The sequence below is a fragment of the Scophthalmus maximus genome, chromosome 12 (genome assembly GCF_022379125.1).
Source record: "Scophthalmus maximus strain ysfricsl-2021 chromosome 12, ASM2237912v1, whole genome shotgun sequence".
Lineage (NCBI taxonomy): Eukaryota > Metazoa > Chordata > Actinopteri > Pleuronectiformes > Scophthalmidae > Scophthalmus > Scophthalmus maximus.
In genome coordinates this window covers 7290239-7434417 of record NC_061526.1, presented here as the reverse complement: position 1 = coordinate 7434417, position 144179 = coordinate 7290239, and the positions used below count along the sequence as shown (strand labels likewise).

At 42.3% G+C, this 144179-nt stretch overlaps 5 protein-coding genes and 4 long non-coding RNA genes across 35 annotated transcripts in view; 3 read left to right on the top strand and 6 right to left on the bottom strand.

Moving 5' to 3' along the window:
* LOC118285707 overlaps window positions 1-7558 on the top strand; it is a 22050-nt gene extending 14492 nt beyond the window's left edge. Inside the window, exons 3-4 of the long non-coding RNA XR_007031902.1 lie at window positions 2234-2423; window positions 7363-7558. This is a non-coding gene — a long non-coding RNA (uncharacterized LOC118285707). The remainder of the gene's footprint in view (window positions 1-2233; window positions 2424-7362) is intronic.
* A 2197-nt stretch (window positions 7559-9755) lies between these two features.
* On the top strand, window positions 9756-52108 carry si:dkey-172j4.3 (diacylglycerol kinase delta). 3 transcript variants are annotated; one of them, XM_035605516.2, is made up of 31 exons: window positions 9756-10067; window positions 10873-11167; window positions 12104-12208; window positions 31436-31546; window positions 31634-31714; window positions 31889-31993; window positions 32376-32508; window positions 33534-33640; window positions 33728-33853; window positions 34328-34430; window positions 34826-34985; window positions 35069-35177; window positions 36131-36270; window positions 37023-37104; window positions 37675-37766; window positions 39130-39229; window positions 39796-39861; window positions 40003-40195; window positions 40282-40380; window positions 40481-40565; window positions 40645-40752; window positions 40974-41070; window positions 41178-41285; window positions 41400-41513; window positions 41686-41820; window positions 44178-44341; window positions 46162-46267; window positions 47203-47292; window positions 48190-48303; window positions 48396-48507; window positions 49067-52108. In XM_035605516.2, exons 2-31 carry the CDS (start codon window positions 11075-11077, stop codon window positions 49120-49122), a joined length of 3294 nt encoding a protein of 1097 aa, XP_035461409.2. In that variant the 5' UTR covers window positions 9756-10067; window positions 10873-11074; the 3' UTR covers window positions 49123-52108. The 3 variants fall into 3 exon arrangements, with proteins under 3 accessions (XP_035461409.2, XP_035461436.1, XP_035461427.1); XM_035605543.2 differs by having other exon boundaries at window positions 48396-48519; XM_035605534.2 differs by lacking the exons at window positions 9756-10067; window positions 10873-11167; window positions 12104-12208 and adding an exon at window positions 29616-30041 and having other exon boundaries at window positions 48396-48519.
* Window positions 52109-53207: 1099 nt separating this feature from the next.
* LOC118285523 lies at window positions 53208-59117 on the top strand. 12 transcript variants are annotated; one of them, XR_007031837.1, is made up of 6 exons: window positions 53208-53749; window positions 53905-54030; window positions 55278-55367; window positions 55461-56669; window positions 56768-56802; window positions 56888-59117. It is a non-coding gene; the product is annotated as an uncharacterized LOC118285523 (long non-coding RNA). The 12 variants fall into 12 exon arrangements; XR_007031840.1 differs by having other exon boundaries at window positions 56885-59117; XR_007031839.1 differs by having other exon boundaries at window positions 55461-56802; window positions 56888-57004; window positions 57271-59117.
* A 7025-nt stretch (window positions 59118-66142) lies between these two features.
* On the bottom strand, window positions 66143-70159 carry LOC118285542. Of its 8 annotated transcripts, none has more exons than XR_007031851.1 (6): window positions 69880-70159; window positions 69296-69421; window positions 68236-68325; window positions 66661-68142; window positions 66472-66574; window positions 66143-66338 (listed from the first exon to the last, which is right to left on the bottom strand). It is a non-coding gene; the product is annotated as an uncharacterized LOC118285542 (long non-coding RNA). The 8 variants fall into 8 exon arrangements; XR_007031850.1 differs by having other exon boundaries at window positions 66484-66574; XR_007031845.1 differs by having other exon boundaries at window positions 66143-66574; window positions 66661-66733; window positions 66830-68142.
* A 782-nt stretch (window positions 70160-70941) lies between these two features.
* LOC124850835 lies at window positions 70942-111636 on the bottom strand. 2 transcript variants are annotated; one of them, XR_007031880.1, is made up of 5 exons: window positions 111244-111636; window positions 110763-110906; window positions 110552-110681; window positions 109362-109851; window positions 70942-71361 (listed from the first exon to the last, which is right to left on the bottom strand). It is a non-coding gene; the product is annotated as an uncharacterized LOC124850835 (long non-coding RNA). The 2 variants fall into 2 exon arrangements; XR_007031879.1 differs by lacking the exon at window positions 111244-111636 and having other exon boundaries at window positions 110825-111040.
* Window positions 111637-113574: 1938 nt separating this feature from the next.
* Window positions 113575-130802, bottom strand: camta2 (calmodulin binding transcription activator 2). Of its 5 annotated transcripts, XR_007031780.1 has the most exons (27): window positions 130731-130802; window positions 129642-129734; window positions 128320-128423; window positions 127613-127680; window positions 127387-127522; window positions 127010-127081; window positions 126692-126839; window positions 126370-126498; window positions 126062-126278; window positions 124601-125630; window positions 123829-124476; window positions 123114-123240; window positions 122681-122815; window positions 120336-120499; window positions 119249-119436; window positions 119057-119135; window positions 118652-118919; window positions 118333-118557; window positions 118040-118248; window positions 117457-117638; window positions 117134-117338; window positions 116714-116812; window positions 116591-116611; window positions 116025-116218; window positions 115692-115766; window positions 114439-115297; window positions 113575-113723 (listed from the first exon to the last, which is right to left on the bottom strand). XR_007031780.1 is itself a non-coding variant. In XM_047336203.1 (26 exons), the coding sequence occupies exons 2-26, from the start codon at window positions 129673-129675 to the stop codon at window positions 115243-115245; spliced, it is 4812 nt and encodes a 1603-aa protein (XP_047192159.1). In that variant the 5' UTR covers window positions 129676-129734; window positions 130731-130802; the 3' UTR covers window positions 113575-115242. The 5 variants fall into 5 exon arrangements, 4 of the variants coding, with proteins under 4 accessions (XP_047192159.1, XP_035461220.2, XP_047192160.1 ...); XM_047336203.1 differs by having other exon boundaries at window positions 113575-115297; XM_035605327.2 differs by having other exon boundaries at window positions 113575-115297; window positions 116714-116785.
* Window positions 130803-131921: 1119 nt separating this feature from the next.
* zgc:85858 (uncharacterized protein LOC405879 homolog) lies at window positions 131922-134679 on the bottom strand. Its single transcript, XM_035609186.2, has 3 exons — window positions 134406-134679; window positions 133420-133495; window positions 131922-133213 (listed from the first exon to the last, which is right to left on the bottom strand). Exons 1-3 carry the CDS (start codon window positions 134487-134489, stop codon window positions 133173-133175), a joined length of 201 nt encoding a protein of 66 aa, XP_035465079.1. The 5' UTR covers window positions 134490-134679; the 3' UTR covers window positions 131922-133172.
* Window positions 134680-135516: 837 nt separating this feature from the next.
* Window positions 135517-138100, bottom strand: si:ch73-265d7.2 (C-type natriuretic peptide 2). Its single transcript, XM_035609038.2, has 3 exons — window positions 137452-138100; window positions 136350-136448; window positions 135517-136208 (listed from the first exon to the last, which is right to left on the bottom strand). The coding sequence occupies exons 2-3, from the start codon at window positions 136446-136448 to the stop codon at window positions 135891-135893; spliced, it is 417 nt and encodes a 138-aa protein (XP_035464931.1). The 5' UTR covers window positions 137452-138100; the 3' UTR covers window positions 135517-135890.
* Window positions 138101-140012: 1912 nt separating this feature from the next.
* The window catches only part of eno3 (enolase 3, (beta, muscle)), a 7134-nt gene continuing 2967 nt past the window's right edge, over window positions 140013-144179 (bottom strand). For both annotated transcript variants that reach the window (XM_035607446.1, XM_035607454.1), the window contains exons 2-14: window positions 143432-143521; window positions 143221-143316; window positions 143037-143095; window positions 142838-142907; window positions 142209-142342; window positions 142000-142116; window positions 141793-141898; window positions 141457-141654; window positions 141256-141332; window positions 140986-141110; window positions 140634-140742; window positions 140373-140431; window positions 140013-140282 (exon numbers count right to left, since the gene is read on the bottom strand). In XM_035607446.1, coding sequence (XP_035463339.1) covers window positions 140213-140282; window positions 140373-140431; window positions 140634-140742; window positions 140986-141110; window positions 141256-141332; window positions 141457-141654; window positions 141793-141898; window positions 142000-142116; window positions 142209-142342; window positions 142838-142907; window positions 143037-143095; window positions 143221-143316; window positions 143432-143516 — 1305 coding nt within the window. In that variant the 5' untranslated portion in view covers window positions 143517-143521 and the 3' untranslated portion in view covers window positions 140013-140212. The remainder of the gene's footprint in view (window positions 140283-140372; window positions 140432-140633; window positions 140743-140985; window positions 141111-141255; window positions 141333-141456; window positions 141655-141792; window positions 141899-141999; window positions 142117-142208; window positions 142343-142837; window positions 142908-143036; window positions 143096-143220; window positions 143317-143431; window positions 143522-144179) is intronic.

Below are 144179 nucleotides of genomic sequence, written 5' to 3'. Positions count from 1 at the left end.
GTCCCCTCCGCCATGAAAGTCGCGGAACGACAAAAACGCTCCTCGTTGCATAACCTCCCCCGTATCCAGGCCAGTGGTGCACGGTGGTGACACCTACTGTACGTCCTGTCATGGTGCTCTGCTGTCTGATATGAAATCTGACTCCTCCTCATCATCATCATCATACAGGAGACAAACGTGTCAGAAAACGTACGGACACATGGGAAACTGTACGTCGTGTCTGTAGAGGAACCTGCTGCTGCTGCTGCTGCTGCAGGTTTCATCCCCATGTGCACATCGCAGTGATGGTGGATGACTAATAGTCCACCTCCTCCTTCCTCCACACAACACTCACACACACCTACACACACACTGCAGCAGCAAGCAACCAGCGGGTTTCCCTCCAGTGCGACGCTTAAAGGAAAATCCACCCACTGAGGCTGCGTCGCATGTTGACATTCGCTGCTGCGCATTGTTTGTACTGTGCTTACGCCGTGACAGTGACTTCCTGTCAAAAATACCAGAACAGCTGTAAAAGGTTATGGAGATGTTTCCTCTACATTTAGACCGATGCAACAAATGGATTCCTTGTTTCCCGGGTCTTTGTTGTAGCTTCTTTTGCTTTGTTTTTCCCCATCTTCTATAGAACCAACCAGTGGAGTCGCGGGCTTCAGACGCTTGGCTTCATTTTGACTACGTCCATTTATATTTACAGTCAGTCGACGTACAGGGGTCTGAAAATGGAAAGGAAATGAACAGAAATACAAAAACGCCCTTTGAAAATCTTCCTCTCCTCCTTTCGTAGAAGCTTCATAAGATGAATGAAATAACACTTTATAATTCTAATAGATTTTGACAAACTGTAAAAACAATTTTCACCCCTTGAAGTAAATGCTGAAGCATTGTAGTTCTTTTCTTATCTGTAATTATATATATAAATCTCCGAGACGTTCACAGACTTGAGCTGATGCATCAGCGGTGGAGTTACAGTAAAACTCGTCTGTGCGTCGAGAGGATCCTGCATCATTCACGGGCGGAACGCCGAGTTTTCATTGGTCCGTCGTCGTCTTCACCTGAGAACAGTTTTTAAAAAGACAATCACACAGTGAATCCTCATGACACATTATTCACAGCTCTGCGGGAGGATCAGCGGGACACGCAGCGTTGCAGACGCACCAGATCCCTGCGGCGCTGTCGGGGACGTGGGATACGCTGGTTAGATGCGACCGGAGGGAGACGTGACTCTGCTCTGATTAAAGGTCGAGGCGGAGGGCGAGAGCCCCCGTGGTGGATGGAGGCGGAAAATGTCACTGTTTGCTGTCCAAGTGAAGCATGTGTGTGCGTGTGCATGTGTGCGTGTGACGAAATGATGAAACAACCTGATTCTGCATTATCCTCCCGCCAGCTCTGCGAAGACTCCTCATCGCCGTCGAGGTTTTAAAACCCACAGACGTAAAGGGTTTCACCTTCAGGCCTCAGACTCATCTCGTGTAATATGATCTGTAATGTACCAGCAGTGTACGCCGAACATCATCAGACAGACGCGCGCCGCAATTAGCTGATGAACATAGAGAAGAGCATCCATCTGCCATCACGAACAAATGATCCAATGAGGGACATGAAGCGAAAATCTGCATCTCGTTTGGTTTGTAAATATCACGTTCAACACTTTATTTAAAGAAGAATTATTATTACTGATCAGTAGTATATTTCTACTGATCACATAGTAGTAGTACTTTAGTACTGTAGTAGTTGTTGTTGTACTGTAATAGTTGTACTGTAGTAGTAGTAGTAGTTGCATTGTACTACTAGTACTGTAGTTGTTGTAGTAGTTGTTGTATTGTAGTAGAAGTAGTAGTACTGTAGTACTGTTTTAGTAGTAGTGGTGTGTTTGTGTTTTGTACATTAGTTCCCGGTCGCCCCTGTGTGTGTGTGTGTGTGCGTGCGTGCGTGCGTGCGCAAGTGTCGGCCATTACCTCCACCAGGTGTGTGACTTCAGCAGACTGGTCTTTAACTGCGGCTCCGTAACGACGACGGAGGAATCGACACCGTGAAACCGGAATGATCCAGAGAGGAAGAATTATTCGTCTTTTCAAATTTTAGTAGCATTAATGAAATCGGTTTCCATGTTACTGTACGGAAAAACCGAAGTTGTTATAATCAATAACGTACTCTCTGATGTGCATGAAGTGTAACGTGCTCCTGTCCACTTCCCTCAGTCACAGTTTCGTGATCTCAGCGATTTGCCCTCCAGGTTCTGGACGGAGCCCAAGAGGCCACAGTGACCAGATGCTGCCCGGCTGTCGCAGCTCTTTTCTGGGCATCTCAGACACCTAGACGGCCTCTCACCTCTGGAACCGTCTGGTTTTTTTTCCTCGACGTTCCCCCACGTCTGACAGAGACCAGAGCTGACGGCCGGGGATGGAAACCACACGAGGCCTCGGGTAGAATCCGTTTTCTTTTTCTTTTCAAAACGCAAGAGATCAGTGACGTATCATTTCCCGCGTTTGAAATCCGATCAGAGTGAGAAGCATTTACGGAAAATGTGATTTGAAACAAAGTTCTAATTTAATTTCTGAAAAGATCTGATTTCTTGTAGGTTGTACATCTTTAACCTCCTGTCCAATACGCTATCAATTATATTTACTCGTGCAAGTAAACACAGCTCGACAATATCTGCCCGCTCTCTGTCGGACATGGACGTCTGTGACGTTGGGAGGATCTTGACGATAATTTGCTTTTGCGAACATTGCGTCACGTCGATATTTCGCTCCAGTTTAAATGTTTAAAATCGCGCTAGTGATGCAAAAATCGCACACTGAACAATTGTTGAACGACGCCACAGCCGCTGTGGTTTATATTTATTCTAACGCATATAGACTGCAAAATGTATTTTAGTTTTCTGACGATATGAAAAAAAGCACTTTATTAACTTTAACTTTATAAACTGCTCACGTTTCATATAGAAACCCCGACTGATTCATGAAAAGAACACGAACAGAACTATATATAAATATGTATTTGCGTACGGTTGTCATGGCAATATACGTGTGATTTTGATGAAACTAGGGCTGCGATCAATGATTATTTTCATCATGAGTCAAGAAAAGAATTCAGTTGTTTGGTCTTTAACTCGTCTCGTCCAATCAGCGGTGCGAAACTCAGTCATCGATTGTTCCATTCATTGATCACATCAGCCAATGAAAATCACTAAATACTCACAAGTAAGACGCTCAATCATCAAATGGTTGCGATTGTTTTTTTTATTAGACAATCAATTAATCAGCTAATTGATATTTTCCGATATCGTCGACATTCATCAACGTCTGATGTCACAGCGACGCTCCGGGGAACGACGTCGGGAAACAAAATCTAAATGTGTGTTTTCACTGAGGTGGACGAGAGAGAGAGAGAGAGTGAGAGTGTGTGTGTGTGTGTGACTGAATCCACGTGTCAGCGAAGACCGCTGGCACACACACGCACTTCATGGCGCGTGGTTGTTGAGGGATTTCAGAGTGTGAGGTCAGAGAGGGGTCAGTGAGCAGAAATAAAGGAACTCATCCAAAGCTCAGTGACATACTGTCACACACACACACACACACACACACACACACACACACACACGTACGTCTTCTTGCCTTGAGGTACAACTATTCTAGTCAGTTCCTGTGGAGACGAGTTGTTTGTGTGTGTGTGTGTGTGTGTGTGTGTGTGTGTGTGTGTGTGTGTGTGTGTGTGTGTGTGTGTGTGTGTGTGTGTGTGTGTGTGTGTGTGTGTGTGTGTGTGTGTGTGTGTGTGTGTGTGTGTGTGTGTGTGTGTGTGTGTGTGTGTCCTGCAGAGAGCTGCAGTGGTGTTTTGTCACCACTCGAGATGCGACAAGGAACCATACTGTGTGTGTGAGCGTGCGTGTGTCACAAAACAGACATGTCGATATGCGTGTTTCCTTTCTCATTACCCTTTAATCACTAGCTGTTAATATAAAAATGTAGGCGGTTATGTTTTCACCCTGTCCGTTTGTTTGTCTGCCAGCAGGATTACGGAATAACAGGATTTCTACGACACTTTGTATAAAAAAGAAGGAACATGGGCAAAGAAAGAACCCGTAAAATTTTGGCAGGTAAAGGGGCAGATCGTGGGTATTTTTTTCCATTACTTTTGTCGTTTCATTACTTTTCTTTGTTACTTTAAAATTCATTTTCTGGCGACATCTGGTGGTAAAGTTGCAAACCGCAACCGACTTGAGCACCCGACAGGGGGACACTTTATGGTGGCGCACCGCCGATTCCATTTCCAGTTTCCGACAGCATCTGAAAATTCAACGCAACGTATTCTGGACCGTTTTGTGCAACAACCGTATTCAACACGACGCAGCAAACATGGAGACTCACACGGAGGTCGGGTCCACCTCATGTAACGACATTTAATTCATTCAAAGTTATTGGAAAAACATCGCTGATTATACATGTGAACACATAGTTATGGGCAATATATTCAATTTCTGTGAGCAAGTTTGTCTAAATATTGCACGCTGCAGCTTTAAATGCGTCGACGTCCAGTGAGACATGTCAGTCAGACATGCAGAGATCGCCGCTGTCACCCGGGCTTCATCAAACTGCGAGTCGGGTGTCATCTGCGTACAGTAGCTACAGTAGTGTCACTGCTTCATGACGTCGCCGTGACGGACAGATACAGACGGTGATGGGCGATGCGTGTTTCTCTACACGCTCATCAGCAGCTCGATGTTTGAGCGTGAGCGTGTGCAGCCTGGTTGTAAACGCTCACGGACGTGTTGTGTTATCTCTCTGTGTGTTCTCATGGAAACCAGGACGGTGACGAGTCGAGCCAATCAAACGCACAATGGCCTCTTTGTTTGTGGACCAATCATCTCTGCAGCCTTATGTCTGCTGCTGCTGCTGGCGCCTCTCGCGTGATTGACTTTTATTCATTTTTCTCTGCCGCGCTCACCCGTAATATTCCGTCGCAGCTGTTACAGTTTGTCGATCTGCAACGTAAGGTCAACTTCAAACGGCAGATGATGACTCAAATGTTCCTGATCCATGTACAGTGATATATATCTATAGCTTCAATAGATTTCTGTCTCTCTGTTTACTGTACATCCGTCTGTTTTTTTATAAAGTAGGATTGATCATTCATGCTTTCCCTTCCTTTTTTCAGTCTTATTATTATAATATTATAATCTTATTATTAGTCTTTATGGGAGACGAGTCCTAAAATGCTCCCCGAAAAATGGAAATTCAAACATTTAGCATTTGTCCAAATGTGGAACTGTTAAGCTTGAACCTTTAACAGTGGAGATAACTTCAGATGTTTTGTTTTTTTCTTCCACAAAAAACAAGAAAATTTCTGGATTTTCCACCTCAAATTGATTAAATTAATTATTTATGAGGGGGAAGAAAAAAACTTTATTTTACATCATTGAGATATTAGAATAATTTACTATTGTTGAGTTTTGAAAGAAAAACCTTTAGACTGAGTTTTCTTATGTTTAATCAGGTTTAGTGTCTTTGCAGGAAAATATATCACTAAAAATAATCTCCATGTCAAAATAATCCTCATCCTCACTCTCTCTCTCTCATTTTCTCTGACTTGTCTCACCATCTCCATCTCTCTTTCTGAGCTGTCTCTCTCACTCTCTCTCTCTCTCTCTGTCTGTCTCTCTCTCTGACCTGTCTCACCACCCTACATTTCTTTCTGCCATAGTCTTCTTCCTCTATCATTATCTCTTCCTCCTCTTTCTTTCATTTTTTATTTCCTTCTGCAGGATCATTTTCAAGGTTTTATTTTTTTGGGGCTGGTGGACTGAACCACTAGGTGGCAGCAGAGTAACACATGGAGCATATACATTGACTACTGTATGTACAGTAAAGCACCACAACTGTATCGGGTGGCCTGAGTGTGTGACCAGCTCGATCCCAGATTAGCGGAGATGTGGGATTAACTGCAACGCCGTTTATCTTTTCGATTACCCTCCCTCGTGTCCCTCCAATTAGCAGATCAATGAGCCACGGGTCGATCGCGGTTCAATTGAAACGACGTTCCCCCCGACCCATTAGCGACCTCTGACGACCTTTTAAAAGCATATTGGTGCTTTGCCGAGTCTGTTAACCTTCACAAGGCGGAGGAGGAGCAGCTCCGGAACGATGAAGGAAACAAAATCCTCCTGAAGCTTGGAGTGTTTTCACATCCTCAAATATAAAACATGAACCTTGTCTGGTATTAACATTATTTCTTAGATGGCATTTGGTCAAATTTACATATTATATTATAAGGATCCCAACATCACTGGCATGACAGATGTCAGTGTGAAGAAAATATTTATTTTGATTAGTATCAACTACTATTTTGATAATCGATTTATCGGTTCAAGTAGTTTTTATGGGGGAAAATTGTCAAAATTCTCTGATTTCAGCTAATTAAATATTAATATTTTCTGGTTTCTTTGCTCTTCTGTGACAGTGAACTGAATATCTTTGGTGTGTGGACGACACAAAACATCATCTTGGGGGTTTTGGGAAACACAATCAACTACTAATCGATTAATTGAGAAAATAGTCGACAGATTGATCGATAATGACAATAACTGTTAGTTGCAGCCCCATATGTATGTGACTGTTTGGGAGTGAAATCACCAGAATATTAATTGAGAACTTTTTCTTTTCAAAATTAAAAGCTGTGTGTGTGTGTGTGTGTGTGTGTGTGTGTGTGTGTGTGTGTGTGTGTGTGTGTGTGTGTGTGTGTGTGTGTGTGTGTGTGTGTGTGTGTGTGTGTGTGTGTGTGTGTGTGTGTGTGTGTGTGTGTGTGTGTGTGTGTGTGTGTGTGTGGCTGCAGTTCGCTGGTGGGCGGTGAGAACGTGGAAATCTCACCTGGTTCCACGGACGTGGTCTCATCACTGTACATCTGTATACAGCAGCTGTCCGACCCCCGCTACTTTACTGTTGTGGTACAAACATGAGAGCGACGTCGATCTTTCCGTCTCACTCTCGGTAAAAAAAACAACTGTATTTCCCCAAAACGGCTCATTTAAAGACCAACATGAGGACGCTTGGTCGTAGTCAGATTCATTTTATAAGGAAAAATAAAACATGAATGCAACAAAAAGACGTGGGACTAAACTGCAAACAGCGGCGATAACAAAGTGTCTGAAAACAAAAGGAGGCAGATCCCACCACCTCACGGAGGAGGTAAATACAGGGACGTGAGGGGAACTCCGCTGGAGAACCATTTAGCGCAGGACGCGGCGCAGAATTGTTCCCATCTGCATAGTAATAATAGTAAATGTCGGTGCAGTAATTTACCCTCAGTTTGATACGAAACACAGAACTGTTAATTATCTCTCTGTTGTCGGCTTCTGTCACTGCTCAGCTCTGATTGCTGCTCCCGCTGAGCGCCGCCTGGACGAGGAGGAGGGGGAATCTGACGACCTGCGAGCTGCTTCCCGGGAGAGCGAGCAGGCGCTCGATAAAACTACACTTATAGTGCCAGAGAGAGAGAGAGAGAGAGAGAGAGAGAGAGAGAGAGAGAGAGAGAGAGAGAGAGAGAGAGAGAGAGAGAGAGAGAGAGAGAGAGAGAGAGAGAGAGAGAGAGAGAGAGAGAGAGAGAGAGAGAGAGAGAGAGAGAGAGAGAGAGAGAGAGAGAGAGAGAGAGAGAGAGAGAGAGAGAGATGTGTGTGTGTCATTATTATTTCTGCTTCATTGCCTTTCCCCTCCCACATTTGGAGAAAATTGCCAGTTATCAGCCTTTGGAGATGGAATAATAACAAAAACACTAAATCATCGCTTGTTTCGTCTCGAACCTAGGAGGATAATGAAAAAATATTCACGTTAATGTGATGTTTTTAGCACATTGAAGCTCATGATTTTTATTTTTTGGTAAAACTATAACAGCTGCAGCCCCTGCATGTGATTTCAAAAAAATTTTTTTACGAAGCCTCCTCCATTCATATATTCATATCCCTTGGCCTTGGTCGTCTTCGTCTCTGTTCCTCCTCTCCATTTTTTCGCCCTTCCTCCTCAGCGTTGTCAAGGGCAACCGGAGGAAAGAGCTGAATACAGTAACACGATCACCTGATCGGCAGGGGAATCCAGCAGGTAGGTAGGTAGGTAGGTGGGTAGGTGTGTGTGTGTGTGTGTGTGTGTGTGTGTGTGTGTGTGTGTGTGTGTGTGTGTGTGTGTGTGTGTGTGTGTGTGTGTGTGTGTGTGTGTGTGTGTGTGTGTGTGTGTGTGTGTGTGTGTGTGTGTGTGTGTGTGTGTGTGTGTGTGTGTGAGAGTGTGTGTGTGTGTGTGTGCTTTTTACTGTGCATGTCTGCCTTTTCCACGACACATACATACACACACACACACACACAGGAAATGAAGTGACTCTTGGCAGACTCGCTTTTAATTCAACATGAATATTTAATCAACTGTAAACAAACTACTATTTCACAGAGTTGTGTGTGTGCGCCCACACCCTTGTATCCATGTTACTTTCTCACTCTCTTGTCTTATTAATGTGAATCTCTCTCTCTCTCTCTCTCATTGAGCAGAAATCTGTGTGAGGTTTTGCGAGTCTGCACATTTCGAGCTGCAGATTCATGAACTGAGACGACGGGTTTTCTGAAGCCTGTTCTGACCTGCAGGAGGAATGTTGTGTCTCCAGGTCTGATCCAGAAGCAAAGCTGCTCTGAACCCAGGAAACCTGCTGCTTGAAGTGTGTTTATATATAATATATATTTAGAATATATGGACACAACGTGGATGAGAAAAGTTTCCCTGACAACGATATGACTGAAAATGTCCAAACAGCTAAATGGGCCCTCGAGGTGAGATCATTTTCAGAATCGTGTTTCCACATGGGAGGACTTTTGCTTCGGTGCCTCACAAAAACTAATTAAGAAGTAAATACTGTAAGTACGGAGAAAAGAAAGTACACCGCATTGAAGCCCCACTGTTAACCAGGGATGTTTAAATTAAAGCTACAGTGTGTAATATTTAGAAGAACTTATTCACAGAAATTGAATATATTGTCCATAACTATGTGTTCATGTATGTATAATCAACTCTGAATGAGTTAAATATAGTGACATGAGGTGGACCCCACCTCCGTGTGAGTCTCCATGTTTGCTGCGTGGTGTTGAATACGGTTGTTAGACAAAACGGTTCAGAATGCGTCGCATTTGAATTGAGTTTTCAGCGGCTGCCGGACACCGGAAATGGAATTAGCGGTGCGCCGCCATAGTGTCCCCCGTCAGTTGCTCAGTTGGTTGCAGTTTGCAACTTTACCACCAGATGCCGCCAGAAAAGTACCAAAATTACACAGCGGGGGCTTTAAATGTTTCTCAGTGATATTTCAGTGCATCCGGAGCGTAAACCAAGTTAATTCTTCCATTAAAAAAAAGATGTAATATAGATATACAGCACAGAGAAACTGACTCAGTCTGACTTCTCGTGGCAACGCTGCATCCCAACATCATGTCTGACATTTAAAATAGTAAAAGTTTATCCTTTACATGAGAATCACACACACACACACACACACACACACTAATGATTTAGAGCTCAGAGTGAAAACTAACTGCAGATTTCTTAGATCCTGCGGACTGATGATGATGATGATGATGGCGATGGTGCGTTCACTGTCCTCGTTGTCCTCCACTCGTGCACGCGGTTGCACGTGCGTTAATTGGTGCCGCGGCTGTGAGTCTGCAACGCATGCGCGCGTCGCGCCGGTGTCCGCCTCCCGAGCGCGTACGCGCGCGTTTACTTGCTCCGCGCGTACCCTCGGAGCAGCGACGCGACGCGGTCTCTCTCTCTCTCTCTCTCTCTCTCTCTCTCTCTCTCGCCCCCTCCTCTTCCTCCCTCCTCTTCCTCCCCCTCCCTCCTTCCTCCTCCTCCTCCTACCTGATTCAGATTCGCTCCGACGCGATGCGTACGACCGCGTCTCTCTCTGCAAGCCGAGCTCCGCCGGAGAGACCCGCACGCCGCCGCTGACCGCCGGCCGCGAGCACCCCATCGCCGGGCAACAGGAGCGGGAGACGCCGCCGCTGGTTCACCTCTGGGAGAGGAAGAGGAGGAAATTGACGGGCGAAGGTAAATGATGTCCATATATGATCGACACACACACACACACACACACGGCGGGTCTGTTTGTGCCAGAGGCGGGGGTAACGTGTCCGTGCAGGTCGCTGATGGATGTTGTCACGGTGACAGCTGAGGGCAACATGCAGGAGTTGCATTGAATATTGACGTTTATTATAATAATAATTATTATGATGATGATCTCCGCTGTTCGCACAGCAGCAGCGCGTCGGACGGGACTGGATGATGAAGCTGCTTTTATTGTTATTATTTTTTATTATTATTATTATTATTAATATTATTATTTTATTTTAAACCTAGAAGCCACAAACAACCGATACAGGCGGAACTCGCACATGCTCAGTCTGTGTTGCTGTTCAACTTCGTGGGCGAAGTGAGACGCAGACAGGTTGTTTTTTGTCTTCTCCCTTTTTCTTCTTCGTTTTTGAATAACATGTCCACGTCCTAATCAAGGAGGCACACGCACGCAGCCCTACATGTATTTATATGCACAAGTATGCATGCACTTTGTTGGTGCCCATCAAACCTGCAGTTAGTAATTCTGGTGTTTATTACCTGGAAACTGAGCCAGTGGTCTTCATCATCATCATCATCATCATCACTGGCTCTGCATCAGTTTTAAAAATGAGAGAGAAAATTTGTAATATTAGTATAATATTCAGTTTTGAGTTGTTTTTGCTGTTCTGAACTTCCGGTGTGGACGCTGCCGGTTTCTCTCTCTCTCTATCACTCTCTATCTCTCTTTAGCGCCAGCTTCTCTCCTCTGATCAATAATTCATCCCCTCGTCTTTTGCAGACTTGGCCCTGGATCGGAAAAAGAGAGAGAGGACGACGACGAGCGTGTCGTCCCGTTCATCACTCTCCTCCTCTGCTTGGTGGACCTTTCACGTCTCCTCCTCCTCCTCCGCCTCCTCCTCCTCTTCTATCCCTCCTTCTTCCTCTCCTCTTTTATTCTCAACTCCTCGTCTTCTCCCCTATTTCTCGCCTCTCGACTCATCATGGCGTCCAAACTCAACCCCAACGTCCTGTACGTGGCGGGGCCGGGCGAGGCGCTGGGCTCGCCCCAGGCCGACGCCGAGAGGACTCACATCGTAAGTACAGTTCGATCCCTCGTGAAGCTGCAGCGTTGAAAAGTTGCTTTCCTTTCTCAGAATTCTAATGTGAATATAAGAGGCGCTCTTCTGTGAAACTTGATGAAAATCGAATTTGTACGTTGACAATGGGAGTTTTTCTGTGGGATTTGGGCCGAAGCGTAATCTCCATACTTCTATCAAACTAAATCTTCAGCGTTCACGAACCGAACCATGAGATAATGTGGACGTCGTCTTTGTTTCGGCCTGAGGTCTTAACTGTGTCAGACTGGTTCTTCAGTCCAACACCTGCTTGGTCCTGCAGAGAACATGTCTGTATTCATAAATTCATGTTCAGCTATTCCAAGTTCCAGACAACACGACTGACGACAGGTGGTCACACGCTGCACCAGGAGAAACTCTGGGTTCGGCTGTAGTTGTCACAGAGTCGTCTGGAAATCAAGTGGGAGGAGGCGACGGTCCTCTCCAATCGCGTCCTAAAAGAGTTCACTCACAGCGATCGACGGCGGCCGATCAAACGCCGACTTGGCTCCAACCTGAGTTCCGTAATTTGTGAAGTTGTCATTACAATACTCTGTCGGGGGACACGTCTGTCCTGACTCTGAGAAAGATCAGGTTCGGTTTGAGACGGAGCGTTTCCGTCTCCCTGATTCAACTGCATCAATTTTTTTCATCACAATCAAGATTAGCAGTCGAATTTTTAGGAAGCGACAAATTAAAACGTCATTCATAATAGACGAGAGACAACTTTCGTTTCCCATAAGGTCAAACAACCAGAGAGTAAACGTGGGAAGAAGTTAGTTCCTGTGCAGTTTACTCCCTCCTTGACGTGTAAAGTGATTCCCGAGTTGTCACCACCTCAACCAGAGAGTCCTGCTCAACATAATGTTGTATATTTATTACTCTGTGACCCTTTTTTTTAAAATTCTTTCATAGTCTGGAGAAGCTGGAGAAGAGTCGTCGGACAGCGACGGCGAACAAGAAGAAACGCTGCACAAACTCATCCGCAAGGTGTCGACGTCGGGACAGATGAGGGCCAAGGTAGGAAGACGTGAACGAGCGGATGTGTTGTTGTTGTTGTTGATCAGAATTCCCAGTGGTTAAAGAGCTTCTGGAATTATTACAGGAACTTTGACGGGTTTGAGTGAAACACAGGATAAGTCAGGAAGGAGAACGCATATGTTGCTCTGGACAATTTCCTTCCAGCCACTTAGGAAAGATTTCCCGAAAACTGTCCGAGTGAGATACATGTGAGAGCACAGCAGGTGAATCTCCGGAAGGCTCGAGGCGAGCGAGCGGAGGCTCTGCTCCGGGCTTCGACCTGAGCTTTCCGTAGATGCTCCTGCCGTTGTGAACACGTCCGACTCCTGGACAATCTCCTGCTGCGGTGTCCATATCGGAATATGACTGGACACAATTTCACCACCTGAACTAACTCAGGGAAAGTCATGGTAAACTTCCGTCAGGCCTCCTCTGGGACGCCTGATCTCGCCAAAGACTTGTTGTGCGGCCGCGGATTCACTCCGTCTATCATTCAATCACCTGAAATCTAACGTCTGATCCAAGGTCAGCTGACTTCTTGCTCAGGCCTCGAACACTTCCTGCTCGCATGGTTTTTTCTCTCTGAACATTCCTGTGGTTTGATAGCCGATCAGATGTAATCAGCCTCACTGTGAGATGCGCTTCTTACTGGAAAACACCCACACACACACACACTCATCTGACTTATCACTTATTGATCAGCTCATCTCCACAATGACAAATGCTTTGTTTCAAATAGAAACACACAAACTCCCATCATGCATTTGTGGGTTTTGAAATAATTAGCCATTACCGTCATTGACCGTCTGTCACTGTAAATCCCGCTCGGATCAATAGGAGACATGTGATACCTTAGCAACCCACGTCGTCAGGGGATGGCGTTCCCGGAGCAGATGATGATGTTTGATAATCAGTCTGGTATTGATCGGATAAATCTCAAAGGACATCGACATAATGTGACATGACGCCCATATAAGTGCATGAGAAAACTTTAGGAGGTTGCCATGGTTTCAGGCTCAAGTAGATACATTTTTTTTTACCTGTTTTTTTTATTATTTTGTTTAGAAAAATATTTGTTTCATTGGTTTAAATTAGTTTTAATAATGTAAAGAAATAATACATTTAATTGTAACAAATCAAATTAAAAGAAATTTAACATTGACTAAAAATATGTAAGAAATGATCATTTAAATAAAACAGATTTAATACATTTTCAAAATATGTTATTACATTGTGAATGTATCATTTTGAATTATGTTATTCATATTTTACTTTAAGCAGTTTAATACGTTTATAATGTAATGAAGGAAATAAAACACATTTACAAACGAATCAACAATCTTCAATATATAGTTATACATTATTTAGATTTTAAATCTGAAATTATTAATTTGTTAAAGAAAATGAATCGCCAACTATCTCGATAATTAAGAGATTAACAACTGTCAGAGCTTCACGAACGCCAAAAGCAAGTTATAAAGCATCATGTCACTTTCTGAATAGTGATGTCACCACGCAGCTCGCCTCCCATTGGAGGAGAGAATTGTGTGTGTGTTCCGTTCAGCAGCTGTCAGTCATATTTCACACAATGCTGTGATTAGTTCTGTTGACGAGATCGTGTGAAGTAACGTGACGTACATCACGTTTGTCGGGATTATGTTTCAGTGACAAAGAGGATTATTGTGTTTGTGTTCCCACCCCCGTGTGTGTGTGTGTGTGTGTGTGTGTGTGTGTGTGTGTGTGTGTGTGTGTGTGTGTGTGTGTGTGTGTGTGTGTGTGTGTGTGTGTGTGTGTGTGTGTGTGTGTGTGTGTGTGTGTGTGTGTGTGTGTGTGTGTGTGTGTGTGTAGTTTTTGGGATGGTGACCATCAGTTGGTTTCATTTTAGTTTTCTCTTTGATTGCAGATGTTTTTATTTGACCACTCTATGGCAATTTTGTGAACTCATCTGTGATTTTGTTTCTTGCTGAAAACAATAAATTAGTGATCATCAAAAAAAAAGGAAGAATTAGCGTTAGGATTAGCATCGGACCTTTCGCCGTGATGGTTCAGGTTAGCGTCCTCACCCAGACTGTATGAATGTCTCTGCCTCAGTTTGTCCCCTGCCTGTTGCCGTACTTGTCGAGACTTGTTAAGGAGGCACTAATTCTCATCACGTGACACAACATCCTTCACACCACTAGATTAATTGAGCTCCTCGGCAATGACTCGCTAAATTCCTGGAAGCCCCGGGAACGCCACCTCCGTTTCTCCCGGGAGGCGTCGGCATTGTAATTAAATATCTCTTCTGTTTTCTTAATAGCGGAGCAAGTTTTAAACTCACTGGACGTCAGAAAGATTCACTGGAGTCACTGCTTACAGTTAACACACTGTGTGTGTGTGTGTGTGTGTGTGTGTGTGTGTGTGTGTGTGTGTGTGTGTGTGTGTGTGTGTGTGTGTGTGTGTGTGTGTGTGTGTGTGTGTGTGTGTGTGTGTGTGTGTGTGTGTGTGTGTGTGTGTGTGTGTGTGTGTGAGAGATAGACCAGCACTCGTCATCAACGTGAACGTGACCCTGGAGGTTTGATAATTTCCTGACTGTAAAACTCGACTGATTTGTTTGGATTTTAAGGCCCATGGATATTGATTTTCTGTGCGAGTGTGTTCTTGTTTTCATATCTCTGCGGGAGCTGGATTGGGTTTGACCTGAGACTTGTGTCCGCTCGTCTGTGCAGAGGTTGTAAGAGCTGGAGCCTGTCAAACAATTCAACAGGGTTTTTTATTTTATTTTTCATTAGACATGTCCTGTCTTCTTTACATAGAAATACTTGGATCTCAGAAATTAAAAGCCATTTTAAATTCCATTAGAATAAAGAAAAAGAATCAGTTCAGTTGAGAGGAATAAGAGTTTTGATATTTTCCGCTAGAGGCAGATACAAACGCGATGCTGAGACATCAGATGACATTCAGAGTAACGTTGTCAGTTTCTAAATTTCCCTGATGTTTATGCATAATTTATCTCATCGTGCACATGAACAGTACCACATTAGTATTTACTGTCATTGTTAATGCATAACAGTTCAGGCTCTTAAGTGTAGTCAATGGGTGCTTCCTCCATAAACGCAGGAGGACATCACCATAAATCCTGAGAACATGGTTCAGCTCCACTGTACATGTTGCGTCTGTCGACGGAGCATTACATGCAGATGTATGACGGCAGAGCGCAGCATCACTCACAGTCGCCAATCAATACTCACATACATCACAAGGGGGAATGAACCTTTTTTCTTTCACTCTATCTATTTCGGGACAAACACTTTACATCAAGCTATTACTTCAGGAGATGTACTTAGCCCTAAATAGTGTATATACATAAAAAGCAAATAATCTGTGATGAAATTTAAGACATTTAGCAATTCCAACACTTGAACGTACATCAGTGCGATAACAACGACCTCAAATGAAACATTTATTTAACGTCTACATGTCCCATCTACTAACATGGAGGGGGGGGGGGGGCTTACGACCTATACTGCAGACAGACCCTAGGGGGGCGGGGCTTATGACTTATACTGAATCCAGACATCAGGGGGGCGGGGCTTATGACTTACACTGTAGCCAGACACCAGGGGGCGATCCTGATGATTTGGCCTCACTTTAGAGGAGCCGTCATGTCGGCCATCTTTGTATTTTCCTGGTGTGAAAACTGAGTGTGTCGTTGTGAATGACTCTGTGAAGCAGTTGCAGCAAGCGTCATGTATGTGTCACATGTTCCATGTGAAGCTCTGTGAGCAGCTGCTGCAGAGTGACCTCTGACCTCCCCTTCACCTCACCAGGCGATGTAAACGAACATAAGGATTCTCTCTCTCTCTTTCTTATTCCTCTTTTCTTTTTACATCCTCTTGTGGTCGTCGTCGTCCTCCTCCTGTCATCTTTTGTGGAAAGTCAAGGAGGCACAGGAAGCGAGCGGGGCGAAAGAACAAACGACTTCTTTGAATTGTGTGTGTGTGTGTGTGTGTGTGTGTGTGTGTGTGTGTGTGTGTGTGTGTGTGTGTGTGTGTGTGTGTGTGTGTGTGTGTGTGTGTGTGTGTGTGTGTGTGTGTGTGTGTGTGTGTGTGTGTGTGAGTGTGAGATGGACGGACGTTCATATAAAAGTACACAAACAGAAAAGGCCAGTCCCTATGTTTGTTCTTTTCTTTTTTCCTCCTCCTGTTTGTTTATTCATTTTTATATTTTTATTAATTTTTTTCTGTATGTTTTTCCCTCATTTGTGTCATACATATCTATATCTATGTCTAAAAATATATTTCCAACAGTCTCAGGAGAGTTTTTGAATCCCCCGCTCTTCCTCTTCTTCGTCACATCCAACCTTTTTACTTTTATATATATATATATATATATATATATATATATATGTGTATATATGAACCTCTTGTACCTCGCCATCATTTTTAGATGTGAGGAATCAATAACTCTTACATTTTCTCTTCCAAACCAAACGCTTTCCCTGCTGAAATAGCAACAGCACTCAGATTATATAACCGCTCATATTTCTGGCATTTTGAGTGGAGACCAACACGTTGGTTTTTTTTTTAATTTAAGCATTCCTGTGGATTTCCTACATCGTTGCTGTTCCCGCTGTATCTGAAGTTTTTATCTGCAGCTCACTGCGGCTCCAGAAATCTGTGTGGGTGATGAGGACGAGTTTGTGTGTGTGTGTGTGTGTGTGTGTGTGTGTGTGTGTGTGTGTGTGTGTGTGTGTGTGTGTGTGTGTGTGTGTGTGTGTGTGTGTGTGTGTGTGTGTGTGTGTGTGTGTGTGTGTGTGTGTGTGTGTGTGTGCGCGCCTGTAAACAGAAACGGCTTGAAGAGAGTGCGTGAGTGTGTGGGATGACCAGTGTGTGTGTGTGTTTGCTTTGATTTATGCCCTTGGCTTGATGTGATACAGCTGCAACAGTGTGTGGGTCAATACTGAGAGACAGAGAGATGAGGAGCGAGGGAGGGAGATGAGGAGCGAGGGATGGAGAGAGTATGAGGAGCGAGGGAGGGAGATGAGGAGCGAGGGATGGAGAGAGAGAGATGAGGAGCGACGGATGAAGAGAGTATGAGGAGCGAGGGAGGGAGATGAGGAGCGAGGGATGGAGAGAGAGAGATGAGGAGCGACGGATGAAGAGAGTATGAGGAGCGAGGGAGGGAGATGAGGAGCGAGGGATGGAGAGAGAGAGAGATGAGGAGCGACGGATGAAGAGAGTATGAGGAGCGAGGGAGGGAGATGAGGAGCGAGGGATGGAGAGAGAGAGATGAGGAGCGAGGGATGGAGAGAGAGATGAGGAGTGAAGGATGGAGGGAGATGAGGAGCGAGGGATGGAGAGAGAGAGATGAGGAGTGAAGGATGGAGGGAGATGAGGAGCGAGGGATGGAGAGAGAGATGAGGAGTGAAGGATGGAGGGAGATGAGGAGCGAGAAATGGAGGGAGGGATTGAGGGATGAGGAGAGAGATGGAGGGAGAGAAAGGGGCATGGAGTGAGTGATTGAGTGAGGATGAGTAAGAGGAAGACGGAGAGATGGAGGACGAATGGAAAGTTCCTCTACTTCACTTGTTCACCATCAGTGGAGCCACTAAACACTTTGTCTCCTTCTACCTGATCAAACACCTTTAAACCTTTTCTTAATGAATCTTTAGAATCTCAACTTGTTTTTCCTTCTTTCCACTTTCTACGGCAGCGTTTCGCTGCTGAAACCTGTTGATACACACGGAGCTGAATGAAACCAACGCACAGCTGCTCTCGTCCGCTGCAGGAGATAGAAATAGTATCTGTGGTAAACGGTTCTAGACGTGGTTCCTCCCAAAATAAGGAGCGTAGAAAACAAACAACACGTCCAACACACAGATCTCAAAAACACGTGTTTTTAAAGAGTTAATTGGCCATTAAAGTTAAAACAAAAAAGACACAAGGTCAAAATATATTAACGACGGCATTGATTTGACCTCATGTCAGACGTCACAGCGTCCAATCAGAAGACTCCTCGCGGTCACAAGTCCTCGAACGTTCAGGGGCAGTAGGAAGTCCGTCAAAAGTATGTTTTCAGGAGAGTCTTTTAAAACTTACTATGTTTTCTTTGACATGATTTCTTTTTCTTAAATGTATAAATTTCATATCATGAATATTTTCTTCCGGAACAGGAAGTGTCTGTAACGTTTCAGAAGGAGATGATGATGAAATGCAGACAAACCGAACTAAACGAATTGAAACTGTCATCGTCTCAAATGACTCACTCAAAAACAAAACAAAAACCCTGTTCTTTAAGAATTATAATTTTAAAAAGAGGAAATCTTTTTCTGTTTACTTCACTTCCCCTCCGTCTTTTCAGTGTTTCATCTTCTTTCAGTTCATCTCTCTTTCATCGCTGCCTGTGTTCTATCTCTCTCTCCTCATCTTCCCGTCGTCCTCCTTTCATCCCGTCCTCCCTTCATCCGTCCACTCTGTTGCCATGACGCCATGATTTTTTTCTTCATTTTCACCCTTTCATCTGCATCCTCTAATTATCCTCTCTTATTTTTCTTTTTCTGACTCAGTTTGTGGCGCTATTTATTTACGGTGTGTGTGTGTGTGTGTGTGTGTGTGTGTGTGTGTGTGTGTGTGTGTGTGTGTGTGTGTGTGTGTGTGTGTGTGTGTGTGTGTGTGTGTGTGTGTGTGTGTGTGTGTGTGTGTGTGTGTGTGTGTGTGTGTGTGTGTGTGTGTGTGCGCGCGCGCCAAACTGCTTACGTGCTATTGTGTGTTATCAATCGGTGGAAACTTGTGTGCGCGTGTCCTGGCTAATGAACACTGACGACAAGAAGCGTTTTGACGGGTTTGAAATCTTTTCCGTGTCGGAGGCTGGTGATGATGATTATAATGATGGTTCAGTTTCAGGTTGTGCTATTTTTATTTTTATTTTTAATAACCAGGGAAGTGAATTCGTAATGTTTTCCATCAATCATGAGGAGGATTTTTGAGGGTAAACAAAATCCATCAGAGAGCAGAACCTCGGCGTCGAGTTGTTTCTGCCCGGTTTTATAATCCTGATATTAATAATAATTATAATATTAAATTTCATTTATAAAGCACTTTTCATTGCTAAACTGTAGCTTCAGCTCCGACTGCGACATTTTGATTTTTCTGTGTTAAAGGTCCGTCTTTCTTTTTGACTTTGACTTTGCCAGAATAGAAAGAAAAATTGAATATTATTAAAAGTAGAAAACTGAAAACTGAGAGACGCGGTGTCGAGATGTTCAGTAGGAGAATCACTTCCGGACTCGAGGCCACATCGTTTCCTGTGACGCTGCTCGGTCCATCCTTCACCACACTTCACAAGTGTCACACTCGTTCTTTTCCCCTCGCTTTGCTTTTCTTCTTTACATTTTTTGTTGGTTTGTTGTTGTCTTTTTACTTTATTTCCTCCCTTGTTGTTTGTGTGACGCCTCTGTGAACCTCTTGGTTATTTTAACCCTCAGAGCTTCTCAGCTTCTCTTTCTCTCTGTGGCCAAAAATAGACTCAGCCTCTGTTTCTGGAAACATCTTTAACAGGAAGCAAGAGACTGTCGCCACAAAACACGCACACACACACACACACGCACGCACATGTTGCTTTAATGCAATACTGCTGTCCTGAGAACCCAGATACATTTTATGATTGCGTTTACTCTCTGTGACTGCAGCTTGCAAAATCAGCGTTTAGAGAGAGTGTGTGTGTGTGTGTGTGTGTGTGTGTGTGTGTGTGTGTGTGTGTGTGTGTGTGTGTGTGTGTGTGTGTGTGTGTGTGTGTGTGTGTGTGTGTGTGTGTGTGTGTGTGTGTGTGTGTGTGTGTGTGTGTGTGTGTGTGTGTGTGTGAGAATGACTTTGTTAACCTCCACTTAACATTTCCTTCAGTTACCACATTAATCATAATTATATTTTACAACTGCTGCTTCTACCTGCTACACATCTCTCTCTCTCTCTCACACACACACACACGCACGCACGCACGCACGCACGCACGCACGCACGCACGCACGCACGCACGCACGCACGCGCACGCACACGCACGCACATACTCTCTGTCCGATCCCAGGTTCATGTCTTTGTGACATTTGGTTTCACATTGTAATTCAGGGAGTAAAAGATTAAAGAATTAATGATTAAACTGTGGAATTTGATCATTAAAATCAATATTTCAATTTCGCTAAGAAAAAAGTCCACAGATTTAAAAATGTGTGATCAATAAATATTTAGCTTTTCTTTTATTCTCCGACGAATATTATGAAATCCTTTTTTTATTGACTAATGTACTGTTCCAGTATTTGTTCTACACCAGCTTCCTCATTTGCAATTTTACAAAACTTTTGAAAAGTGACAAATCCTCATATTTCAGCAGCTTAACACAAACAAATTAATTTGATTGTCATACTCGCTATCTATCGACTAATTGATGAGCCGACTTGTGTCAGTTTTTCAGTCTCATTCTTCACTTCCTGTGTACGTTTGACTTCCTGATGGCGTCCGTCCCCCAACACCTCAGCATCACTTTGAGACCAGCCGACTCTCATCACACATCTCACTCCGTTCTGCTTTTAAACGCTGAGTGACCTTTAACCTCCACGGGGGTGCGACTGAGCACCCGGCTCCGTCGGCTTCTCTCCCCTCTGACCCGGGCCGTGAACGCGTCTGGCACCGAAAGATGCGGACGAGAGGATTAATAATCCCATTAGGAAGCGGCGCTGGTCCAGTTCCTCTCCCATTCCATCCCTGACTCGGCCTTTCTTGTCTTTCCTGAGTCACGGGGACGAACACTGAGCCAGACACTGAATCATATCGGAGGCTTTTATTGGCAACTCGTCAGAGAGACAACAAACCCCTCCCCCTTCTGTTCCCTTTTTCCTTTTCAATCTGGGTAATGAAGCCGTCGCACACAAACTCATAACACACACACACACACACACACACACACACACACACACACACACACACACACAGTCAAAGCTTCCCACCTAACACACTCACACACACGCCCAAAGCTCTTCATGTGTACAAAGGTTTTACCAGGAAGCAAACTGAAGAAAAGCCACATCCTCTGAAACCCAGAGCAGTTGATTCTAAACAAAGATCCGATCGAATATCACAGAGAGAGAGAGAGAGAGAAGAAGGATGGAGTGGTGGGGGGGGGGGAGATGAAGAGGTGAATTGAGGGAGAAATGGAGTGTGAGTGGAGGGAGGAGGCTTCTTTGTATTTAAGCTAGGGCTGTGTGTGTGTGTGTGTGTGTGTGTGTGTGTCAGCAGGATTTAAACCCACAGAGCAGATTTCCAGTAAATGTGTTAGTCAGGTGGAATATGGAGACGAGAAAGAATCCATTAAATTTTGGGGCAGATCCAGGATTTTTAAAAACATGCTCTCAGTTTTCCAGGGGACTAATTCATGGGTCTGTAGATGAGTTTGGCGCTGGATTGAATTGAAGGACTGTTGTTGTGTCTTTGCGGAGGAGGAGGGAGCTCCTGACCGACTGACGTTCCCGCTCACGCGCAGCTTTTAGAATCTGCAGAGCTTCTGTGACTCGGTCTTCTCACGCCATAACTGAACAGTCGCGAAGTTATAGTCAAACACGTGACGGGTTTTTGCAGATGAACGTCTACATGTGTGCAACTGTGATAAGAGCAGTGATAACGTGTGTGTGTGTGTGTGTGTGTGTGTGTGTGTGTGTGTGTGTGTGTGTGTGTGTGTGTGTGTGTGTGTGTGTGTGTGTGTGTGTGTGTGTGTGTGTGTGTGTGTGTGTGTGTGTGTGTGTGTGTGTGTAGATTTTTTTTTTTTTTTTTTTGCAGATGAACGTCTACATGTGTGCAACTGTGATAAAGTGTGTGTGTGTGTGTGTGTGTGTGTGTGTGTGTGTGAGTGTGTGTGTGTGTGTGTGATTCCTCTACTCGTCAGACTGAAGGGAACCCTAACCCTACGCTGCTATGTGCGCGCGCACACACACACACACACACACACACACACTCGGCAAACTCCTTTGTACAAAGCATATTTTCGTCGTGTTTGACAAACTGAGCTTATTGTAGAAACCGTCTGTTACTGTATTTGGTAAAATCCCCAAACGTTACTCTCTCACCCTGTTTATGCCTCAGCTTCCTTTTCTTTCTTCTTCACTCCTTTTTTCTCTTCCTGTTCTGTTCTGTTCTTTCTTTCTTTCTTTCGTGTCTCGTGTTTTTGTCTTTCTTGCTTTTTTCTTCTCGTTCTCTCACTCTCCTCCCCTCTGTCTTTCTTTCTTTCTTTCCTTCTGTTTCCTGTCGTTTTCGGTCTCTCTCTGCGAGGCCGTCACCGTGTGAGTGTACAGACACGCTGCGCGGCCGTCTGCTGCCTGTCACATTAACACACACACACACACTCACACACACACTCGCTCTCACATGAATATACAGGGATTCATAACACACACACACACACACACACTCATTATGCAAGCGACACGGGGGAACAGATCATGTCGTAACCACACAGAGACAAACTTGAACACGTCTCTTTTCGTTCTGAGTCGACCTCCGTTGTTTTTTTTCCTCTCGATGGTCGTCGACTTTTCTTCTCTCTTTCTCTCAGTGTTTGAGTCCGGGTGCGAACATCGCCATGGCGACGGCGGCAAGAAAACGTGTGTAAATATTTGATAGGGGCCGCAAAGTTGTTCTCAATTAGCGGGGAGCTGGTCCCGACGTCACTGGCGTCCGCGTCCGACCATTTCAGCTTGTGTTTACTCTCTCTAACGCGAGGAAACACAACCTGAGTAACGTGGCGCGTGAAAACTCTTTTTTTCTCGTGTGAACGCGGCATCACACGCGGCAGAGTTAGCCCTGATTGGCTCTAATTCTATACTGTAGTTGTGATGTAGATGGATGTGAAAGAAAAAGCTAAATTAAAATAAAGAAAACGAGGCTGCACAAATGAATTTGAGAACACAAGATGTTCCCGGTTTCCAGGACTCGACCATGAACGTTGATACAACGCTGAGATCCGAGCAGGAACAACATCGTGTGTGTTTCCCCGCCCCCGCTGTCAGAGCTGAACACGTGCTGCACATATAAATATTCATGTTGGTGAAGTTGACGGGGCCTTTTGCTTCCTCACAGTCCAGTGTCCGGACGATGACCGCACACACAAACCGGAGGCCACAAGAATGTCGACATGTAAAGTACAAGACTCATTCAGCTATAATAAATGTTGCCAGACACACACACACACACACACACACGGGCTTGCCTCCATTTTTAGAGCCTCTTCTGGGACATGGAGGCTAAATTTAGCAGCTCAATTTGTTAAACAAATACAGCGTCAGCACGTTGGCCGGTTGTCAAGACGCGTCGACCGCGTGTTTGTGTCCAGCGTGCGTGTTCACGCGTGTTGATTTATCCTCTTGTGGACACTCGGGGGGTTTCGTGTGCAGAGTGAAGTTATTTTCAACTTTGCGAGGTCTGTGTCGACGGGAAAAACCAGAAAAGTGGCCGGGGAGGAGGAGCGGAGGACGGAGAAGGTGTGAGAAGGGGAGAACGAAAAACCGAAGAGTGGACAGAGAGATGGAGGTGCGGGAGGAGGAGAGGCCTCAACCAAACACACACTCAAACGTACAGGCGCGCACACACGCACGCACACACGTGTATTTGGCAACAGCGGCTCCTCTCCTTGTGTAAGTCCACAGTTCAGTGTTTCAACACGTTTCCTCTTGTCAAAGTTCATTTTCATAATAATTCCTCGTCCCGGTTGTGTTGCAGCAGAGGGACTTTAACCCCCTGACATCGGCCCACCACCACCACCACAACCCTGTAATCTGATTACCTGGATTACTCCCCTCAGTGTCGCGCTTTGACATTTCCCGAGTTCCTCCGGTTTGTTGTTTTCTGCATCAGTGTTGGTCTCAGCGGCAGCAGGACGCGTACGTTAGCTCGCTGCTAACAAAAGGCAGCGTCGTGTAACTGAGCTATCGTAGCAAGTAGATTCATTTAGAGAGTAACTGTGATGTTTGGTAATTTGTAAATTGATAAAAAAAAAAATGTATGATTGCGCATTTGTTTTGGGTCACGTCAACTTTTTTATGTAGGACGTCGTCTCTTTAAAGATACAGCTGGAAAAGGTTTTTTAAAAGTTAGAACCACATTTATTTAAACACATTAAAGCAGCACGTTGTAAGAATTACATGATACCGAATAGCGAATTTCTGGTTTATTTTTTTTGCATTTGACAACTTTTTCTTTCATTAATTTGAAGTAGGCCAACCTTTTTGTATTTTCAAAAAAATACATGATGATTCTCCCAGACGGCGTCTCTCTCCCAAAGGGACGATATCCCTCGTGACAGACGGAAGTTGCTAAAAGTCGAAACTTATCATGAACCTAACAGTTCAAAGTTCAGCTCACAAATATATCAGCTTTAATCCTCTCGGTGGAGCCGTCCAGACCCCCGGACTGTGCGGGGATGGATTTCAGTCGGCGAATCACCACAGTGGAAAAAGGCAGATTATTATGGTCTAGACGGGCGGAGATGAGCTGCATCCATCACATTACAGAGGCTCACGGAGGCGGGGAGCAGGGTCACCTCCATTCAGCTTCATCCCCTTTGTTTCATGGGACAAATCCTGTAACTTAACAGTCAGAACAGCACGAATCAGAAGCCCACCGAGGACGGTGGGAGGTGAAAAGAGGGAAAGAGGGTTAGAGGAGGAGGAAGGTATCGATCCGGGCAGTAAACAGACGGACTGGGAAGAGGAGGAATGAGAAGAGTGATATTGATCCGAGGCTCAGAACGAGAGTTGAGGTGCAGAGAAAAGAAAAAGCCGAAAGAGGAAAAGCATTTGCCACTTTGTGTCCTGTGTCTAAATAACACAACAGAGCTGGTATTTAATTTAGAAACTGTAAAAATAAAAAAAAGTACAGTCAGGAAACTTATTTTATTTCTCCTCTTGAGGTTCGTATATTCTACGAGGAGGACGGGACAAAGACAATGTCACCGGCGCAAGATGGCAGCTCCCGTATCTAGGCTTAATTTTTCTACAATCATCTGTCTCCATTTACAGGCCGTGCTGCGTCCTTCAGAATAAAAGCACCCGTGGCTCTTTACATTATTTAAGTTACAGGTCCTTTTTATCATTGATTTTTCGTTAGCATAGCTTGAAGGTGATATAGCCGTGATTCGTCTGATTGCAATGTGTATGTATAGACTTCTTCCCGTGGTGTTAAAAAAAAATCTGGATTTATATAATTGCGGTATTATAGTAACGAATCAGGAGATCAGTGTATAGTAACAAATCATGTGGCGGCAGTGTCATCGCTGCTGAATTATATTTGGCTTTGAATTACGAGTTACGTACGATTATGTTTTTAATGAATGATCCCTACGGCAACCAGTCACAACGACGAGCAGCGTGAACTTTTCTCACACACCAACAAAAGATTCGATTTCCAGGCTGTTGAAACTTGAGCAGGGAGAATTATTGAGGAATAATGTTGAACTCTACTCTCGTAAACTTGAGCCTCTGTGAGTCGGAGGCGCCACTAAAGGCTTCAGCCTGTTGGCCCAGTGAGTTTACACTGAACCGAACTGAAGTCTGAATTCTGTTTATTTCGCTTTTCATCAGCTGTGAGTCATGGAAAATTTTTAGGGGAGGTTGTCGGCGCAGGAGGTCCCTGGACGTCTCAGGAGGTCCCTGAATGATGTCTCAGGAGGTCCCTGGACGTCTCAGGAGGTCCCTGGACGTCTCAGGAGGTCCCTGAATGATGTCTCAGGAGGTCCCTGGACGTCTCAGGAGGTCCCTGAATGATGTCTCAGGAGGTCCCTGGACGTCTCAGGAGGTCCCTGGACGTCTCAGGAGGTCCCTGAATGATGTCTCAGGAGGTCCCTGGACGTCTCAGGAGGTCCCTGGACGTCTCAGGAGGTCCCTGGACGTCTCAGGAGGTCCCTGAATGATGTCTCAGGAGGTCCCTGGACGTCTCAGGAGGTCCCTGAATGATGTCTCAGGAGGTCCCTGGACGTCTCAGGAGGTCCCTGAATGATGTCTCAGGAGGTCCCTGGATGTCTCAGGAGGTCCCTGAATGATGTCTCAGGAGGTCCCTGAATGATGTCTCAGGAGGTCCCTGGACGTCTCAGGAGGTCCCTGGACGTCTCAGGAGGTCCCTGAATGTCTCAGGAGGTCCCTGAATGATGTCTAAGGAGGTCCCTGAATGATGTCTAAGGAGGTCCCTGAATGATGTCTCAGGAGGTCCCTTGACGTCTCAGGAGGTCCCTGAATGATGTGTCAGGAGGTCCCTGAATGATGTCTCAGGAGGTCCTTGAATGATGTCTCAGGAGGTCCTTGAATGATGTCTCAGGAGAACCCTGAATGTCTCAGGAGGTCCCTGAATGATGTCTCAGGAGGTCCTTGAATGATGTCTCAGGAGGTCCCTGTGTGTGTGTGTGTGTATGTGTGTGTGTGTGTGTGTGTGTGTGTGTGTGTGTGTGTGTGTGTGTGTGTGTGTGTGTGTGTGTGTGTGTGTGTGTGTGTGTGTGTGTGTGTGTGTGTGTGTGTGTGTGTGTGTGTGTGTGTGTGTGTGGATTATGCAGCATCAGAGCCAGATTTTGTCCGTATGCCCAGAGGAGCCCCCCTACACACCCACCCACACACACAAACACAACCAGTGGCAGCAGATTATGTCCGTCAGTACGAAAACCTAATATTTCAAAAAAGCCTCAACATACAAACTATCAAATCACAAGTGTGTGTGTGTGTGTGTCCGTCCGTCCGTCCAAAGTGTGACACTGTTATCAGATTCTCTCGGGCTGTTTTTACACATATCACTTGGTGTGTGTGTCTATTAATAAACGCACAGAGGTACATGAGACAGGATGTGGTCGCCATGGTGCAAAGTCCTCCCACGCCTCGTTCTGTGTGTGTGTGTGTGTGTGTGTGTGTGTGTGTGTGTGTGTGTGTGTGTGTGTGTGTGTGTGTGTGTGTGTGTGTGTGTGTGTGTGTGTGTGTGTGTGTGTGTGTGTGTGTGTGTGTGTGTGTGTGTGTGTGTGTGTGGTCAGACGTTGTGTTTAAACATGACGGATGAGGCAAGCAGTTCCTATTTCAAATTTTGCATCTTGCAGTGTTACTTGCCGTTTCTTGCATAACAAGTTTGTCAACGACACACGCACTCACTCACTCACACACACACACACACGCACACTGTGTCTGCTTAACTTCCTGTTCGATTACCGGAGGAAAACGCCTATAAATTATTTTTTTTATTGTGCGTGTGTGTGTGTGTGTGTGTTACATGCATTTTGTGTCTCCACGCTGAAGGTTGCTTCGAAAGTCGTGTTGTTACCATGGCAACCCTGCATGCCTTTGCGTTACCGAGTTGAAATGTCAGGAAGCGAAAAGGAGAGACAATGTGTCTAATTAACGCCACCGGACCGAGGTCAGCTGTTTATCTGCAAACGATACTCAGTGTTTGTTTCGGCCGCCTCCGAGTGCCAGGCGGGTGGAGTTTACTGTACAGCATCAGTGACGGATCCAGGTCTGAGGCGTGCAACTGTACATTTAAACCTTTTGTGTGGATGTAAACTCCGCCCGTGTGGCGCTGCAAGATGTTCAAATCAAATGGTTTGCAGGAGATAAAACCCTTCAGAAATATGTTAAGTGCATTTGTATTTGCACATTGGGAACACACACACACACACACACACACACACACACTTCTCTCCTTCCTTCCCTCCATGCTCACCTGTCCTCTCTCGGTCTGCCATCTGCTGGAGAAAATGAACAACTGCAGCTTTGTAAAATATAAAAATCCCAGCTGGTGACATTAGTTGAGCTTCATCACTAATTCTAACGACGTCCGTCCGTCCGGTGCCGGTGTCGCCTCATGATTACAGAATCATGGCCGTCTCTGAAAGGTCGAGGGGTTCGATGTCTGTTTTAATTAGAAGCACCTGAACGTGTCACCGTCTCTGTTTCTAGTCGCTCGTGAATAAACAGCTGCTCACTGTTATTTAGGGACAAACACAAAAAAAAGCGAACACAGATACTCACGTCCTGAAAACACTTGATTCTGTAGATAACTTCACGGCAAAGATTTTTTTAATAATGACAATAGAGTAAGGAATACAAAGAAGGTAACAAAATAAAGTAATACTGCAGGAGATAATGTGGTTGAAAGAGTTTTTGAACTTGTCCAGCAATGGGGCATTGCAGGTGTCTGCTGGGAGACAGTTCCAGAGGTTGGGAATGGGAATGGCGAGCAGACCGTAGGTTCTGGGATGAAGTATTGGACGGGTACCGGGGGGTTCAAGGGCATTTATAGGTGAGGAGGAGGAGGATTTTGTAAAGGATGCGGGACTTGACCGAAAGTCAGTGACGTTGGATTCTGATGAGGATGAACGTTCAGCCGAGTCTGGAAAATCTGTGGCGTCTGTGTGGATCAGTTTTTTTCTTTCTAGACACCAGGAAGATTATCAGAATCGTTTCAAATCAATATCACCTGATCCAACCACAAGTTATCTGAATGGAGAGAAAGAGGGGGGGCGGCGGAAAAGGGAAAAGTTCTGGAAAAGAAAAGTGGAGGGAAAAAAAGACTGAAGGACGGAGAGAGAGAGACAGTGATGGAGAGAGAGAGAGAGAGAGAGAGAGATGGAGAGAGAGAGAGATGGAGAGAGTTGGTGTCAGTGAGTGAGTCTGCAGGGAACATCATGTTTCTGCTCATTAAACACAATGATATGCAGACACACACACAGAGAAAACACACATTTGCATTTGCCTTGGCAGATGAGACACTGATCTGACATTGAAAGCAGTCAGATGACAGTGCGTAGGCAGCAGTACACACACACACACACACAGATAATTTGTGTGATCACATGACGTTTGCAGCTCTTTAGCAAAGTGGTGTTCCATTACTCTCCATCATCTTGACATGACTTGACTGAATACACGTGTGTGTGTGTGTGTGTGTGTGTGTGTGTGTGTGTGTGTGTGTGTGTGTGTGTGTGTGTGTGTGTGTGTGTGTGTGTGTGTGTGTGTGTGTGTGTGTGTGTGTGTGTGTGTGTGTGTGTGTGTGTGTGTGTGTGTGTGCCACACAAAGTGAGGACATTCCAGCTGGTCCTCAATTTTTGACAAACGTCAGAAATGTCTGTTGTCTGTTTGAGGATTAACACTTTGTGTTCAGGTCAATGAGTGTCCTCACAAATATAGGAGTATGAGTGTGTATGTGTGGGTGGGGGTGTGTGTGTGTGTACGCTCGTCAGCAGTCAGACAGGTTCTTCCACTTTTATATATAGCCTCAAGGAAATGGGCTTGTTCTCACACGAACACACACCAGGTGTGTGAATGAAAGGCAAATAGACAGTAGAGGTGTGTCCTCCAGCACACCTGAGGGGGCGTGGCTACCTCACAGGGGAAGTGTGAGAGGCAGGAAGTAGGATTGTATTGTTTGAGGAGCTGCTGGAGTGGAAGGAATGTTCCATCTGAGGTCAGGAAGTGAGAACGGGGCATCGAGAGCCGGGGGGAAAGTTCATGTAGACCGAGCGGACAAGGACTTTTTTTGGAAGTAGTAGAAGAAGAAGAAGAACGAGATGGAAAGAAACCGATCCAGATAGGGGAAGCAGGGGAATAAAATACAGATTCCGTGACATTTGGGAAAGGGGGCACTACAGGAAGTGAGGTCATCGGCGTGTGCTGTCAATGCTGGGCTTGTGTCGGGGAAGCGGCTGCTGCATGGCGCCGCTGTGGTTCCGCTGCGAGGGAGGAGGGGAGGGGGACGACCTCCGGCTGAGCCACGACGACCATCTGGACTCCAGACACACAACGGAGTGTCACAACAGGAAGTGTAGAGGGAGGCGGCAGGTGGACAAGGTGTGTGTGTGTGTGTGTGTGTGTGTGTGTGTGTGTGTGTGTGTGTGTGTGTGTGTGTGTGTGTGTGTGTGTGTGTGTGTGAGAACAGGTGGAGGAGGTCTGTGTGTGTGTGTGTGTGTGTGTGTGTGTGTGTGTGTGCGCGTGTGTGAGAGAACAGGTGGAAGAGGTCTGTGTGTGTGTGTGTGTGTGTGTGTGTGTGTGCTTGTGTGTATGAACAGGTGGAAGAGGTCAGTGTGTGTGCATGTGTGTGTGAACAGGTGGAAGAGGTCAGTGTGTGTGTGTGTGTGTGCGTGTGTGTGAGAACAGGTGGAAGAGGTCAGTGTGTGTGTGTGTGCGTGTGTGTGTGTGAACAGGTGGAAGAGGTCAGTGTGTGAACAAAGAGGTTTTGTGCTGAATCCACATTTTATAAGATGTTTCTTGTTTATGTTGTTTATTCTGGTTTTCATGGTTTTACAGATTGAACGAAGGTGTGTGTGTGTGTGTGTGTGTGTGTGTGTGTGTGTGTGTGTGTGTGTGTGTGTGTGTGTGTGTGTGTGTGTGTGTGTGTGTGTGTGTGTGTGTGTGTGTGTGTGTGTGTGTGTGTGTGTGTGTGTGTGTGTGTGTGGAGGGGGGTCTACCATATCCACTGCAGCAGCAGGACGCATGTCATCAAACTCAAATCTTTAAAGATAATTAACACCACAGTGTGTTTATTAATCTCTCAGTATTTTTCTGACCAAACTTCTTGTCAATTCACTCTGAACATGTAGATTAGACAAGAGGTTCAATATTAACTTTACATTTTCATAAAAAGGGCACAGTAGTTTTTCTAAAACTTACATTTTTTTAAACAAACCAAATATTTTTGGCAACAATTTTCTAGTTCTGGGTTGACAACAGATCTGGATTTTTGGGGGGGCAGATGACAATATTAGTAAAACATTTCAACAGTGAAATATTGGCAAATACGGCAACGGCCCCCGAGGAGAAGCTCAGGCGTGTCCGTGCAGGTTCTGCCGGCGGTGCCGGTTCTAGTGGAGTTGTGCAGCACGAGCTGACGGAGTGAAGAATCTCTGGACCGCGACGACGTACGCCACCGGCATTTCGTCTCGGAGGCTTCGCGCAGGATCGGTCGTGTTGTGTATAGTAGCTAATAATCTGGGACACGTTTCAATGTGCCGAGCCGGTGAGAGTTGCTGCGCCTGCTCGAGCGGGTCCGTTGCTCTTCAGGTGTAGAAGACGTCCTGTGTGTGTGTACCTGATGACCCCTGGCATCCCACCACCTCAGGCTGATTACCCACCGTGACGCGACCCAAACTGGGCCCTCGTGTTTGTGTGTGAAGAATGTCCGTCGCTGATCTGAATCCTCTGACGTCTCCTCCTCTCCGTCGTCCTTCATGACTCTGTCACAACAGAAAAGCGTGAAGGAGGGAATCCTGCTGAAGCAGACCAGCTCCTTCCAGAGATGGAAGAGGAGATACTTCAAACTGCGAGGGAGGACGCTGTACTACGCCAAAGACTGCAAGGTATGGAACCCCGTGTCAGCCAGCTGCCGTCAAACGGTTTTGACGAGCGCGGAACGAAGAAGCTGATGTTTGATTCTCCCCCGTCAGTCTCTGATCTTTGACGAGGTCGACCTGTCGGACGCCAGCGTGGCCGAGACGAGCACCAAGAACATCAACAACAGCTTCACGGTGAATCACAAATGTCTCGGATGTGGATTGAAGTATTTTGAAGACTTACATTCTAAACAAAACCTCTTTTTTAATCAATTTTTCATACAATGAAACAACCTCAATACCAAACCATTACTGGACCGAGAATTTTCAATCTCTCTCTCTCTCTCGGTTTCCTTTTCTTCCCCTCAGCTCATCACTCCGTTCCGTAAACTGATGCTGTGTGCCGAGAGCAGGAAGGAGATGGAGGACTGGATCGGAGCGCTCAGATCCGTCCAGAAATGGGAAACGTACGAGGTGAGTTCCTCGTCTCGTCCGTCGAGTTTCCTTTTATTTTCCAGCAGAGACGAATTCTCGCTCCTGTTTTATAATAGCTCTGATTTATTTTGCCTCTGTTGCCTCTTCCATCTTTTACTCTCCCTCTTCTCTCCCCCCTCCACCTCTTCACTCCGTCATGAAACCAGATCCTGTGTGAACAGGCTGACGTCTGGACGCTTGCTGAGCTTTGTCCTTCTCTCGTGTTTTAGACCTTCAGGTCATAGCGCTGCGTTCACGTTATTCTCTCCTGAGGAGACACAGAGTTTAATATGTGCTGATCCATGTTTCCCCCTCGGCCAGATGAAGGTGGAGTTCTCTCACCTCCTCCTCCTCATCATCCGTGTTCTCTCTCCTACCTCAGGCCTCCCAGTTCAACATGGAGCATTTCTCCGGGATGCACAACTGGTACGCCTGCTCGCACGCCAGGCCGACCTTCTGCAACGTCTGCAGGGAGGCTCTGCCAGGCGTCACCTCCCACGGCCTGTCCTGTGAAGGTACACACTCAGTCACACACACACACACACACACACACACACACACACAGATTTCAAGACACAGGCCTTGGATGATGCAACCAAAACTACTGTGCATGTTTGAGGACAGATCCCAATATTTTTGCTTCACAGAACAAAAATGTCAATTTGACAGTTTTCTTACAAGAATTATTCTTCCTTTTTTCTTCTTCTTTTTTAAAATCTTGGCTTGACTCACAGTTCACTATAGAATTGCAGTGAAATGACAAACTATCACGGCCACTTAAAGGGGGAAAATGTCGTCAGAATTAAGACAATAGAAAAGTCATATCACAAGATTAAAGTGGTTTATATTACGAGGAAAAAGAGTAAATATCATTTATTAAAGTTATATTGTAAATTCAGAATTAAGAACGTAGAAGAGTCATATCACAAGAATGCCGTCATAATTTCGGGAGAGAAAAGTCATAATGTTACAAGAATAACTCGGAATTAATTGATACAGAATAAAGTTGTAATTTTACAAAGGAAAGAGTCTAAATTTTAGCAGCATCGGCGTCACAGGATCATAAATATCAGGACTTTGAAAAGATCCTGCAAGAATCTGAGTCTATTCCGAAGAAAGAACAATATTTCTAGATGTATCAGAACTTTTTTTACTCATTAAATTTGGACTCTCTTCTTGTAATATTACGACTTCAGTCTGCAAACCTCAGAATTTTTGTCTTCTTCTTCACCATGGCCCTAAGACTCGACCGTGAAATGAAGAAGTAGGTTTATTGCTCCTCGTAACAGATGAAAGATCATTGACTCACTTCAGCTGTAAAAGATTGAGCTCATGTTTCAGAGCCTCAGCAAAAATCTTCACCTAGAGATGATGTTTAATATTTTCTTATGAGTTAAACTTCTTGGTTTTGTCAAATCCTTTTGATTCCCAAAGGAACTGGAGCAAACTTGAAATATACAGAGAAACTCGTCGGTTGCATCATTTCGTCCTTTGATTCTAAATACATATCCTGAAAACGTGTTTATCTGTCGTCCCTCAGTTTGTAAGTTCAAGGCTCATAAACGTTGTGCGGTCCGCTCCACCAACAACTGCAAGTGGACCACGCTGGCCTCCGTAGGAAATGACATCATGGAGGATGAGGAGGGGGTGAGTGACGACGCGTTGAACTGTAATTCATCCAGCGAGAGAAACGTCATCAACTTTCAGTGATCCATATTCGACTGTACTTCCCAGGTGCCCATGCCTCACCAGTGGCTGGAGGGAAACCTGCCGGTCAGCGCCAAGTGTGTGGTGTGTGATAAGAACTGTGGCAGCGTGCGGCGGCTGCAGGACTGGCGCTGCCTCTGGTGCAAAGACATCGTGAGTGGGGATAAAAAAAAACGGGAACGGCATATTTCAACACGACGCCGGCAGAAAAAAAACATTTTCCATCCGTTTACTTTTTGAGATTTTATTTGATTGTTTTGAGCAGCAGATACAGTCCACATTTGTTTTTACACATCTTTCTTATACTGCTGTCCCAAACACAGACGCACATAACCAATCAAAACAACAGGAATTTTTGGGAGCAATTTTTCTTTGACATTCACGTTCGACAACCGTCACGAGCAGTGACATGATCTGCACTGAAACACAGAGAAAATCCTGCGAAATCGTCCTTTAGATTCCGTAACGTTGATACTGTTCTGAAATGAAAACATGTAATCGGAACACACACTAACAAACAGAAAACACAAACACACACACACACGAATCAGAGTGATATTTGTAAAGGGCACAGGACTGACATTGGGCTGCAGAGGGATGTAATGACCTTTCTGTGTGTGTGTGCAGGTCCACAACAGCTGTAAAGAACAAATGGGGAAGGTTTGTCCCTTGGGTCAATATCGAGTGTCCATCATTCCTCCCACTGCACTTAACAGCATCGACTCAGATGGTGAGACGCCTCTCACACACACAGTATTACATGTGCAGCAGGTTCAAAGTTCACATGTTCCGAACCTTTGAACCCCAGTGGTTGTAAATCCAGTGGGTTAGACGCAGCGACAGGAACACGGGGAGTTACAGTTACAGGAGAATCGCAGCCTAGCAAAGTTTTTTCGCTATAATAATAAGGATAATAAAAGTAATTTAAAACAACTTTTTGAATGAGCATTCTACGTTTTATCATGTGCGGTCAAACCATTTTAGCAGAAAATGGAAAAACAAATAAGAATTTGTTAGGGTTAAGATCAGGACAATCTGATCAGATGAATACAACATATTCAGGATCTGTCACGTGCAGCTTTCTCAACAGGAATCTGATCTGAACATGTTCCCTGTCTCTATCAGGCTTCTGGAAGGCCACGTCGGCGTCCTGCTCCAGTCCGCTGCTCGTCCTCGTCAACTCCAAGAGCGGCGACAACCAGGGCGTCAAGTTCCTCCGCAAGTTCAGGCAGCTGCTGAACCCGGCGCAGGTCTTCGACCTGATGAACGGAGGACCGGAGCTCGGGTACTGCAGCCAAAACACTTTTTTTTTGTGGAGAAATAATCTAACAGGTTATTGATGTTTTTGCTCTGCTCGCTCGCTCTCAGCCTTCGCCTTTTCCAAAAGTTCGTGACGTTCCGTATCCTGGTGTGCGGAGGAGACGGCAGCGTGGGCTGGGTGCTCTCCGAGCTCGACAAGCTCAACCTCCACAAACAGGTGAGAGGACGAGGAGGAGGTGGGGGTGATGATGTAATACAGTGATGGGCGGGAAAATAAATGATATTTTCTCCCGAGGTCACCTGGGATTGGTGGCTTTCTGTCCCTGAGAAATCTGACAAATTATTAAACATCAGGCGAATAATGTTCGTCCACATCCGGAACCGTTTCCATTAGTTCCTGAACTGATGAGTTCATGACGCTTAATCAGTCTTGATTAATGATTTAATGAGGACAAGGTCGTATCAAATCAGATTGGTCACGTGTCAGACGAGTGCGATGATTCTGTATAGAGTCTAATATTCCAAATTTTTCCCAACAATCCTCCTCAGATATTTGTCTGTTTGATAGTCTGAGATTTGATCTATTTTGTCCATGAGGATTAAACTTTGGGAACAGACTTTATTTATGGATCCAAGCGTGATGCTGAAGTGATTAAATGTCGCAGAGCGCCGCTTCCTCTGGACATGTTTTCATCCTGAATATTTCTCTTAATTTGGAAAATGAGATTAATTGCTTTGTTCTATTATGTTTTTGCTTCTTCGATTTTTATGGAAGCAATTCTCTGTCACCAGACTTTGACACTGGATTTCTACGACTGAATTTTTCAGCATTGAAATTATGTAATGTGATTTTATTTTGTCTCTGAGGCAACTCTTCAGATTTTCGACAAATGATTATTGCTTTTGTTTTTGAAAATATAATAAAATTGAAATTGTATAAATTGGAGCTGCTCAAATTCCAAAGGCCAAATCCAGATGCAACAAAAAAATAAAATAATAATAATTCAGTGCTTCAAATGTGAAGGATTAAATTATGAGACAAAAAATTCACAGCCTTTGCTTCCATAGAGTTTGTTTGTCAGCAGGTTTATGAAACTTGGTTCTAGAAAGAACCCATTAAATGTGGGGTCTGTCTCTGCCTCTCCAGTGACGTCTGCTCTGTCTCCGCAGTGTCAGCTGGGAGTTCTGCCCCTGGGCACGGGGAACGACCTGGCCCGGGTGCTGGGCTGGGGAGGCCTCTGCGACGACGATGCTCAGCTGCTGCAGATCCTGGAGAAGCTGGAGAGAGCCACCACCAAGATGCTGGACCGGTAAGACCGGTGGGGGGAGGCAGCCCGGGCGGATCGGGCGGGGAGGGCGGGGAGGGGGGGATTTCTTCCCGACCATGTTCAAACATCCATGTTTGCTTTCTTTAAAGAATTCCGGTTTCTGTCCCGTTCTGCAGGAAAGGGATTTTTTTTTTCTTTCTAGTTCTGAATTCCTTCAAGGCAGCAAACATTGGTCCAACCACAGAAAACACCGCAGGCTGTTTAGTACTTTAACGCCAGAGAGATGAGCAGCGACGGGACGAACGTGGAGCAGCGTCGGCTCCATTTTCTACCGATTAATTTTGATTTCACAGATCGTCTCATATTTCAGATTAAACATGATTTCTCATATCCACTGTTGTTTGACAAAGTGAAAAGTCACTCTTACTCTCAAGCCTCTCCAACTGTTCACCGTTTCTCTCTCTTAGCGTCCGTCCCCCACTTACTGCGTTAACATCACACTGGTAATCGTCGACTCCTACGTCGTCCTGTGTTTCATGTTATGCCAAAATTTGATTACAGATAATTTAAGGAAACATTTTAAACGGTCCGTCAAGCCCGTCTCTTCCCCGATCTCAATCTGTTGCTTACGTGTGTGTGTGTGTGCGTGTGTGTGTGTGTGCGTGCGTGCGTGTGTGTGTGTGTGTGTGTGTGTGTGTGCGTGTGTGTGTGTGTGCGTGCGTGTGTGTGTGTGTGTGTGTGTGTGTGTGTGCGTGCGTGCGTCTGCGTGTGCGTGTTCGCTCGTTCGTTCTCAGGTGGAGCGTGATGACCTACGAGTTGCCTGCCTTCAGTAAACACGCGCCGCTGGTGAAGGACGACGACGACGCTCCCCTGCAGGTGACCGTCACTCTGCGTCACTTTCTGACAGATGGTTTCCCACAAAAGAAATGAAAAATAACAAACAGATGTCACTCAGGTTCCACGATAATTATTTTGCTGGAAAACGTCCGCTGAGAACCAATTGAGCCTCTGGCAGCAGGAAGCCGGAGCGATCAGCCGCCAGCCACAGGGAGCGGCTGCGTCGTTCCACTTTAAATCTGAGCTCAACTTCCAAAAACGACATGGTCGTTAAATGATTTTAAAAAATCCTCGTTGCCGTGTTTCGGTGAAATTTCCAGACATTTGTCCGGTTTAAAACCTGACACACAAACAGACCAACTGATACCAACATCGCTTCTGGTTTCCAGGTGTTAATGCTAAATGTTCCACCATCAGATTTAATCTGCTCGGGGTGAAATTAGTTTCAAATCTCTTTATTAAACTAAGGCATCACATCTCATCAGAGGTTGTGGTTTATTTCAGGTGACACAACCACAAAAAAGGACACAAACCTTCCGTCTCCGTCTTTTCACCCGAACATTCCCAGGAATGAATTAATGTCCTCCGTCTCCTCCTCCTCTACCTCAGGTCCACATCACGCAGTACGCCGACTCGGTGGCCTCCCACCTCGCCAAGATCCTGGACTCGGACAAGCACAGCGACGTCATCTCCTCTGCCAAGTACGTGTCACACGCGTGTTTATAAGAAGAAGAAAAAAAACTGGAGCGGGAGGAGGGAAAGAAAAGTGGATTGAAGGTCAGGGCTTTTGGGAATAAACACAAATGATCCCGCGGCCAGACGCAAACTTTCTTTGCGTTCGGTGTGAACGCGAAGAAAAGGAGGAAAATAAAGACGAGAGAATGAAGGTTGGGAAGGAAACAAGAGAAAAGAGATTATGAGAGAGAGAACAAGATAAAGTGAGTGTCTGGTTAATGAGTATTGATTTTTTTCTTTTTCCTTCGGTCTCATCCCTAAGGAGACGCACGCAAAGACACACACACACACACACACACACACACACACACACACACACACACACACACAGATGAATCAGCATTAGGGATCGTCCTCGGTACATTAGAACATTAGTTTCCTTCCGCGGGGAAAAGACCTGGAGGCCGTTACAGATCTGCTCCACTGCTGTTCAACATTTAAAACTCCACCGCGATTGAAAGACACAAAGTCTCAAGAGTGTTTTGGGAAGCACTCGAATAGAAATATTCAAATTTGAATCTGTCGATTGCTACCAACATCACTGTCAAACATTTCTTGACGTCTTTTTTAATCAATCAATATGAGTTCATTCGCTAATATGCTCCTTGTCCTGTCACCGCGAGTTCCTCGCTCAGCGTCTTCAAAGTTTAGAGAGGATGATTGATGCAGAGGTTTATTATGAGAATATGACATGTTTATTTCTATTCCTCAGTTCTATATATTTGTGTTTTCTTCTTATTTACTTATTCATTATTTCTAATAAATTTTATGGTTAAACTGTTCTTCATCAGGGTTTGATTACGACGTCTTATGAATTTTAGAAATAAAGTTGAGGAAACATCTCTTTAGAGTTCCTTTCGAATTTACCAAGGTTTGCGAACAACTCAAAATGACGGAAATGAAGTCGAACCTTTCAAAAAGAAAACCTTCCACCTGCAGCTGAAAGAGAATCGTCTGCGATTCATTTCACTTCAGCTGCCTTCTGTTGTTGCTCGATATCCAACCGTGTTTCACGCCATCGCACCAGACCGAGCTCACCACCAGGCTCCTCCTCCTCACTGTCAAACATCTGCAATTTCCAGTTATGTCATTTGGAAAAACCAAAATGGCCTAAACACATGAGGCCTGTGTTTAATCGGCAATCATCACTTTGCAGGATCCAGTATCTGCTGAAGGACAGCGAGAGTTTGTAGAAGTGTCTCCGCAGCGACAGAGTGAATAGTGAGAGTGTGGAGGCAGTGGAGTGTAGCAGGAGTCAGTGAGAGAGTGTGTGTGTTAATCTCAGTGAATCATCTGATGAGGACCTCACTCTCTCTCTCGCTCCGCCAGGTTTCTGTGTGGGACGGTGAACGATTTCGTGGCGGAGGTGGGGAAGGCGTACGAGCGAGCCACGGAGAACAAGGAGGAGGCCGACGCCATGGCAAAGAAGGTAAATGGCTTTTTGTGTGTAGCCGTGCAACGTGGTTGTGTAACAGTAACGCGTGGGCGTGTGTGTGAGTGTGTGTGCACATAACACAGTGATACAGAAATAGTTGAAGGTTCAGTGTCACCGTTCCCCCTCGTATAATTATTCCGAGCCTGTGGCGCTCCGAGTTTTCATTCTGTTCTGAGTTTGCTTGACTCGCCGCCTCATGGCAGGGCGGAACACGAGCGCTCACGGAGGACGAGTTTTATAACATCATCTGAAAACTGGGTTGAAGTCTTTAGTCCTCCGGCTGAAACGCTGCCAAAACCCTCAACTCTTTGAGGCGAGGAAAACTTTCTATGATCAATGAATGAAACGGAAACTAAATTCTTGCACAAATTGTCGCCATAAAAAGTCCAGCTGCATCATGTAATATTCCCTGGATGGACAGACAAGTAATTTGATTACTTGCGATACTGAGGAATACCTAAACTGATGTTTTCTGTTTCCCCCAATTGACCATCGTCTCGTATAATGTTTGAAACGAGCGGCGGATCAACACGAACAATAAATGTATGTCTTTTCCTCAGTGTGCGCTGCTGAACGACAAGCTCGACTCTCTCGTCAAGGCCTTAAGTGAAGAAGCAGAAGCTCAGGTACAGTAACGATCATAATCAATATGGAAAAGATAAATAGGGAAGTCGGGTAACACAGAAACAGGAATAAACCAGAGCATCTTTTATAGATATTGTTTTATTTCTACATACTGTATATTTCCCGTCTGTGTTGTGGTGCAGGTGGTGCCAGCAGGTTCCGTTCCCAGCCAGGAGAGTGGCGGCGATGGCGATGGCGATGGCGGCTCGAGTCCCGGCGAAAGTGGCGGAGACTCGGGTTCGGAGGGCAAGACGTACCGGTCCAAGGAGCAGCTGATGCTCCGGGCCAACAGCCTGAAGAAAGCCCTGCGGCAGATCATCGAGCAGGCGGAGAAAGGTACGAGGACCAGGGCCCCGGTTCTGTTCTGTTGTTTTTAATGAAGCAGTTTGACAGTGTGACGTGATCGCTGGTCGTCGTTTCAGTGGTGGAAGAGCAGAACCAGCACACGCAGGTCCAGAGGATGTCGTCCTCGTCCTCCATCAAGAGGGAAAACAGCGAGGAGCTGAAGGACGCTGAGCCACGTACGTCCCCCACTTAAAAAGAATAACTAATCTGACTTTTATAATAAAACATTTGTTACATGAGAACAATTACATTTTTACACATCATGCCTCCTTCCAGGTGTGGGAAACCTGAGTCCCACCTCCCCCATCGTCCTGGAGAAACCAGAGAGCCTCAACACCGTCACCTTCATCGAGGACTCTGTGTAAGTCTGTTTGTCTGTGGATCTTATCGTTATCATTGATCATTGATTATTGATCAATCCACATGCTGTGCGTCCGCAGACAATGTTCGGAGAAGTGTGTGATGAACAACTATTTCGGCATCGGCCTGGACGCCAAGATTTCCCTGGAGTTCAACAACAAGAGAGACGAGCATCCGAAAAAATGCAGGTGTGTGGAGACATTTTTCTATTCCAAATATATCCTTAATTATCTGTTATTCTTCTGTGTAAAGTAACTTTATCGATGATGCTTCCACCACAAACGCGTCCGTCTTCTGTCAACAAATGCAGAGACTCTGCTTTGCCTCGTTTGTTTGTATCGTTCTCTGATCCATGAAAAGTTTAGACCACGAAAAAACGGCGTTGACCGGTTTCCTCCCCCCACTGCAGCAGCCGCACCAAGAACATGATGTGGTACGGAGTTCTGGGAACCAAAGAGCTGGTCCAGAAGACGTACAAGAACCTGGAGCAGAGGGTCCAGCTGGAGGTCAGAACGTCGATCATCTCTCAAAGAATATGAGGACACACGAAGCAATTTGCCCTCAGCTGTTTTTCCTCTGACGTCCCGAATTGTTTGTTTTTCCTCTCTCTCAGTGCGACGGCGTTCCCATGCCTCTGCCGAGCCTGCAGGGCCTGGCCGTGCTCAACATCCCCAGCTATGCCGGCGGCATCAACTTCTGGGGCGGCACCAAGGAGGATAATGTGAGAGCAGATATAGAAACACACGTGTTCGACTCAAACGTTCACATTCGAGTCGACCCCAATATCAGTAACTCGGCCGACCGTCTTTGTCTCCCGTCTCCTCCGTGCTTTCAGAACTTCGGGGCTCCGTCGTTCGACGACAAGAAGCTGGAGGTGGTGGCGGTGTTCGGCAGCATGCAGATGGCCATGTCCAGAGTCATCAACCTGCAGCACCACCGCATTGCACAGGTAACACACACACCTTTATGATCCCAGTTGGTTTCCACGACTCGAGTTTTATTAAAAGCATCTCAAGCTCTTCTGTCTCTCGTATATTTTTTTTATCATTCAGAAAGAGACGCTGACTTTGTTAGATGTTCCTCTGACGAGTGCTGTTTTTTTCTGCTCTGTTGCGTCTCAGTGCCGTCAGGTAAAGATCACCATCCTGGGGGAGGAGGGGGTTCCTGTGCAGGTGGACGGAGAGGCCTGGATCCAGCCGCCCGGCATCGTCCAGATTGTCCACAAAAACCGGGCACAGATGCTCACCAGAGACCGGGTAACATTCAACAAGAAAAATCACGTTTTACACACTTTTCTTTTTGCTATATACTCAATAAAAAACTACACAGTTGGATTTATTTTACAGTATGAATACGTTTCTCATTCTGCTTGTGCATATACACTTTTTCCTTGAAATACTTCTCCTTTCATAAATTTTGCAGCTGACATCCTCTCTCGCCTGCAGCTCTCTGCACATGTTGTTGACTCCTTCTGCTTGCTGTTTGTTCACTTCACACCGCTCAGACCTTTGAGAGCTCTCCTTTGGACACTTTGTTTCCATGGTTTCCCTTCCTCAAGTGAGAGCAGAGATGCTCTCCGGTGTTTATTCTCCATTTAAAAAGGAAAATTTCTTTTTTATTCACTGAGCTGGTGACAGTTTCAGGTGAGCTGCTGTTAAACTAAATTCATACGTGGGTGTAATGAAACATTTTTTGTTTCTTTCTTTCCCTCAGTTACCTGAGATTTACAGATAAAAGAGTTTATTCTCTTGTATCTCGGTCCAGATTTCTTTATCGCTACCTTGAGTATTTGTTCTATGTCTGCACAAACACGCAACACTTGAGGAACCATCTTGAATCAGCTCAAGTTCCAACTGAAAATGATTTTTATTTTATTTTTTCTTGTAAGATCAACAATGTTTTTGTTTCAGGACGTTTTCACATCTTCTCTTGCCGGAACTTCTGACTTTTCAGTTCGGATCAAACAGCACCATGGTTCGGTTCGTTAGCAGTGTGAAAACAATTTATTGGATAGTTCAGACTTTGGGACCAATTTCAGGAATTTGAGACGCATTAAAACAATAGAACACGACTCAAAGAAGAAATTACTTTTGAGGGGGGGCGCAAAATATTTAATTTAATTCTTTATAATCTTTTGAACAACGATAACATTCTGTTGATGCATTTGAACATTAGTTTCTTATTGGATTGTCCACTTGCATATGATAAAGTCTCAGGGACTTTTTGAAACTGGTCCAGTGGGTGTTATGTTGTAAATTTTTTATTGTTATTCAATTAATTTTCTTCCTATTACTCTTTTATTTATTTTTAAATCATTCGAAATAAAGATAAGATAACTAGTGTCGTGATTCTGTAAGTCATTTCAATGACATTTTTATAAATTTTCGCCAATAGGTGCCGCCACCGCACAGGCGTACTCTGGTAATTTGGTCAGGCAGTCCGCCGGACACCTAAGAGGAACCCTGGGGTCCTTTTTATACCGTTGTCTTCTGTTGTTCTTATCCGGGTTGCACGTGACTCGGCAGCGTGTGAGTGGTCGAGCACCTGTTGGTTGAAATGCGAATTCTGTTACCCTAGACTTTATCGGTAAGTAGCCTGTAGCGACACACTGTACCGGCACAGGCATGTCTGCATGTTCCGGCTCAGCTTTGTTGAGTTATTTTATTTACTGCGACATAAATTATGATGATAATCGCTAATGCTAAACCGCTAATGCTAGCGCGAAACCGCTAATAATAGCGCGAAATCGCGAATCCTAGCTCGCTAGCGCTAACGTGCTATTGCTAGCACGTTTATGCTAACATTCCTTATTTCCTTTTTGTTATTTACTGTCCTTCTCCAGTAAATTTTAATTTGCAATGTTAACCCAGTGTTTTTCCTGTTGATGTCCTTCCAGACTCCACGTGATTGAACATCATTTTGTCATTAATGTTCATAGAATGTGAGATATGAAATTTAAAAAAAGACCTGGAATGAATAATCATACACAGACCAAATAAAAATATACAACCAAGAAACAGCATTATACGCAGAGGGGTGTTCCAGTTGCAACTTTCAACTCTGAGGTCGGTAGTTCCGGGATTATAATGAAACTATAACCCGGATTTACAAGTTTCGCAGCACAAGATTACAGTAGACAAACAACCACATACTAGATCTTGAACAACTACAGCGACAAACGAAATTTTAAAAAAAATTTAGTTTGTTAATTTTCTCCATCTGTCGTATGGACAACACGCCGACCTCAGACGCACTAATGTCTAGAAGAAAAAAAAAAACAATGTCACGTAAAGGTAGACGCAGGTGGTGATAATACATTTTTATTTGTCCAAACCCAAAGTGCTACAGAGTAAAAAAAATAAGATTAAAAACAGGAGCACAAAAAAATACAACATTTTAGAAAACGCTTTTCTAAAAAGAGGTTTTTAGGCCCTTCTTGACGGAGGTGATGACGACAGGACGTACATATGTCTTTATAGAATTCTTTTTGGGTCCCTAAATTGAAACGTGAAACCAAAACTAATCAGATCAAATGTAATGAATGAGAGAAAGTACAAACAAGTGAAGTAAATTTCCTCCCCGACGACTGACTGTACATCCTCCGTCTTCCCAGGCGTTCGAGAGCACGCTGAAGTCGTGGGAGGACAAGAGGAAGATTGACAGCTACCGCGCCAGCAGGCCCCGCCTCAACTCACAGCAGTCCATGGAGTACCTGACGGAGGAGGAGTGCGCTCAGGTGCAGCAGCTGGGCCTGGTGGCCGACACGCTCATCAACAAGTATGTAGAAGAACAGAAACAGAACATTAAAAAAAATGGGCCGATGCGAGGGATTACAGATATAACACTGTCTGTGTTTGTGTTGGCTTCTTTGTAAACTTTAAAGCTACAGTGTGTAATATTTAGAAGAACGTATTCACAGAAATTGAATATATTGTCCTTAACTGTGTGTTCATATATGTATAATCACCTGCAACAAAGACCTGATGTTTTTTTTGTCAAGTTTGAATGAGTTAAATATAGTTCCATGAGGTGGACCCAACCTCCGTGTGAGTCTCCATGTTTGCTACGTCGTGTTGTGCTGCGTTCCGCTTCCACTGCGACTCGGGAGGTCGGGAAAAAATCACCACCGCGACGTCCGAGCTCCGAGGTATAAATGAACCTCGGAACACATAGTTATGGACATAGTTATTCAATTTATGTGAATAAGTTCTTCTAAATATTACACACTAACACTTTAAGTGTTTGAAAACAGCGTCTTTGGAATCATTGACAGTATATTTTTTATATATTTATCTTCCAACATATCGGTATCTGAAACTATTTACTCCATAGTATCGCAGGGTTCATACGCAATGTGGAAAAGTATGGGATTGGATTTTTTTGGTAATTTCCAGGTCTGGATAAGTCTGGGGGAAAAGAAAAGGGGGTATGGAAAAAGTTTTGCATTTCCCAGAACCGAATCCAAGATTTCAAATAATATAAATTTGTCTCGTGAATCATTTTCCCACGGTCAGTGATAAACGTCGCCATAGCGACACACTTTCTGTAAATGCCACTGTCACGACTGTATCTTCGCAGCCGTAGTTCAAATATGACTGTGACAGGCGGAAGGATAAAGTAGTTCCTATCAACCGGGCATTATTTCAAATATACTGGTGATGGATAGTTACTTTGTACTGTTCATGATAAAATACACATTACTGAGTTTGAATATCAATCTTTTAATATGAGAATCAGTCCCAAAACAGGTAATGTTGCAATTGGAAGCATCAACATTTCAATATCAATCTGCGCATGAAACATCACAATCAAATTTCTGGAGAAAGCATGGCTTTCTGTGTTTGAAGTATTATAGAATTACATCAGAATGTAATATGTTAACAGTTGGATTTAAAATTATTAATTTAAATTTACTGACATTTACTTGTATAACATCTAGCTCTTTGTACTCAAATGTCGAATATGGTCGGGAAATTTGTGGAAAAGGTATGGAATTTTTAAATGAAAAATGTTTAGGAACCCCGATATCGGCATCAGCCCTGAAAAAAATTCCATATCGGATGGACTTAAGACCGTATCTGTGGAAATGCACGCTAAGCTTTGTGCATTTGTGGTACTACAGTCATTTACTGCAGTGTATTTTTTGTAGCTTTAAACAGTAGACACGTAAGTACATAAAAACAAGCTTCCTGTTTGTTAAGATGGTAAAGTCGTCTGGAGGGATTTAATTTCTTTGCTCCACATTTTGGGATTAGCTTCATCCCACTGCAATTAGCTCACAGTGAATTCTCGTCGTTTCATTTCTCTTTTTTCCGCCCGGGAAACCATCCGTGTCCCTCGGCTCGCCTCCGTTTGTCTGCAAAACTAAATAAATATCTTAATTTCCCTACTTCTCTCCAAAGGTGGGAAAATTAGTTTTCTTGTGCTCAGGGGGGGATAAAATGGAAAGAGATCTGATGTGAGATGGAGAAGTCGAGAGCACATGGTGGTTCTTAAGTTATTGTGGTGGGAATAACCATCTTAACTTTGTCCTTTTTCCAATTCGCCAAAATATTGAAATATCTTTGAAGTCTGATTTCCTCCCTCGTCCCCTGTAGGATTCGAGAGGCGGCCAAGACCCACAAGCTGGTGGAGCAGGAGTTGGCCCACGCCGTCAACGCAACCGCCCTCGTGCTCACTGAGGCCAAACTGTCGAGCCCGGAGGTAAGACTTTCAGGTTTTCCTTTCTGACTGTACGGAGACTCAGTGTGTTCAAAGTGTAATACATTTAAATTTCTGAATAAATTATGACATTTGATCAAATAAGACAAATTGAGGACAAATGTTTAAGTATCAAATCGTTATTTTTGGCTTCAGAGCTAGTGACAGTTTACAGATTAATTTTTTGCCGGTATTATTTACAAAAATAGTGCATCGCAAGATAAAAAATAATTCGGGAAAAAATTATAGTGTGACATCAAAAATGACTTCTTTAAAAGTTGTATTGGAGTTTCATGGTTGCATATTTTTTTTGTCTATGATTATTCATTCCAGGTCTTTATATCTTAATTTTATATTGAACATTATAAATACTGTAGATTCACTCTGTTACATTATTCATATTAAGAAAAATGCACCCAATTCTTATTATTGGTTTTATTTCAGATTACAGAAATTACAGATTATAATTATTTTGCAGGTATTATTTACAAAAATATTGCATCGTAAGATACATAATAATTCAGAAAAATTATATTGTGACATCCAAACGGATTTTGGAAAAATGTTAAGTTATATTTCAGTTTCATGGTGGAATATTTTTTGTCTGTGTATGATTATTCATTCCACGTCATTTCGTAACTTTATATTGAACATTATCAATATTGTAGATTCACTCATAGACGGATTCTGCATTTCAAAGAAATAAAAATAATGTAACAAAGCTTGAACGTTCTCACAAATACGACATTTAACTGTCTTTAATGATAAATTGACATTGACACGGAGACATTGAAACTGACCAAAAAATTCACTGCAATAAATGAATAGAAAAATACATCAAATATTTATTTATAGTAGAGTCTGTAGCTTTAGGCGTTTTTATTGCACATTTTAGGCTTTCTTGATTTAAAAGAAGTTGTGACTTTGTGCTTCCTCAGTGTCTGAGTCGCAGCACAGCGGTGGAAATCGTCAACAGCAGTAAAGTTCTCCAGGCCGAGACAAGGATGCTGCTCGATGGAAAACTACTGGTACAAACTCATCTTTCATCTCCTTCTTCTGTCTGGTGGTTTCTTGTGTTTCGCTCTTCCGGCCTCATGTTCTCACTTTGTGCAGCAAATATGATGACACTGCTGCATGCAACAATATTTATCTTCCTCAGTTTTTTAAAATGTTTGTGTTGTGTAGTGCGGGGGTTCTCGACCACTGGCACATGGGCTGTGAGTGACCTCTAGCGGGCCGCAAAATGTTTTCAGCTTGAAGTTCACTTAAAAAGAAAATAAATTCCCCAATGAAGTTGATTGATCTAATAACATGATGGTAATTGGTGGCTCAAATGATATAAAGTTTATAAACGATTATCAAAAATAATGAATTATTAATTCCATTAGATTATTTGGTAGCGCCGGCGCCACATGAAAATATATCTTTAAAAAAAGAATTCCTCATCAAACGTCGTCATCAATTTACGACCCTCAGGGTCGGCCTTGAAATAGAAAAGGTTGAGAACCCCTGGTGTAGTGTACACGTGTTTGAATTCCATCACACTTTTATTTATTAATTGAAGTAAACATTTAACTGATTTTTTATCTTCTGTAATTCTCAAACTCTGAAATGATGAAACCTCGGGTCGTGATACAGTTGCCCTGAACGTACTCACAGTGAGAGTGATGAAATGATTAGTCACAGATTAATACACGAGCAAAACGGAATTTATTAGCACGATATGCAAATTACTTGCGCAATATGCCCCAACTGTTGACAGATGTTTACTGCTCTATGAATTTGTGCGACACACACGAGGTGTCAAAATCGACGTGTCATCTACAGATGTAAGCAAAACAGAGCAGATGCTTGTTGTTTTTTTAATGTATCTGCATGATCCCATTACTTATTTGAGCTCGTGAACCCCCTTTTCTCCTCCTCAGTCGGAGTCTCCGGAGGAAGAGGAGCTCCGGTCGACCCTGAACAGCCTCAGTGCCGAGCTCCACAAGCTGGACGACATCCACTGGATCTGTCCACTCATGCAGTGCTCAGAGGAGGTGACCATGGAAACTGCATGTACATGTACCTGAGTCCTTATCTGGCGGCAGTACGGGGTCTCAACGTGGGAATGTCTCTGCTCTTTCCCCAGGACTCTGTGAGGTGCAGCAGTAAGAGCAGCAGCATGAAGCTGAAGATCATTCCCAAGGTGAAGAAGGACAGAGAGAAGCTCCACAAGCAGAAGTCCAACAGCTCACTCTCAGGTGAAAGATCAGGTAGCTAGAGAGCTCAGAACCGATCCGATTCTTCAGTCTGCTCCGTACAGTTGAAGCGTGTTGTGATATTATTCATTTCAGTTGATTGCTCTGTGCGATCAAGCCTCTTTGTCCAGAGACTTTAAGTTTAGAGATGTCCTGATCCCATTTGCTGGATCGGGATCGCATTCGATCCAGGTGTCTGACTGATATTGGTTATATAGAGAATAATGCTGTAATCACGTGAGCGGTCAAAACAACCTTGTTGTGTTGTTAATCGCTTCAGCACTGTTCCGCATTTATTGATTGATCTGTACCTGCTTCTGTATGTAACGCCTAATCTGGTATGGATCAAATTTTTGTTGTTTGCCTAAATTGGCCAAACCTGTTGCTGTTTCTGACAGTATAATCTATAATGGGAACTCTGTCAAAGCACTAAATAATGGCAGCCAGCAGTTTCCATTAATCATGAATGAATTTGATATTTATCGATTTTTTGTTGGCAAAGAAAAGTAAATGCACAATTTGTAGTTTTGATTATTTATTTATTTTTCCTTCTGTCCGACAGGAACTTGGGAAATCAGAGGCGGCGGAGTCAACGATGCAGATTTCTCAGGCAACTGAAGGTCCTTCATGCTTTACCCTGACCACCGGGGGTCCCTAGTTCTCCTCCCACCCCGAGGCCCAGAGGGAGAAAAGGAATCATCCCAACTATTTCCTGCCAGTTTTACTTCTTTGTCCTTTTTTCTGAAAACAGGGAGGATTTATTTAATTTTTTTTTCCCGTTGTTGAATATTTTTTGAACGGGGCTTTGCTTTGCTTCACCATCAGCATTTGGCTTTTGGTTCTGTTGAGCTGGGGAATGGCTGACGGCAAAACCCAACAGGACGAGGGGAGCGACAGAACTCCGCCCCTCAAACACAATGTTTACGTGCTGCTTTCCTTTGCATGTCGAGGGCAGCCATCTTGTTTTGGATCTGTCATTGCAATCTTTAAAATAATTATTTTCCCTCTGACTTTTAATTATTTTGTTTTCTGAACTTACGGAAATCCTTTTTCGGACTTTCTAAGAATATTTATTTCTTGTTGCCACTGCCATGAGAACTCCCAACGGCAACAAAATGAACAAACTAAAAAAGATCTTAAATGTTTAACAAACAAAAAAAAATATATATATACATACCTAGGAGTGTACTTGTGTGGACTCGTATTAACCTGAAAATAATGATAACGTCAAATGATGATTCATCTTATGATTTCACAAAGGTTCTATTGTCGTGGTCCTACAGTGGTTCTTGACTCGTGCGGTCCGAAGGCTATGCAGTCGTCTCACCGGGAGAAAAGATCTGTGACGTTCGGTACATCGCTGGATGACTTTGATGTTTTCAGTAGTTTACAGTAGATTACAGTGATGGTGTTTACAGGAGGAGGACGCATCGCTCAGCTCTTTACTTTGCCAAACTCTTGATTGTAATATGTAACATAAGAGTCAGTGGACATTTGATTTTTTTGTTTGGCCTCGTCTGTGGTTTAAAGCTATTATTATCATTACTGTTATTACAAATATATATAAATATATATATTTTTTGTATATCTTATTTTCCCAAATATCTGTGAAGCTGTCAGGCTTTGCTGCTTCCCCCCTCGTGACCAACTCTTCGGCCGCTGTGCGTGTAGTCGCAGCCGGTTGATGCTGTCGTGTTTCTGCATGAAGAGTAAACCTCCCGTCGCCTCCGAACAGTGAGTTTGAGTCCGTTTGATTTAACAGAGAGATACAAGTGAACGCCTGTCGAACACTTAACACGCGCTGCTGTTTGGACGTGGCTGAAATTCTGACGTTCACAAGTGTTCTACAGACGGATTCTGCCGACGTTGTACAGAAACGGTCCTTAGAGGAATAACACCCATATCTTTTTCGTAATTCACATTTTTGCTGTATTCGTGCTTTCAGTAAAAAAAAACTCCCAGATGTGATTAGTTTAGCAAAAAGAAACAGGAATATTATGAAGAAGCTTCCTTCTTCTCCTTAAACCACATTTTCTTTTACTGTTCACACGGTAAATAAGACTTTTGGTTGAAGGAACCTTTGTCCCGCTGTGTCCCTTGCTAAGCTAAACTAAGCTATGCCGCTCATGAAGCTAAAGGTGATCTAGGGATTACAGCAAAAATGTGAATTATTATAGAGATTAGACTTGAGTGAAATTGAAGCGTAGTTAATTGTTAAATTAAATTGACACTGTGCAACTTCACCACCTTGAAAACTACAAAAAAAAAATTGTCATGGTCAGAAACGCACTTTGACTCAGGTCTGATGGAGATACTTTTGATTTCAGAGATTGAACTTGTGGAGGATAAGTTTCTGTTCTTCTGGGTCGCTTGTCTGTTCTCAGCTGTTGCCCACGTTCATCGAGCTTCACCCGCGAGGCGTCGTTAGATGTTCTGGTAGGATTGTGCTACTGTATATCCATAATGTGCCGGCTACACAGCTCCACCCCTCCGAGGCTTTAGTGGTGTCGTGCCAAGTTTGTCCTTGAGTGTGTTGGACAATGAGACGCGCGAGTGTGTGTTTGAGCTGTTTGCGCTTCAGATGCAAAGTCGTCGTATGTCGTACATTTCAAAGTTTACTGTATCTTGCCTTGCACTTTACGAAGCAAACTCAACTCGATGGGGAGAAAAAATACGTTTTACTGTACATGTGCGCGCGTGTGTTATAAGATTTCGAGTGGTTTCAAGAGTTTGTTGATTTAATGACAAAATCTTTTTATTTATGTCAACGTATACGGACAAATGTGTGTGATGATGAAATGTTTAATATCTAACCAAACAAAAGAGTGATACATGTAAGTGGTTGTGCAATTCCTCCCACAGCAGCTTGAAAACCTCCCATTTACTCTAACACCGATATCATCACGTGATTGTGTCGCTCCACTGCCACTGTCTTTGCCTTTCAGATTTGTCTTTGCCTTTCAGATTTGACACCAATCGGGACAGGATTTTTTTTTTAAGTTATTGTAACTTTTAAGCCAAAGTTATAGAAATTAACTCCAGTGTTATTACAGACTCTTAATGAATCGTTTACACATAAAAAAAGAAAGATGTCATGTACAGCCTGTGTTCAGTGGATATCTGGGTGAAATGTTTGTGTATCACTTTTGATTTGATTTGCATTTGTTGTGCAAAAAAATACAACACAACACAATCTTTGTGTTTGGGACATGTGTGGAAGCCATTTAAGATTAAAAAAAAGCTAGTTGCTGATGTTTAATGATCTTTTCACCAATCATTTCTTTTTAAATATAGAAATATTCAATTTCTTTGTGTAATATTTTGTCCTTTTTCCTTTTTCAAGCAGTGAAAATTAAATTTTTAGACTGAAAATCTTCCAAGGAGCTGAAAAACTGAAATATACTAAACACTCCATGTTTGTGCAACAGTTTTCCATAGACGATATCAGTGAATCTGAACAGCCTGTGTGGAGACGGTGGAAACCAGACTCGATGTTGCACGACCGTGTACGTCGCGAGGTGTTTTATTGTGTTATCGTGTGAAGTGTGTAACAAAGACAAAGTCAGTGCAACCTTTTGGAGATTAAAAAAGTAAGTGAAGTAAATAATTGACTGGTGTCGTCTGTTGATGGTGGCATTGCCGTTTTTTTCACATTTTATGCCATGCAATACCGTTTTGACTCATTAGACCGAGTGAAGAGCTACGAGAGCATCTCAGTGTGACGAAGACTCGGTTGAGTGGAGGTTAAGTCTGCGGCTGGAGAGTCAACCAGTCCGGGACACACGGCGTCGAACCCCTCACTGGACAGAGAGAAGTTACATTGGGAGATCTGAGGTGAAATACTTGACTCTAACGACACTCATCAATTTATCAATTGCAACAGACCGAGTTAAATACTACGAGACCAGTTGGATGTGAAGGACGGTCGGTGGGGTCGAGGATAAGTGACAAGAGGCTTGAGAGTCAAGTAGGCGGGAGACGCCGGTTCAAACTCAGCACCGGACAACTTCTTATCAGACGTGGTGAATTTATTAAGTCCAAAACCCAAAGTGAAGACTCAAAAACGCCAGGAGAGAAGACCTGGATACGAAGGGTGCTCGGTGGTTTGTCTGCGACTGAAGAGTCGGCCAGTCCAGGAGCGGCTGGTTCAAATCCACCTCAGATAAAGTACCTTGAACATAAAGTCCAACCTGAAATGAGGAGAGTAGGTGCAAGGAATAGATAGATTGAAAGGAAGGGGGCAGGTAGCGGAAGACGCAGAGAGAGGAGGGTGAGGATAGTAGGCAGAGAGGGTGGCAGACAGGGAGGGAGTGGGGGTAGGGTGTGTGTATCTCTATGTTTTCAATAGATTATCATGTGAAACCATCAAATAAAGGATACACATTGTACATTGTACCTGTGGATTGGAAAACATTCACATGCATGAGACCCAACTCTTGAGCTTGAGATGATCAGTGTTGCAACGAATATTAATCTTTATCGTCTTTCTGTGTTTTGCTGTGCATTTACTTGTACTTATTTAATATCTAGTTGCTGTTTTTTCTCTCAATCAGTGAATCCAGTAGTTGTTTCCTCCCTGTGACGATGACGTCATCCTTTAACGGGACAAAGTGGTGGAATCCGCCTTTAATTGATTGGCAGCTTGTGGCTGCTGATTAGAGTTGGTTCCACCTGGGCAGACTCGGGCAGCCAATCAGCTGTCACCCTGCGCACTGATAAAGAGACGTCAGTGACCCGGCGCGAGCGACGAAACAAGATCACGGTGTCTGAACCTGGCGACGGGACGAGTCGTGAACCAGTTGTGAACCTGACGACGGGACGAGTCGTGAACCAGTCGTGAACCTGGCGACGGGACGAGTCGTGAACCAGTTGTGAACCTGGCGACGGGACGAGTCGTGAACCAGTCGTGAACCTGGCGACGGGACGAGTCGTGAACCAGTCGTGAACCTGGCGACGGGACGAGTCGTGAACCAGTCGTGAACCTGACGACGGGACGAGTCGTGAACCAGTCGTGAACCTGGCGACGGGACGAGTCGTGAACCAGTCGTGAACCTGGCGACGGGACGAGTCGTGAACCAGTCGTGAACCTGGCGACGGGACGAGTCGTGAACCAGTCGTGAACCTGGCGACGGGACGAGTCGTGAACCAGTCGTGAACCTGGCGACGGGACGAGTCGTGAACCAGTCGTGAACCTGGCGACGGGACGAGTCGTGAACCAGTTGTGAACCTGGCGACGGGACGAGTTGTGAGTTACAACGAACGTTGGATCCGTTTGTGTGACGTCGAACTCACCTGCGGCTCCAGGTACTTTACGACTCCGAGCCAACTGGTCGGGGTCGAACAGTAACTTTGTCGTTTGTGTTTGTGTTTGTGTGAACTGGAATCGACGTTGGTTAAAAGTCTGACGACGCCACGAACAAACATTTGAGATGAGCAGGTGAACCACGTGGTCCTGACGAGGAGCCTCGCGGGGACGCGCACAGCTGAAGAGCGCAGAGGCAAAACTTCACCGCCAGAGATATTCAGGTGAAGTTTGGATCTTAAACGATGTGTTATTAAAAAAAAAAGATTCACATGATGATTGACATAAAAACAATGAAGCGTGAACTTGATTTCTTAAATTTAAAAGTAGCAATTTGTATATAATTATGAACATTTTACTTCCTGGGGCCATTGCAATAAATCCGATGATTTCCCCTCATTTTAAGACCATAATTCTGTCGTAGGATCTTCATTTAATTTCCACTATCATATGTTTAGTGTTCACAGAAATGAAGTTAATCTTCATGAGGGCAGCAGAGAGGCAACTGTCCACTGCTGGAGACGTCTTCTTACTACTGCTGCTGATTATTAAAGATGTCGGTGTTTCGGTTGGTTGGTCGGTCTGTCTGTCTGTTGGTTGGTCGGTCTGTCTGTCTGTTGGTTGGTCGGTCTGTCTGTCTGTCTGTTGGTCGGTTAGTTGGTCGGTCGGTTTGTTTGTTGGTCGGTTTGTTTGTTGGTCGGTTTGTTTGTCGGTCGGTTTGTTGGTCGGTCGGTTTGTTGGTCGGTCGGTTTGTTGGTCGGTCGGTTTGTTGGTCGGTCGGTTAGTTGGTCGGTCGGTTAGTTGGTCGGTCGGTTAGTTGGTCGGTCGGTTAGTTGGTCGGTCGGTTAGTTGGTCGGTTTGTTTGTTTGTCGGTCGGTTTGTTTGTCTGTTGGTCCGAGGTCGCTTAGTTGGTTGGTTGGTTTGTCGGTCGGTTTGTTTGTTGGTCGGTTGGTTGGTTTGTTTGTTGGTCGGTTGGTTTGTTGGTCGGTTGGTTTGTTGGTCGGTTGGTCGGTCGGTTTGTTTGTCTGTTGGTCGGTCGGTTGGTTGGTTGGTTTGTCGGTCGGTCGGACATCAGCCTCTCTGCTGCCCTTATATAAATATATATAAAATATTAATGAAATGTATATAAAATGAAAATCATAATACAGAATCATGGTCATTAAAATCCTGCTGACAAACAGCTGTCCTCATTTTTAACTTGACGGGTAGTGTCCACCAGAGGGCACTGAGGAGTTGGTCTGAAGCTCTCCGGTCTTTGTAAAGCACATTGAAGACAGACACGTCACTGGACTGTTGAATCATCTAGAGTCTTTCTAATCCAGTGGAGACGATCGTGTTGCATAGAACATAAATTAATGGGACTGAAGGAAAGGTTGACCTTCTCTGTACATGTTACCTACTGGAGGACATTTTTATTTGTTACTTTTCTACCTGTGCATCTCAATAACTTGTCCTTCTCTCTTCCATCGAGGTGGAAGTGGATGGACGACGTGACACGGACTTGGCGACTGCCTGGATCTTCACCTGGACGTCTTGATGGACGGTCCCCTGCCTGCTTCCTGTCTGTGCTCATTCTGTAATCTGACTAGAGTAAAGTAGAGAGGAAGTGACATCATCGATCTAAACGAATCGCATTTGTCTCTGTGATCATCAGGTGTTGATGTGGATCCCTGCTGAGAACCTGTCACAGCTCAAGAAGAGAATACGTCACTGCAAGAAATATTAAGGAAGAATTTAATCATAAACAGACAGTTTGTATGAAAATCACAATACAGTTATGGTGTTAAATATTTGTCTTTGTCTGTCAGCAGGATGAAAAGCTCCTGATCAAGAGGATCTGGAGAAAGGGGCGGAGCCAGGGATGTTAAGTTTCTTTCTTTAACATTTTTTTAACATGATGATTCACAGAATAATTCATGGATCTAGATGAATGAGACCAAACAATAAAACATGGTCAAAGAATTTGGTAAAAATATTTTTGTTCATTTCAAAGTTAAATCCATCAATGTGGTGAACTTTAGGAGGCTCGATCTATAGTTGGTAAAGATATGAATGATGATTACCACCGTTAATATCCTAACATCCAGCGTGTTGTATGGACAAAAAAGGAGCTCCTTAAGAAAATATCATTCTTAACATAAAAACAAACAGTCGGTGTGTTGGTTGGTCTGTAGGTGGGTGAGTCTTTATCTGTCGGTCAGTTGATCCGTCGGTCTGTTGGTCGATACGTTTATCGGTCGGTCTGTTGGTTGATACGTTTATCTGTCGGTCAGTTGATCTGTTGGTTGATCTGTTGGTTGATACGTTTATCTGTCGGTTGATCTGTTGGTTTATACGTTTATCTGTCGGTTGATCTGTTGGTTGATACGTTGATCTGTTGGTTGATACGTTGATCTGTTGGTTGATACGTTGATCTGTTGGTTGATACGTTTATCTGTCGGTCAGTTGGTCGATACGTTGGTCGGTCGGTCTGTCGGTCGATACGTCTGTTGATCCGTCGGTTGCTTGGTTGGTCTGTTTTGTTGATCGGTCTTGTCGGAGTTCCGGTAGTTTCTGGACTGGAGGTTTTTCCTCCTGCAGTTAAACCATCACACTGACACAGATTTATTGATTTTAAGTGAGTTGGATCAAACAGAACAAAAAATCTCCAAAGAATTAAATCACTGAACATAAATTACATCCACAATCTGACCCATAACAAAATGAGATTACAGTGCGACTGAAGGAAAGGTTGACCTCTGTTACCTACATTTTTATTAGTTACTGCTCTACCTGTGCGTGTCAATAACTCGTTCTTCTCTCTTCCTTCGAGGTAAATGTTGAACTGTGTGGACGACGTGACACGGACGGTCCCCTGCCTTCTGTCTGTACTTTACTCTCTGGTTAGATTACAGAATGAGCACAGAGGAAGTGACATCAATCTTTCGCTAAAGGAATCCCATTTGTCTCTGTGATCATCAGGTGTTGATGTGGATCCCTGCTGAGAACACTTTACTGTAAAGAATTTAATCATAAACACAGTTTGTACAAAAATCACATACAGAGTTATGGTGTTAAATATTTGTCTCTGGCTGTCAGCAGGATGAAAAGCTCCTGAACAGATTTCCAGAACATGGAGCAAGAGAGGATCTGGACAAAGGGGCGGAGCCAGGGATGGCTTGTGGTGGCTGCAGAGTCTCACTACATCACCTCCCACATGTTAGACATCAAGTTACTGTGCATTATATATGTTTACCTACTGGGGAGATGGTTACTACATTTTAACACAGCAGGGAATTGATAAGAATTTTGATCTGTTACTTCTCAATAACTCGTCTTTTTCTCTTCCTATGAAACTGAAGTGGATGTGACACTGGCTCACCTGGACCTTTGCCGGGGCCTGGAGACATGCTTCCTGTCTGTGATCATTCTGTAATCTGACATCATAGAGCTAAAGGAATCCCATTTGTCTCTGTGATCGTCAGGTGTTGATGTGGATCCCTGCTGAGAACCAGTCACAGCTCAAGAAGAGAATACTTCACTGCAAGAAATATTAAGGCAAAGTATTTAATCATAAACAGACAGTTTGTATGGAAATCGCAATACAGATTTGTCTTTGTCTGTCAGCAGGATGAAAAGCTCCTGAAGGAGGATCTGGACAAAGGGGCGGAGCCGGGGATCGGTAGTTTCGTTTTTAACATGTTGACGACTCACAGAATAATTCATGGATCTAGATGAATGATACCAAACAATACATTGAAATGGGAAAAAAAAATAATAATCTTAACTCTTTGACAAAGTTAAATCCATCAATGTGGTGAACTTTAGGAGGCTCGATCTATAGTTTGTAAGACATGAATGATGATATCCTAACATCCAGTGTGTTGTATGGACAAATGGGGGAAAGTAGCTTCTTAGGAAAATATCGTTTTTAACATAGAACATTTAAACTACAATGAACAGAAATGGTCTGTTATTGTTTTTGTCAGTCGGTGTGTTGGTCTGTCGGTTTGTTTCCATTGGTCTGTCGCTCTGTTTCCATTGGTCTGTCGCTCTGTCCGTTTATCTGTGGGATGGTGGGTTGGTCCGTTTATCTGTCGGTCTGTTGGATGGTCGGTTGGTTTGTTTATCCGTCGGTCAGTTGGATGGTCGGTTGGTTTGTTTATCCGTCGGTCAGTTTATCCGTCGGTCTGTTGGATGGTCGGTTCGTTTATCTGTCGGTCTGTTGGATGGTCGGTTGGTTTGTTTATCCGTCGGTCGGTTCGTTTATCTGTCAGTCTGTTGAATGGTCGGTCGGTTCGTTTATCTGTCAGTCTGTTGAATGGTCGGTCGGTTCGTTTATCTGTCGGTCTGTTGGATGGTCGGTCGGTTCGTTTATCTGTCGGTCTGTTGGATGGTCGGTTGGTTCGTTTGTCTGTTGGATGGTCGGTTGGTTCGTTTATCTGTCGGTCTGTTGGATGGTCGGTCGGTTCGTTTATCTGTCGGTCTGTTGGATGGTCGGTTGGTTCGTTTGTCTGTTGGATGGTCGGTTGGTTCGTTTGTCTGTTGGATGGTCGGTTGGTTCGTTTGTCTGTTGGATGGTCGGTTGGTTCGTTTATCTTTTGGTGTGTTGTCGGAGTTCCTGGACTGGAGGCTTCTCCTGCAGTTAAACCATCACACTGACACAGATTTAGTGAGTTCGATCAAACCAGAAAAAAAAAATCTCCAAAGAATTGAATCACAGAACTTAAATCCATAGTGTGGTTGAGCTACAGTTAATTACAGTAACACACTGGATGTAAGGATATTAATGGTTTTGATAAACATTCATATCGTATAACCTATTTAATAATGGTTACTACATTGTAACATCATTTTTCCTCCTCAATAACTTGTATTTTCGGTCTTCTATCGATGAAACTGTTGAAGTGGATGATTGGTCTCGGTGATGTCGACCTGCCTGGACCTTCACCTGATGGCCTGACGGGACTGGTTCTTTATGATCATCAGGCGTTTATGTGGATCCCCGACGAGGAGTTGTCACGGGAACGCACACAGCTGAAGAAGAGAATACTTCACTGCAAAATATATGTACATCTCAATAAGTCGTCTCTCTTCCATTGAGGTTCTTCACCTTGACAAAGACCTGCACTCCAACAGGAAGACATGATGTGGGACGTGTTTGTGCTTATTCTTGTAACTCTAATAAAGCTGAGAGGAAGCAGTAGAGATGAACTGTGAGACCGTGTAAGTCGACTGTAGATTGTCCCTTATATAAACATGTACGGAATGTATTTGTTACTCCTGTTGAGACATTCCACTAAAGTGACGTCATTTCATTTCACTAAATCAATGTTGTCATTGTGTCATTTCATAACACGTATGAATAGTTTATCAAACGATGCTGCAGTTATGTTAAAGGTTCCCGAGAGTCGCTGTGTTCTCCACGACGTTTAAAGAACCCGGAGTGGAACCAACCAACCAGCAGGTCACTGAAGAGCCCCAGGTTCTGTGTGGAGAAGGACGAGCAGTTGGTCTGGTTTCCTTCAGTTGTGAAGATGCTCTGACAGGAAGGTCAGAAATATGAATTTATCAACATGTGTAACGTGTAGTTTTCAAGGAGTTTATAATACATATCTTACATTGTTAAAGTGCTTTGTTCTGCAGAATCAGGAGCATGTATTGCTATAAACCACTGATGGTTCCTTTCTGATCAGTGGGGGTCCAGTAATTAAAAATGTATGTACGATTATTGTTACTATGACAGTGTCTGAGCTGCAGGAGATTATGAATTACATTCACAGAAAGTCACATGATCCAACAGCCGAGCTCCAATGACAGAGATTATAAGCAGCAGGAGACTCACTGTGATTGGACGTCGCAGGTGCAAGTTGTATGAGACTCGTGGAATTCATCATGCGTCCGTTCGAAGGAGAACCCGCCCGGCGCTGGATTTGAACCAGCGTCTCCCAATCTGATTTGAACTCTCCAGCTACAGACTCAGCCATTACGCCACCGACAGAAGTGACAGGGAGACCTGAGTTGGAAGATTTGACTTTTACCTCATTCCACTCGCCTGATGAAGTCCATCAGAAAGAGCGTAGAGTGTGTGGGAGACTCGCTGGAGTGGAGGCTCAGTATGCGGCTGATGGGTCGAGTGTTGCGGGAAATGCTGGTTCAAGCAAAGGACTGAGGCCCAGGAGAGGTCACAATGTGATGGCGTACACTGTGAATGTGGTAGAGTGCAAGGGGTTATGGCAAAAAGAAGGAAAAGTGAACCCCAACAGGACCCAAGCAAAGCACCACCAGACAGTAAGACTACTGTCGTTTTTCAAATTTGATGCCATACAATGTTATGCAGTTTTTATACTCTACTACTAATCTGAACTTGTTTCAGTTTCAAATCTTATGAGACTCAGAGAATTAAGTCCGAGAGCAGCTCAGTGTCACAGGCTCGGCTCGGTGGGGTGGAGGTGAAGCGTGCGGCTGGAGAGTCAAATAGTCTTGGAGACGCCGGTTCAAACTCGGCACCGGACGGAAAGAAGCAACATTGGAGGTCAAAGAGTTCACTCTTACCGCACTCAGTGAATTTATCAAGTCCCACAGACGGAGAGAAGAGAGAACTCCTACGAGAGCAGCTGAACGCAAAGGACGGTCGGTGCCGTGGAGGATAAGTGTGCGGCTGCGGAGTCTAGTAGTCGGGGAGACGCCGGTTCAAACCCTGCACCGGACGGATAGAAGTTACACTGGAGACTTGACTCTTACGACACCACGTGAATTTATCAAGTCCCACAGATGGAGAGAAGAGAGAATAGCTACGAGACCAGTTGGATGTGAAGGACGGTCGGTGGCGAGGAGGATAAGTGTGCGGCGGCGTAGTCGGGGAGACGCCGGTTCAAACTCAGCACCGGACGACTTCTTATCAGACGTGGTGAATTTATTAAGTCCAAAACCCAAAGTGAAGACTCAAAAACGCCAGGAGAGAAGACCTGGATACGAAGGGTGCTCGGTGGCGAAGTGGGTTTGTCTGCGACTGAAAAGTCGGCCAGTCCAGGAGCGGCTGGTTCAAATCCACCTCAGATATAGTACCTTGAACATAAAGTCCAACCTCAATAGGGGGAGTAGGATAGATAGATAGATAGATAGAATAGAATAGGAAGAGAGAAAATAGGATAGATAGCTAGAAGGGATAGGAAATAGAGAGAGTGAGATTAGGAAGAGAGAGAATAGAAGGGATAGGTAGGATAGAATAGAGTAGGATAGATAGGAAATAGAAAAAGTGAGATTAGGAAGAGATAGAATAGGATAGAGGTAGGAGGAGGATAGGGAGAGCGTAGCAGGAGGAGGGGGGATAGGGAGAGCGTAGGAGGAGGAGGGGGGATAGGGAGAGAGTAGGAGGAGGGGGGATAGGGAGAGAGTAGGAGGAGGAGGAGGAGGAGAGAGTAGGAGGAGGGGGGATAGGGAGAGAGTAGGAGGAGGAGGGGATAGGGAGAGAGTAGGAGAGAGTAGGAGGAGGGGGGATAGGGAGAGAGTAGGAGGAGGGGGGGTAGGAAGAGAGTAGGAGGAGGGGGGATAGGGAGAGAGTAGGTAGGAGGAGGAGAGGGGAGTAGGAGGAGAGAGTAGGAGGAGGGGGGATAGGGAGAGAGTAGGTAGGAGGAGGAGGAGAGGGGAGTAGGAGGAGAGAGTAGGAGGAGAGAGTAGGAGGAGGAGGGGGGATAGGGAGAGAGTAGGAGGAGAGAGTAGGAGGAGAGAGAGGGAGAGAGTAGGTAGAGAGAGGGAGAGGGGAGTAGGAGAAGAGGAGGAGGATAGGGTGGGAGTAGGGAGAAATTTCTTATTTTTTACAAATGCCTTAAAAAGGGATAGCCTACTCTCTCCTCCTACCCCCCCTCCTCTCTCTCCTCCTACTCTCTCCCTATCCCCCCTCCTCCTCCTACTCTCTCCCTATCCTCCTCCTCCTCCTCCTCCTACTCTCTCCCTATCCTCCTCCTCCTACTCTCTCCCTATCCTCCTCCTCCTACTCTCTCCCTATCCTCCTCCTCCTACTCTCTCCCTATCCTCCTCCTCCTACTCTCTCCCTACCCCCCCCCCTCCTCCTCCTCCTACTCTCTCCCTATCCCCCCTCCTACTCCCCTCTCCCTCTCTCTACCTACTCTCTCCCTCTCTCTCCTCCTACTCTCTCCTCCTCCTACTCTCTCCCTATCCCCCCTCCTCCTACTCTCTCCCTATCCCCCCTCCTACTCCTACTCTCTCCCTATCCCCCCTCCTCCTCCTCCTACTCTCTCCCTATCCCCCCTCCTCCTCCTACTCTCTCCCTATCTCTCCCTATCTCTCCTCTCCTCCTACTCTCTCCCTATCCCCCCTCCTACTCTCTCCTCCTACTCTCTCCCTATCCCCCCTCCTCCTCCTCCTACTCTCTCCCTATCCCCCCTCCTCCTCCTCCTACTCTCTCCCTATCCCCCCTCCTCCTCCTCCTACTCTCTCCCTATCCCCCCTCCTCCTACTCTCTCCTCCTCCTCCTCCTCCTCTCCCTATCCCCCCTCTCCTCCTACTCTCTCCCTATCCCCTCCTCCTCCTACTCTCTCCCTATCCCCTCCTCCTCCTACGCTCTCCCTATCCCCCCTCCTCCTCCTACGCTCTCCCTATCCTCCTCCTACCTACTCTCTCCTACCTCTATCCTATCTCTTCCTAATCTCACTTTTTCTATTTCCTATCTATCCTACTCTATTCTATCCTACCTATCCCTTCTATTCTCTCTCTTCCTAATCTCACTCTCTCTATTTCCTATCCCTTCTAGCTATCTATCCTATTTTCTCTCTTCCTATTCTATTCTATCTATCTATCTATCTATCCTACTCCCCCTATTGAGGTTGGACTTTATGTTCAAGGTACTATATCTGAGGTGGATTTGAACCAGCCGCTCCTGGACTGGCCGACTTTTCAGTCGCAGACAAACCCACTTCGCCACCGAGCACCCTTCGTATCCAGGTCTTCTCTCCTGGCGTTTTTGAGTCTTCACTTTGGGTTTTGGACTTAATAAATTCACCACGTCTGATAAGAAGTCGTCCGGTGCTGAGTTTGAACCGGCGTCTCCCCGACTACGCCGCCGCACACTTATCCTCCTCGCCACCGACCGTCCTTCACATCCAACTGGTCTCGTAGCTATTCTCTCTTCTCTCCATCTGTGGGACTTGATAAATTCACGTGGTGTCGTAAGAGTCAAGTCTCCAGTGTAACTTCTATCCGTCCGGTGCAGGGTTTGAACCGGCGTCTCCCCGACTACTAGACTCCGCAGCCGCACACTTATCCTCCACGGCACCGACCGTCCTTTGCGTTCAGCTGCTCTCGTAGGAGTTCTCTCTTCTCTCCGTCTGTGGGACTTGATAAATTCACTGAGTGCGGTAAGAGTGAACTCTTTGACCTCCAATGTTGCTTCTTTCCGTCCGGTGCCGAGTTTGAACCGGCGTCTCCAAGACTATTTGACTCTCCAGCCGCACGCTTCACCTCCACCCCACCGAGCCGAGCCTGTGACACTGAGCTGCTCTCGGACTTAATTCTCTGAGTCTCATAAGATTTGAAACTGAAACAAGTTCAGATTAGTAGTAGAGTATAAAAACTGCATAACATTGTATGGCATCAAATTTGAAAAACGACAGTAGTCTTACTGTCTGGTGGTGCTTTGCTTGGGTCCTGTTGGGGTTCACTTTTCCTTCTTTTTGCCATAACCCCTTGCACTCTACCACATTCACAGTGTACGCCATCACATTGTGACCTCTCCTGGGCCTCAGTCCTTTGCTTGAACCAGCATTTCCCGCAACACTCGACCCATCAGCCGCATACTGAGCCTCCACTCCAGCGAGTCTCCCACACACTCTACGCTCTTTCTGATGGACTTCATCAGGCGAGTGGAATGAGGTAAAAGTCAAATCTTCCAACTCAGGTCTCCCTGTCACTTCTGTCGGTGGCGTAATGGCTGAGTCTGTAGCTGGAGAGTTCAAATCAGATTGGGAGACGCTGGTTCAAATCCAGCGCCGGGCGGGTTCTCCTTCGAACGGACGCATGATGAATTCCACGAGTCTCATACAACTTGCACCTGCGACGTCCAATCACAGTGAGTCTCCTGCTGCTTATAATCTCTGTCATTGGAGCTCGGCTGTTGGATCATGTGACTTTCTGTGAATGTAATTCATAATCTCCTGCAGCTCAGACACTGTCATAGTAACAATAATCGTACATACATTTTTAATTACTGGACCCCCACTGATCAGAAAGGAACCATCAGTGGTTTATAGCAATACATGCTCCTGATTCTGCAGAACAAAGCACTTTAACAATGTAAGATATGTATTATAAACTCCTTGAAAACTACACGTTACACATGTTGATAAATTCATATTTCTGACCTTCCTGTCAGAGCATCTTCACAACTGAAGGAAACCAGACCAACTGCTCGTCCTTCTCCACACAGAACCTGGGGCTCTTCAGTGACCTGCTGGTTGGTTGGTTCCACTCCGGGTTCTTTAAACGTCGTGGAGAACACAGCGACTCTCGGGAACCTTTAACATAACTGCAGCATCGTTTGATAAACTATTCATACGTGTTATGAAATGACACAATGACAACATTGATTTAGTGAAATGAAATGACGTCACTTTAGTGGAATGTCTCAACAGGAGTAACAAATACATTCCGTACATGTTTATATAAGGGACAATCTACAGTCGACTTACACGGTCTCACAGTTCATCTCTACTGCTTCCTCTCAGCTTTATTAGAGTTACAAGAATAAGCACAAACACGTCCCACATCATGTCTTTGTCAAGGTGAAGTACCTCAATGGAAGAGAGAAGACTTATTGAGATGTACATATATTTTGCAGTGAAGTATTCTCTTCTTCAGCTGTGTGCGTCCCCTTGACAACTCTTCATCGGGATCCACATAAACGCCTGATGATCATAAAGAACCGGTCCAGGCAGGTCGACATCACCGAGACCAATCATCCACTTCAACAGTTTCATCGATAGAAGACCGAAAATACAAGTTATTGAGGAGGAGGAAAAATGATGTTACTCCTGTTACAATGCAGTAACCATTATTAAATAGGTCATACGATATGAATGTTTATCAAAACCATTAATATCCTTACATCCATTGTGTTACTGTAATTAACTCTAGCTCAACCACACTATGGATTTAAGTTCTATGATTCAATTCTTTGGAGATTATTTTTTTTCTGGTTTGATCCAACTCACTAAATCTGTGTCAGTGTGATGGTTTAACTGCAGGAGAAGCCTCCAGTCCAGGAACTCCGACAACACACCAACAGACAAACGGACCAACCGACCGTCCAACAGACAAACGGACCAACCGACCGTCCAACAGACAAACGGACCGTCCGACCGACGGATAAACAAACCAACCGACCGTCCAACCGACCGACCGACGGATAAACAAACCAACCGACCGTCCAACCGACCGACGGATAAACAAACCAACCGACCGTCCGACGGATAAACAAACCAACCGACCGACGGATAAACAAACCAACCGACCGTCCGACGGATAAACAAACCAACCGACCGTCCGACCGACGGATAAACAAACCAACCGACCGTCCAACCGACCGACGGATAAACAAACAGACCGACCGTCCAACCGACCGACGGATAAACAAACAGACCGACGGATAAACAAACAGACCGACCGTCCAACAGACCGACGGATAAACAAACCAACCGACCGACCAACAGACCGACGGATAAACAAACCAACCGACCATCCAACAGACCGACGGATAAACAAACCAACCGACCACCCAACAGACCGACGGATAAACAAACCAACAGACCAATGGAAACAAACCGACAGACCAACACACCGACAGACCAATGGAAACAAACCGACAGACCAACACACCGACAGACCAATGGAAACAAACCGACAGACCAACAGAACATTTAAACTACAATGAACAGAAAAGGTCTGTTATTGTTTTTGTCAATGTTAAGAACGATATTTTCCTAAGAAGCTACTTTCCTCCATTTGTCCATACAACACACTGGATGTTAGGATATCATCATTCATATCTTACAAACTATAGATCGAGCCTCCTAAAGTTCACCACATTGATGGATTTAACTTTGTCAAAGAGTTAAGATTATTATTTTTTTTTCCCATTTCAATGTATTGTTTGGTATCATTCATCTAGATCCATGAATTATTCTGTGAGTCGTCAACATGTTAAAAAACGAAACTACCGATCCCTGGCTCCGCCCCTTTGTCCAGATCCTCGTTCAGGAGCTTTTCATCCTGCTGACAGACAAAGACAAATCTGTATTGCGATTTCCATACAAACTGTCATTTTATGATTAAATACTTTGCCTTAATATTTCTTGCAGTGAAGTATTCTCTTCTTGAGCTGTGACTGGTTCTCAGCAGGGATCCACATCAACACCTGATGATCACAGAGACAAATGGGATTCCTTTAGCTCGATGATGTCAGATTACAGAATGATCACAGACAGGAAGCATGTCTCCAGGCCCCGGCAAAGGTCCAGGTGAGTCAGTGTCACATCCACTTTAGTTTCATAGGAAGAGGAAAAAGACAAGTTATTGAGAAATAACAGATCAAAATTATTATCAATTCCCTGCTGTGTTAAAATGTAGTAACCATCTCCCGCAGTAGGTAAACATATATAATGCACAGTAACTTGATGTCTAACATGTGGGAGGGGATGTAGTGACTCTGCAGCCACCACAAGCCATCCCTGGCTCCGCCCCTTTGTCCAGATCTATGTTCACGAACTTTTCATCCTGCTGACAGACAAGATCAAATCTTTAACACCATAACTCTGTATTGTGATTTTCATACAAACTGTGTTTATGATTAAATTCTTTACCTTAATATTTCTTACAGTGAAGTATTCTCTTCTTGAGCTGTGACAGGTTCTCAGCAGGGATCCACATCAACACCTGATGATCACAGAGACAAATGGGATTCCTTTAGCGAAAGATTGATGTCACTTCCTCTGTGCTCATTCTGTAATCTAACCAGAGTAAAGTACAGACAGAAGGCAGGGGACCGTCCGTGTCACGTCGTCCACACAGTTCACCATTTACCTCGAAGGAAGAGAGAAGAACGAGTTATTGAGATGCACAGGTAGAGAAGTAACTAATAAAAATGTAGGTAACAGAGGTCAACCTTTCCTTCAGTCGCACTGTAATCTCATTTTGTTATGGGTCAGACTGTGGATGTAATTTATGTTCAGTGATTTAATTCTTTGGAGATTTTTTTTCTGGTTTGATCCAACTCACTTAAAATCAATAAATCTGTGTCAGTGTGATGGTTTAACTGCAGGAGGAGAAACCTCCAGTCCAGAAACTACATGAACTCCGACAAGACCGATCAACAAAACAGACCAACCAAGCAACCGACGGATCAACAGACCAACAGACCGACGTATCGACCAACAGACAGAAACGTATCGACCAACAGACCGACGGATCAACTGACCGACAGATAAACGTATCAACCAACAGACCGACGGATCAACTGACCGACAGATAAACGTATCAACCAACAGACCAACCAAGCAACCGCCGGATCAACAGACCGACCGACAAACGTATCGACCAACAGACCAACCGACCAACGTATCGACCAACAGACCGACCGACAGAAACGTATCAACCAACAGACCGACGGATCAACAGACCAACTGACCGACAGACGTATCAACCAACAGATCAACTGCCCGACAGACCGACGTATCGACCAACAGACCGACGGATCAACTTACAGACAGATTAACGTATCGACCAACAGACTCACCCACCTACAGACCAACCAACACACCGACTGACAGAACATTTAAACTACAATGAACAGAAATGGACTGTTATTGTTTTTATGTTAAGAATGATATTTTCTTAAGGAGCTCCTTTTTGTCCATACAACACGCTGGATGTTATGATATTAACAGTGGTAATCATCATTCATATCTTTACCAACTATAGATCGAGCCTCCTAAAGTTCACCACATTGATGATTTAACTTTGAAATGAACAAAACTATTTTTCTTAATTCTTTGACCATGTTTTATTGTTCTGTCTCATTCATCTAGATCCATGAATTATTCTGTGAAAAATCATGTTAAAAAATGTTAAAGAAAGAAACTTAACATCCCTGGCTCCGCCCCTTTCTCCAGATCAGGAGCTTTTCATCCTGCTGACAGACAAAGATAAATATTTAACACCATAACTGTATTGTGATTTTCATACAAACTGTCTGTTTATGATTAAATTCTTCCTTAATATTTCTTGCAGTGACGTATTCTCTTCTTGAGCTGTGACAGGTTCTCAGCAGGGATCCACATCAACACCTGATGATCACAGAGACAAATGGGATTCGTTTAGATCGATGATGTCACTTCCTCTCTACTTTACTCTAGTCAGATTACAGAATGAGCACAGACAGGAAGCAGGCAGGGGACCGTCCATCAAGACGTCCAGGTGAAGATCCAGGCAGTCGCCAAGTCCGTGTCACGTCGTCCATCCACTTCCACCTCGATGGAAGAGAGAAGGACAAGTTATTGAGATGCACAGGTAGAAAAGTAACAAATAAAAATGTCCTCCAGTAGGTAACATGTACAGAGAAGGTCAACCTTTCCTTCAGTCCCATTAATTTATGTTCTATGCAACACGATCGTCTCCACTGGATTAGAAAGACTCTGAAGACAGACACGTCACTGGACTGTTGAATCATCTAATGTGCTTTACAAAGACCGGAGAGCTTCAGACCAACTCCTCAGTGCCCTCTGGTGGACACTACCCGTCAAGTTAAAAATGAGGACAGCTGTTTGTCAGCAGGATTTTAATGACCATGATTCTGTATTATGATTTTCATTTTATATACATTTCATAAATATTTTATATATATTTATATAAGGGCAGCAGAGAGGCCGATGTCCGACCGACCGACAAACCAACCAACCAACCGACCTCGGACCAACAGACAAACAAACCGACCGACCAACTAACCGACCTCCGACCAACAGACCAACCGACCAACCGACCTCGGACCAACAGACAAACAAACCGACCGACCAACTAACAGACCAACAGACAGACCAACCGACCGACCAACTAACCGACCTCGGACCAACAGACAAACAAACCGACCTCGGACCAACCGAAACACCGACATCTTTAATAATCAGCAGCAGTAGTAAGAAGACGTCTCCAGCAGTGGACAGTTGCCTCTCTGCTGCCCTCATGAAGATTAACCTCATTTCTTTGAACACTAAACATATGATAGTGGAAATTAAATGAAGATCCTACGACAGAATTATGGTCTTAAAATGAGGGGAAATCATCGGATTTATTGCAATGGCCTCAGGAAGTAAAATGTTCATAATTATATACAAATTGCTACTTTTAAATTTAAGGAATCAAGTTCACGCTTCATTGTTTTTATGTAAATCACCATGTGAATCTTTTTTTTTAATAACACATCGTTTAAGATCCAAACTTCACCTGAATATCTCTGGCGGTGAAGTTTTGCCTCTGCGCTCTTCAGCTGTGCGCGTCCCCGCGAGGCTCCTCGTCAGGACCACGTGGTTCACCTGCTCATCTCAAATGTTTGTTCGTGGCGTCGTCAGACTTTTAACCAACGTCGATTCCAGTTCACACAAACGACAAAGTTACTGTTCGACCCCGACCAGTTGGCTCGGAGTCGTAAAGTACCTGGAGCCGCAGGTGAGTTCGACGTCACACAAACGGATCCAACGTTCGTTGTAACTCACAACTCGTCCCGTCGCCAGGTTCACGACTGGTTCACGACTCGTCCCGTCGTCAGGTTCACGACTGGTTCACGACTCGTCCCGTCGTCAGGTTCACGACTGGTTCACGACTCGTCCCGTCGTCAGGTTCACGACTGGTTCACAACTCGTCCCGTCGTCAGGTTCACAACTAGTTCACGACTCGTCCCGTCGCCAGGTTCACGACTGGTTCACGACTCGTCCCGTCGCCAGGTTCACGACTGGTTCACGACTCGTCCCGTCGCCAGGTTCACAACTGGTTCACGACTCGTCCCGTCGCCAGGTTCACGACTGGTTCACGACTCGTCCCGTCGTCAGGTTCACGACTGGTTCACGACTCGTCCCGTCGCCAGGTTCACAACTGGTTCACGACTCGTCCCGTCGTCAGGTTCACAACTGGTTCACGACTCGTCCCGTCGTCAGGTTCACGACTGGTTCACGACTCGTCCCGTCGTCAGGTTCACGACTGGTTCACGACTCGTCCCGTCGTCAGGTTCACAACTGGTTCACGACTCGTCCCGTCGTCAGGTTCACGACTGGTTCACGACTCGTCCCGTCGTCAGGTTCACGACTGGTTCAGACAACGTGATCTTGTTTCGTCGCTCGCGCCGGGTCACTGACGTCTCTTAACAGAGATCAGCGGTATCTTTACCGCTGATTGGCTGCCCGAGTCTGCCCAGGTGGAACCAACTCTAATCAGCAGCCACAAGCTGCCAATCAATTAAAGGCGGATTCCACCACTTTGTCCCGTTAAAGGATGACGTCATCGTCACAGGGAGGAAACAACTACTGGATTCACTGATTGAGAGAAAAAACAACAGCAACTTTGACATGATAATCTATTGAACACTGAGGGGAAACATACAGAGATATACACACTCCCTCCTACTCTCTCGCTGTCTGTCACCCCCTCTGTCTACTATCCAACTATCTTTGTACGTTAGTTGGTGTTTGCATTAGTAGATAGTAATATGTAGTTAGCTCTGTAGCTAATGCAAACGGTTACTCTGCGCTGTCTTTTCATTACCACACCTTTTCTTTTGAATAAGCGAGCTGTACACTGAGGACTTCTCCTGTCTAACAACTTTCCATTACGATGTGTGACAATCTTTGCAAAGCTTACTGCTCATACAGCTTGTCCAGTATCTTACACACAATATATTGTCATCATTCATTCATCATGAATGATGACAATATATTGTGACAATTATATTTTCAATAATTTGAACAAATTGGTTGCATTGTTTTTTTGAGTATACAAGTTTTCTGTCAATAGATGATGTGCATATCAAACATGAATTCAAAGGAGACATCATACAGATACTGTATAGCATTTGAATCACACACTTATCACACAGGTTAGACAGTGTTCTAATGTTTAATCACAAAATATACCATCAGTGATTATAAAAATTTGTAGGATTTATTGAATCCATATGGAAAAAACACCATAGATAGGATGGATGTTTGCAAGAGCTAGATGTTGACTAAATGCCATGTCCAATTCTTTTAATGGTTACAGGAGCTTTGGGAGCTGGTGCTGGGGCTTTCTTGGGCAGACAATCAGCGTCGTCATTCCAGTCTGTGGATCTTCACATTTGCGCATGTTGGAATTAGAGCCCTTGGTTAAATCGTGTCACATATCTGGCTATGACCTCCTCCTTGTCTGGCCACTCATACTGTGCAGCTATGGCCTCTGGAATGGGAATTTTCTAAATGGCTTCCTTGTAAGGTCCACAAAGACTTTTTCAAAGACGAGGTCCATCAAGTCAGCCACATACCCTGTGCAATATTAGACAAAAAAAAATGTGTTTACATTTTCATGTGTCTTACAAAACAATGCCTGAAAGGATGTTTTAAATTACCTCCTGACATTGGACACTTTCTGTAATTTACTAGGAGTATAAAATGTATTGTTACTGTATTATTTAGAATACATTTTGTGTTAAAATGTACATAATTTGTCGGTGAAAAAGAAAGGTAACGCTTACGGAATGTTGGCTCAGTCCTAACTGGTTTTGCTCTTCCTTCCCCCTAAAAGAACTTTGGGAAGTGTAGTCTAAAGCAAGGCTGTCCACCAGAGGTTTGGGCTTGTGGCTATGCCGTCTCATGCCTTGCTATACTGTGTCGTTTTATGCAGTTTCAAGGCCTTACTACACCATGCCGTTTTTTCAAATTTTTTGCCATACTATACTTTACTGTTTTTAGGCCTTTCTACACTATGCCGTTTGCCGCCTTGCTATGCTGTCGTTTTATGCTGCTTTCATGCCATAATATACAATGACGTTTTTCACTTTTTTTGCCATACTATACTATGTCGTTTCTTTCAGTTTTCATGCCATACTATATTATGTCATTTTATGCTGTTTTTAGGCCTTACTACACTATGCTGTTTTGTGCTGCTTTTATGCCATAATATACAATGCCATATTTTCACATTTTTTGCCATACTATACTATGCCGTTTCTTTCAGTTTTCATGCCATACTATACTATGTCGTTTTATGCTGTTTTAGGCCTTACTACAAAATGCCGTCTGCAGCCTTGCTATGCTGTCGTTTTATGCTGCTTTCATGCCATAATATACAATGACGTTTTTCACTTTTTTTGCCATACTATACTATGTCGTTTCTTTCAGTTTTCATGCCATACTATATTATGTCATTTTATGCTGTTTTTAGGCCTTACTACACTATGGTGTTTTATGCTGCTTTTATGCCATAATATACAATGCCATTTTAGCCATACTATACTATGTCGTTTTTTTCAGTTTTCATGCCATTCTATACTATGTCGTTTTATGCTGTTTTAGGCCTTACTACACTATGCTGTCTGTAGCCATGCTATACTATGTCATTTTATGCTGCTTTTATGCCATAATATACAATGCCAATCTTTCACATTTTTTGCCATACTATATACTATGTCGTTTTTTTCAGTTTTCAAGACATAATATACTATGCCATTTTATGCTGTTTTAGGGCTTACTACACTATGCCATCTGTAGCCATGCTATACTATGTCATTCTCTGCAGTTTTTATGCCATAATATACAATGCCATTTTATGGTGTTTTTAGGACTTACTACACTATGCCGTCTGTAGCCATGCTATACTATGCTGTTTTATGCTGCTTTTATGCCATACTATACTATGCCGTTTCTTTCAGTTTTCATGCCATACTATACTATGTCGTTTTATGCTGTTTTAGGCCTTACTACACAATGCTGTCTGCAGCCTTGCTATACTATGTCGTTTTAAGCTGCTTTTATGCCATAACAAACGATTTTTTGCCATACTATGTTGTTTTTTCAGTTTTCAAGAAATAATATACTATGTCGTTTTATGCTGTTTTAGGCCTTACTACACTATGCCGTCTGCAGCCATGCTATACTATGTCATTCTCTGCTGTTTTTATGCCATAATAACTGATTTTTTGCGATACTATAGTATGTTGTTTCTTTCAGTTTTCATGCCATACTATATTATGTCATTTTATGCTGTTTTTAGGCCTAACTACACTATGCTGTTTTATGCTGCTTTTATGCCATAATATACAATGCCATTTTAGCCATACTATACTATGTCGTTTTTTTCAGTTTTCAAGACATAATATACTATGCCATTTTAGCCATACTACACTATGCCGTTTCTTTCAGTTTTCATGCCATACTATACTATGTCCTTTAATGCTGTTTTAGGCCTTACTACACTATGCCGTCTGCAGCCTTGCTATACTATGTCATTCTCTGCTGTTTTTATGCCATAATAACTGATTTTTTGCGATACTATAGTATGTCGTTTCTTTCAGTTTTCATGCCATACTATATTATGTCATTTTATGCTGTTTTTAGGCCTTACTACACTATGCTGTTTTATGCTGCTTTTATGCCATAATATACAATGCCATTTTAGCCATACTATACTATGTCGTTTTTTTCAGTTTTCATGCCATTCTATACTATGTCGTTTTATGCTGTTTTAGGCCTTACTACACTATGCCGTCTGTAGCCATGCTATACTATGTCGTTTTATGCTGCTTTTATGTAATAATATACAATTCCGTATTTTCACTTTTTTTGCCATACTATACTATGTCGTTTTTTTCAGATTTCATACCATACTATACTATGTCGTTTTATGCTGTTTTTAGGCCTTACTACACTATGCCATCTGTAGCCATGCTATACTATGTCATTCTCTGCTGTTTTTATGCCATAAAAAACGATTTTTTTCGACACTATGCTATGTAAATTTTTCAGATTTCATGCCATACTATACTATGTCGTTTTATGCTGTTTTAGGCCTTACTACACTATGCCGTCTGCAGCCTTGCTATACTATGTCGTTTTATGCTGCTTTTATGCCATAATATACAATGCCATATTTTCACATTTTAGCCATACTACACTATGCCGTCTGCAGCCTTGCTATGCTGTCGTTTTATGCTGCTTTCATGCCATAATATACAATGACGTTTTTCACTTTTTTTGCCATACTATACTATGTCGTTTCTTTCAGTTTTCATGCCATACTATACTATGTCGTTTTATGCTGTTTTAGGCCTTACTACACTATGCTGTTTCATGCTGCTTTTATGCCATAATATACAATGCCATATTTTCACGTTTTTTGCCATACTATACTATGCCGTTTCTTTCAGTTTTCATGCCATACTATACTATGTCCTTTAATGCTGTTTTAGGCCTTACTACACTATGCCGTCTGCAGCCTTGCTATACTATGTCATTCTCTGCTGTTTTTATGCCATAATAACTGATTTTTTGCGATACTATAGTATGTTGTTTCTTTCAGTTTTCATGCCATACTATATTATGTCATTTTATGCTGTTTTTAGGCCTAACTACACCATGCTGTTTTATGCTGCTTTTATGCCATAATATACAATGCCATTTTAGCCATACTATACTATGTCGTTTTTTTCAGTTTTCAAGACATAATATACTATGCCATTTTAGCCATACTACACTATGCCGTTTCTTTCAGTTTTCATGCCATACTATACTATGTCGTTTTTTTCAGTTTTCATGCCATTCTATACTATGTCGTTTTATGCTGTTTTAGGCCTTACTACACTATGCCGTCTGTAGCCATGCTATACTATGTCGTTTTATGCTGCTTTTATGCCATAATATACAATGCCATTTTTTCACATTTTTTGTCATACTATACTATGCCGTTTCTTTCAGTTTTCATGCCATACTATACTATGTCGTTTTATGCTGTTTTAGGCCTTACTACACAATGCTGTCTGCAGCCTTGCTATACTATGTCGTTTTAAGCTGCTTTTATGCCATAACAAACGATTTTTTGCCATATTATGTCGTTTTTTCAGTTTTCAAGACATAATATACTATGTCGTTTTATGCTGTTTTAGGCCTTACTACACTATGCCGTCTGTAGCCATGCTATACTATGTCGTTTTATGCTGCTTTTATGTAATAATATACAATTCCGTATTTTCACTTTTTTTGCCATACTATACTATGTCGTTTCTTTCAGTTTTAATGCCATACTATACTATGTCGTTTTATGCTGTTTTAGGCCTTACTACACTATGCTGTTTTATGCTGCTTTCATGCCATAATATACAATGCCATATTTTCACATTTTTTGCCATAATATACTATGTCGTTTTTTTCAGTTTTCATGCCATACTATACTATGTCGTTTTATGCTGTGTTAGGCCTTACTACACAATGCCGTCTGCAGCCTTGCTATAATATGCTGTTTTAAGCTGCTTTTATGCCATAATATACAACGCCATTTTAGCCATACTATACCGTTTTTTTCAGTTTTCAAGACATAATATACTATGCCATTTTATGCTGTTTTTAGGCCTTACTACACCATGCCGTCTGTAGCCATGCTATAATATGCTGTTTTATGCTGCTTTTATGCCATAATATACAATGCCATTTTTTCACATTTTTTGCCATGCTATACTATGTCGTTTTTTTCAGATTTCATGCCATACTATACTATGCCATTTTATGCTGTTTTTAGGCCTTACTACACTATGCCATCTGTAGCCATGCTATACTATGTCATTCTCTGCTGTTTTTATGCCATAAAAAACGATTTTTTTTCGACACTATGCTATGTAAATTTTTCAGATTTCATGCCATACTATACTATGTCGTTTTATGCTGTTTTAGGCCTTACTACACTATGCCGTCTGCAGCCTTGCTATACTATGTCGTTTTATGCTGCTTTTATGCCATAATATACAATGCCATATTTTCACATTTTAGCCATACTACACTATGCCGTCTGCAGCCTTGCTATGCTGTCGTTTTATGCTGCTTTCATGCCATAATATACAATGACGTTTTTCACTTTTTTTGCCATACTATACTATGTCGTTTCTTTCAGTTTTCATGCCATACTACACTATGTCATTTTATGCTGTTTTAGGCCTTACTACACTATGCTGTTTCATGCTGCTTTTATGCCATAATATACAATGCCATATTTTCACGTTTTTTGCCATACTATACTATGCCGTTTCTTTCAGTTTTCATGCCATACTATACTATGTCCTTTAATGCTGTTTTAGGCCTTACTACACTATGCCGTCTGCAGCCTTGCTATACTATGTCATTCTCTGCTGTTTTTATGCCATAATAACTGATTTTTTGCGATACTATAGTATGTTGTTTCTTTCAGTTTTCATGCCATACTATATTATGTCATTTTATGCTGTTTTTAGGCCTAACTACACCATGCTGTTTTATGCTGCTTTTATGCCATAATATACAATGCCATTTTAGCCATACTATACTATGTCGTTTTTTTCAGTTTTCAAGACATAATATACTATGCCATTTTAGCCATACTACACTATGCCGTTTCTTTCAGTTTTCATGCCATACTATACTATGTCCTTTAATGCTGTTTTAGGCCTTACTACACTATGCCGTCCACAGCCTTGCTATACTATGTCATTCTCTGCTGTTTTTATGCCATAATAACTGATTTTTTGCGATACTATAGTATGTCGTTTCTTTCAGTTTTCATGCCATACTATATTATGTCATTTTATGCTGTTTTTAGCCCTTACTACACTATGCTGTTTCATGCTGCTTTTATGCCATAATATACAATGCCATTTTAGCCATACTATACTATGTCGTTTTTTTCAGTTTTCATGCCATTCTATACTATGTCGTTTTATGCTGTTTTAGGCCTTACTACACTATGCCGTCTGTAGCCATGCTATACTATGTCGTTTTATGCTGCTTTTATGCCATAATATACAATGCCATTTTTTCACATTTTTTGCCATACTATACTATGCCGTTTCTTTCAGTTTTCATGCCATACTATACTATGTCGTTTTATGCTGTTTTAGGCCTTACTACACAATGCTGTCTGCAGCCTTGCTATACTATGTCGTTTTAAGCTGCTTTTATGCCATAACAAACGATTTTTTGCCATATTATGTCGTTTTTTTCAGTTTTCAAGACATAATATACTATGTCGTTTTATGCTGTTTTAGGCCTTACTACACTATGCCGTCTGTAGCCATGCTATACTATGTCGTTTTATGCTGCTTTTATGTAATAATATACAATTCCGTATTTTCACTTTTTTTGCCATACTATACTATGTCGTTTCTTTCAGTTTTCATGCCATACTATACTATGTCGTTTTATGCTGTTTTAGGCCTTACTACACTATGCTGTTTTATGCTGCTTTCATGCCATAATATACAATGCCATATTTTCACATTTTTTGCCATAATATACTATGTCGTTTTTTTCAGTTTTCATGCCATACTATACTATGTCGTTTTATGCTGTGTTAGGCCTTACTACACAATGCCGTCTGCAGCCTTGCTATAATATGCTGTTTTAAGCTGCTTTTATGCCATAATATACAACGCCATTTTAGCCATACTATACCGTTTTTTTCAGTTTTCAAGACATAATATACTATGCCATTTTATGCTGTTTTTAGGCCTTACTACACCATGCCGTCTGTAGCCATGCTATAATATGCTGTTTTATGCTGCTTTTATGCCATAATATACAATGCCATTTTTTCACATTTTTTGCCATGCTATACTATGTCGTTTTTTTCAGTTTTCATACCATACTATACTATGGCGTTTTATGCTGCTTTAGGCCTTACTACACTATGCCGTCTGCAGCCTTGCTATACTATGTCGTTTTATGCTGCTTTTATGCCAGAATATACAATGCCATATTTTCACATTTTTTGCCATACTATATACTATGTCGTTTTTTTTCAGTTTTCAAGACATAACATACTATGCCATTTTATGCTTTTTTAGGCCATACTACACTATGGCGTCTGCAGCCTTGCTATACTATGTCGTTTTATGCTGTTTTAGGCCTTACTACACTATGCCGTCTGTAGCCATACTATACTATGTCGTTTTATGCTACTTTTATGCCATAATATACAATGCCATATTTTCAAATTTTTTGCCATACTATACTATGTCGTTTTTTTCAGTTTTCATGCCATACTATACTATGCCATTTTATGCTGTTTTTAGGCCTTACTACACTATGCCGTCTGTAGCCATGCTATACAATGCTATTTTATGCTGCTTTTATGCCATAATATACAATGCCATTTAAGACTTGCTACATAATGCCGTCTGCAGCCTTGCTATAATATGCTGTTTTAAGCTGCTTTTATGCCATAATATACAATGCCATCTTAGCCATACTATACCGTTTCTTTCAGTTTTCATGCCATACTATACTATCTCGTTTTATGCTGTTTTAGGCCTTACTACACTATGCCGTCTGTAGCCATACTATACTATGTCGTTTTAAGCTGCTTTCATGCCATAATATACAATGCCATTTTTTCACATTTTTTGCCATACTATACTATGTCGTTTTTTTCAGTTTTAATGCCATACTATACTATGTCGTTTTATGCTATGTTAGGCCTTACTACACAATGCCGTCTGCAGCCTTGCTATAATATGCTGTTTTAAGCTGCTTTTATGCCATAATATACAACGCCATTTTAGCCATACTATACCGTTTTTTTCAGTTTTCAAGACATAATATACTATGCCATTTTATGCTGTTTTTAGGCCTTACTACACCATGCCGTCTGTAGCCATGCTATAATATGCTGTTTTATGCTGCTTTTATGCCATAATATACAATGCCATTTTTTCACATTTTTTGCCATGCTATACTATGTCGTTTTTTTCAGTTTTCATGCCATACTATACTATGTCGTTTTATGCTGCTTTAGGCCTTACTACACTATGCCGTCTGCAGCCTTGCTATACTATGTCGTTTTATGCTGCTTTTATGCCATAATATACAATGCCATATTTTCACATTTTTTGCCATACTATACTATGTCGTTTTTTTCAGTTTTCAAGACATAACATACTATGCCATTTTATGCTTTTTTAGGCCTTACTACACTATGGCGTCTGCAGCCTTGCTATACTATGTCGTTTTATGCTGTTTTAGGCCTTACTACACTATGCCGTCTGTAGCCATACTATACTATGTCGTTTTATGCTACTTTTATGCCATAATATACAATGCCATATTTTCAAATTTTTTGCCATACTATACTATGTCGTTTTTTTTTAGTTTTCAAGACATACTATACTATGTAGTTTTATGCTGTTTTAGGCCTTACTACATTATGCCGTCTGCAGCCTTGCTATACTCTGTCATTCTCTGCTGTTTTTATGCCATAATAACTGATTTTTTGCGATACTATAGTATGTCGTTTCTTTCAGTTTTCATGCCATACTATATTATGTCATTTTATGCTGTTTTTAGGCCTTACTACACTACGCTGTTTTATGCTGCTTTTATGCCATAATATACAATGCCATTTTAGCCATACTTTACTATGTCATTTTTTTCAGTTTTCATGCCATTCTATACTATGTCGTTTTATGCTGTTTTAGGCCTTACTACACAATGCTGTCTGCAGCCTTGCTATACTATGTCGTTTTAAGCTGCTTTTATGCCATAACAAACGATTTTATGCCATACTATGTCGTTTTTTCAGTTTTCAAGACATAATATACTATGTCGTTTTATGCTGTTTTAGGCCATACTTCACTATGCCGTCTGTAGCCATGCTATACTATGTCGTTTTATGCTGTTTTTATGTAATAATATACAATTCCGTATTTTCACTTTTTTTGCCATACTATACTATGTCCTTTTATGCTGTTTTAGGCCTAACTAAACTATGCCATCTATAGCCTTGCTATACTATGCTGTTTTATGCTGCTTTTATGCCATAATATACAATGCCATTTTATGGTGTTTTTAGGACTTACTACACTATGCCGTCTGTAGCCATGCTATACTATGCTGTTTTATGCTGCTTTTATGCCATAATATACAATGCCATTTTAGCCATGCTATACTATGCTGTTTTATGCTGCTTTTATGCCAGAATATACTATGCCGTTTCTTTCAGTTTTCATGCCATACTATACTATGTCGTTTTATGCTGTTTTAGGCCTTACTACACGATGCTGTCTGCAGCCTTGCTATACTATGTCGTTTTAAGCTGCTTTTATGCCATAACAAACGATTTTTTGCCATACTATGTCGTTTTTTCAGTTTTCAAGACATAATATACTATGTCGTTTTATGCTGTTTTAGGCCTTACTACACTATGCCGTCTGTAGCCATGCTATACTATGTCGTTTTATGCTGCTTTTATGTAATAATATACAATTCCGTATTTTTACTTTTTTTGCCATACTATACTATGTCGTTTTTTTCAGATTTCATGCCATACTATACTATGCCATTTTATGCTGTTTTTAGGCCTTACTACACTATGCTGTCTGTAGCCATGCTATAGTATGCTATTTTATGCTGCTTTTATGCCATAATATATAATGCCATTTAAGACTTACTACACAATGCCGTCTGCAGCCTTGCTATAATATGCTGTTTTAAGCTGCTTTTATGCCATAATATACAATGCCATTTTATGCTGTTTTAGGGCCTTACTACACTATGGCGTTTGCAGCCTTGCTATACTGTTGTTTTATGCTTTTTTATGCCTTACTACACTATGCCATCTGTAGCCATGCTATACTATGTCATTCTCTGCTGTTTTTATGCCATAATAAACGATTTTTTGCCATACTATACTATGTCGTTTTTTCAGATGTCATGCCATACTATACTATGTCGTTTTATGCTGTTTTAGGCCTTACTACACTATGCCGTCTGTAGCAATGCTATACTATGTCGTCTTATGCTGCTTTTATGCCATAATATACAATGCCATTTTTTCACATTTTTTGCCATACTATACTATGTCGTTTTTTTCAGTTTTCATGCCATACTATACTATGTCGTTTTATGCTGTTTTAGGCCTTACTATAAAATGCCATCTGCAGCCTTGCTATACTATGTCATTTTATGCTGCTTTTATGCCATAATAAACAATGCCATATTTCCACATTTTTTGCCATACTATACTATGTCGTTTTTTTCAGTTTTCAAGACATAATATAATATGCCATTTTATGCTGTTTTAGGCCTTACTACACTATGCCATCTGTAGCCATGCTATACAATGTCATTCTCTGCTGTTTTTATGCCATAATAAACGATTTTTTGCCATACTATACTATGTAGTTTTTTCAGATGTCATGCCATACTATACTATGTCGTTTTATGCTGTTTTAGGCCTTACTACACTATGCCGTCTGTAGCAATGCTATACTATGTCGTCTTATGCTGCTTTTATTCCATAATATACAATGCCATTTTTTCACATTTTTTGCTATGTCGTTTTTTTCAGTTTTCAGTTTTCAGTTTTCAGTTTTCATGCCATACTATACTATGTCGTTTTATGCTGTTTTAGGCCTTACTACACTATGCTGTCTGTAGCCATGCTATAATATGCTGTTTTATGCTGCTTTTATGCCATTATATACAATGCCATTTTAGCCATACTATACCGTTTTTTTCAGTTTTCATGCCATACTATACTATGTCGTTTTATGCTGTTTTAGGCCTTACTACACAATGCCGTCTGCAGCCTTGCTATACTATGTCGTTTTATGCTGCTTTTATGCCATGATAAACAATTTTTTGCCATACTATGTCGTTTTTTCAGATTTCATGCCATACTATACTATGTCGTTTTATGCTGTTTTAGGCCTTACTACACAATGCCGTCTGCAGCCTTGCTATACTATGTCGTTTTATGCTGCTTTTATTCCATAATATACAATGCCATGTTTTCAAATTTTTTGCCATACTATACTATGTCGTTTTTTTTAGTTTTCAAGACATAATATACTATGCCATTTTATGCTGTTTTTAGGCCTTACTACACCATGCCGTCTGTAGCTATACTATAATATGCTGCTTTATGCTGCTTTTATGCCATAATATACAATGCCATTTTTTCACATTTTTTGCCATACTATACTATGTCGTTTTATGCTGTTTTAGGCCTTACTACACTATGCCGTCTGCAGCCTTGCTATACTATGTCGTTTTATGCTGCTTTTATGCCATAATATACAATGCCATATTTTCAAGTTTTTTGCCATACTATACTATGTCGTTTTTTTCAGTTTTCAAGACATAATATACTATGCCATTTTATGCTGTTTTAGGCCTTACTACACTATGCCATCTGTAGCCATGCTATACAATGTCATTCTCTGCTGTTTTTATGCCATAATAAACGATTTTTTGCCATACTATACTATGTAGTTTTTTCAAAATTGTCATGCCATACTATACTATGTCGTTTTATGCTGTTTTAGGCCTTACTACACTTTGCCGTCTGTAGCAATGCTATACTATGTCGTCTTATGCTGCTTTTATTCCATAATATACAATGCCATTTTTTCACATTTTTTGCCATACTATACTATGTCGTTTTTTTCAGTTTTCATGCCATACTATACTATGTCCTTTTATGCTGTTTTAGGCCTTACTACACTATGCTGTCTGTAGCCATGCTATAATATGCTGTTTGTGTGCTGCTTTTATGCCATTATATACAATGCCATTTTAGCCATACTATACCGTTTTTTTCAGTTTTCATGCCATACTATACTATGTCGTTTTATGCTGTTTTAGGCCTTACTACACAATGCCGTCTGCAGCCTTGCTATACTATGTCGTTTTATGCTGCTTTTATGCCATGATAAACAATTTTTTGCCATACTATGTAGTTTTTTCAGATTTCATGCCATACTATACTATGTCGTTTTATGCTGCTTTCATGCCATAATAAACAATGCCATATTTCCACATTTTTTGCCATACTATACTCTGTCGTTTTTTCAGTTTTCATGCCATACTATACTATGTCGTTTTATGCTGTTTTAGGCCTTACTACACTATGCCGTCTGTAGCAATGCTATACTATGTCGTCTTATGCTGCTTTTATGCCATAATATACAATGCCATTTTTTGCCATACTATACTATGTCGTTTTTTCAGTTTTCATGCCATACTATACTATGTCCTTTTATGCTGTTTTAGGCCTTACTAAACTATGCCGTCTGCAGCCTTGCTATACTATGTCGTTTTATGCTGCTTTTATGCCATAATATACAATGCCATATTTTCAAATTTTTTGCCATACTATACTATGTCGTTTTTTTTAGTTTTCAAGACATAATATACTATGCCATTTTATGCTGTTTTAGGCCTTACTACACCATGCCGTCTGTAGCTATACTATAATATGCTGTTTTATGCTGCTTTTATGCCATAATATACAATGCCATTTTTTCACATTTTTTGCCATACTATACTATGTCGTTTTTTTCATTTTTCATGCCATACTATACTATGTCGTTTTATGCTGTTTTAGGCCTTACTACACTATGCCGTCTGCAGCCTTGCTATACTATGTTGTTTTATGCTGCTTTTATGCCATAATATACAATGCCATATTTTCAAGTTTTTTGCCATACTATACTATGTCGTTTTTTTCAGTTTTCAAGACATAATATACTATGCCATTTTATGCTATTTTTAGGCCTTACTACACTATGCCGTCTGTAGCCATGCTATACTATGCTGTTTTATGCTGCTTTCATGCCATAATATAAAATGCCATTTTTTCACATTTTTTGCCATACTATACTATGTCGTTTTTTTCAGTTTTCATGCCATACTATACTATGTTGTTTTATGCTGTTTTAGGCCTTACTACACTATGCTGTCTGTAGCCATGCTATAATATGCTGTTTTATGCTGCTTTTATGCCATTATATACAATGCCATTTTAGCCATACTATACCGTTTTTTTCAGTTTTCATGCCATACTATACTATGTCGTTTTATGCTGTTTTAGGCCTTACTACACAATGCCGTCTGCAGCCTTGCTATACTATGTCGTTTTATGCTGCTTTTATGCCATGATAAACAATTTTTTGCCATACTATGTAGATTTTTCAGATTTCATGCCATACTATACTATGTCGTTTTATGCTGCTTTTATTCCATAATATACAATGCCATGTTTTCAAATTTTTTGCCATACTATACTATGTCGTATTTTTTAGTTTTCAAGACATAATATACTATGCCATTTTATGCTGTTTTTAGGCCTTACTACACCATGCCGTCTGTAGCTATACTATAATATGCTGTTTTATGCTGCTTTCATGCCATAATATACAATGCCATTTTTTCACATTTTTTGCCATACTATACTATGTCGTTTTTTTCAGTTTTCAAGACATAATATACTATGCCATTTTATGCTGTTTTAGGCCTTACTACACTATGCCATCTGTAGCCATGCTATACAATGTCATTCTCTGCTGTTTTTATGCCATAATAAACGATTTTTTGCCATACTATACTATGTAGTTTTTTCAGATGTCATGCCATACTATACTATGTCGTTTTATGCTGTTTTAGGCCTTACTACACTATGCCGTCTGTAGCAATGCTATACTATGTCGTCTTATGCTGCTTTTATGCCATTATATACAATGCCATTTTAGCCATACTATACCGTTTTTTTCAGTTTTCATGCCATACTATACTATGTCGTTTTATGCTGTTTTAGGCTTTACTACACAATGCCGTCTGCAGCCTTGCTATACTATGTCGTTTTATGCTGCTTTTATGCCATGATAAACAATTTTTTGCCATACTATGTAGTTTTTTCAGATTTCATGCCATATTATACTATGTCGTTTTATGCTGCTTTTATGCCATAATAAACAATGCCATATTTCCACATTTTTTGCCATACTATACTATGTCGTTTTTTTTCAGTTTTCAAGACATAATATACTATGCCATTTTATGCTGTTTTAGGCCTTACTACACTATGCCATCTGTAGCCATGCTATACAATGTCATTCTCTGCTGTTTTTATGCCATAATAAACGATTTTTTGCCATACTATACTATGTCGTTTTTTCAGATGTCATGCCATACTATACTATGTCGTTTTATGCTGTTTTAGGCCTTACTACACTATGCCGTCTGCAGCCTTGCTATACTATGTCGTTTTATGCTGCTTTTATGCCATAATATACAATGCCATATTTTCACATTTTAGCCATACTACACTATGCCGTCTGCAGCCTTGCTATGCTGTCGTTTTATGCTGCTTTCATGCCATAATATACAATGACGTTTTTCACTTTTTTTGCCATACTATACTATGTCGTTTCTTTCAGTTTTCATGCCATACTACACTATGTCATTTTATGCTGTTTTAGGCCTTACTACACTATGCTGTTTCATGCTGCTTTTATGCCATAATATACAATGCCATATTTTCACGTTTTTTGCCATACTATACTATGCCGTTTCTTTCAGTTTTCATGCCATACTATACTATGTCCTTTAATGCTGTTTTAGGCCTTACTACACTATGCCGTCTGCAGCCTTGCTATACTATGTCATTCTCTGCTGTTTTTATGCCATAATAACTGATTTTTTGCGATACTATAGTATGTTGTTTCTTTCAGTTTTCATGCCATACTATATTATGTCATTTTATGCTGTTTTTAGGCCTAACTACACCATGCTGTTTTATGCTGCTTTTATGCCATAATATACAATGCCATTTTAGCCATACTATACTATGTCGTTTTTTTCAGTTTTCAAGACATAATATACTATGCCATTTTAGCCATACTACACTATGCCGTTTCTTTCAGTTTTCATGCCATACTATACTATGTCCTTTAATGCTGTTTTAGGCCTTACTACACTATGCCGTCCACAGCCTTGCTATACTATGTCATTCTCTGCTGTTTTTATGCCATAATAACTGATTTTTTGCGATACTATAGTATGTCGTTTCTTTCAGTTTTCATGCCATACTATATTATGTCATTTTATGCTGTTTTTAGCCCTTACTACACTATGCTGTTTCATGCTGCTTTTATGCCATAATATACAATGCCATTTTAGCCATACTATACTATGTCGTTTTTTTCAGTTTTCATGCCATTCTATACTATGTCGTTTTATGCTGTTTTAGGCCTTACTACACTATGCCGTCTGTAGCCATGCTATACTATGTCGTTTTATGCTGCTTTTATGCCATAATATACAATGCCATTTTTTCACATTTTTTGCCATACTATACTATGCCGTTTCTTTCAGTTTTCATGCCATACTATACTATGTCGTTTTATGCTGTTTTAGGCCTTACTACACAATGCTGTCTGCAGCCTTGCTATACTATGTCGTTTTAAGCTGCTTTTATGCCATAACAAACGATTTTTTGCCATATTATGTCGTTTTTTCAGTTTTCAAGACATAATATACTATGTCGTTTTATGCTGTTTTAGGCCTTACTACACTATGCCGTCTGTAGCCATGCTATACTATGTCGTTTTATGCTGCTTTTATGTAATAATATACAATTCCGTATTTTCACTTTTTTTGCCATACTATACTATGTCGTTTCTTTCAGTTTTCATGCCATACTATACTATGTCGTTTTATGCTGTTTTAGGCCTTACTACACTATGCTGTTTTATGCTGCTTTCATGCCATAATATACAATGCCATATTTTCACATTTTTTGCCATAATATACTATGTCGTTTTTTTCAGTTTTCATGCCATACTATACTATGTCGTTTTATGCTGTGTTAGGCCTTACTACACAATGCCGTCTGCAGCCTTGCTATAATATGCTGTTTTAAGCTGCTTTTATGCCATAATATACAACGCCATTTTAGCCATACTATACCGTTTTTTTCAGTTTTCAAGACATAATATACTATGCCATTTTATGCTGTTTTTAGGCCTTACTACACCATGCCGTCTGTAGCCATGCTATAATATGCTGTTTTATGCTGCTTTTATGCCATAATATACAATGCCATTTTTTCACATTTTTTGCCATGCTATACTATGTCGTTTTTTTCAGTTTTCATACCATACTATACAATGGCGTTTTATGCTGCTTTAGGCCTTACTACACTATGCCGTCTGCAGCCTTGCTATACTATGTCGTTTTATGCTGCTTTTATGCCAGAATATACAATGCCATATTTTCACATTTTTTGCCATACTATATACTATGTCGTTTTTTTTCAGTTTTCAAGACATAACATACTATGCCATTTTATGCTTTTTTAGGCCATACTACACTATGGCGTCTGCAGCCTTGCTATACTATGTCGTTTTATGCTGTTTTAGGCCTTACTACACTATGCCGTCTGTAGCCATACTATACTATGTCGTTTTATGCTACTTTTATGCCATAATATACAATGCCATATTTTCAAATTTTTTGCCATACTATACTATGTCGTTTTTTTCAGTTTTCATGCCATACTATACTATGCCATTTTATGCTGTTTTTAGGCCTTACTACACTATGCCGTCTGTAGCCATGCTATACAATGCTATTTTATGCTGCTTTTATGCCATAATATACAATGCCATTTAAGACTTGCTACATAATGCCGTCTGCAGCCTTGCTATAATATGCTGTTTTAAGCTGCTTTTATGCCATAATATACAATGCCATCTTAGCCATACTATACCGTTTCTTTCAGTTTTCATGCCATACTATACTATCTCGTTTTATGCTGTTTTAGGCCTTACTACACTATGCCGTCTGTAGCCATACTATACTATGTCGTTTTAAGCTGCTTTCATGCCATAATATACAATGCCATTTTTTCACATTTTTTGCCATACTATACTATGTCGTTTTTTTCAGTTTTAATGCCATACTATACTATGTCGTTTTATGCTATGTTAGGCCTTACTACACAATGCCGTCTGCAGCCTTGCTATAATATGCTGTTTTAAGCTGCTTTTATGCCATAATATACAACGCCATTTTAGCCATACTATACCGTTTTTTTCAGTTTTCAAGACATAATATACTATGCCATTTTATGCTGTTTTTAGGCCTTACTACACCATGCCGTCTGTAGCCATGCTATAATATGCTGTTTTATGCTGCTTTTATGCCATAATATACAATGCCATTTTTTCACATTTTTTGCCATGCTATACTATGTCGTTTTTTTCAGTTTTCATGCCATACTATACTATGTCGTTTTATGCTGCTTTAGGCCTTACTACACTATGCCGTCTGCAGCCTTGCTATACTATGTCGTTTTATGCTGCTTTTATGCCATAATATACAATGCCATATTTTCACATTTTTTGCCATACTATACTATGTCGTTTTTTTCAGTTTTCAAGACATAACATACTATGCCATTTTATGCTTTTTTAGGCCTTACTACACTATGGCGTCTGCAGCCTTGCTATACTATGTCGTTTTATGCTGTTTTAGGCCTTACTACACTATGCCGTCTGTAGCCATACTATACTATGTCGTTTTATGCTACTTTTATGCCATAATATACAATGCCATATTTTCAAATTTTTTGCCATACTATACTATGTCGTTTTTTTTTAGTTTTCAAGACATACTATACTATGTAGTTTTATGCTGTTTTAGGCCTTACTACATTATGCCGTCTGCAGCCTTGCTATACTCTGTCATTCTCTGCTGTTTTTATGCCATAATAACTGATTTTTTGCGATACTATAGTATGTCGTTTCTTTCAGTTTTCATGCCATACTATATTATGTCATTTTATGCTGTTTTTAGGCCTTACTACACTACGCTGTTTTATGCTGCTTTTATGCCATAATATACAATGCCATTTTAGCCATACTTTACTATGTCATTTTTTTCAGTTTTCATGCCATTCTATACTATGTCGTTTTATGCTGTTTTAGGCCTTACTACACAATGCTGTCTGCAGCCTTGCTATACTATGTCGTTTTAAGCTGCTTTTATGCCATAACAAACGATTTTATGCCATACTATGTCGTTTTTTCAGTTTTCAAGACATAATATACTATGTCGTTTTATGCTGTTTTAGGCCATACTTCACTATGCCGTCTGTAGCCATGCTATACTATGTCGTTTTATGCTGTTTTTATGTAATAATATACAATTCCGTATTTTCACTTTTTTTGCCATACTATACTATGTCCTTTTATGCTGTTTTAGGCCTAACTAAACTATGCCATCTATAGCCTTGCTATACTATGCTGTTTTATGCTGCTTTTATGCCATAATATACAATGCCATTTTATGGTGTTTTTAGGACTTACTACACTATGCCGTCTGTAGCCATGCTATACTATGCTGTTTTATGCTGCTTTTATGCCATAATATACAATGCCATTTTAGCCATGCTATACTATGCTGTTTTATGCTGCTTTTATGCCAGAATATACTATGCCGTTTCTTTCAGTTTTCATGCCATACTATACTATGTCGTTTTATGCTGTTTTAGGCCTTACTACACGATGCTGTCTGCAGCCTTGCTATACTATGTCGTTTTAAGCTGCTTTTATGCCATAACAAACGATTTTTTGCCATACTATGTCGTTTTTTCAGTTTTCAAGACATAATATACTATGTCGTTTTATGCTGTTTTAGGCCTTACTACACTATGCCGTCTGTAGCCATGCTATACTATGTCGTTTTATGCTGCTTTTATGTAATAATATACAATTCCGTATTTTTACTTTTTTTGCCATACTATACTATGTCGTTTTTTTCAGATTTCATGCCATACTATACTATGCCATTTTATGCTGTTTTTAGGCCTTACTACACTATGCTGTCTGTAGCCATGCTATAGTATGCTATTTTATGCTGCTTTTATGCCATAATATATAATGCCATTTAAGACTTACTACACAATGCCGTCTGCAGCCTTGCTATAATATGCTGTTTTAAGCTGCTTTTATGCCATAATATACAATGCCATTTTATGCTGTTTTAGGGCCTTACTACACTATGGCGTTTGCAGCCTTGCTATACTGTTGTTTTATGCTTTTTTATGCCTTACTACACTATGCCATCTGTAGCCATGCTATACTATGTCATTCTCTGCTGTTTTTATGCCATAATAAACGATTTTTTGCCATACTATACTATGTCGTTTTTTCAGATGTCATGCCATACTATACTATGTCGTTTTATGCTGTTTTAGGCCTTACTACACTATGCCGTCTGTAGCAATGCTATACTATGTCGTCTTATGCTGCTTTTATGCCATAATATACAATGCCATTTTTTCACATTTTTTGCCATACTATACTATGTCGTTTTTTTCAGTTTTCATGCCATACTATACTATGTCGTTTTATGCTGTTTTAGGCCTTACTATAAAATGCCATCTGCAGCCTTGCTATACTATGTCATTTTATGCTGCTTTTATGCCATAATAAACAATGCCATATTTCCACATTTTTTGCCATACTATACTATGTCGTTTTTTTCAGTTTTCAAGACATAATATAATATGCCATTTTATGCTGTTTTAGGCCTTACTACACTATGCCATCTGTAGCCATGCTATACAATGTCATTCTCTGCTGTTTTTATGCCATAATAAACGATTTTTTGCCATACTATACTATGTAGTTTTTTCAGATGTCATGCCATACTATACTATGTCGTTTTATGCTGTTTTAGGCCTTACTACACTATGCCGTCTGTAGCAATGCTATACTATGTCGTCTTATGCTGCTTTTATTCCATAATATACAATGCCATTTTTTCACATTTTTTGCTATGTCGTTTTTTTCAGTTTTCAGTTTTCAGTTTTCAGTTTTCATGCCATACTATACTATGTCGTTTTATGCTGTTTTAGGCCTTACTACACTATGCTGTCTGTAGCCATGCTATAATATGCTGTTTTATGCTGCTTTTATGCCATTATATACAATGCCATTTTAGCCATACTATACCGTTTTTTTCAGTTTTCATGCCATACTATACTATGTCGTTTTATGCTGTTTTAGGCCTTACTACACAATGCCGTCTGCAGCCTTGCTATACTATGTCGTTTTATGCTGCTTTTATGCCATGATAAACAATTTTTTGCCATACTATGTCGTTTTTTCAGATTTCATGCCATACTATACTATGTCGTTTTATGCTGTTTTAGGCCTTACTACACAATGCCGTCTGCAGCCTTGCTATACTATGTCGTTTTATGCTGCTTTTATTCCATAATATACAATGCCATGTTTTCAAATTTTTTGCCATACTATACTATGTCGTTTTTTTTAGTTTTCAAGACATAATATACTATGCCATTTTATGCTGTTTTTAGGCCTTACTACACCATGCCGTCTGTAGCTATACTATAATATGCTGCTTTATGCTGCTTTTATGCCATAATATACAATGCCATTTTTTCACATTTTTTGCCATACTATACTATGTCGTTTTATGCTGTTTTAGGCCTTACTACACTATGCCGTCTGCAGCCTTGCTATACTATGTCGTTTTATGCTGCTTTTATGCCATAATATACAATGCCATATTTTCAAGTTTTTTGCCATACTATACTATGTCGTTTTTTTCAGTTTTCAAGACATAATATACTATGCCATTTTATGCTGTTTTAGGCCTTACTACACTATGCCATCTGTAGCCATGCTATACAATGTCATTCTCTGCTGTTTTTATGCCATAATAAACGATTTTTTGCCATACTATACTATGTAGTTTTTTCAAAATTGTCATGCCATACTATACTATGTCGTTTTATGCTGTTTTAGGCCTTACTACACTTTGCCGTCTGTAGCAATGCTATACTATGTCGTCTTATGCTGCTTTTATTCCATAATATACAATGCCATTTTTTCACATTTTTTGCCATACTATACTATGTCGTTTTTTTCAGTTTTCATGCCATACTATACTATGTCCTTTTATGCTGTTTTAGGCCTTACTACACTATGCTGTCTGTAGCCATGCTATAATATGCTGTTTGTGTGCTGCTTTTATGCCATTATATACAATGCCATTTTAGCCATACTATACCGTTTTTTTCAGTTTTCATGCCATACTATACTATGTCGTTTTATGCTGTTTTAGGCCTTACTACACAATGCCGTCTGCAGCCTTGCTATACTATGTCGTTTTATGCTGCTTTTATGCCATGATAAACAATTTTTTGCCATACTATGTAGTTTTTTCAGATTTCATGCCATACTATACTATGTCGTTTTATGCTGCTTTCATGCCATAATAAACAATGCCATATTTCCACATTTTTTGCCATACTATACTCTGTCGTTTTTTCAGTTTTCATGCCATACTATACTATGTCGTTTTATGCTGTTTTAGGCCTTACTACACTATGCCGTCTGTAGCAATGCTATACTATGTCGTCTTATGCTGCTTTTATGCCATAATATACAATGCCATTTTTTGCCATACTATACTATGTCGTTTTTTCAGTTTTCATGCCATACTATACTATGTCCTTTTATGCTGTTTTAGGCCTTACTAAACTATGCCGTCTGCAGCCTTGCTATACTATGTCGTTTTATGCTGCTTTTATGCCATAATATACAATGCCATATTTTCAAATTTTTTGCCATACTATACTATGTCGTTTTTTTTAGTTTTCAAGACATAATATACTATGCCATTTTATGCTGTTTTAGGCCTTACTACACCATGCCGTCTGTAGCCATGCTATACTATGCTGTTTTATGCTGCTTTCATGCCATAATATACAATGCCATTTTTTCACATTTTTTGCCATACTATACTATGTCGTTTTTTTCATTTTTCATGCCATACTATACTATGTCGTTTTATGCTGTTTTAGGCCTTACTACACTATGCCGTCTGCAGCCTTGCTATACTATGTTGTTTTATGCTGCTTTTATGCCATAATATACAATGCCATATTTTCAAGTTTTTTGCCATACTATACTATGTCGTTTTTTTCAGTTTTCAAGACATAATATACTATGCCATTTTATGCTATTTTTAGGCCTTACTACACTATGCCGTCTGTAGCCATGCTATACTATGCTGTTTTATGCTGCTTTCATGCCATAATATAAAATGCCATTTTTTCACATTTTTTGCCATACTATACTATGTCGTTTTTTTCAGTTTTCATGCCATACTATACTATGTTGTTTTATGCTGTTTTAGGCCTTACTACACTATGCTGTCTGTAGCCATGCTATAATATGCTGTTTTATGCTGCTTTTATGCCATTATATACAATGCCATTTTAGCCATACTATACCGTTTTTTTCAGTTTTCATGCCATACTATACTATGTCGTTTTATGCTGTTTTAGGCCTTACTACACAATGCCGTCTGCAGCCTTGCTATACTATGTCGTTTTATGCTGCTTTTATGCCATGATAAACAATTTTTTGCCATACTATGTAGATTTTTCAGATTTCATGCCATACTATACTATGTCGTTTTATGCTGCTTTTATTCCATAATATACAATGCCATGTTTTCAAATTTTTTGCCATACTATACTATGTCGTATTTTTTAGTTTTCAAGACATAATATACTATGCCATTTTATGCTGTTTTTAGGCCTTACTACACCATGCCGTCTGTAGCTATACTATAATATGCTGTTTTATGCTGCTTTCATGCCATAATATACAATGCCATTTTTTCACATTTTTTGCCATACTATACTATGTCGTTTTTTTCAGTTTTCAAGACATAATATACTATGCCATTTTATGCTGTTTTAGGCCTTACTACACTATGCCATCTGTAGCCATGCTATACAATGTCATTCTCTGCTGTTTTTATGCCATAATAAACGATTTTTTGCCATACTATACTATGTAGTTTTTTCAGATGTCATGCCATACTATACTATGTCGTTTTATGCTGTTTTAGGCCTTACTACACTATGCCGTCTGTAGCAATGCTATACTATGTCGTCTTATGCTGCTTTTATGCCATTATATACAATGCCATTTTAGCCATACTATACCGTTTTTTTCAGTTTTCATGCCATACTATACTATGTCGTTTTTTTCAGTTTTCATGCCATACTATACTATGTCGTTTTATGCTGTTTTAGGCTTTACTACACAATGCCGTCTGCAGCCTTGCTATACTATGTCGTTTTATGCTGCTTTTATGCCATGATAAACAATTTTTTGCCATACTATGTAGTTTTTTCAGATTTCATGCCATATTATACTATGTCGTTTTATGCTGCTTTTATGCCATAATAAACAATGCCATATTTCCACATTTTTTGCCATACTATACTATGTCGTTTTTTTCAGTTTTCAAGACATAATATACTATGCCATTTTATGCTGTTTTAGGCCTTACTACACTATGCCATCTGTAGCCATGCTATACAATGTCATTCTCTGCTGTTTTTATGCCATAATAAACGATTTTTTGCCATACTATACTATGTCGTTTTTTCAGATGTCATGCCATACTATACTATGTCGTTTTATGCTGTTTTAGGCCTTACTACACTATGCCGTCTGTAGCAATGCTATACTATGTCGTCTTATGCTGCTTTTATTCCATAATATACAATGCCATTTTTTCACATTTTTTGCCATACTATACTATGTCGTTTTTTTCAGTTTTCATGCCATACTATACTATGTCCTTTTATGCTGTTTTAGGCCTTACTACACTATGCTGTCTGTAGCCATGCTATAATATGCTGTTTTATGCTGCTTTTATGTCATTATATACAATGCCATTTTAGCCATACTATACCGTTTTTTTCAGTTTTCATGCCATACTATACTATGTCGTTTTATGCTGTTTTAGGCCTTACTACACAATGCCGTCTGCAGCCTTGCTATACTTTGTCGTTTTATGCTGCTTTTATGCCATGATAAACAATTTTTTGCCATACTATGTAGTTTTTTCAGATTTCATGCCATACTATACTATGTCGTTTTATGCTGCTTTTATGCCATAATATACAATGCCATATTTTCAAATTTTTTGCCATACTATACTATGTCGTTTTTTTTAGTTTTCAAGACATAATATACTATGCCATTTTATGCTGTTTTTAGGCCTTACTACACCATGCCGTCTGTAGCTATACTATAATATGCTGTTTTATGCTGCTTTTATGCCATAATATACAATGCCAATTTTTCACATTTTTTGCCATACTATACTATGTCGTTTTTTTCAGTTTTCAAGACATAATATACTATGCCATTTTATGCTGTTTTTAGGCCTTACTACACTATGCCGTCTGTAGCCATGCTATACTATGCTGTTTCATGCTGCTTTCATGCCATAATATAAAATGCCATTTTTTCACATTTTTTGCCATACTATACTATGTCGTTTTTTTCAGTTTTCATGCCATACTATACTATGTCGTTTTATGCTGTTTTAGGCCTTACTATAAAATGCCATCTGCAGCCTTGCTATACTATGTCATTTTATGCTGCTTTTATGCCATAATAAACAATGCCATATTTCCACATTTTTTGCCATACTATACTATGTTGTTTTTTTAAGTTTTCAAGACATAATATAATATGCCATTTTATGCTGTTTTAGGCCTTACTACACTATGCCATCTGTAGCCATGCTATACAATGTCATTCTCTGCTGTTTTTATGCCATAATAAACGATTTTTTGCCATACTATACTGTCGTTTTTTCAGATGTCATGCCATACTATACTATGTCGTTTTATGCTGTTTTAGGCCTTACTACACTTTGCCGTCTGTAGCAATGCTATACTATGTCGTCTTATGCTGCTTTTATTCCATAATATACAATGCCATTTTTTCACATTTTTTGCCTATGTCGTTTTTTTCAGTTTTCATGCCATACTATACTATGTCCTTTTATGCTGTTTTAGGCCTTACTACACAATGTTGTCTGCAGCCTTGCTATACTATGTCGTTTTATGCTGCTTTTATGCCATGATAAACAATTTTTTGCCATACTATGTAGTTTTTTCAGATTTCATGCCATACTATACTATGTCGTTTTATGCTGCTTTTATTCCATAATATACAATGCCATGTTTTCAAATTTTTTGCCATACTATACTATGTCGTATTTTTTAGTTTTCAAGACATAATATACTATGCCATTTTATGCTGTTTTTAGGCCTTACTACACCATGCCGTCTGTAGCTATACTATAATATGCTGTTTTATGCTGCTTTCATGCCATAATATACAATGCCATTTTTTCACATTTTTTGCCATACTATACTATGTCGTTTTTTTCAGTTTTCAAGACATAATATACTATGCCATTTTATGCTGTTTTAGGCCTTACTACACTATGCCATCTGTAGCCATGCTATACAATGTCATTCTCTGCTGTTTTTATGCCATAATAAACGATTTTTTGCCATACTATACTATGTAGTTTTTTCAGATGTCATGCCATACTATACTATGTCGTTTTATGCTGTTTTAGGCCTTACTACACTATGCCGTCTGTAGCAATGCTATACTATGTCGTCTTATGCTGCTTTTATGCCATTATATACAATGCCATTTTAGCCATACTATACCGTTTTTTTCAGTTTTCATGCCATACTATACTATGTCGTTTTATGCTGTTTTAGGCTTTACTACACAATGCCGTCTGCAGCCTTGCTATACTATGTCGTTTTATGCTGCTTTTATGCCATGATAAACAATTTTTTGCCATACTATGTAGTTTTTTCAGATTTCATGCCATATTATACTATGTCGTTTTATGCTGCTTTTATGCCATAATAAACAATGCCATATTTCCACATTTTTTGCCATACTATACTATGTCGTTTTTTTCAGTTTTCAAGACATAATATACTATGCCATTTTATGCTGTTTTAGGCCTTACTACACTATGCCATCTGTAGCCATGCTATACAATGTCATTCTCTGCTGTTTTTATGCCATAATAAACGATTTTTTGCCATACTATACTACGTCGTTTTTTCAGATGTCATGCCATACTATACTATGTCGTTTTATGCTGTTTTAGGCCTTACTACACTATGCCGTCTGTAGCAATGCTATACTATGTCGTCTTATGTTGCTTTTATGCCATAATATACAATGCCATTTTTTCACATTTTTTGCCATACTATACTATGTCGTTTTTTTCAGTTTTCAAGACATAATATAATATGCCATTTTATGTTGTTTTAGGCCTTACTACACTATGCCATCTGTAGCCATGCTATACAATTTCATTCTCTGCTGTTTTTATGCCATAATAAACGATTTTTTGCTATACTATACTATGTAGTTTTTTCAGATGTCATGCCATACTATACTATGTCGTTTTATGCTGTTTTAGGCCTTACTACACTATGCCGTCTGTAGCAATGCTATACTATGTCGTCTTATGCTGCTTTTATTCCATAATATACAATGCCATATTTTCACATTTTTTGCCATACTATACTATGTCGTTTTTTTTAGTTTTCAAGACATAATATACCATGCCATTTTATGCTGTTTTTAGGCCTTACTACACCATGCCGTCTGTAGCTATACTATAATATGCTGTTTTATGCTGCTTTTATGTCATAATATACAATGCCATTTTTTCACATTTTTTGCCATACTATACTATGTCGTTTTTTTCAGTTTTCCAGACATAATATACCATGCCATTTTATGCTGTTTTTAGGCCTTACTACACTATGCCGTCTGTAGCCATGCTATACTATGCTGTTTTATGCTGCTTTCATGCCATAATATAAAATGCCATTTTTTCACATTTTTTGCCATACTATACTATGTCGTTTTTTTCAGTTTTCATGCCATACTATACTATGTCGTTTTATGCTGTTTTAGGCCTTACTATAAAATGCCATCTGCAGCCTTGCTATACTATGTCATTTTATGCTGCTTTTATGCCATAATAAACAATGCCATATTTCCACATTTTTTGCCATACTATACTATGTTTTTTTCTTAAGTTTTCAAGACATAATATAATATGCCATTTTATGCTGTTTTAGGCCTTACTACACTATGCCATCTGTAGCCATGCTATACAATGTCATTCTCTGCTGTTTTTATGCCATAATAAACGATTTTTTGCCATACTATACTGTTGTTTTTTCAGATGTCATGCCATACTATACTTTGTCGTTTTATGCTGTTTTAGGCCTTACTACACTATGCCATCTGTAGCAATGCTATACTATGTCGTCTTATGCTGCTTTTATTCCATAATATACAATGCCATTTTTTCACATTTTTTGCCATACTATACTATGTCGTTTTTTTCAGTTTTCATGCCATACTATACTATGTCCTTTTATGCTGTTTTAGGCCTTACTACACTATGCTGTCTGTAGCCATGCTATAATATGCTGTTTTATGCTGCTTTTATGCCATTATATACAATGCCATTTTAGCCATACTATACCGTTTTTTTCAGTTTTCATGCCATACTATACTATGTCCTTTTATGCTGTTTTAGGCCTTACTACACCATGCCGTCTGTAGCTATACTATAATATGCTGTTTTATGCTGCTTTTATGCCATAATATACAATGCCATTTTTTCAAATTTTTGGCCATACTATACTATGTCGTTTTTTTCAGTTTTCAAGACATAATATACCATGCCATTTTATGCTGTTTTTAGGCCTTACTACACTATGCCGTCTGTAGCCATGCTATACTATGCTGTTTTATGCTGCTTTCATGCCATAATATAAAATGCCATTTTTTCACATTTTTTGCCATACTATACTATGTCGTTTTTTTCAGTTTTCATGCCATACTATACTATGTCGTTTTATGCTGTTTTAGGCTTTACTACACAATGCCGTCTGCAGCCTTGCTATACTATGTCGTTTTATGCTGCTTTTATGCCATGATAAACAATTTTTTGCCATACTATGTAGTTTTTTCAGATTTCATGCCATACTATACTATGTCGTTTTATGCTGCTTTTATGCCATAATAAACAATGCCATATTTCTACATTTTTTGCCATACTATACTATGTCATTTTTTTCAGTTTTCAAGACATAATATACTATGCCATTTTATGCTGTTTTAGGCCTTACTACACTATGCCATCTGTAGCCATGCTATACAATGTCATTCTCTGCTGTTTTTATGCCATAATAAACGATTTTTTGCCATACTATACTATGTCGTTTTTTCAGATGTCATGCCATACTATACTATGTCGTTTTATGCTGTTTTAGGCCTTACTACACTATGCCGTCTGTAGCAATGCTATACTATGTCGTCTTATGCTGCTTTTATTCCATAATATACAATGCCATTTTTTCAAATTTTTGGCCATACTATACTATGTCGTTTTTTTCAGTTTTCAAGACATAATATACTATGTCCTTTTATGCTGTTTTAGGCCTTACTACACCATGCCGTCTGTAGCTATACTATAATATGCTGTTTTATGCTGCTTTTATGCCATAATATACAATGCCATTTTTTCAAATTTTTGGCCATACTATACTATGTCGTTTTTTTCAGTTTTCAAGACATAATATACTATGCCATTTTATGCTGTTTTTAGGCCTTACTACACTATGCCGTCTGTAGCCATGCTATACTATGCTGTTTTATGCTGCTTTCATGCCATAATATACAATGCCATTTTTTCATTTTTTGCCATACTATACTATGTCGTTTTTTTCAGTTTTCATGCCATACTATACTATGTCGTTTTATGCTGTTTTAGGCCTTACTACACAATGCCGTCTGCAGCCTTGCTATACTAAGTCGTTTTATGCTGCTTTTATGCCATAATATACAATGCCATTTTTTCAAATTTTTGGCCATACTATACTATGTCGTTTTTTTCAGTTTTCAAGACATAATATACTATGCCATTTTATGCTGTTTTTAGGCCTTACTACACCATGCCGTCTTTAGCTATACTATAATATGCTGTTTTATGCTGCTTTTATGTCATAATATACAATGCCATTTTTTCACATTTTTTGCCATACTATACTATGTTGTTTTTTTAAGTTTTCAAGACATAATATAATATGCCATTTTATGCTGTTTTAGGCCTTACTACACTATGCCATCTGTAGCCATGCTATACAATGTCATTCTCTGCTGTTTTTATGCCATAATAAACGATTTTTTGCCATACTATACTGTCGTTTTTTCAGATGTCAAGCCATACTATACTATGTCGTTTTATGCTGTTTTAGGCCTTACTACACTATGCCGTCTGTAGCAATGCTATACTATGTCGTCTTATGCTGCTTTTATTCCATAATATACAATGCCATTTTTTCACATTTTTTGCCATACTATACTATGTCGTTTTTTTCAGTTTTCATGCCATACTATACTATGTCCTTATATGCTGTTTTAGGCCTTACTACACTATGCTGTCTGTAGCCATGCTATAATATGCTGTTTTATGCTGCTTTTATGCCATTATATACAATGCCATTTTAGCCATACTATACCGTTTTTTTCAGTTTTCATGCCATACTATACTATGTCCTTTTATGCTGTTTTAGGCCTTACTACACCATGCCGTCTGTAGCTATACTATAATATGCTGTTTTATGCTGCTTTTATGCCATAATATACAATGCCATTTTTTCAAATTTTTGGCCATACTATACTATGTCGTTTTTTTCAGTTTTCAAGACATAATATACCATGCCATTTTATGCTGTTTTTAGGCCTTACTACACTATGCCGTCTGTAGCCATGCTATACTATGCTGTTTTATGCTGCTTTCATGCCATAATATAAAATGCCATTTTTTCACATTTTTTGCCATACTATACTATGTCGTTTTTTTCAGTTTTCATGCCATACTATACTATGTCGTTTTATGCTGTTTTAGGCTTTACTACACAATGCCGTCTGCAGCCTTGCTATACTATGTCGTTTTATGCTGCTTTTATGCCATGATAAACAATTTTTTGCCATACTATGTAGTTTTTTCAGATTTCATGCCATACTATACTATGTCGTTTTATGCTGCTTTTATGCCATAATAAACAATGCCATATTTCTACATTTTTTGCCATACTATACTATGTCATTTTTTTCAGTTTTCAAGACATAATATACTATGCCATTTTATGCTGTTTTAGGCCTTACTACACTATGCCATCTGTAGCCATGCTATACAATGTCATTCTCTGCTGTTTTTATGCCATAATAAACGATTTTTTGCCATACTATACTATGTCGTTTTTTCAGATGTCATGCCATACTATACTATGTCGTTTTATGCTGTTTTAGGCCTTACTACACTATGCCGTCTGTAGCAATGCTATACTATGTCGTCTTATGCTGCTTTTATTCCATAATATACAATGCCATTTTTTCAAATTTTTGGCCATACTATACTATGTCGTTTTTTTCAGTTTTCAAGACATAATATACTATGTCCTTTTATGCTGTTTTAGGCCTTACTACACCATGCCGTCTGTAGCTATACTATAATATGCTGTTTTATGCTGCTTTTATGCCATAATATACAATGCCATTTTTTCAAATTTTTGGCCATACTATACTATGTCGTTTTTTTCAGTTTTCAAGACATAATATACTATGCCATTTTATGCTGTTTTTAGGCCTTACTACACTATGCCGTCTGTAGCCATGCTATACTATGCTGTTTTATGCTGCTTTCATGCCATAATATACAATGCCATTTTTTCACATTTTTTGCCATACTATACTATGTCGTTTTTTTCAGTTTTCATGCCATACTATACTATGTCGTTTTATGCTGTTTTAGGCCTTACTACACAATGCCGTCTGCAGCCTTGCTATACTAAGTCGTTTTATGCTGCTTTTATGCCATAATATACAATGCCATTTTTTCAAATTTTTGGCCATACTATACTATGTCGTTTTTTTCAGTTTTCAAGACATAATATACTATGCCATTTTATGCTGTTTTTAGGCCTTACTACACCATGCCGTCTTTAGCTATACTATAATATGCTGTTTTATGCTGCTTTTATGTCATAATATACAATGCCATTTTTTCACATTTTTTGCCATACTATACTATGTTGTTTTTTTAAGTTTTCAAGACATAATATAATATGCCATTTTATGCTGTTTTAGGCCTTACTACACTATGCCATCTGTAGCCATGCTATACAATGTCATTCTCTGCTGTTTTTATGCCATAATAAACGATTTTTTGCCATACTATACTGTCGTTTTTTCAGATGTCAAGCCATACTATACTATGTCGTTTTATGCTGTTTTAGGCCTTACTACACTATGCCGTCTGTAGCAATGCTATACTATGTCGTCTTATGCTGCTTTTATTCCATAATATACAATGCCATTTTTTCACATTTTTTGCCATACTATACTATGTCGTTTTTTTCAGTTTTCATGCCATACTATACTATGTCCTTATATGCTGTTTTAGGCCTTACTACACTATGCTGTCTGTAGCCATGCTATAATATGCTGTTTTATGCTGCTTTTATGCCATTATATACAATGCCATTTTAGCCATACTATACCGTTTTTTTCAGTTTTCATGCCATACTATACTATGTCCTTTTATGCTGTTTTAGGCCTTACTACACCATGCCGTCTGTAGCTATACTATAATATGCTGTTTTATGCTGCTTTTATGCCATAATATACAATGCCATTTTTTCAAATTTTTGGCCATACTATACTATGTCGTTTTTTTCAGTTTTCAAGACATAATATACTATGCCATTTTATGCTGTTTTTAGGCCTTACTACACTATGCCGTCTGTAGCCATGCTATACTATGCTGTTTTATGCTGCTTTCATGCCATAATATAAAATGCCATTTTTTCACATTTTTTGCCATACTATACTATGTCGTTTTTTTCAGTTTTCATGCCATACTATACTATGTCGTTTTATGCTGTTTTAGGCCTTACTACACAATGCGGTCTGCAGCCTTGCTATACTATGTCGTTTTAAGCTGCTTTTATGCCATAATAAACGTTTTTTGCCATACTATACTATGTCGTTTTTTCAGATTTCATGCCATGCTATAATATGCTGTTTTATGCTGCTTTAGGCCTTACTACACTATGCCATCTGTAGCCATGCTATACAATGTCATTCTCTGCTGTTTTTATGCCATAATAAACGATTTTTTGCCATACTATACTATGTAGTTTTTTCAGATGTCATGCCATACTATACTATGTCGTTTTATGCTGTTTTAGGCCTTACTACACTATGCCGTCTGTAGCAATGCTATACTATGTCGTCTTATGCTGCTTTTATTCCATAATATACAATGCCATTTTTTTTACATTTTTTGCCATACTATACTATGTCGTTTTTTTCAGTTTTCATGCCATACTATACTATGTCCTTTTATGCTGTTTTAGGCCTTACTACACTATGCTGTCTGTAGCCATGCTATAATATGCTGTTTTATGCTGCTTTTATGCCATTATAGACAATGCCATTTTAGCCATACTATACCGTTTTTTTCAGTTTTCATGCCATACTATACAATGTCGTTTTATGCTGTTTTAGGCCTTACTACACAATGCCGTCTGCAGCCTTGCTATACTATGTCGTTTTATGCTGCTTTTATGCCATGATAAACAATTTTTTGCCATACTATGTAGTTTTTTCAGATTTCATGCCATACTATACTATGTCGTTTTATGCTGCTTTTATTCCATAATATACAATGCCATGTTTTCAAATTTTTTGCCATACTATACTATGTCGTTTTTTTTAGTTTTCAAGACATAATATACTATGCCATTTTATGCTGTTTTTAGGCCTTACTACATCATGCCGTCTGTAGCTATACTATAATATGCTGTTTTATGCTGCTTTCATGCCATAATATACAATGCCATTTTTTCACATTTTTTGCCTTACTATACTATGTCGTTTTTTTCAGTTTTCATGCCATACTATACTATGTCGTTTTATGCTGTTTTAGGCCTTACTACACTATGCCATCTGTAGCCATGCTATACAATGTCATTCTCTGCTGTTTTTATGCCATAATAAACGATTTTTTGCCATACTATACTGTCGTTTTTTCAGATGTCAAGCCATACTATACTATGTCGTTTTATGCTGTGTTAGGCCTTACTACACTATGCCGTCTGTAGCAATGCTATACTATGTCGTCTTATGCTGCTTTTATTCCATAATATACAATGCCATTTTTTCACATTTTTTGCCATACTATACTATGTCGTTTTTTTCAGTTTTCATGCCATACTATACTATGTCCTTTTATGCTGTTTTAGGCCTTACTACACTATGCTGTCTGTAGCCATGCTATAATATGCTGTTTTATGCTGCTTTTATGCCATTATAGACAATGCCATTTTAGCCATACTATACCGTTTTTTTCAGTTTTCATGCCATACTATACAATGTCGTTTTATGCTGTTTTAGGCCTTACTACACAATGCCGTCTGCAGCCTTGCTATACTATGTCGTTTTATGCTGCTTTTATGCCATGATAAACAATTTTTTGCCATACTATGTAGTTTTTTCAGATTTCATGCCATACTATACTATGTCGTTTTATGCTGCTTTTATTCCATAATATACAATGCCATGTTTTCAAATTTTTTGCCATACTATACTATGTCGTTTTTTTTAGTTTTCAAGACATAATATACTATGCCATTTTATGCTGTTTTTAGGCCTTACTACACCATGCCGTCTGTAGCTATACTATAATATGCTGTTTTATGCTGCTTTTATGCCATAATATACAATGCCATTTTTTCACATTTTTTGCCTTACTATACTATGTCGTTTTTTTCAGTTTTCATGCCATACTATACTATGTCGTTTTATGCTGTTTTAGGCCTTACTACACTATGCCATCTGTAGCCATGCTATACAATGTCATTCTCTGCTGTTTTTATGCCATAATAAACGATTTTTTGCCATACTATACTGTCGTTTTTTCAGATGTCATGCCATACTATACTATGTCGTTTTATGCTGTTTTAGGCCTTACTACACTATGCCGTCTGTAGCAATGCTATACTATGTCGTCTTATGCTGCTTTTATTCCATAATATACAATGCCATTTTTTCACATTTTTTGCCATACTATACTATGTCGTTTTTTTCAGTTTTCATGCCATACTATACTATGTCCTTTTATGCTGTTTTAGGCCTTACTACACTATGCTGTCTGTAGCCATGCTATAATATGCTGTTTTATGCTGCTTTTATGCCATTATATACAATGCCATTTTAGCCATACTATACCGTTTTTTTCAGTTTTCATGCCATACTATACTATGTCCTTTTATGCTGTTTTAGGCCTTACTACACCATGCCGTCTGTAGCTATACTATAATATGCTGTTTTATGCTGCTTTTATGCCATAATATACAATGCCATTTTTTCAAATTTTTGGCCATACTATACTATGTCGTTTTTTTCAGTTTTCAAGACATAATATACTATGCCATTTTATGCTGTTTTTAGGCCTTACTACACTATGCCGTCTGTAGCCATGCTATACTATGCTGTTTTATGCTGCTTTCATGCCATAATATAAAATGCCATTTTTTCACATTTTTTGCCATACTATACTATGTCGTTTTTTTCAGTTTTCATGCCATACTATACTATGTCGTTTTATGCTGTTTTAGGCCTTACTACACAATGCCGTCTGCAGCCTTGCTATACCATGTCGTTTTAAGCTGTTTTTATGCCATAATAAACGATTTTTTGCCATACTATACTATGTAGTTTTTTCAGATGTCATGCCATACTATACTATGTCGTTTTATGCTGTTTTAGGCCTTACTACACTATGCCGTCTGTAGCAATGCTATACTATGTCGTCTTATGCTGCTTTTATTCCATAATATACAATGCCATTTTTTTACATTTTTTGCCATACTATACTATGTCGTTTTTTTCAGTTTTCATGCCATACTATACTATGTCCTTTTATGCTGTTTTAGGCCTTACTACACTATGCTGTCTGTAGCCATGCTATAATATGCTGTTTTATGCTGCTTTTATGCCATTATAGACAATGCCATTTTAGCCATACTATACCGTTTTTTTCAGTTTTCATGCCATACTATACTATGTCGTTTTATGCTGTTTTAGGCCTTACTACACAATGCCGTCTGCAGCCTTGCTATACTATGTCGTTTTATGCTGCTTTTATGCCATGATAAACAATTTTTTGCCATACTATGTAGTTTTTTCAGATTTCATGCCATACTATACTATGTCGTTTTATGCTGCTTTTATTCCATAATATACAATGCCATGTTTTCAAATTTTTTGCCATACTATACTATGTCGTTTTTTTTAGTTTTCAAGACATAATATACTATGCCATTTTATGCTGTTTTTAGGCCTTACTACACCATGCCGTCTGTAGCTATACTATAATATGCTGTTTTATGCTGCTTTTATGCCATAATATACAATGCCATTTTTTCACATTTTTTGCCATACTATACTATGTCGTTTTTTTCAGTTTTCATGCCATACTATACTATGTCGTTTTATGCTGTTTTAGGCCTTACTACACTATGCCATCTGTAGCCATGCTATACAATGTCATTCTCTGCTGTTTTTATGCCATAATAAACGATTTTTTGCCATACTATACTATGTCGTTTTTTCAGATGTCATGCCATACTATACTATGTCGTTTTATGCTGTTTTAGGCCTTACTATAAAATGCCATCTGCAGCCTTGCTATACTATGTCATTTTATGCTGCTTTTATGCCATAATAAACAATGCCATATTTCCACATTTTTTGCCATACTATACTATGTCGTTTTTTTCAGTTTTCAAGACATAATATAATATGCCATTTTATGCTGTTTTAGGCCTTACTACACTATGCCATCTGTAGCCATGCTATACAATGTCATTCTCTGCTGTTTTTATGCCATAATAAACGATTTTTTGCCATACTATACTATGTAGTTTTTTTCAGATGTCATGCCATACTATACTATGTCGTTTTATGCTGTTTTAGGCCTTACTACACTATGCCGTCAGTAGCAAATCTATACTATGTCGTCTTATGCTGCTTTTATTCCATAATATACGATGCCATTTTTTCACATTTTTTGCCATACTATACTATGTCGTATTTTTCAGTTTTCATACCATACTATACTATGTCGTTTTATGCTGTTTTAGGCCTTACTACACTATGCTGTCTGTAGCCATGCTATAATATGCTGTTTTATGCTGCTTTTATGCCATTATATACAATGCCATTTTAGCCATACTATACCGTTTTTTTCAGTTTTCATGCCATACTATGTCGTTTTATGCTGTTTTAGGCCTTACTACACAATGCCGTCTGCAGCCTTGCTATACTATGTCGTTTTATGCTGCTTTTATGCCATGATAAACAATTTTTTGCCATACTATGTAGTTTTTTCAGATTTCATGCCATACTATACTATGTCGTTTTATGCTGTTTTAGGCCTTACTACACTATGCCGTCTGTAGCCATGCTATACTATGCTATTTTATGCTGCTTTTATGCAATAATATACAATGCCATTTTAGCCTTACTACACTATGCCGTCTGCAGCCTTGCTATACTATGTCGTTTTATGCTGCTTTTATGCCATGATATACAATGCCATTTTTTCATTTTTTGCCATACTATACTATGTTGTTTTTTTCAGTTTTCAAGACATAATATACTATGCCATTTTATGCTGTTTTAGGCCTTACTACACTATGGCGTCTGCAGCCTTGCTATACTAATTCGTTTTAAGCTGCTTTTATGCCATAATAAACGATTTTTTGCCATACTATACTATGTCGTTTTTTCAGATTTCATGCCATACTATACTATGTCGTTTTATGCTGTTTTAGGCCTTACTACACTATGCCGTCTGTAGCCATGCTATACTATGTCGTTTTAAGCTGCTTTTATGCCATAATATACAATGCCATTTTAGCCATACTATACTATGCCGTTTCTTTCAGTTTTCATGCCATACTATACTATGTCGTTTTATGCTGTTTTAGGCCTTACTACACAATGCCATCTGCAGCCTTGCTATACTATGTCGTTTTAAGCTGCTTTTATGCCATAATATACAATGCCATTTTAGCCATACTATACTATGTTGTTTTTTTTCAGTTTTCAAGACATAATATACTTTGCTATTTTATGCTGTTTTAGGCCTTACTACACTATGGCGTCTGCAGCCTTGCTATACTGTCGTTTTATGCTGTTTTAGGCCTTACTACACTATGCCATCTGTAGCCATGCTATACTATGTCATTCTCTGCTGTTTTTATGCCATAATAAACGATTTTTTGCCACACTATGCTGTCGTTTTTTCAGATTTCATGCCATACTATACTATGTCGTTTTATGCCGTTTTAGGCCTTACTACACTATGCCGTCTGTAGCCATGCTATACTATTTCGTTTTATGCTGCTTTTATGCCATAATATACACTGCCATTTTTGCCATACTATACTATGCTGATTTATGCTGTTTTACGCCATACTACACTTTGCCGTCTGTAGCTTTGCTATACTATGTCTTTTTATGCTGCTTTTATGCCATAATAAATGATTTTTTGGCATACTATACTACGTCGTTTTATGCTGTTTTAGGCCTTACTACACTATGCTGTCCCATGCCTTGCTATACTGTCATTTTATGCTGTTTTAGGCCTTACTACACTATGCCGTCTGTAGCCATGCTATACTATGTCATTCTCTGCTGTTTTAATGCCATAATAAACGATTTTTTGCCATACTATACTATGACATTTCTTTCAGTTTTCATGCCATAATATACTATGTAATTTTATGTTGTTTTAAGGCATTACTACACTATGCCGTCTGTAGCCATGCTATACTGTGTCATTCTCTGCTGTTTTTATGCCATAATAAACGATTTTTTGCCATACCATACTATGTCGTTTTATGCTGTTTTAGGCCTTACTACACAATGCCGTCTGATCCCTTGCCATACTGTCTTTTTTTGCTGCTTTTATAACATAATAAACAATTTTTTGGCATACTATACTATGTCGTTTTATGCTGTTTTAGGCCTTACTACACTATGCCGTCTGTAGCCATGCTATACTATGTCATTCTCTGCTGTTTTTATGCCATAATAAACAATTTTTTGGCATACTATACCATGTCGTTTTATGCTGTTTTAGGCCTTAATACACTATGCCGTCCCATGCCTTGTATACTATGTCATTCTCTGCTGTTTTTATGCCATAAACGATTTTTTGCCATACTATACTATGCCATTTCTTTCATATTATGCCATACTATACCATGCCATTTTTTGCTGTTTTAGGCCTTAAAATACTATGCCGTCTGTAGCCTTGCTATACTATGTCGTTTTATGCTGCTTTTATGCCATAATATACAATGCCGTTTTTGTACATTTTTTGCCATAATATACTATACAATTTCATGCTGTTTTAGGCCTTATATACACTATGCCGTCTCATGCTTTGCTATACTATGACAGCGGACAACCTACATAGACACCATCAAGAGGCTCTGCAGACGATGTACAGTATTTCCTGTTCTCTGCACATCCATCACTGTCTGGTTTGCATCGGCCACCAATCAGGACAGGAAGAAACACTGAACATCCACTGCACCTACTAAACTTTAAAAACACAACTGTAGTTTTATACACTTAAAAACCTAAGACAGTATATGTGTATATTGTAGACATATTTACTGCAGTACTCTATCTTATGTATATATAGTAATGTTTTTATCCATATTATTCCAGCATCTTTGCACTTGTGTTAACACATGCTTGGCAAATAATCCCTTACTATGTACAAGGCAGTAAGGCATCAAAACTGAAAAAACGTCATTGTATAGTATGAGACTGAGGAAGGGTATACTGTTTCTTCTTCCAATTTTAATGGTGAAGAAAGAAAAGGACCGGCTGCAGTTCTCCCTCCTCCCTGTCGGAGGCGATGGTGTTGTCCGTCTTCCTCAGCTGATGATCCAGGCTGAGGACACAAGGTCAAGTATTTTTTTTTTAAATACAAATGGTATAATTAGTGTCAAAACATCAGAAAACATGTTATATAGAAAACATAAAATAAAGTGTGTCAAAACATTTCATAGAAGAGCAAAAGCCACCACACAGTGAACTTTTGTTGGGAGAACATGTTTCTTGTCTAATCAGATACTTGTCCTACTTGTCCTGTTGCATCATGAAAATAGAAAAGAAGACGTTCATTAGTTCAGAGATCCACAAGTAAAGTCTGTAATTTTTGATCACCGTTGGCAGTGAATGTCGCTGAGGTACAAAACAAATGGTTCATAATGAAAATGACTTTGCAATATGATTCAATACACTGGTGAAAACATATGACCACCGGCCGCCAAGGAGGTGACGATATAATAATTCAAACTGCAGAGTCAAACAGAAACAGTCGGTGTCATTTGTTCCCGCATCACTCGATCACACCACTGTGTGTTTTCTCAAACGTTTCACGTATGAAAAGTTGACTGATGATATCAGATCACTTGCCTGTGAGCGAAGTTACTATATTCAAATTATCATTATTGGTGCTTTCAACTGCATGTGGTGTGAGGGTCTAAGGTCCAGCTGACTCTCCCTCTTTCTCCTTCATCGTCTCCGTGGCAACTGTGGCATAAAGACACGTCAATGATTAATGTGGACTTTTGTTCACACACACAGACCGTGTCCTGGCCGCAGTAAGTCGTTGAGCCGTCTCATCGCCGACGTCACGAGTAGGAGCCGCAGGGTCGCACGGTGAGTCCGAACTGGGAGAACTGGTGGGTTACTGGCTGATCCGTGTGATGTCACGTCCTGACGGAACAAAATCAGTGATGTCAAATAACGGATTTTATTCGGAGCGTTCAGGTGAGGTTAAAGTACTCGTCTGCTCACAGATAAACTTTTTCGTCTCAAGCTTCAACCACCACCGCAGACGTTCACCATGAACTCATCACCTTCATCTCCTCCTCCTCGTCTGTTACTACAACGACCGGAGCTGCAGTCAGAGTTTCTGAGCGGTGAACGTCCGCCTCCTTGCTGCAAAGAGACACAAGTTAAGAACAGTCTCTTTCTATCCTCCATCTCATTCTGATCTTTTTTTCCCCTCCAGAGTGTCAAAACAAGTTTCAGTCTCGAAGTGACGTCAGTGAATGCACCACTCCCTCCTCCTCTCCCCTGCCCTCCCCCGTCAGTCCCTCCCCCTCCTCCAACGGCAGACAAGGTGAGAGAAAAAGATTACAAACTATTCTCCACATCCTGTTTTCACACACTGCTTCAACTATTTCTGAAACCAGGACATCAGAACGACAACAGGCCTCAAATTTAATCTCCAAATCTCTCACACTCATAAGATCAACTTTACTGGAAACCTCACCTGAAAACATCAACTGACAAATGCAAACGCCGTTATATTTGTTTTGAACGTGTGCAGCTCCTATGTCCCTGTCCAGCCCCGAGCTCCTGTCGGAGCTGAAGGAGTCCAAGGCCCGCCCCCTCCGACATGTCCCCGCCCACAAAGGACTCACCACCGTCTTCTCTGGACGTGGAGGACAGGTGAGTGAGGTCAAACACGTATTTTTTCTGGAACATTTCTTTAAATCTTTTAGTGCCAGTAACTGTGAATTTAGAATTTTAAATCAGGCCTATTAGAAAAAGCGCAACATCAACCTGTCGCTGGTGTCTCATTCTCCGGCCTGAACGTGCGTTTCAACATGGCAGCAGACGGGATGACATCATCTTAAATTCTCTTCTTTCCCCCTCCACCAGGCCTGTGGACCCACGCAACCAGCCAATCAGAGGACTTCGCACTGACTCCCGTCAGCAACCCAAGGTCACGACGCCATCGCCGACCTCTTCCGCGTGAATGATGGTTTTTCCTCGTTGTCTCAAACTGAACACAAACTTTAGAGTGTGAAAAACTCGCTAAGCTCCGCCCCTCTGTTCACGTCGATATTTACAAAAGCTGTGACACGCATCGTGTTTCCTTCCGCCTTGACATCAACATGTTCAGTTATGAAAATCATCTGTGACACGGGGAAAAAATCCTGCCTCAATATGACATGTTCACACTGTAGCCATTTTCCTCTGACGTCACAAGATTACATGAATAAATCACATTTGCTCAAAACCGTTGATCTTTCTTTTTGATTTATATTTGTGTAAGTCATTAACTGTGGACAAAATTTAAAAAAAACAACTTATTTATCGTTAGAGCCCAACTGATATATTTTTGGGGCCGAACTTTAAGTCGTAAAAGTTCTTCCATACGGATCACGGCCGTGCTACTCCTCTGTGGCGTCAACGCTCTGACAGAGAGAGTGAGATGTCACATGTGTAAAACGCATTTACATCCTCAGACTACAACAGGGCTGAGCGATATGTGATTTTTAATAACAAATCACATTATGATTTTTCTCTCCTGGGTGAAGCTTGGGTTCTAAACCACCAAACATTTTATACATCTGAGGTTGATCATTATATTTCCTCACTTAGATTTCACAATGTATAAGCAGAATATTGATGTATACAGAACTTTTTGTTATATTGTGATTTGGCCTGTCAGGAAAATATGGAATTCTTTGTATTTTTCTAAAGGCACCATGTCTGCAAATTTGAACATTTCTCTCGGCAGCAACACATATCGCAATAACTTCTGACAATATATCGTGGAACAAAAAAGTAGTTTAGGTGACAGGCCCAATTGTGATTGAGTTATTCAATCACCGAGTCCAACAATAAAAGCGCCAGTTCTCCAATGAAAAAAAAAACAGTTTTCACTGGTCTGTCTGCTTTTAAAACATCACAGTTGCTACGGTTAGAGCATTAAAAGTGTGTCATGGGGTCAACGTTTCCGCCCTACAGGTTTTTCTGATCACCATTGTGAAAGCGAGGAATGTGTATCTGTCAATAAATAAGTGAGAAATGAAGTGAGTGTTGACGTACAGAAATACATTTGGAAATACGTAAAAAGCCATGTTACTTTTTAATTTGTACATCTGTTAGTAAGTTGTTGTTTCGGTTCTCCACAGACCAAAACTTTCATGTTTCGTGAAAATAAATATCTTCTGACGTCACAAAACCCAATGGATCAAACTCGGTCGGATGTAATCTGTGTTACATGATCAGATTAGAAAAATTAAGTAACTATAATCAGAGCAGATTGAAAAATGTGTAATTATATTACAGTTACATAGTCACGGTCTCAAAGATTACTTCGTTACATTTTGATGTTTGAGCACTGACCTGCGGCCCGGTGCTCAGCGGCTCCTCCTCCTGGTCCTCCTCCAGTCCGAGTACGATGAAATCCGTGTCCTGTTCCTCCTCGATCCCAACCTGGTCTGTCGAATCCGGGTCCTGGTTCTCCTCCTTGATCACGATCTTGTAGTGGTCTTCGTTGGTGAAATCCGGCTCCTGGTCCTCCTGCCTCATAACGACCGTGTCGTGGTTCGGATTCCGGTCACCAAATGTTTGGTCGATGCAGATCATAGATGATTGGGGGGCCCCTGAGCCGGGACACAGCTGATGTGTTTTCTTGCGATCTCGCCACTTCGATGTGCGCATATAGTTACTGTTGCCAAGGACCACCCGCATCCAGTCCGATGGAAAAGTGACGCGTTTGAGTTCGTTTGCTGACGTTAAAAACGCAATGACGTCAGCGGTGTCTCCCGCGAGTCTGTGCTGTCGGGCAGGAAACGGGAGGCGGGGCCAGTAACAAACAGACGATTTATTGTTGGACGTGTAGAATAAGAGTTTCACTGTAAACTTGTGTGAAAATGCGGAACGTTAAATACAAACTCATGCAAAGCGTCACTGCAGCAGAACAACTGAAGAGTTTCTGATTTTTTTCAGGTCAAACTGAAAAAATAAACAACAACAACAAAACCTCATCAAACTCGTCGTCCTGAAAAGTTACTGGACAGATTAAAAGAACAGTTTTGAAGGGAACCCCCGGTCTGACCTCTGACATCAGCACACATGACATCATCAGTGACATCACAGCACTCTTCTCTTAATGGAATTATTGAAACAAAACGGAGACCACTGCCACTGGATCACGGTGATGCTGAAGGAAACTTTTAAAAAAACAAGTGCTTTCTGATTGGACGACATCAGAGGCGATGACATGCTCGGGAGATGATGTCACACCGAGTCACATCAGTCGGATATTTAGTGTTTTACAACCTGAGTAGGTTCACGTAGTCACATTTTACAACAAAACAAACGTGCGACAAGCTGATTGATTGTCGTTCGTCTAGAGGTCAGAGGTCACAGAGGTTCCTTAAGACTTGACCTCACAGTCAGCGCAGCACACGCGCACACTCACAGTTCATGCTGTAATAAATAAAACATCCATAGCATCTATAAATTTCACCTTTAGAATATATATATATGTATATATATATGTTAATATATGTGATTGTGTTTAAATATATTTTTCATAATCATGTACAGTATTCGACTCAACATCAACAGCTCAGTTCAAAAATGTTGTGCAGCTTCCGTTTTTCCTTTCCCAACGTCTTAAGTGTGATTTGTCCAGCTGACCCTTGAAAGCACCGTCCCACCTCACCTTCACATGTAAACAGCAGCAGCTTCTGGTTTGCTTCGCCTCCAAGGAGAGAAAGTGTTGAGTCCACTTGATGGACACTTGACTACAGCATCCCCTTGCCAGTCCGCGGTGCGGGGTTAGAGCAGACTCGCCGCTGATGTTCTGTCCTGGTGAGAAAATAACTTTCAGGTTTCAGACTCGTGCTGTGTTTATTAAAGATACGTGAGTGTACGTCACGTCGATGAGGCAGACACACGAAATCCATCTCCTGTAGGAAGCTCGACATGTTGATGGTTTCGATGAAAATCCGTAGGTCGATTTCCCGATGTTAAACGTCCTGAACACCTGGAAATTATCTAATGAACGAATCCAGACACAAATAAATAAATGTTCATGACGGGACGACTGCGTCTTAAACAAACCAGCTTTGACTTGACATTATTTTTGTTCTGAGCGTCCAGTGTCTTCAGGGAGTGATGAGCTTCTTGCGAGGCTCTGCTCATGGCAAAAATAAACTCATGTATCTTGTGCCTGTAAGGCAAAATGTGGTGAGACATTTTGAAATGGGGCTTTTCCTAAGCTGCGGACAGACGGCTACATTAAACCAGGAGAAAAGACAGACAGACAGAAAGATAGATTGATGGGGTAAGGCGTCACTCTGTCTGTGTCTCCGTCAGTCGTTTGGTTTCTGTCTCTTTGTACTTCAGAGTAAACCTGCAGAAGAACGTCAGGATTTTAAAAAAATCTTGTCTTTCTCTCCGTCATCCCTCCTCCTCCTCTCAGCGGGATGGAAGAAGGGATGAAGATTAGAGAAGGTGAAATGGTTTAAGTGGTCAGTCCTCTTCTCTCCAGCTCCCTCGTCTGCTTCAGCTCCTTTATCCTGCAGCAGGAAAAACAATGTGTCAGAGTTGATGCACCGATCCACCTTTTTCCAGATCCGATACCAGTGTTAAATTAATAAACTGTATGTAATTTACTGACACATTTTGTGCAAATCTAATATAAAATATAGCTTCTGAAGCTGAGAATTAACAATTCCAACACGTAGCAGCTTAAACTGAAAAATAAAAAAGCTAAAACACAAGTCATGTAAACAAGTTAAATCATTCAGAATAAACAGGTATCTAAATTCGAAGTGAGCATGGCGTAAAGTGCCTCACACACAGAATTGAAGTGAATGGATCGGCCCCATTGTCACCGGTACCCGATCAATATTGGATCGGTGAATCCCTAGACTGAGTGTGAAGATTGTAGAGAGTGTGTCTGTCCGTTACCTGTGTCGGCATCTTCTCAGAAACCTCATGATTTTCCTCGCTGCCTGGTCCTGTTTCTTCGTCAGGAACGACCCCCTGTTCGACACATGATCAACATCAGCTGCTTACAAACAATTACAAACGGGGACAGATCAATAAACAGAACGTGTTGAACATGTGATGTTCCAGTGTGTCTGGTAAACTCAACTAAAAAAAAAAACTTCATTGACGTTCTACAAACCAAACGGATCAGTTGATCCTCTGCAGGCTAATCAATATTGAAAACGACAGGTAAATTGACCCGGGAGTGGGCGCAGTCGGAGGCAGGCGGATGTTGCGCTGATGAGCTCTTACTTGATCTTGGGGTTGTGGCTGGCGGCGCCCCGCGGCCCCTGCTTCAGCCTCTCGTACTCCTTGTAGCTGCGGTAGTACTGCTGGATGAGCACGGCCGCCCGCCGGCTCTGCTGGAAACGCTTCTGCTCGTAGTAAGACCGGAACTTGGACTGGATCAAGATGGCCGCCTGGGTCATCTTCTTGTAGAGAGCGTACTGCGGGGGGGACAGAGTCGCACGGTTGTTGTTGTTTTTTAAAACAACCAGAGACACAAACACGTCTGACGAGAGGAAAGGGTGAAGAAGAGGAGAGTCGCTGCACTGACGAGCTATCGGCTCAAACTGAACCTCTGGGTCACAATCGCAGCGTGGCCAGAAGTGTGTGGACAGTGAGCCGCAATGAAAGGTAATCATGGAATGAAACTGTGTTTTGTTCTAAAAGACAGACAGACCAGTCAAGTGGCCACTAATCATACGAAGGCAATGTTCAGCTGTCCGCATACTTTTGGCAATGTAGTGTAGGTTTTATTTGATGATGAACACAAACACACAGACACAACACTACGTCTACTGGTCAGCCATTTTTACCTTCAGAGCTATCCATGTTAGCTAGCCAGAGAGAGAGAGATAGACACAGCAGGTTAGTTGAGAGTTAGTGAAGCCTGGGGAAAAACTCACACTCAACACACTCGCACGCACAAACACACACACCTGCTTGTACTTCCTGTAGCATCTCTGAATGACGGCTGCAGCCATGTCCTGCTGCTCCTTTAATCTCCGACCCTGAACACAGACAAGTGCGTCTTTCACCTTTGAGCAGGAGGAAAACATTAGCGCCGTCCGGCCTCCAGGTGGCAGTGTCACATCAACTCACATCACTCAGACTGCAGGGACGACACATCCAGAGCTGTGCTTCATATTCAAAGCTGAACGTGGAGTTTACTGGTCACATTTAGTTTTAAAACAAAACCCTGAGACTAGAAAACAGAACTTAAATTGGGGACTAAGCTCTGGGACTATATTTAATAATTTACATGGTCTTTTTCACACAGTAATAAACTGTGTATGTTATGATATGAACTGATACGAGCTTCCTGTCCAGTTTGTGTGTTGTTGTTGTCGTGTGTGGACCTTGTATCTCCTGAAGGCGTTCTGGATGATCCTGGCGGCCTCGTACAGCTCCCTCTGCTCACCGTCCGTCAGCGTCAGCAGGGCAAAGTCTCTCTCCATCTTCCCATTGGCCGAGGCATTCAGGAACTCCGCCCATGCCGCAGAGGAGGGGGGCCGAAGCCTCTGGAGGGCCAGTGCACTGAGCGGCGAGGGGGGGCACACCCGCCTGCAAACGCACACGCACACACACACACACACACACACACACACACACACACGTGAGTTCTTACCTTACCTGTTGATAAGTCACATGCAACTTTGGTTTCTATGGTGATGGGGCTAACCTGGGTGGGGAGTGTGTGTGAGCGTCGACCGTGTCCAGGTAGGTAGCCAGCCAGGTGTCCTGCATGGCCGGGTTGTCCCGTCTCTCTCGGAGCGGTGACTCCGCCCCGCGGGGGAAGTCCTCCTGCTTGATTCGCTCAGGGGTCGCCTCGATGATTTGCTCTGCCAGCGTTGCCATGTCAACCTGTTGTGCAGGAGGGGTAACCACAGCAACAGGAACTCACGATGCCGGTCCAGAAAATCACAAAGATAGAATCTTAAAGTCAAAGACTAGGGAAAAACTTCTGAAACTAATTTCTGGGAGTTAATTTAAGGACTAACCTCTGGGACTAAACTCAAAGACTAATCTCTGCCTAAATTTAGGTAAAAACTTCTGAAACTAAACTCTGGGACTAACTTCTAAGACTAAGTTTAAGGACAAATTTATGGCACATTCACACTACATCCCGGAGTGTTTCCCTGACAACACATGTTGTTGGTATGTGGTTTACACTCAAGGCCTGGGGAGATGGGATGATTGTATGATGATGTGTTTATCTGCCTACTTGACGGGTACTTTGTTGTGCGTGTTTGTCAGACGTGTACCTGCAGCACCTCCTCCTCCAGGTACTCCTCCTCGCCTTCGTTCTCTGCGTTCTCGTTGTAGTTAAGCAGCTGCTCCTCCAGCGTCGGCACCGTGTGTGTCTGCCGCCCACCCACTGCGTGGTGCGTGTAAATGTGCGTGTGGCCGGGGGACGTGCTCTCATAGTCCATGAGGTAAAGAGGGGAGTCTCTGGAGCCTCCTGGATTCAGACCTGTGACATTGAGGGGCTCAGACGTCATTTCATCCAGGGACATATTGAAAAACGTGAATGATCCAACAACATGACCTGTGTTACCTGTGCTAAAGCCAGCGTTTGGCTCCTCCCCCCACATGGACACGGAAGGAAGGGACGAGAGTGGGGGAGAGGGAGGGGAGACAGGCAGCGAGGAGGACATGGAGGAAGGAGAAGAGGGGAAGGAAGGGGAGGTGTCCATAGGGGCAGGGCCACTGGAGTAGGCAGAGCTCGGGGAGGGGGAAGAGGGGTCACTGGGTGAGGGGAAGCTGCTGGAGGAGCTCAGACCTGGAAGGGTGGGAGGGAGAGAATACTGTTACAGCCAATCAGAGTGCTAGAATCCTGTCACATGATCAGCAGCGTGTGTTTGTGTGTGTGTTACCTGTGTCTGGGCTGGTGGACAGAGGTGACAAGGGCGGCTGTGGCTGGGGTGGTATGCGCATGTCAGCTGGAGACATGTGCGTGTCCCTGGGCGTGGCGTGTGTGTGCGTGTGCAGCTCTTCCAGTACCGTGGCGAGGCGGGTGTGCCCTCGAGAGCGTGCAACGGCGAGCGGCAGACGTCCCAGCGAATCAGGGATCCCCAGCGCCAGACTGTTCCAGCTGTAGAGGAGCTCTGCTGCCCTCTGGTGGCCCAGAGCACACGCCCACATCTGGAACACATACAACATGGTTAGCACGGTGGTGCTTAAAAATAATCCATAACCATGGCAACAGTAGTGATGTTTTACTGCTGTGTGTGTGTGTGTGTGTGTGTGTGTGTGTGTGTGTGTGTGTGTGTGTGTTTTACCAGCGGAGTGCAGGAGAAGTGGTCGACGTTTAGAGGATCCACTTCCTGTTCCAAGTCCAAACTGTCGCCGTTAACTCTCCTACAATGAAACACAACGTCACAACATCTGTGTGTCTGTGTCTCTGTATGTATGTGTGTGTGTGTGTGTGTGTGTGTGTGTGTGTGTGTGTGTGTGTGTGTGTGTGTGTGTACCTCCAATGGATCAGAGTGTGTATCAGGTGTGTGTATCCCTGCGCAGCAGCCAGGTGGAGCAGCGTCATCCCACGGTGACGGACGGAGTGATGAAGCCTCTCTCCTCCTCCTCCTCCTTCCCCCCATCGTCCGACCCTCATCATTCGCTCACACACTCCCACTATCCTCCTCTCGAACCACTGAGAGGACTGAGACACAGACAGAGACGGTGATGTCACACATCGATGTCACATTTAACTCTGAACATTTGAAGTAGAGCTGCAACTAACGATTATTTTCATCAATTAATCGATCAGTTGTTTGGTCCATAAAATGGACCAATGGTTTGTCCACACACCAAAGATATTCAGTCTACCTGTCACAGAGGAGCAAAGAAACCAGAAAATATTCACATTAAAGAAGCTGAAATTAGAGAATTACTCTTTTTTTCTCATTAAAAACTAATTGAACCGATTAATCGATTATCAAAATAGTCAGCGATTAATTTAGTAATCGATTACTAATCAAAAACTGGTCTATCTTTGGTAATCTGGACTAAGTGGGGACAAGCTGGGCTATCTGTGGCTAACTAGACTGATGTTATTAATCATGTGACGAATCAGAAAATCCACTTCCTTAACATTGTGACCCAGCTGGTAGGAAACATTACATTCATACCCCCCCTTCAGTTTTTCCTTCTGACTCTCCCTGGCATGTGCCCTCCTCCCTCCCCTTGTGACGCACGAGGGGCGAGCGGGGCTATAAATGACTGACAGCGGAGAGAGCAAGCAGCAGCGTCTCGGTGATCTGACAAGCACAAACATTGGACACGCCTCCTGTTATCGACCCACACAGCTGTCAGTCATCCATCGTGATCGCAGACAGCTGTTGCACGAACACGCGCACACACACACACACACACACACACACACGTCAGTTTTGACACAGTATCATAGTTCTTAACATATTGTGACGCAATACAACACACTTGACCATTTATGCTCAGCCTTTCTCTGTGAAACCATTCATTGTGTTTATATTCAGTCTTCACGTCTCTGAAAAATCACACCCGTCTTCACCACTATAGTTTTCGTCTCAGCGTCCTCACCTGTTCAAGGTCCTCAGGTAGGGGCGGGGGAGGCGGCGTTGCCAGCTGGTGGCCATACTGCTGCTGCTGATGCTGCTGCTGGTGGTTGTCGCGGGCAGCCATCTCTGCCATCCTGCGCTCCATCTGCTCTAGCCGCTCCAGGATTGACATCCTGAACTGATTATCTGCAGAGAGAAAACACACAGAGTGAGACTTCTGCACCAAAGGTCCAGAAAGTGAAGCCAGCGCTGAAGTGTCTGCAACCTGTGTTCTCTGTAGTGACCAGCAGTGGGCGACTCCACTGGTTTGTTTCTATTCTATTGAAGTCTATAAGACACGGACTCTTTAGGTGAAGTCCACCAGAGACTGATGTGATGAAGTCGGTGTGTAATGAAAGACGCCTCTCTTAAATAACTGTTACTAATGTTGAGCGCACACACGGAAACTATCTGGACACACTTCAATCTTTCTGCCTCCTAAAATAGACTGAAACACTGTGACCTGGAGTACACGCACGCACGCGCGCACACGCACACGCACACGCACACACACACACACACACACACACACACACACACACACACACACACACACACACACACACACACACACACACACACACACACACACACACACACACACGTCTCTTCGGGGCCCATTGTCTTATGATTATGAAAGATGGACGACATGACAGCTCCTCTGAAGTGAAGCCAAATCACGTTGATCGCCCCCTGGTGGATGGCTGCATTATAGGTCATAAGCCTCGCCCCTTCCATAATAATAAAAGTTGATGTTATAATGTTATAATTGACAGCTGACACTGACTCATGATTAGTCGTCCTGAGCATGTATGGGCGGAAGCTCGATACAGTGGCTCAACTCCACCCTCACTGCTGCAAAGATTCTGACTCCACATGAGGACACCAGCACTAGATGGCGGCGCCCGTATCCGAGATATTTTAGCTTAATTTTTATACAATGAGAGGAAGTGGAGACGTGTCATCCATCTTTAAATACAGACACTGATCGTCATTATATTCAGACATTGATCGTTTTTATAGTCACTCATTGTTGTTATATAAAGTTATTGACCACCTTTTTATATACAGTCATTGATCGTCTTCATACACAGTCCCTGATCGTCTTTATATACATTCATTGATCATCTTTATACTAGACAAAAGGACGCTGAAGAGGAGGAGCTAAAACCACAAGTCCAACAATCAATTGATTGGTTGATTTTGTTGTTCCATGTTTCACTTCCACAGTTTTCTTAAATAAAATGTGGATTCAACAGTAGCAAATATTAAACATACACATTAAAGATTAAAAACTAAAGAGTATTGCATCAAAATCACTATCACAGTTTTGGCTGTAGGTGGTTGCCGTGGTCACCGAGCAGCCGTGTACCCATGACAATCACTATGGAAACACACACGCAAAGATCGCCCTACCGACATCATCCTGCTGCTGCACGTCGTTTGTCCATCTTCTGTCTTAATATCACCCTCCCACCCTACCTCTCCCTCTCTCTCTTTCTCTCTCACCCGCTCAGTGTCAGAGTGGGTGAACAGAGGTCTGCAAGGATCAAGGAGAGACAATGTAGCGTGGGCTCAGCCGTCCGGTGCAATCTGTCCAAACACAGCAGCAAGGCATGGTGGGAAATCCACAGTGATGAACGGAAGAACGGAAGGATGAAAGAGAGAGAGAGGGGGGGGGTGTCTCAACTGTCTGTGTGGCATTCCTGGACCTGAGCTTGACCCCTCCCCCAACAGAGAGAGAGAGAGAGAGAGAGAGAGAGAGAGAGAGAGAGAGAGAGAGAGAGAGAGAGAGAGAGAGAGAGAGAGAGAGAGGGAGAGATCTCACACACACTTTTAACAGCAGCTAAATTAACTGTGATCAGCTGCGTGTATCCAGTGATGAGCAGTCCACTGTCACTGAGGCTATGTATGTGTATGTGTGTGTGTGTGTGTGTGTGTGTGTGTGTGTGTGTGTGTGTGTGTGTGTGTGAGAGAGAGGTTCAGACAGCTTCAGTCATAGTCAGAAATAGCAGCGAGTCCTGATGACTGTGTGTGTCTGTGTGTTTACAGGTGATGACAGTGGAAAACAGCTCCAGCCCATCAATCACACAGAGAGAGAGAGAGAGAGAGAGAGCAAGAGACATAGAAAGACAAATAGAGACATACAGAGAGAGAGGGCTAAAGTGGATTCCCTGAAGGACAGACCAGAGATCATGTGGCCGACTCACCACATTCACATGTCTGTCCTCACCTGAGGGCGGTGCTTGGTCACCTGACACTAAACCATCAGACGTTGAGCCCCTAACAGGACACCAAGCATGTTTGACCACCGCTGCTGTATCTCACCGTCCAATGAGAGCCAGTCGAGCTGCGAGCTGGGCAGAGAGCTGGCGTTCCTTGCTCGGTACTCGAACAGAACGGAGGAGGAGAGAGAGCCTCCGGACTCCAGGACCTGCAGGCACACCAGACCAGCCTGGTGGGCTGAGAGTGGAGACACGCGATTGGTCTGAGCGAAACGGTTCACACATGAACGACACACCATGACATTTGTGTGTGTGTGTGTGTGTGTGTGTGTGTGTGTGTGTGTGTGTGTGTGTGTGTGTGTGTGTGTGTGTGTGTGTGTGTGTGTGTGTGTGTGTGTGTGTGTGTGTGTGTGTGTGTGTGTGTGTGTGTGTGTGTGTGTGTGTGTGTGTGTGTGTGTGTGTGTGTGTGTGTGTGTGTGTGTGTGTGTGTGTGTGTGTGTGTGTGTGTGTGTGTGTGTGTGTGTGTATACACGAACCGGGGCAGTAGCAGCGCAGTACTCCAGGCTGGATCAGCGATGCGGGGACAGTGCTCTGATCGAAAACACACGAGTATCGACCCGACAGCTCGCTCCACGGTCCGGTGATCAACACCTTCACACCCCCCTGAAAACACAAACAAACAAACACAAACGCACAGTCATATCAGCATTTGCCCTCAAGAATGATGGTTAGTTGACACTCTGCCATCCTCTGGTGGACAGAAAATGCAAATGAAGTTCGATCTTTACGTCTTGATATTGTAGATATTCCATCAAAATTATGCAGCTGCAGCAATTCGTTCAGTTATTGAGCCAGAAACGAATATGATAATCAATAATTTCAATCATTTGTCAGACATGAACAACAAATGTTCACTGGTCCCAGACCTGCTGCTTATATTATATAATAATCTAAATCTAAAATTTGTCTGAATGTTTTTGGTTCTGTTTAACTGATCATGACATTATATGATCAATATCTTTTAAATATGATAATGACAAAGGTATTTTTCAACTATTGCCTGTTTTCATCGATTAATCTGATGATTATTTTCCTGATGAGCTGATCAATCATTCTGTCATCAAAAGGTCAAAACAATCAGATCACTGTCGCATTAACAAAGAAAAACTTTTTGAAACTTGGCTGCACAATTACTCCATTATCAATAAGTAGCTCTCTGCCTCTTGTCAGTGATTATTGGTGATCGATTACCTCGGGGTAGGACCACTCTGGGGAGAAGTCTGTGATGGACGCGAGGCGGGTGGAGGAGGCGGAGGGCAGCGGGTGAGGGAAAGGTAGAAAGGAGGAGGAGGGTGACGGCTGGGGGGGCACCATGTACCGGACCCCCGCCGGGAACACAGTCGGGTTTGGCACAGCGACGGCGGTCGGCGGTTGAGCTATGACAGGATCAGCCTCTTCGGTGATGAGGTCAGAGATCAGGTCAGGAAACTGGCTGTCGAAGGAGATGTCAAGCTCCTCCCCTACCCGCTCACAGGGCCCCGCCTCCTCCTCCTCCACCTCCTCCAGGGGCGTGTCCATGCAGGCGTCCTCGGAGTCGTGGCCCCGCCTGCTCTCCAACTTCACCTGAATGTGGGGCGTTGCCAGGTGAGCAGGAGCCATGGCGACATCAGCCGAGGATGACACCGCTGTAGCTTTAGCAAAAAGCGACATCAAGGCCGGTGGCGACTGGTGACTGCAGGGCCGCCTCAGGACCAGCGACTCCTGTCTGTCGGTCTGCTGCTGCGTCTGGTTGGCTGGCTGGGTGGGAAGGGTCGCTGAGTCTTGGCAAAGCAGGAGAAGTGAAGCAGGGCTACTTCCTGTCTGTTGCTGTGGAGACGGCCCTGAGGAGGCATGCCTCGGCTGTAGGACACAGAAGTGAAGAAATGAGTGGACTGATGCCACATCGACTGAAAGTTGCAACTGGAATTCAAACTAAAGTAGATAAAAAATGCAGACTGGTCGTTTAACGTGTCCACACTCTCACCTGCAGCAGTGCCAGCTTGGTGGGAGGAGCTCTGCCTTCATCATCGTCATCGTCATCAACATCGTCAACTCTTCTGTCCTTCACCACCTTTTCATTTGCACCCTCGTCCTCCACCCGCCCTCCCTCCGACTGCCCCAGAGCTCCCAGCTGCAGGCAGAGGGGGAGAAGGGGCGCGGCCACCGAGGGAGTGGGAGACAGAGAGAGGGAGAGGGAGGGGGGGAGGGAGGACGAAGGCGGAGAGGAGGATGAAGAGGAGGAGGAGAGGGCCGAGTCTCGCCTGTCTGCTTCGGAGGAGGAAGAGGACGAGGAGAGAGAGGACAGTGAGGAGGGAGGGGAGACGGAGGAGGGAGGCGTGGAGGTGGGGGAGAGGGAAAGAGCGAGGGAGGGGGGGGACAGAGGGGAGGCAGAGCAGAGCACGCGGGAGGGAGTGGAAGAGGAGGTAGGAGGAGGGCCGCCGTAAGTCTGGCCCTGTTTGGGGGAGTTGAGGAAGGAGTCGGGGTCAAAGGCAGGGGAGAGTAATTGGGGAGGAGGAGGCGGTGAAGGGGAGGAGGGGGGCGAAGGAGTGGTGGCGGTCGGAGGCGGAGGGGATCGCAGTGAGGCAGAGGAGGAGGGGGTGAGGAGCAGGCCTCCGATGACAGGAGAGGGGAGAAGGGTGAGGGAAAGGGTGGCCACTCCTGGTGCCTGTACGGAAGGAGGGGGGAAGGAGGGGGTCGTGGGCGAGGAGGCGGAGGGAGGGGAGGGGCAGGAGGGATTGCCAGCAGCAGTGGGGAGGGTGGGGGAGAGCAGCAACTGGCCCGAACGGGTGAGGGACAGACTCCTCCTCTGCCCCGCCTCTTCCCCTAGGGTCCCGCCTCCTCCCTGCCCGCCTCTTCCTCCTGCAATGGCGGTGGTGGTCGTCGCCATGACAATTACAGCATTCTGGGGCAGCGCCACTGTCGCCATGTTGCCGTGGCGGTCGCCGTAGAAGCCATTGCCGTGGCTACTCACGGTGATGGTGGCCCTGTGGGGCTGAGGGGGAGACGAGGCCGAGCTGCAACACACACAAGACATCCAAACACACAGCCACAGTGACATCACTGATTCATCTGATTACATCATCCGATGATTCTCATGGTCAAAGCCAATAAGAGGGTGGCTCGGCTTCTTTGAAGTTTATCAAATAAAAGATAATCGTGTGTAATTTCTTTTTGTTTCTCATTTTAAAATAATCTCCGTCCACTGACACAATTACTTTATGTAGATCGATAATCATGATCGCCCCCTGGTGGCTGGCTGCAGTATAGGTCATAAACCCCACCTTCTCCATGTTCGCAGATGGGACATGGACCAAACTTGATGTTAAATGAATGTTTACAAAAATGGTTTGTGCCATTTTAGGTAGTTCTTATCATTAGTGGAGTCGTGTCGTCTGTCTTTATGTACCGTCATTGATTGTCTTTATATTGTGACTGGGTGACTTACCTGGAGGAAGGGCAGGGAGACGAGACGGGGCTGCTCTGAGCCTGGAGGTGAGGTACTTTGGCTTCTCCTCCTCCTCCGGCTCCTCCTCCCCCTGCCTCCCCCACCTCGGAGGAGAGCGGGGAGGCGGAGGGTCTGCAGGAGGAGGGAGGCAGTTTGGGGGAGATGATGCGATGCTTGGTGCTGTTGCAGCGGTGGGGAATGTTCACTCCTGGAGAAACTGCCAAGACAAAGAGACACAGCACCAGATGAGTCTAATGCACTCTAGTGTCACGGTGATGTCACGGTGATTTCACGGCAAAGTGTGTTACCCTGGGCGGTGTTGCAGAGACAGGTGTGTGTGCGAGGCTGTGGTTTAGTTCTCTGTCGGTCCAGGATGTGTTGAACCAACTCCTCGATGCTGAAATCGCCTGAGCCCAGCGAACACTTCATACTGTGAACTAAGAGAGAACAGCTATGAGTCAGCGTTACAACACACACACACACACACACACACACACACACACACACACACACACACACACACACACACACACACACACACACACACACACACACACACACACACACACACACACACACACACACACACACACACACACACACACACACACACACACACGATGCTCGTACACATGGGCTTCAGCTGGTTCAGCAGCTCGTCTCGGCTCCACCTCATGCTGTCGTGGCGGTCGGCCACCGCGCACAGCAGCGGACTGCATTTCCCAGAATCCTCCAGGGACGGCACATTCAGGTAGTGGACCAGCACAATGTCTGGGTTCTGTCACACACACAAGCAGACAGACGCAGAGTTTAGTCTTTTCTTGTGAGGACGCCTGGACCAATCAGACTGTTTGAAGCCTCTGAGTTGATTTTAAGGATCAGGTGTGTGTGTGTGTGTGTGTGTGTGTGTGTGTGTGTGTGTGTGTGTGTGTGTGTGTGAGAGTGTACCTGCAGCAGCCAGTAGCATCGCCTGTGGAATGTCGGCACGATGGAGGAATGAACGTAGCAACCATACAGGCACTGAAACAGCAGATGGCGGTTGGCGTGGATTAGCATCAACTGACCAAAGCATCAGTGACTCATTCACATTAGCACCCTATCACAACATGTTGCTTTGACTCCAGAAATAAAAACACATTCAATGACATTTCAATATTGAAAAAACACAGATGGGAGTCGTCAACTTCTTCAGCCCTAAGTCTTGTCTGCAGGGTTTTGTTTTGAGGCTGTATGAATCATCATGAACTAATTTATAATTATCTGTTAATCTGCAGATTATCTCCATTTAATGTCAGAAAACAATGAAATACATTTTTTTTGCAAACCTCCATGCCCTGGACCTTGAGCTTCATGTGGTCCTCTCTCGTCGTCTTTCCATCCTTCCTTTTCTTCCAGCAGTATCCATCCTTCCTGTACTTCACCTTCTTCCTGTTGTAGAGGATAATGCTGCCGTTTTTCGGCCTGAGAGAGAAAGATAAAAAAAAGAGATGAATTCATCCTGTTTGATGCCCTCAGCTCCCGTCTGCCGGGCGTGCAGAGGCTCTGTGGTACCTGGTTTTCAGGCTGCAGGAGAGCCACTCATCATGTCTGTCAAATGAAATCAGGTAAGAAGCGATCTCCTGCAGACACAAAGAGACAGGATCTTAATATAGTGTAAATAAAGACAATCAGTGATCATATATAAAGATGATTGTTAACCATGTATGAATATGGTCAGTGACTGTAGAAAGAAAAACAGAGGAATCAGATGTTTTTATTCCTTTGATGATCTTGTGGAACTTGTTTCCCAAACACTACTACATTACTGATCAACCTGCTGATTATTTTCTCTATTCATTGATTAAATGTTTGTAGAGCTGCAACAGTTAATCGATTAAATCGATTAAATTCTTAAATTTGAATATTTTCTGGTTTCTTTGCTCCTCTATGACAGTGAACTCAATATCTTTGCTGTGTGCACTAAACAAAATATCATCTTGGGGGGTTTGGGGAAACATGATCAACATTACATTTTATGGACCAAGCAACTAATCGATTAATCGATAATGAAAATATGAAATAATGAAATAATCGTTAGCTGCCGCTAACGATTGAAAATAATCGTTAGCTGCCGCCCTACTTGTAACAAACGTGATGCCTTTTTGCAGTCGTGTTTAAAACTTTCAAGTATATCTCATGATTTTTTTCCAGCAGTGTGTTCACCCACACTAATTTTTTGTCTTGTGTTGGTTTTGTGTCGGCTCTGTCGCGCCACTCACCTCGTTCGTGTTCCACCGCAGCCGCTCGTTAGGCAGAGCGGATGAGCGGGGGAGACACTCGAGCAGCTTGTTGGGAAGAAACACCTTCCTCTGTCCCTTATTCTCTGCAGAGACAATAGATACAGTGAGGACCTTCGTTGTGTCCTCCTCATCGTTCATTCTCAACGTCACTCATAACACCTGTCAGTCAGTGCGTTTACATACACAGCGTATAAGTTGGTCCAAATAAGTTTTTTTCCCCCCCGGTTGACTTTTTCAAAATCACAACAACTCGGAAAGCGGGGGAGAACATGGACAACTTTTTACATCGCTGTACATTTCATACATTCTCTACGCCTTAGTATCGTTACTTGCTGCGGTGAAGTCTTCGGGTTTAAAGGTAAAGCTTGTGTTGTTGCTGGGGTTTTTTGCGCCGTAGCTTTCTGCGAGCAGGGGGAGGGGCAGTTATATCCTACGGACACGTAACCCCGAGCTTACCCCGGTGTTAAGGTGTATACATGCATGAATACCCCAGTTACCCAAAGGAGTTATCTAGGTCTCTTAACCGGGATATGAGAAACCAGGGTAAAACTGCATGTAAACGCACTGACTGAGAGTGAGTTCCTTTCAAAACAAAGCTGTATACAATACTGATATATATACATATATCAAAAATATTGTCAATGATTCCCAAGATGTTTTTTTTATATCAAACCCTTATGACAAAAACTAAAACGCAAATACAACAAAATATATAGAACTTGCATTAAGGATATAAACATTTTTTTTCTGTAAAAACATAAATGTAAACGCATATCTTCTCAGCATTGTTACCTTCGCCAAGGAAAACTACTGAACACATTTCCAGTAAGCTCGGTGGACGGATGGACGGAGTCCGTGTTTGTGTCTCAAAGGATTCAGTGTAATAAAGTAACATAGCAATATGCTTATGTAAGCAGTGATGCTGAGCTGTTGGTGTATGAAGCCTGGGTACGTCGGTGAGGTTAACTTTACAGAAACATCAATACGTATATATATATACACAGTGTGAGCTTACAAGTGTCACTTTTACCAATTGAGTCTAAACACGACACCTGAACAAAACAGCAGAGCAAAGTAAAATGCACTAAGGAAGCTGCAGGTTCACAATCAACCCAGCTGCAAAGACAAACGACAACACAGACTCCTTCTGATCTGGAGAGCACATGACATCATCAACATCGAGGGGGTTTCCATAGCAACAGAGCTGGAGCCGTCTGGATGCAGGTGTGAGCGCCGTCAAGACGTCAGACGGGCAGGCAGACAGACAGACACACACACACGGACAGGTGGATGGGACTGACCTGTCTCCGTGGAAACCATCTCCTTGTTGCTCATGGCGGCGAGTCCATGCAGTATTGGTTCTCACACAACGGACGGCCGCCCGCACTGCCCCGCTGCACAGAAACACAGAAACACAACCAGTCAAGAGGCTGACAGATAGGAAACAACAAGGTGTGCAACAGGACACCAGCATCACACACACCTCCAATAGCTCGCTGTTGCCTAGCAACAGCCGATTTGCACCCACTTTAAAAGGACAGTGTGTGTTCGTATCTCTCTGTGCCTGCGAAGACGATTTTTACATGCAGTCACAGTGTTGTTGATCACACACCTAACTTCTTCCTGAACACACACTCATCACACTCAATCACACACCTGTCAGCACCGACATCAATTTCATCCTTTAGTCTGTTAAATGTTAAAAAGCAGCCACAGCCTCAGGTCTATGACTCATCTCACACGACTTAGAAAAACAGGATGAAATCACAGCATATTACAATTATTGATGGAAATAGCTAAAACTTAATTTTTGTTTTTTTTATCAATGATAATCATATTGGCTGGTGGTCTTCAGACTAACCTAACGGTGACAGGTGACGAAAGAATACTCGGTCTCTCTGTTTCCGTCCACCCACACAAGAACACAAGTCTCTTTTCCCGGAGGCCCAACTCAGACCGCGGACTCGCCTGACTCCAGCGGGCGCCTCGCGGAGCCTCTGCCCCCGCCTGCAGGCGCTCAGCCGCTTCGGTGCCGCTTAATGCTGCAGCGAGAACGGTTCTCGATGTGACAAGGTTAAGCCTGAATCCTTAAACCCCAACCCCGACTTTCTCCGCCATCATCTCACCACTACACTGGCACCACGAGACTACACGTATTGACTTATTCATGGAAAACGCGGATGTTTGGTTGTGTAGCCGAGCTCAGCTAGCCGGCAGCTAATAGCCACAGAGGCTAGGTGCGATTAAACAGCTGCGGGAGGAGCAACATGAAAAAAACCAAAAAAAACATGCCAACCCGGGGCCGGTCGGCGGGTACTGATGTCCGGACACACGCTGTACGTGAACCCGGGTTTGACGGGAGGTGTTCAACAGAGTTAAAGCTCCTTTACCTTCCGCCTTCAGCACAGTCGCCATCTTCTCTTGCTGTGACGTCACTGCGTAGTTACAGGGGCGGGGCGGGGCGGGGCGGGGGGGTTATCACATGCAGGTAATAATTTAAAAAAATCATAGTCGATTACCTGACAGGAAACCAGAAGAACATACACACACATGACCACATAGAGACACAGCATGGCTACAAAGCTACACAAGGGGGGGCATGCCCAACATAACTATAGGCACGATACAACCAGTCAGACAGTTGATAGAAAAGTTAAAGGGCAATGTCACAAAAAAAAGGTCATGCATGACTAATTTCAATGTTTTACCATAAACATTCACCGGGGAATGGAATCTTCAGCTAACTTTAGCTAAGAAAATATAACCACAGCTAGACTCCACTAAATATTAAAAATATTAAAGTGCCAATTAGCACTGGACCACTATTGTGAGTTGGGTACTTAAAGAACAACAACATAGAAGCATAAAGACAGACATAATGTAAGCAACACAGTTACAACTAATTAAATTGATATTGGAGGTGTTAGATTTACAGAAGTTGTAAATAATAGTATTACGGGTGGGGCGAATCAAATTCTGCTAAGGGCCCCATGTAGGCTAGGGCCGGCTCTGCTCAAGAGTAAAAAATTTCTGATACCAATATAGTGGCCGCTGTAACATGAAACTGGTCAGTGATTCCAAAGGTGTCGTTATCAAACCCTTATGACAAAAAAATGTAATAGAGGCTTCATTTTTTTTTTTTACAGTTTTAACCATAAACTTTATTATAAATTACTACAAATAAAAAAAGGAAAACACAAATACAACCAAATATATAAAACTTAAATAGAGCAAAGAAACATTTTCCCTTAATGTAAACATGAATGCACATCTTTTCTGCCGTTTATTCTGTAAAGAGAAACGTTTAAGATTTCACACAACATTGACACTGAGATGTCTGTAAAGGCAGATTTGTTTTAATTAGACGACAAATAAATAGGTCGGATTCCTGTTTTTCGATGGTTCAATGTGGACAAGTCAAATGTAGAACCTTAAAGATTTGCATAAAAACCTAAACGTTTTGATATTTCAGTGCCAACAACTTCATGCCTTTAGAGACAATCAGATCAGATCTTTGCGTGTTTTTACCCTCTGACACTGGTGTGAGAGGAGAGACCAATGACGGACAGAGACCAGAGGCGTTTAGAGAAAATATCTGAGGTTTATTTAGTATAAAAGTGGAGCAGGTCGTCCAGCAGGAGGCGCTGAGCTGAGAACCAGGTGGAAGAAGCTGCTTCCGTCTGCTGTGAATTATTTACACCAAAACAAAGACTTGACTCTGAGGGTTTTAGTCCTCCGTGAATCGAGTTCGTCACATCACTGCGGCTTTTCGGTCCTTTGTGTTTGACCGCTTTGATTTAAAAAAAAAAATTTTAGTCACTGCAAACGTCTGGTTTTGAATTCTGTGAACTTGCGGCAGGACAAGAATTTCGACGTGAACGTCATGAGGAACGTCCAGACTCTGCATCTGAAAGCGTTTAAATCATCCAGCTGCATCTCGGACGTCCCACACATCTGAACATTGCTTACGACTACACTGTGAATTAAGATGGGCGACATGAAAGATCGCCCTCTCCCGGTGGCTGGCTGCAGTACAGGTCATAAGCCCCACCCCCTCCATGTTTATGTGTTAGTTTGTTGACTGTGAAATAAAAGTCCTCTCAGTTATCCAGTGTTCTGTGTATCACGTCACAACATCAACTCCTGATCCACGAGAAGCTACCGCATGTAAACAACTTCCTAGTGGGTTTTTCACATTAAAAGCCTACTTATACAGGCTGGCTGAGTTTCTCTCGCGGTGGTTTTGCCACAGCTGAACGGACGGATCGGAACTTGGAAACATGAGGCAGAATTCAATTGCAGGACTTTTACGCTGAATCAAGCACGAGATATATCTGATCGCAGCGGATCAATGAATCTAACGAGTCTAATTAAAGAGCAGCAGAGTGAGTGTGAGCAGGTCACGTTACCCGGTGAGTCTCCGCAGTGATTCGTCACCAAGACAAAAAAAGCAGCGGCTTGTTCCTTTAAACCAGAGACGCTCAAGCTCGGCCACAGACCAACGTCTCCGTCCGCTGGACGACTGCATCGGACTTAAGACTTCAGCAACAACCCACAGCAAACAATCAATAACCCATATCTGATCAGCTTCATCGACAGTGATGAAAGAAAACAAAAAAACAAAACAACAGAGTGTTTACTGCTGGGTGGGATGAAAAAAAAGCTCAGATTTAAAAACTCCACAGTAACGTACGTGTGTGTGTGTGTGTGTGTGTGTGTGTGTGTGTGTGTGTGTGTGTGTGTGTGTGTGTGTGTGAGGTCATGGCAGCGACATAGCCCCCTCCCCCTCCCCCTCCTCCATGTGACAGGCTCAGCTCTAGGGTCAAAGGTCATCACATGCCCTGCCTGATGCTCTGGATGATCTGGAAGATGGCTGAAAAAGTGAAAACAAACCACAATTATTTATTAAGTTAAAAGTTGGTTTTCTGCGCAATCCGATTGGTCAGTAGTTTGAACCATTGACAGGTTTTCATCTGTTACCATGATGACCTCAACTGGCAGGTTAGAGGTTCACCATTCAGTTACGCGGCAGAGACCAGAGATCAGACCAGATGGACATGAGAGAGACTAAAATCTCACCTGATCCACAAACCACGAAGACGAAGAGCGCGAGCAGCCATGGACCCACCGGAGACTTCTCCTCGTTTACTGGCCGCTGAAGAAAACAACAACAACAACAACAACAACACAAACTCGTGAAAAACCTAAAATATTCTGACTCAAGTCAGAAACATGCATATTTATGAACAAACTGTCAGGCAGCTGACAGCCCTCTGCTGGGAGGCCGAGGAACTGCTCCCCAAACTCCATTCAGAAATCTGTACGTTTACATATGTATCATTCGCCTGGAATTAATAATACAACAAAAAGTACAGTTCGAGTTGTCCAATCGAACCGTCAGAAGATCTTCTTGAATTCGGCGAACGTAACGTTCAAGAACCAGGACTTATTCAAACACACTCATCCGATGTGCCTGGCTTGTAACGCCGGACGAAGTGTTTACAACCTATGAGATTTGCAGGCATGGGGTCATAAAAGATGAAAGTTTTCATGAATAACCAACAACTTGTACAATGCAGGCCAGCCGAACTGACGAGTGCACATAAAGCAAACAGGAAATAGCCTTTAATTACATTTATAGACTATGTAGTTTAAGGAACACGCAGATTAATTTCAATGTCCCAGATTTGTGAAAGGCGTCCGGCTTTGATTTTTTCGTTTCTTCACGTGTTAACCAGTCAACGGATACCACCCAGCCAGAATCGGAAAACTTCAATTCCTTTCATATTGAATAATCACATTTAATATTTATACAGTTAGCGTAGCTGAGCAAAAGCGGTTATTGCTTGTGTGGCTGCTAATGCTAATGCTAAAGTGAGCAATGAATGACTAGCTTGAACTCTTTTGTTCCTACAAAAACTCAATTACAACAGGATCATACGCGCACATGTGTCTAAAAGTTATCACACCAGGCTACATCTGTGTGATAAGCACCAGAATCTGCATGTTTAAGGCAGCAGGTTAGCCGTTAGCCGTTAGCCGTTAGCCCGTCTGTCTGTCAGTACCGATGTCTTCTGGACGTGTCCCCGCTGTGTGATCGTCTTGCTGTGCCGCTCGTTCGCCACTTTCATCCGCTGAATCGCCGACATTGTTTTTCGGGTGTGACGACCAGTCGGCACCGGGAGGACGGAGAGCCGGAGACCAGCAGGGAGAGGAGGAGGAGAAGGAGAAGGAGGCGTCGGTGAGGCCGATACGGTGGCGGCGAGGGGAGTCCCGCTGGAGGAGTGAGAGTCCGAGCCGGCTAGCGGTTAGCAAGCTAACCACTGACGCTGCGGACACCCGTCACGTGACACGGGGCAGTCTCCCTGCTGCCCCCTAGTGGTGTTTCTGTCATTCATGTTCATTGGTACCTCAGCCAAAGTTTGTTCGTTTGTTTGTTTGTTTTCCTAGTGAATAATTAATGGATCTTAATGGGGTAAAAAAAAATACATATTAGTAAACTGATATCGATGAGTGTGTGAGATTTGGTGCACATCCAAATAGGAATCTGGATCTAGTCGATTTAAATGTGGTTCGACGAGGAGACTATTGGGTTTTGCTGGAGGTTTGAGCTCTACTGAGAGATGTTCCTGTTTTATTACAGGAATTTAATCTGTATAACTCAACAAAGGGTGAAAAGAAGAAACAGTCAAACAAACAAAAAGATTGAATGTGGATAAAATGGTTCTTACGTGGTTAATTTGTCAGTGTATGATTCAGCAAACAAAAATGCGCTGTACGTCGTGCGAGGCGTTCAGGGAATCGTCCTGAAAAATGACGTCAGAGTTTGTAACATTTGATACACACTGATACACAAGTTTATCAAAACCTGATGTCTTCAGCTGTTTGTGAAGCTGAATGATATTTGCTGCAGTATAAGCCACGCCCCCTCCATGTTAGCAGATGGGACATGGACCAAACAAAAAAAAAGTGGTCAGTTTCTGTCAGTTTAGGTATAGTTCTTATCACACTGATGTATTTGATCGTCTTTATATACAGTCGCCATGAATGAAACCATGAAACCAAAAGAGTTGTGACAATCATCACTGCAATCTACACACACACACACACACACACAGAAACATGAAAATGATTAAAGAGAAAATCAAGTTACAAAGAGACAAGTTGCATTTCTGTTTTATTTACTGCAGCTGTTCCACAAACAGTCACACACACCTGCAGGGTCGTCTCACACACACACACACACACACACACGCACGCACGCACACAGAGTTTACTGCTGGCTGTGTTGTAGCCAGGGGTCAGGGGTCATTGGTAGGATCGATGTCTACCTGTGTCCACCTCACTACGTCAGGTGTTTCTTTCTTTCATTAGTAAAGTTCCAACATGGAGTCTCCGACTGCTGGACCAGTTGAGCCTGGAGGTCAGAGGTCATGTAGGGTCTGGGCATTACCACAGTAACCCTGAGGTCAGTGTTTTCGGTGAGATGGTCTCCCCAATGGCGACATCATGGAAGACCAACAGACGTCACCGCGGCGACATCAGCGTCTCTAACAGCCCAGCCCGCTGATGGAGCCAATGCGGTCCATCTTCATCCCGAAGCATCCTCTTCCTCCCACCATCGACTTCCGGCTCCGCCTCCTTGTCTTGGCCTGCCGCTGCAGGAACTCGAGGAAGAACCGAGGGACCGCTTCCTTCTTTCCAGTCAATACCCTCGCAGCACCGCGACTAACAGCCAATCCTGCGGAGGGAGATGATGAGTAGGAAGAGGGGGCGGCGTATCCGGACGAGCCCTCTGTGACATCATCAGAGGTGGGCGAAGCCAAAATGATGGAAGAGAGATGAGAGCCGAACAGAGAGTGTAACACCTGAGGAGACAGACATCACCATGTCAAAGTCAGGAGGAAGAGGAAGAGGAAGACGATGATGAAAATCCTGAGAAAGACATGAAAGATCAGGATGATGATGATGATGATGATGATGATGATGATGATGTCATTTCCACAGACCTGTTTGTTGTCTTGCTCAGGTGATGGCCTCGACTCCACGGCGACAGCAAGGAGGATGAGGAGAGGAACAAAAGATGAGAAGGACGATGAAGAAGCCATCTTTGTTTAGAGGAAAGAAAAAGATGAAATTACACAAGTCACACAATCCAAACAAAAGATTAGATTACATTACATTATATTAGATGGAAAAAACAGACTAGATTAGATTAGATTAGATTAAAAGAATTTTAAAAAGCTGCATTGTATTACATTAGATTTAAAAAACAGATTATATTAGATTTAAAGAATTTTAAAAAATACATAAGATTATTTTAAATTGAATTACATTACATTAGATAACATTAGATTAGATTAGGTTAAAATAATTCAAAAAAAGTGCTTTAGATTAGATTAAATTAGACCAAAAACGAAATCATCTACAATATTTATATTATGATTGATTAAATATCTTTTTCCATGGATTATAATATATGTGTACTTTTTAATACACATATTTAAATTATTAAAAGTGGATTACGGGAGACTGCATTTTGAGGAATACATTAGATTTGACTAGGTTTTTTAATTGGATTGAAAAATAGATTGGATTACATTAAAGAAGTTAAAAAAATATAATAATTTCATTTTGACAAAATGATTTTTGATAGAATAAATTGACTATATTGGATTTTATCAAAAAAGATTGAATTAGATTACATAGTATACATTTTTAAAGGTTTATAAAATCAGTTTCTGAAATATTTGAAATGATCTGATTCAGAAAAATAAACTGAAATTAAACTAGATCAAATGACTAAATAAAAAAAAAAGTTTTTACATTTGTTGAATTTAATTAGATCATCGATTCCATTTTCAAATGTTAGATTTAAAGATTTGATTTTCAAAAAACTACATTAGAAGCTATAGTGAAGTGAACTGACATAAATTACATTACTTTTTTTGAATTAGATTCAAATGCAATCTCTTCAGTTTTTCTTCGTCTATATTTTTAGATTGTTTCTTTAACCCAGCTGTATTATATTACAATGATGAGGTTATATCAAATGAAACTTTATTAATCTGTGAGCAGACGCCATGTTGAAGGATGAACAGCACAACTTACTGATGCAGAAAGAAGAAGAAACAATATTCCAACAAAAATCCAGACTAAAAACAAAAATCCCAACAGACTCCAGAAGATCCTGCTGCTCGTCGCTCAGTCATGTGACCTGCTCAAAAAGTTTTCAATCAGAATTTTTTTTTCTCCAATAAAAACGATTGATTATTGGTGTCAGGCGTTGTTGTAAAAGGTTTTTTTGACTGGAGTTTGGTTTGTTTGTGTCTGTCCTGTGTTAGGACGGGTCTGTGGTCGAACTGCTCGCCAACGCTTATATATAAGACAGAGCGCTGTGATGTCACACATTCTTATTGCCGTCTCCCCCGACGACGGTCACACACACACACACACACACACACACACACACATACACACACACACACACACACACACTCAATTCACTGTGTGTGTCGTATATGGGAAAAACAAAAAGTCAGAAATATCGACCAATCAGATGCAACGATTCGCGCCCCAAAAAAGAAACACCTGAGAGAATGCTCATTCACATTTAAATCGTCGAGTCCTGGAGTCCTTGGGGTGCAAATGACAAGGTACCAGAGGTCACCAAGGAAGCCACAAAGGGTCCTTGAAGATGTTTCAGGAATCCTTGAGAATGTACCAAAAAGTCAATGAGGAGTTTCCGAGCGGTTCCTGTAAACCAAGGGTGCTTCAAAATGGGCCTCAAGGATGTTCCAGGATAAGTTGACACGTTTTAAAAGAGGGGTCCTTTAAGATTTTCGAGGGGTCCTTCAGACGGTACCAGGAGTCAACGACCCAAGGCTCAAGACATTGCAGTTGTCCTTTAATGGGATCCTGGAGTGACTATCAGAGGTCCCCTTTTCGCTCAAGTAGAGATTCCTCAGTCCTTACAAAGGTGCTTGAGGGGGTTTGGGAGTCCTTGAGAAGGCTCCAGGAGAAACCGATGCAGAAGTTTTAAAAGAGGAACCTGGAGTCCTCGAGGCGTACCATGTTGGGGGCTTGAGTAAGCTAAACGCTAATGCTAGCATTAAACGTCAGTCCTCCGTCCTGTTGCGATGGTTACCTGCAGGTTAACACACCTGGCGCTCTGATTTCCAACACTGTCACGTTCCAGCCAGTCAGAGACGAGCATTCTCACTGTACTGCCGAGTCTCTCTCCTCACGACCTCTGACCTCGGTCGTCCGGCCTCCTTGTAAAGCATCACCGCAGCGACCGGGTCGTCGATGGCAACTATTTCCTGTGGAAGGGGGCGGGGCCACAGACGTTCACATGGTCCAAAGGATAGGTGTGTGTGTGTGTGCGCGCGTTTAATGACCCCCCGTCGTCTTTGTCCCACTCAGACAAACCCCGCCCCCCATTCAGCGCCAACGTCATCGACCACGCACATAAAACACACACACACACACACACACACACACCCACACACACACACACACACACAGAGAGACACAGGGATAATAGCTCATCAATCACCTTATTAGAGAGAAAGAGGTCACTGATCACAACAACACACATTATTATCCTGTGTGTGTGTGTGTGTGTGTGTGTGTGTGTGTGTGTGGTGACGCACACAACATTCCTACCCCCCCACAGCGACACACATTCTGCCAACAACCAGGATAAACCAAACCAAAACCTATTCCAGGAGTCCTTGAGGAGGCCGTGGAGGAGGTTGTGTAGCTTCCTGGAGTCCTTGAGAAGGTTCCAGGGGTCCTTGATAAGGTACTGAGAGTCCTTGAAGAACCAGATTAATTTGAGACACCCCAGGTGTGTTTTTTTACTTTTAATTGTCCGGACTAATATACGATGAAGATTGATTCAGGTTTATAATGTGAACAGGTCAGTTACGGAGCGTCACTTCTCTTCCCTCGGTCAAACTTCACACGGCCGCTGCTCGTCGCCCGGCAACAGGCTGCCTTCTCCCCAAACTCCTCAGCCTATCAGCATTGACGTCAGCAGAGTGTGTGTGTGTGTGTGTGGACATGAATAATGGATCCCGAGAGTGAGAATCTGAGTGTGTTGCTACTTTTTTTCAGGTTCAAAAAACGGAATTTAAAAAACCTTCACAAACTGACCTCCATCAGTCCTTGAGGAGTTTCTCAAAGTCTCCCCAAGATGTGGCAGGCTCTTGAGGATCCTGCAGAGGTTCTGGGAAGTCCTTGAGGGGGGTTCCAAGGTCTTTGAGGTGGTACCAGATCTCCAGGACAAGCTCAGTTGGTCCTTGAGGAGGTGTACGCACAGGATTCTGAAGATTTTCCAGAGCTCATTTGAAGATTCATTCAGTTTCCAGGCTTCAGGCTCAAATGACACTTGGAGACATTTGAAAGTTTGCGTTTTGGACCAGTCTCAAATCAAAGTTTCTTCTGATCATGATGCGATGTTGAGAGTCGTCTCCGTGGCAACAGCCACTGAAGCTCATGGGTCCTGTAGTTTTAACATCAGTCGAGAACGAGGACGTTTTTAAACGAAGGTCCTGGAAAAGTTTTCTGAGCCACACACACACACACACACACACACACACTCTTTGGCAGACACCTTATAAAACCTTTATTCTGTTTCATTCATTCAGTGAACGACGGCAGCCATGTTCGTTTTCTTCAGTAGTTTATTCAATCTTTGTGTTCTATGTAGAAAACAGCAATAATGGAATTATAGCTAGGAAGGCAGGGTCAAACCCACTGTGACCTCTGAACATCTCACCCCCAGCTGTCGGGTGGGGAGTTGCTTCAGGGGTCATCAGGTGTCAGTCGGTTGTCACGGCGGTGGAGAGAAAGTCAGCACGGCGCTTTAGTTGATCTTTGGGTGGCGGTAGTCTTTACCGGCAAACTTGGCCTTGTCTCCGAGCTCCTCCTCGATCCTGCAGGTCAGAGGTCAAATTACATGAAGGCCTTTATTCTGTAAATTGAACAGCAATGCTTTGACTTTGAAAATGACAGGAAGTGCTCACCTCATCAGCTGGTTGTACTTGGCCAAACGCTCTGACCTGCAGGGAGCTCCGGTCTTAATCTGGGGGAGAGAAAGAGAGTAATTACGGGCTGATCACAGATTTAGAATTAATAAAAAGTATTTTTTGGGAGAATATTATGATAAAAACAAGACAAAGTGAAGTGTCAGTGAGTTGAGAACAAACTGGGAGTTTCAAATTATACATCTAGAGAAAAAGTCTTTCCTGCCAAATTCTCATACATTACTTGAGAGTCTGTCCTACCTGTCCGGTGCAGAGTCCGACCACCAGGTCTGAGATGAAGGTGTCCTCAGTCTCTCCGGAGCGATGGCTGACCATCACGCCCCAACCACTGCTCTGAGCCAACTTACACCTGAGAGACAGACAGGCAGAGAGACAGACGAGGGGAGAGAGAGAGAGACGGGTGGAGGGAGAGAGAGAGACAAGAGGGGAAATATGTTAGTTATCCAGTGAAATTTTGGTTCAAACTGAGAAATTTAGATGGACAGACAGACAGATAGAAGAGACAGACAAGGAGAGACAAGTGAGACAGACACAAAGACAGACAGGTAGAAGAGACAGACAGGCGAGACAGACAGACAGAGAGGTGTCTTACGCCCGGATGGACTCGGTCACTGAGCCGATCTGGTTGACTTTGAGCAGCAGACAGTTGCAGGCCTTCTTGTCCACCGCCTGCTGGATCCTCTTGGGATTGGTCACCGTCAGGTCGTCTCCTACGATCTGATTGGTTCAAACAAGTCAAACAAAAAAAGTCACGACATCAATGTCGGCGTCATCACCTCTCCGGGAGCTTTTCCTCGACAAGAGGAACCAAGTCTGCAGCATCTGCGACCCACCGTCCGTCTCATCTCTCAGTCTGTCTCACCTGTATGTCCGTAGAGGCGGTGAACTTGGCCCAGTTCTCCCAGTCGTCCTGGTCAAATGGATCCTCGATGGACTGGACTGGAGACACAGTGGAGGATATTTAGTGCTGAACTGATCGGACTGCTTCTTTTCTAATTCGTCGAACAGATCCGGTGAACTTCCGGTAGAAACCAGAGACTCTAAACGTGAGCGTGCTTCTCACCGGGGTAGCCCTTGATGAAGCTGCGATACAGATCTCCCAGCTGTTCTCCGCTGATGTGTCTGGACGCGTCTTCGGGGGACTTGAAGTCCAGGTCGTACTTGCCGCTGCGGAAGAACTCGGAGGCGGCCACGTCCATGCCGATGATGATCTTGTCGGGGTAGCCGGCCTTCTCGATGGCCGTCTTCAGCAGCTCCAGAGCTGCAGGGAGAGGAACCGGTACTTGTGTATGTTCGCTGTGTAAGTGACAATGTCTGATTTATCTCTCCCAGATGACATAACCCAGCCCTGATGTCGCCCTGTCATCCGACAGAGAGACAGTACAGGTGCAAGTCTCACCCTCATTGTTTTCCAGGATGTTGGGGGCGAAGCCTCCCTCGTCTCCAACGTTGGTGGCGTCCTTCCCGTACTTCGCCTTGATCACATTCTTCAGGTTGTGGTAAACCTGAGCACAGACACACACAGTTAAGACTCCGCCTCTGAGCTGCGATGGTAGAAATGACGCAGCAGCAGCAGAACAGAACACGTCCGACGGAGACGCTGAACCTCGGCTCCGATCCGCATGGCCTCGTGGAAGTTGGCGGCTCCGATTGGCAGAATCATGAACTCCTGCATGGCCAGTTTGTTTCCGGCGTGGCTTCCTCCGTTGATGACGTTAAAGGCCTGCGGCGCAAGGGAAAACATGACAGTTACTTCAACTGAAATTAAAATGTTTTTGAACCAAAGCCCCCTCCCATCCACTAGATGCCACTCACAGGAACAGGGAGTATGACGTCTTTGTGTCCGGCGAGGTCGGCGATGTGGCGGTAGAGAGGAACGCCCTTCTCAGCTGCTCCGGCCTTACAGACGGCCAGCGACACGCCCAGGATGGCGTTAGCACCGAACTGAGCTGTAGACAGAGAGAGATGGGTCAAGCGGAGAGAGAGAGACAGGTCAGACGTAAGCTGTGTCCCAATTCAGAGGCCACATCCTTCGGAGACTTCGAGGACCAGGTAGACCACGAAGGCGGAACTGAAATGAGACAGTCTGGTCCACGGAGGATTTCCCATTGGCCTCAGCAGCGCGTATCGCCCTGGCATCACTAGCCCTGAGCTGCTGCACTCACTGCAGCTCGGCCGCCCACATAGCTAGCTAGCCCGTTAGCTCCACCACTGGCGTGCAATGAACCCTGGGAAAGGTTTGCCCGAGGGGCATCCACCCGTTGGGAGCCTTCGGCGCTCGGGGGATGGAAGGACGCTTTTGTCGTCCGCGTACAAAGGAGCTTTTGAAAAGGGGCACGGGGTCTGGTTGCGCCGCGGTGACGCAATCGGTCTTCGAATGCGGCATCCGTGGGAGGCGGAGCCTGAACTGGGACACTGGGCTTGAGAGACGGACGGGTCCTTACATTTGTTCTCAGTGCCGTCCAACTCCAACATGAACTTGTCAATCTTCTCTTGCTCGACAACAGAGAACTTCTGGAAATAAAAAGAAACGGGCACAGAGAGAGAGACAGATGTTTAGGGCTCAAACACAGGCCTGTGATGTTCGATTGATTGAACCACACTGACTTAATTACACATTTCATTCACTGATGGTGCCGATACCTTCTCAATCAGCTTGGGGGCGATGTCCTTGTTCACATGGTCCACAGCCTTCATCGTACCTGCAGGGACAAACAACAACTGTAACATGTCCACGAAGGAAGGGGGGCTCAGAGGTTAGACCTCCAGTTCCTACCAGAAGGAACCCAAGAAACAATAGACATCTCTAAGACAGCCTGGCTCCTACCTTTGCCCAGGTAGCGGCTCTTGTCTCCGTCGCGGAGCTCCAGGGCCTCATGGACTCCGGTCGATGCACCGCTGGGAACTGCTGCCCTGAAAAGACCTGAGGTACGGATGGACAAAGCAGATTTTATTACCTCTCCGTTTTGTGCTCTACACAGGACGTCCATTGCCAAAACTAAATGTTCAAAGGGCAGATGTGTGTGTGTGATCCTCACCCTTGGCCGTCCACAGGTCCACCTCCACTGTGGGGTTTCCTCTGGAGTCCAGAATCTCCCGGGCGTGAATCTTAGTGATAGACATCCTGACTGGTGGGGTGGGGCAGGGTTGGTACAAAAAAAAATACAAGGAGACAGTTTTAGGATTATTGGGACGAATCAGCACTCTGTCCTGGTTCGTAGCTCAGTCCTGTCCACCGTTATTTATTAGAGTTGTATGACTAAAGGTAAGTCAGAGGACGAAAAAATGCTCTTTGTCCACATTCTTGCCAATAAAGTTATTTTCATTTGAATTTTGACCTTAACCAGTGACCTTGAAAATAAACAACACCCCTCAAGAACCATAGGTCAAACCACTAAACTCACTCTGTGTGTGTGTGTGTGTGTGTGTGTGTGTGTGTGTGTGTGTGCGCGTGCGTGCGTGTGTGTGTGTGTGTGTGTCAGACCTGCTGCTGAGATCCTGTGTAACGCCATAATGCCTCCATTACAGCAGACACCAGACACTCGCCCCCTATCAGATCCCGCCCACTACCCCCCCAACCGGCCAATCAGAGAGATTATATCATGACCGGTGGCCAATGAGAACAACAGGACAGAGAGGGGGAGGGCTGCCACTTCTCCCCCTCTCTGTCCGAGTGTCCTCCAGAGACAGTTATTAATACAGTAAGACCGCTGTGTAAAACCATTTGACCTTCTCCCAGACCTTTCTCCACAAGTCAAGACTTCCTCTGGCCTGTTATAGAGTTAC

What these genes read in the sequence shown, in the direction of transcription:
- si:ch73-265d7.2 (XM_035609038.2), bottom strand. Translation starts at nt 136,448, where the DNA reads ATGGCTTCTTCATCGTCCTTCTCATCTTTTGTTCCTCTCCTCATCCTC. An exon ending in CTGAGCAAGACAACAAACAG is followed by an intron (nt 136,209 to 136,349) that starts GTCTGTGGAAAT and finishes CTGTCTCCTCAG; the next exon opens with GTGTTACACTCTCTGTTCGG.
- zgc:85858 (XM_035609186.2), bottom strand. Translation starts at nt 134,489, where the DNA reads ATGTCGGCGATTCAGCGGATGAAAGTGGCGAACGAGCGGCACAGCAAG. An exon ending in GACACGTCCAGAAGACATCG is followed by an intron (nt 133,496 to 134,405) that starts GTACTGACAGAC and finishes TGTTTTCTTCAG; the next exon opens with CGGCCAGTAAACGAGGAGAA. An exon ending in CTTCGTGGTTTGTGGATCAG is followed by an intron (nt 133,214 to 133,419) that starts GTGAGATTTTAG and finishes TCACTTTTTCAG; the next exon opens with CCATCTTCCAGATCATCCAG.
- camta2 (XM_047336203.1), bottom strand. Translation starts at nt 129,675, where the DNA reads ATGAGCAACAAGGAGATGGTTTCCACGGAGACAG. An exon ending in GTCCACCAGCCCAGACACAG is followed by an intron (nt 118,558 to 118,651) that starts GTAACACACACA and finishes CCACCCTTCCAG; the next exon opens with GTCTGAGCTCCTCCAGCAGC. An exon ending in AGCCACAACCCCAAGATCAA is followed by an intron (nt 115,767 to 116,024) that starts GTAAGAGCTCAT and finishes TGTGTCGAACAG; the next exon opens with GGGGTCGTTCCTGACGAAGA.
- si:dkey-172j4.3 (XM_035605543.2), top strand. Translation starts at nt 11,075, where the DNA reads ATGGCGTCCAAACTCAACCCCAACGTCCTGTACGTGGCGGGGCCGGGC. An exon ending in GACGTCATCTCCTCTGCCAA is followed by an intron (nt 37,767 to 39,129) that starts GTACGTGTCACA and finishes TCGCTCCGCCAG; the next exon opens with GTTTCTGTGTGGGACGGTGA. An exon ending in CCAAACTGTCGAGCCCGGAG is followed by an intron (nt 46,268 to 47,202) that starts GTAAGACTTTCA and finishes GTGCTTCCTCAG; the next exon opens with TGTCTGAGTCGCAGCACAGC.